Source organism: Pan paniscus, chromosome 20, assembly GCF_029289425.2.
Source record: "Pan paniscus chromosome 20, NHGRI_mPanPan1-v2.0_pri, whole genome shotgun sequence".
NCBI classification, from domain to species: domain Eukaryota; kingdom Metazoa; phylum Chordata; class Mammalia; order Primates; family Hominidae; genus Pan; species Pan paniscus.
In genome coordinates, this window is record NC_073269.2 from 42,182,086 (window position 1) to 42,322,291 (window position 140,206).

General features: G+C 52.7%; 2 protein-coding genes across 22 annotated transcripts; one reads left to right on the forward strand and one right to left on the reverse strand.

Moving 5' to 3' along the window:
* Positions 1-1,861: 1,861 nt before the first annotated feature.
* Positions 1,862-81,941, reverse strand: ZNF565 (zinc finger protein 565). 5 transcript variants are annotated; one of them, XM_063600196.1, is made up of 6 exons: positions 72,945-81,941; positions 70,667-72,395; positions 24,454-24,527; positions 14,634-14,760; positions 13,834-13,929; positions 1,862-3,310 (listed from the first exon to the last, which is right to left on the reverse strand). In XM_063600196.1, the coding sequence occupies exons 2-6, from the start codon at positions 70,719-70,721 to the stop codon at positions 2,043-2,045; spliced, it is 1,620 nt and encodes a 539-aa protein (XP_063456266.1). In that variant the 5' UTR covers positions 70,722-72,395; positions 72,945-81,941; the 3' UTR covers positions 1,862-2,042. The 5 variants fall into 5 exon arrangements, with proteins under 5 accessions (XP_063456266.1, XP_003816178.3, XP_008967365.3 ...); XM_003816130.5 differs by lacking the exons at positions 70,667-72,395; positions 72,945-81,941 and adding an exon at positions 38,816-38,932; XM_008969117.6 differs by lacking the exons at positions 70,667-72,395; positions 72,945-81,941 and adding an exon at positions 38,550-38,621.
* ZNF146 (zinc finger protein 146) lies at positions 38,570-63,934 on the forward strand. Of its 17 annotated transcripts, none has more exons than XM_063600203.1 (6): positions 38,949-39,083; positions 42,049-42,122; positions 43,281-43,333; positions 49,894-50,013; positions 51,915-51,985; positions 60,845-63,934. In XM_063600203.1, exon 6 carries the CDS (start codon positions 61,610-61,612, stop codon positions 62,486-62,488), a length of 879 nt encoding a protein of 292 aa, XP_063456273.1. In that variant the 5' UTR covers positions 38,949-39,083; positions 42,049-42,122; positions 43,281-43,333; positions 49,894-50,013; positions 51,915-51,985; positions 60,845-61,609; the 3' UTR covers positions 62,489-63,934. The 17 variants fall into 17 exon arrangements, with proteins under 17 accessions (XP_003816216.1, XP_003816218.1, XP_054959054.1 ...); XM_063600201.1 differs by having other exon boundaries at positions 39,039-39,124; XM_055103079.2 differs by lacking the exon at positions 43,281-43,333 and having other exon boundaries at positions 38,863-39,083.
* Positions 81,942-140,206: the final 58,265 nt, after the last annotated feature.

Genomic DNA, 140,206 nt, shown 5'->3' on the forward strand with positions numbered 1-140,206 from the left:
GAGCACAGAGCCGCTAGCTTCAATTCTCAGGTTCTGATGGGAGTACAGCTTTGGCTACGCTAAACTAGTTCTTTTTTTTTTTTTTTTTCTTTTTTGAGACAGGGTCTGCACCCAGGCTGGAGTGCAGTGGCACAATCTCAGCTCACTGCAACCTCTGCCTCCCATGCTCAAGCAATTCTCCTGCCTCAGCCTCCTGAGTAGCTGGGACTACAGGCATGCACCACTCCACCTGGCTAATTTTTGTATTTTAGTAGAGACGGGGTTTCACCATGTTGGCCAGGCTGGTCTCAAACTCCTGACCTGAAGTGATCCGCCTGCCTCGGCCTCCCAAAGTGCTGGGATTACAGGTGTGAGCCACCTTACCCGGCCACTCTTCTGTTAATTTCTAATCTTCTGAATTTCTAACCTTTTGATTGAAGGCCTCATAATAATTATGCTTTCCCACTATTTTTCAGAATAAATGATCATAACAACTGGTTATGAAGACTTTTGGATATGTGATGTATTCATAAGGCTCTCCTCTCACATGAACTCCTTATCAGTGATACTAATAATAAAATTAATGACAATAGCTAGTATTTACTGAGCACTTGTGTGTGATAGGTATTACTTCTAAGGCTTTACATAAAATACCTCATTTAGTCCTCATAAAAGTTCTATTAGTTAGACATAATAATCACCACTTAAAAATAAGTAAACTGGGTTGGGCATGGTGGCTCACGCTGGTAATCCCAGCACTCTGGGAGGCCGATGTGGGCAGATCACGAGGTCAGATCAAGACCATCCTGGCCAACATGGTGAAACCCCGTCTCTACTAAAAATACAAAAATTAGCTAGGCATGGCGGCATGTGCCTGTAATCCCAGCTACTCAGGAGGCTGAGGCAGAAGAATCCCTTGAACCTGGAAGGCGGAGGTTGCAGTGAGCTGAGATCACACCACTGCACTCCAGCCTGGTGACAGAGCTAGACTTTGTCTCAAAAAAAAAAAAAGTAAACTGAGGGACAGAGAGTTTGCATAACTTGCCCAATGCTATGTAGTCTATAATCAGGGGAAGTGAGCACTGCTAAGTAAGGTATATGCCATGATGAAAGGCACAGTCATAGAATCTTTTTTTTTTTTTTTTTTTGAGATGGAGTCTTGCTCTGTCGCCGAGGCTGGAGAGCAGTGGTGCGATCTTGGCTCACTGCAAGCTCCGCCTCCTGGGTTCACGCCATTCTCCTGCCTCGGCCTCCCAAGTAGCTGAGACTACAGGTGCCCGCCACTAGGCCCAGCTAATTTTTTCATAGTTTTTAGTTGAGACAGGTTTCACTGTGTTAGCCAGGATGGTCTCGATCTCCTGACCTTGTGATCCGCCCGCCTCGGCCTCCCAGAGTGCTGGGATTACAGGCGTGAGCCACTGTGCCCATCCAGAATCTTTTTTTCTTTTCTTTTTTTTTTTTTTTGAGACAGAGTTTTGTCCTTGTCAACCAGGCTGGAATGCAATGGTGGGATCTCGGCTTGCTGCAACCTCTGCCTCCTGGGGTCAAACGGTTTTCCTGCCTCAGCCTCCTGAGTAGCTGGGATTACAGGCACCCGCCACCATGCCTGGCTAATTTTTGTATTTGTAGTAGAGATGGGGTTTCGCCACATTGGCCAGGCTGGTCTCAAACTCCTGACCTCAAATGATCTGCCGGCCTTGGCCTCCCAAAGTGCTGGGATTACAGGCATGAGCCACCACGCCTGGCCACAGAATCTTTTAATCGGGTCATTTTTGTATTAGGAATTGTCAGAAATTTAACATATTTTGAATGGCAAGAAGCAGCTTTTCTATATTCTTTTTTTTTTTTAGCATAGATTATCTGATGCTTAGGAAACAGTGAGTGAGGCAAAAAGAATTCCCACATTTATTTAATTTTCTTTGGGTGTGAGTTTTCTGATGTTCTATGATGGAAGTGACAGGTGTTTTCTGACATTAATTACACTACATTAAAAATTACCTAGTACTGAGCCAGATGTGAACTCCACATAAAGGCTTATCTTTATCCCTTACACTCAAGGCTTTCTAACCAGTATGAATTCTGTAGTGTTCAATGAGTTGTGAGCCCAGAATAAATGCCTGCCCACACTCTCTACATTCGTAAGGTTTGATACCAGGATGAATTCTCTGATGTTCGGTAAGTTGTGAACTACGAATAAAGGCCATTCCACACTCCCTGCATTCATAGGGTTTCTCACAAGTGTGAATTCGCTGATGATGAGTCAGTTGTGAAACACGAATAAAGGCCTTCCCACATTCCTTACATTCGTAGGGTTTGTCACCTGTATGAATTCTTTGATGTTGAATGAGGTATGAGCTACGACTAAATGCCTTCCCGCAGTCCTTACATTCATAGGGTCTGTCGCCAGTATGGACTCTCTGATGTCGTGTGAGCTGTGCGTGCTGTCTGAAGGCCTTCCCACATTCCTTACACTCATAGGGTTTCTCCCCAGAATGAATTCTTTGATGTCGAGTAACTTCTGAGCTGTGAATAAAGCCCTTTCCGCATTCCTTACACTCGTAGGGTTTCTCACCAGTGTGGATTCGCTGGTGTACAGTCAGCTGTGAGTGCTGTCTAAAGGCTTTCCCGCATTCTTTACACTCATAGGGTCTGGCCCCCGTGTGGATTCTCCGATGCACAGTGAGTTGGGAGCCACGAATGAAAGCCTTGCCACAGTCTTTACATACGTAGGGTTTCTCGCCTGTGTGAGTTCTTTGATGCAGAATCAGCTGTGAATGCTGCCTAAAGGTCTTCCCACATTCTTTACATTCATAAGGTTTGACACCAGTATGAAGTCTCTGATGTAGAATAAGTTCTGATGTACGACCAAAGGCCTTTCCACAGTCCTTACAGTCATAAGGTTTCTCACCCGTGTGAATTCTCTGATGCTGAACAAGGTGTGAGGCACGGCTGAAGGCCTTCCCACATTCCTTACATCCGAAGGGTTTTTCACCAGTGTGAGTTTTCTGATGTTGAATAAGGTGTGAGCCACGGCTAAATGCTTTCCCACATTCATGACATTCCATCAGTTTCTCACCAGTCTCCCTGCTCTGACGTATAGTGTGAGATGTGTGATGCTGGAACACGGGCATATGTCCATAGGTGACGTTCACTTGCTTAAAATAGCACTCTTCATTGACTTGTCTCTCAAACTGGCCTTCGCATTCCCAGTCAGCTCTAAAATCGGAGCCCTCCAGGTCACTGCATTTAAGGCTTTCCATTATCTCCCAGTTGAATGCCCCGATTTCAAAAATGTCTTTTTGTAGAAATTTCTCACACCTGGACTCCAAGTCTGAAAAATAAGAAAAAGATAAATACAAGCTGTGATCCTTCTCTATGAGAAATAAAAAATTCTATAGTAGAGGCCAGGCACGGTGGCTCACATCTGTAATCCCAGCACTTTGGGAGGCTGAGGCGGGTGGATCACAAGGTCGGGAGTTCACCTGGCCAAGATGGTGAAACCCCGTCTCTATTAAAAATACAAAAATTAGCCACACATGGTGGCAGGCACCTGTAATCCCAGCTACTCGGGAGGTTGAGGCAGGAGAATCGCTTGAACCTGGGAGGCAGAGGTCGCAGTGAGCCGAGATTGCGCCACTGCACTCCAGCCTGGGCGACAGAGCAAGACTCTGTCTCATAAAAAAAAAAAAAAAAAAAAAAAAAAAAAAAAAAAAAAAAACTATAGTAGAACAGGGAGACAAAAATAAATAACCATAAAAAGTGAATGGCTTATATACATCTCAAATATTATGCAATTTCAAAAAATGACATGAAAGCACACTATGTGAAGAGCTCACATGGTGCCAGAAGGGAGCAAGAAGACAAATTAAGCCAGGGGTTCTAAATTTGTTTTTTGCTTTGAGACGGAGTCTTGCTCTGTCGCCCAGGCTGGAATGCAGTGGTACAATCTTGGCTCACGCAACCTCCGCCTCCTGGGTTCAAGTGATTCTCCTGCCTCAGCCTCCTGAGTAGCTGGGATTACAGGCACTGCTACCACACCCAGCTAATTTTTGTATTTTTAGTAGAGATGGGGTTTCACCATATTGGCCAGGCTGGTCTTGAACTCCTGACCTCAAACAATCCACCCGCCCTGGCCTCCCAAAGTGCTGGGATTACAGGCGTGAGCCACCTCGCCTGGCTGAGAACATTTTAATCACTCCAAATAGAAACCACCCCGCCCATTAAGCAGTCACTCCCCATCCCCTATCCCCTCCAGCCCCTGGCAACCATTACTGGCAGAGACCTACTAATTCTGTCTCTATAAATTTGCCTATTCTGGACATTTCATGTAAACAAGGCATCTATATTTTCAACACTTCCCACCACATAAAGTTGATGTCCATCAAAATGAAAATCTCTGCTTAAACATTTCACTGCCTTCCCATTTCGGTGCATTTAGAATTAATTCCAAAGGCCAGGCGAGGTGGCTCATGCCTTAATCCCAGCACTTTGGGAGTCCAAGGCAAATGGATCGCTTGAGGTCAGGAGTTCAAGACCAGCCTGGCCAACATGGAGAAACCCTGTCTCTACTAAAAAATACGAAAATTAGCAGGCATGGTGGCAGGCGCCTATAATCCCAGCTGCTTGGGAGACCGAGACACAAGAATCACTTGAACCTAGGAGGCAGAGGTTGCAGTGAGCCAAGATGGCACTACTGCACTCCAGCCTGGAAGACAGAGTGAGAGTCCATCTCAGAAAAAAAAAAAAAAAAAGGCTGGGTGCAGTGGCTCACGTCTGTAATCACAGCGCTTTGGGAGACTGAGGTGGGTGGATCACCTGAGGTCGGGTGTTCGAGATCAGCCTGACCAACATGAAGAAACCCTGTCTCTATTAAAAATACAAAATTAGCCGGCCATGGTGGCACATGCCTGTAATCCTAACTACTTGGGAGGCTGAGGCAGGAGAATCACTTGAATCCGGGAGGCAGAGGTTGTGGTGAGCTGAGATCGCACCACTGCACTCCAGCCTGGGTGACAGAGCGAAACTCTGTCTCAAAAAAAAAAAAAAAGAATTACAAACTCACTGCCATGGCTCACAGGGCTCTTGGCAAAGCAGATCCCTGCTTGTTTTTGTCACTACTGTGTCTCAGCAAGAGCAGGGCCTCTTCACATTGAACAGCTCCCCTTTCCTCCCAGTGTACAAAACCACCAGCCATCTATGAGCATGTAAAATAAATCTAGGCCTTTTCCATCTCAGATCTCTCATCAGGTTCTTCCATCTATCAAGAATCTTGTCCTGGGCTTTTTGCTGCTTTTCTCATCCTTAAGGTCTCAGATGAAAACTCACTCTCTCTCTCTATTTTTTTTTTTTTTTTGAGACAGAGTCTTACTCTGTCCCCCAGGCGCTCACTGCAACCTCTGCCTCCCAGGTTCAAGTGATTCTCCTGCCTCAGCCTCCCGAGTAGCTGGGATTATAGGTGCCTGCCACCATGCCTGGGTAATTTTTGCTTTTTTTAGTAGAGATGGAGTTTCACCATGTTGGCCAGGCTGGTCTCAAACTCCTGACCTCAGGTAATCTGCCCACCTCAGCCTCTCAAAGTGCTGGGATTATAGGCGTTTGCCACTGTGCCTGGCTTGTCTTTTTTTTTTTTAATATTTGACATGGGGTCTTGCTCTGTCTCCCAGGCTGGAGTGCAGTGGTGCGATCTCAGCTCACCACAACCTCTGCCTCTGGGGTTCAAGTGATTCTCCTGCCTCAGCCTCCCGAGTAGCTGAGATTACAGGCATGTGCTGCCACGCCCGGCTAATTTTTGTATTTTTATTAGAGACAAGGTTTCACCATGTTAGCTAGGCTGGTCTCCTGAACTCCTGACGTCATGTGATCCAGCCGCCTTGGCTTCTAAAAGTATTGGGATTACAGGTGTGAGCCACCATACCCAGCAAAAACTCACACTTTCAAGAAAGCTCTCAGCCTGACAGCCCTAAACACACGCCTTTATCCTTTCTCCCATTTCTTGTACTCTGTCTTTGTAACACTTTTGTTGTAATTAGATTTTCATTTACTTACTCATCTGCTGTTCTGTTTGTTTTCTTGTTCCTGAATCTTCCCCAAAGGTGGAAATACTGCCTTTTTCACTAACCATTGAAACCAACCCAGCTGGGCGTGGTGGCTCATGCCTGTAATCCCAGCACTTTAGGAGGCTGAGGCAGGTGGGTCACTTGAGCTCAGGAGTTTGAAACCAGACTGGGCAACATGGTGCAACCCCATCTCTACCAAAAACACAAAAAATTAGCTGGGCATGGTGGCGGGCACCTGTGTTTCCAGGTATTCAGAAGGCTGAGGTGGGAGGATGGCTTGAGCCCGGGGACAGAGGTTCAGTGAGCCGAGAATAGTGCCACTGCACTCCAGCCTGGGCAACAGAGCAAGAACTTGTTTCAAAAAAAAAGACAAGACAGCATTTGTCAGATTGGATAAAATACGAAAATCTAGGTGCACAGTAGTAACAAGTAACACACTTTAAGACATGAAGACCTAAGGTGTTTGAAAATAAAAGGTGTGGCCGGGTGCAGTGACTCATGCCTGCAACCCCAGCACTTTGGGAGGCTGAGATGGGTGGATCACCTGAGGTTGGGAGTTTGAGATCAGCCTGACCAACATGGAGAAACCCTGTCTCTATTAAAAATACAAAATTATCTGGGCATGGTGGCACATGCCTGTAATTCCAGCTACTCGGGAGGCTGAGGCAAGAGAATTGCTTGAACCCAGGGGGTGGAGGTTGCGGTGAGCCAAGATCGTGCTATTACACTCCCGCCTGGGCAACAGGAGCGAAACTCCATCTCAAAAAAAAAAAAAAATAGACTTTAAAAACAGAAATCATCATTTTGGGTTAAGCAGGGTAGCTCTATAATCAAGAAAGTAATTCCATTCAGCAGGAAGATTTATGTTTCTAAAGTTATATACACCTAATAGCCTCCTAATACATATATTTTATTTTTATTTATTTTTTGAGACAGTCTTTTTTTTTTTTTTTTGAGACAGAGTCTCGCTCTGTTGCCCAGGCTGGAGTGTAGTGGCGCAATCTCGGCTCATTGCAAGCTCCGCCTCCTGGATTCACGCCATTCTCCTGCCTCAGCCTCCCGAGTAGCTGGGACCACAGGCACCCGCCACCACGCCCGGCTAATTTTTTGTATTTTTGGTAGAGATGGGGTTTCACCGAGTTAGACCAGGATGGTCTCGATCTCCTGACCTTGTGCTCTGCCCACCTTGGCCTCCCAAAGTGCTGGGATTACAGGCGTGAGCCATGGTGCCCGGCCAGGACAGAGTCTTGCTCTGTCGCCTAGGCTGGAGTGCAGTGGCATAATCTTGGCTCACTGCAACCTCTGGCTCCCAGGTTCAAGTGATTCTCCTGTCTCAGCCTCCCGAGTAGCTGGGGCTACAGCCGTGTGCCACCATGCCTGGCTAATTTTTTGTATTTTTTAGTAGAGAAGGGGTTTCACTGTGTTAGCCAGGATTTTCTTGATCTCCTGACCTCGTGATCTGCCCACCTCGGCCTCCCAAAGTGCTGGGATTACAGGCGTGAGCCACCGCGCCTGGCCCAGCCTCCAAACATATAATGCAAAATTCAAAAGACACACGAGAAGAAATTAACAAAATCGTCATCTAGGAGATTTCAATTCACCTTTCTCAGAAATAGGCCAAGATGATAAAAATTTATAAAGAATATAAATTTAGGGGCCAGGCGTAGTGGCTCACGCCTGTAATCCCAGCACTTTGGGAAGCCAAGACAGATGGATCATGAGGTCAGGAGTTCGAGACCAGCCTGGCTAACACGGTGAAACCCATCTCTACTAAAAATACAAAAAATTAGGCTGGCATGGTGTTGTGCGCCTGTAGTCCCAGCTACTCAGGAGGCTGAGACAGGAGAATCACTTGAACCCGGGATGCTGAGGTTGCAGTGAGCCAAGATCCCGCCACTGCACTCCAGCCTGGGCGACAAAGTGAGACTCAAGGGCTTCAAGGAAAAATAAGAGAGAGAGAGAAAAAAAAGTTAAAAACAAAAAACAAACAAAAAACTCCAAGAACAGATGAGGGGGCCGCATGTGGTGGGTCATGCCTGTAACCCCAGCACTTTGGGAGGCTGAGGCGTGCAGGTCAGTTGAGGTCAGGAGTTCGAGACCAGCCTGGCCAATGTGGCGAAACCCTGTCTCTACTAAAAATGCTAAAATCAGCCAGGCATGGTGGCGGGTGCCTGTAGTCCCAGCTACTCAAGAGGCTGAGGCAGGAGAATCTCTTGCATCTGGGAGGTGGAGGTTGCAGTGAGCTGAGATCATGCCACTACATTCCAGCCTGGGCAACAGAGTGAGACTCTGTCTCAAAAAAAACAAAAAAACAAAAAAACACAACAACAACAAAAAACAGATGACTGAATAAACACTGTGTGCATATAATATGTACACATGTATATTAGTATTTATACATGTATACATCTACATACACACATACAATGGAATATTATTCAGCCATAAAAAGAATAAAATTCAGAGACATTCTACAACTTGGATAAAACATTATGCTTAGTGAAATAAGCCAGATACAAAAGGCCACATACTGGATGATTTACATGAGATACCTAGAATAGGCAAATTCATACAGACAAAAAGTAGAACAGAGGTGACCAGGGACTGGAGGAAGGAAAATAGAGTTATTGTTTAATGGGTACAGAGTTTCTGTTTGGGATGATGAATAAGCTCTGGAAGCAGAATGTATAATGCTGTGAATGAACTAAATGCCACTGAATTATATACTTAGCCAGGCATGGTGGCATGTGCCTGTAGCACCAGCCACTTGGGAACCTGAGGTGGGAGGATGGCTTGAAACTGGGAGGCAGAGGTGGCAGTGAGCCGAGATCGTGCTACTACACTCCAGCCTGGGCAACAGAGCCAGAACCTGTCTCACAAAAATAAATAAATATTATGTAATTTTTTTTTCTTTTTGAGACAGAGTCTCGCTCTGTCGCCCAGGCTGGGAGTGCAATGGTGTGATCTTGGCTCACTGCAACCTCCGCCTCCCGGGTTCAAACAATTTTCCTGCCTCAGCCTCCCGAGTAGCTGGGATTACAGGCATGTGCCACCATGCCCGGCTAATTTTTTTTTTTGTACCTTTCATAGAGATGGGGTTTCACCATGTTGGCCAGGCTGGCCTGGAACTCCTGATCTCAGGTGATCTGCCCACCTCAGCCTCCCAAAGTGCTGGGATTACAGGCATGAGCCACTGTACCCGGCCCCTTATGTAATGTATATTTTATCACAATTTTTAAAAATCTAATAAATAAAAGATTATTATTTTTCAGAACTGCAAGAAATTAGAAAACACACCAACCAAATATTCTGTGAAAGACAAGAACACTTTTATGGAATCAACAGCAATAGGCTTAATATTTTAATATGGAATTACAGTAGAGTCGTAGCCATAAAGTTGTTTTTGTTTTATTTTGTTTTGTTTTGTTTTTGAGATGGAGTCTTGTTCTGTTGCCAAGGCTGGAATAAAGATGCGTGATCGATCTTGGTTCCTTGCAACCTCCGCCTCCCGGGTTCAAGCGATTCTCTTGTCTCAGCCTCCCGAGTAGCTGGGATTACAGGCACCTGCCACCACACATGGCTAATTTTTGTATTTTTAGTAGAGATGGGGTTTCACCATGTTGGCCAGACTGGTTTTGAACTCCTGACCTCAAGTGATCCACCTACTGGTCTCCCAAAGTGCTGGGATTACAGGCGTGTGCCACCGCGCCCGTCCATACATTGTTAATTTATGCATATTCAATTAACTTTGCTCAAAAAAATACATACAGAATGTGGTAGGTGGGATAACGGCACTCAAAGATGTCTGTGTCTTTATTCCTGGAACCTATGAATGTTATGTCACACAGCAAGGGGAGTTGGAATTCAGATAGCTAATCAGGGCAGGGCACAGTGGCTCACGCCTGTAATCCCAGCACTTTGTGAGGCCGAGGAGGGTGGATCACCTGAGGTCGGGAGTTTGAGACCAGTCTGACCAACATGGAGAAACCCCGTCTCTACTAAAAATACAAAATTAGCCGGGCGTGGTGGTGGGCGCCTGTAATCCCAGCTACTCGGGAGGCTGAGGCAGGAGAATCACTTGAACCAGGGAGGCGGAGGTTGTGATGAGCGGAGATCTCGCCATTGCACTCCAGTCTGGACAACAAGGGTGAAACTCCATCTCAAAAAAAAAAATTAAAAAAAAAAAAAAGCTAATCAGTTGACCACCACGAGATGGCGAGATTATCCCGGTTTATCTGGGTGGACACAATGTATTCACAAGGGTCCTTGGAAGTGAAAGTGGGAAGGCCAGGTGCAGTGGCTCATGCCTGTAATCCCAGCACTTTGGGAGCTTTGGGAGGCCTAGGTGGGTGGATCACTTGAGGTCAGGAGTTTGAGACCAGCCTGGCCAATATGGCGAAATCGCGTGGTGGCGCACTCCTGTATTCCCAACTACTTGGGAAGCTGAGGCAGGAGAATTGCTTGAACCTGGGAGGCTGAGGTTGCAATGAGCTGAGATCGTGCCACTGCACTCCAGCCTGGGTGACAGAGTGAGACTCTGTCTCAAAAAAAAAAAAAACAAAACATAAAAACAAACTTTTTCTGTGAAGGGCCCAATGGTAAATGTTTTAGGGTTTGTTGAACACATAAAGTCTCTACAGCATATTCTTTTTTTTTTTTTTTTTAACACTTTCAAAATATCAAAACTGTTCTTGGCTCTAGGGCTGTATGAAAAACTGGTTATGGACTGCATTTGACCCACAGATTGCAGTTTGCCGACCCCTGGTCTAGGGCACAGGGAAGTAAAAGATGGTATGGTAAAGATGGTAAGGTCTTGCTTTGCTCAGAAAAAGTTCAAAGATATGATCCATTTCCTACCATTTTTCTTTCTTTCTTTTCTTTTTTTTTTTTTTTTTTCCCGAGATGGAGTCTCACTCCTGTTGCCCAGGCTGGAGTGCAGTGGGGCAATCTTGGCTCTCAGCTACCTCTGCCTCCTGGACCATTTTTCAATAAAAGGAACCAGCATTCTTTTGAGAACTGGCTGATTTCAGGGCTGAGGCAGGAAAAATCTGAAATAACCATGGAACATGCTGTGGTACCAGAAAATGTGGAAGTATATAAAAGAGAATGTGGGTGTGTTGAGAGAACCCAGGAGCCAAGCTTAACGAGTTTTCAAGGGCCAAAGCCTGAATGATTCGAGCAATGAAATAAACAATGAAAGTAGTGACTACAGCCCATAGAATAAAATAAATACCCACGAACTCATCGTGATATAAAGAAATCATTGAATGAACAAGTGAATGGAAGAGGGCTAGGGACAGTTCTTCCTTATTGAAGAATTCCAATTAATAAATGGTGAAGGAATAAGGGACACAGAAAATCAACATTAGACAAGTGACAGAGTAATAACTGGTGCAGACAAGGTCCAGTGATGGATGCCAAAATCAGGGGGTGGGAGGAGGAAAAGCAGCACATTTGCCTAGTGTGAAAGTATTTCGCCATAAGATATTTATCAATTACGGATGGAAACTTCACAGGGGAGAAACAAGAGAGGCCCTATCTTACCAAGTGATCAAAGTGAACAGCACCTATCTTTTTTTTTTTTTTTTTCTGTTGCCCAGGCTGGAGTGCAGTGGCGTGATCTTGGCTCCCTGCAACCTCCGCCTCCCGGGTTCAAGCGATTCTCCTGTCTCAGCCTCCTGAGTAGCTGGGACTACAGGCACCCGCCACCACGCCCAGCTAATTTTTATATTTTCAGTAGAGACGGGGTTTCACCATATTGGCCAGGCTGGTCTCGAACTGCTGACCTTGTGATTCGCCCGCCTTGGCCTCCCAAAGTGTGAACAGCACCTATCTTACCAAGTGATCAAACTGAACAGCACCAGTAATAAGCCATGTTGATGTCTGATATGTGATATACAGAGAAGAACATAACATCACTTCTGTGATATTCTTGCTAAAATGCAGAATCTCACTGTGAGAAAACATTAGACAAATGTAAAGTGAGAGACAATCTACAAAAAAATACTCATTAAGAGCATCAGCTGGCTGGGTGCGGTGGCTCATGCCTGTAATCCCAGCACTTTGGAAGGTTGAGGTGGGCAGGTCACTTGAGCTCAGGAGTTTGAGACCAGCCTGGCCAACATAGTGAAACCCTGTATCTACTGAAAATACAAAAATTATCCAGGTGTGGTAGCGTGCACCTGTAATCCTAGCTACTGAAGAGGCTGAGACAGGAGAATTACTTGAATCTGGGAGGCGGAGGTTTTAGTAGAGATGGGGTTTTACCATGTTGGCCAGGCTGGTCTTGAACTCCTGGCTTCAAGTGATCTGCCCACCTTGGCCTCCCAAAGTGCTGAGATTACAGGCATGGGCCACTGTGCCCAGCCAATAAAATGGTTTTTTTTTGGTTTGTTTTTTGAGATAGACGTTCACTTTTGTCGCTCAGGCTGGAGTGCAATGGCATGATCTCGGTTCACTGCAATCTCCACCTCCTGGGTTCAAGAGATTCTCCTGCCTCAGCCTCCCGAGTGGCTGGAATTACAGGCACCCACCACCATGCCCAGCTAAGTTTTTTGTTTGTTTGTTTGTTTGTTTTTTGAGATGGAGTCTTGCTCTGTCGCCCAGGCTGGAGTGCAGTGGTGTGATCTTGGCTCACTGCAAGCTCCGCCTCCTGGGTTCACGCCATTCTCCTGCCTCAGCCTCCTGAGTAGCTGGGACTATAGGCGTCTGCCACCGCGCCCAGCTAATTTTTTGTATTTTTAGTAGAGACAGGGTTTCACCATGGTCTCGATCTCCTGACCTCGTGATCCGCCCACCTCAGCCTCCCAAAGTGCAGGGATTACAGGCGTGAGCCACCGCGCCTGGCCAATTTTTGTATTTTTAGTAGAGACGGGGCTTCACCATGTTGGCCAGGGTGGTCTTGAACTCCTGACCTCAGGTGATCCACCCACCTCAGCCTGCCAAAGTGCTGGGATTACAGGCATGAGCCACGATACCTGGCCAAGAAAATAAGTTTTTCTTTTTTCTTTTTTTTTTTTTTTTTGAGACAGAGTCTCGCTCTGTTGCCCAGGCTGGAGTGCAGTGGCGCAATCTCGGCTCACTGCAAGCTCCGCCTCCCGGGTTCACGCCATACTCCTGCCTCAGCCTCCCGAGTAGCTGGAACTACAGGCGCCCACCACCACACCCGGCTAATTTTTTTGTATTTTTAGTAGAGATGTGGTTTCACCATGTTAGCCAGGATGGTCTCGATCTCCTCACCTCGTGATCCGCCCGCCTTGGCCTTCCAAAGTCCTGGGATTACAGGCGTAAAGCCACTGCGCCCGGCCAAAAATAAGTTTTTCTAAGGGATGAAGAGACTTGTAGAAAAAAGGATCTGGCTAGGTACTGTGGTTCACACCTGTAATCTCACTTTGGCCTCCCAAAGTGGGAGGATCGCTTAAGCCCAAGAGATGGAGGCTGCAGTGAGCTATGATCACGCCACTGCACTCCAGCATGGGTGACAGAGTGAGATCCTGTCTCTTAAAGAAAAAGGATACAAAGTACAGGTAAAAAGTTGGCCACTGGGGAAGAAATAGGTACATCTCTTTTTTAAAAGAAAGGAAAATGTGAGAGAACAGAGACCAGAGAGGAATTAATGGGAGTAGGCCAAGGTTCTCTTGGAAGCTGACGCTAATAAAGTCTTTACTCGCCACATCTTCACGTTTCAGGCCTTTCTTCCACAGTAGGGCTTTGAGGGAACTTCCCACAGTAACTCAAGTTACTCCTGTCAGTCGACTCATCCAGGGACCTTCCCCTGTCGAAATCGGCCCTCGCTCACCTGGGCACCATGGTCCTGTCACATCATTTGCAATCATCCAGGGATCTTTCCCTTGCTCCAATAAGGAGACGACATCAGGCTTAGAAATGGAGAGTCCTGTTTACAGGAAAAGAAATGGGGTGTGATCAGACCGCTCCAAAATCCAAACCCAGTTCCCTGGTCACCATGGAAAAGACGCAATCACAAGGTAGGTGGAAGGTTGTCCAAAGGATAGGAAGACCGAGCTGCCCAGCGGAATGACTTGTTTCTAGTTCCACAAAGCACAAAACAATTTTTCAGTCACCAGAAATTCAGTCAGAAACTTGTAAGTTGCCCTAGAAATTCATAATGAAGAAACCAGAAATTCCAGAAGGGTAGTCCTGAATTATGTGGAGTAAATGTGTGGTGATCACTCTCCATGAACCCCTCCTTCCCCTCCAATCTATTCCTTGATGCTGCTCCTGGCCTTGTTCTGTGCCCAGCTCTGGGATCCCGACAGCTCACCGTAAGGCCTGCATTACCCATGCCCTATGGCTTCTCATTGGCTTTGGCAGACAGAAAGCATCAGCTGGAGATTAGCGGACAGGAGGAGAGAGAGCACTAGGCATTTCTTACCCTCCTCTCTCCCTCCTTTGACCCAGGAGCTCTGGAAGTAGCTACAGCTATTGCTGGCCGGGCCTCTCTCTATGGCTGTAGTTTGTAGCATCTCCTGTGACAGTTTCCTCTCCTCACCCATTTAGGCAGAGATGGAAATGGCACCCCATGGTTGTAGTCCCTGTTGCCTTGCTTTCCGTCTGGCCCGTGTGATACAATCTCCTTACCTAGTGAGGCCAAGTGACCAAAGTTCTCCAGAGTCACCTCCCTGTACAAGTCCCTCTGAGCAGGTTCCAGGCACTTCCATTCTTCCAGAGAGAACTCTATGGCCACGTCCCTGAATGTCACCAGTCCCTGAAACAATAAACCCACGCATTAGTGTACATTAAGAAACTTTTTTCATTTATTCTGAAAATTTTCAAGATGCACAAAAGTACAGAGAATAGTGTACAGTAATGGCCCCCCCATATGCATCAGTCTGCTTCAACAGTTAACAAGGTGTACCCTGTTTTATCTCTTCCCTTCTATCTTTTATTCCCCATGTACTGTGAGGCAAATCCCACATGCCAAACATCATAATACTTCACCCACAGATACTTTAGTATCCAACAGATTATCAACAACTTCTCTTAGAAAAACACGTAATAATCAGAATATCATTATCATACTTAATAAAAGTATCAATAATTTCCCAGTCAACAGATTAAATTCTAATTGCCCCAGTGTTTTCAATTTTTTTTCTTTTCTCTTTTTTTTTTTTTGAGACAGAGTTTTGCTCTTGTTGCCCAGGCTAGAGTGCAATGGCACGATCTCAGCTCACCACAACCTCCGCCTCTTGGGTTCAAGCGATTCTTCTGCCTCAGCCTCCCAAGTAGCTGGGATTACAGGCATGTGCCACCACACCTGGCTCATTTTGTATTTTTAGTAGAGATGGGGTTTCTCCATGTTGGTCAGGCTGGTCTCAAACTCCTGACCTCAGGTGATCCATCCGCCTCGGCCTCCCAAAGTGCTGGGATTACAGGCATGAGCCACCACGCCTGGTCTCTTTTTTTTTTTTTTGAGACCAAGTCTCACTCTGTTGCCCAAGCTGGAGTGCAGTGGTGCGTGGAGTGCAGTGGTGCGTGGAGTGCAGTGCAGTGCAGCGGAATGGAGTGCAGTGGCTCACTGCAACCTCTGCCTCCCAGGTTCAAGCAATTCTCCTGCCTCAGCCTCCCAAGTAGCTGGGTTACAGGCGCCCGCTACCACGCTTTTTGTATTTTTAGTAGAGACAAGGTTCCTCCCTGTTGGCCAGGCTGGTCTCAAACTCTTGGCCTCAAGTGATCTGCCTGACTTGGCCTCCCAAAGTGTTGGGATTATAAGCATGAGCCACTGCACCTGGCCTCAATTTTTTTTTTAAGACCAGTCACCCAGGCTGGAGTACAGTGGTCTGTTCATGGCTCACTGCAGCCTCGACCTCAGCTCAAGCAATCCTCCCATCTCAGCCTCCCAAGTAACTGGGACCACAGTGTGCGTGCGCCACCATGCCCAGCTAATCTTTATATTATTTGTAGAGAGGGGGGCCTCACTATGTTGCCCAGGCTGGTCTTGAGTTCCTGGGCTCAAGCGATCCTTCCACCTGGGCCTCCCAAAGTGCTGGTATTACAGGCATAAGCCACTGTGCCCAGCAGTGATTTTTCTAAATTAACAAATTCAGTACTTACCAAAAGTGATTTTTTTTTTTTTTGAGATGGAGTTTCACTCTTGTTGCCCAGGCTGGAGTGCAATGGCGCGATCTTGGGTCACTGCAACCTCTGCCTCCCGGGTTCAAGTGATTCTCCTGCCTCAAACTCCCAAGTAGCTGGGATTACAGGCACCCGCCACCACACTCAGCTAATTTTTGTATTTTAGTAGAGATGGGGTTTCTCTGAGGCAGGCGGATCACCTGAGGTCGGGAGTTTGAGATCAGCCTGACCACCATGGAGAAACCCCGTCTCTACTAAAAATACAAAATTAGCCAGGTGTGGTGGTGCATGCCTGTAATCCCAGCTACTCAAGAGGCTGAGGGAGGAGAATCGCTTGAACCTGGGAGGCGGAGGCAGAGGCTTCAGTAAGCTGAGATCACGACATTGCACTCCAGCCTGGGCAACAAGAGCAAAACTCTGTCTCAAAAAAAAAAAGAAAAAGAAAAAGAAAAAGAAACATTTGAATTAGCAGAGTTCCTGCCTTCTGGATTTGGTGGATTGCAACTTTGTGGTATAGTTTCACAGGTGCTTTATTTCCATATTCCCTGTGAAATGGTAGTCAGATCTGGGGGTCTGAATTCCATTTTTGAGGGAAGGGCATTAACATGTCAGGGATGGTGATGTGTACTTCCTGTAGCATCCCATTAGGAGGCACATAATGACTGGATGCCCCCCCACCTTTTTTTTTTTTTGAGACAGGGTCTCACTCTGTCACCCAGGCTGGAGTGTGGTGGCACAATCGCGGCTCACTGGAGCCTTGACCTCCCAGCTCAAGCTATCCCCCTGCCTCAGCCTCCCAAGTAGCTGGCACTAAAGGTGTGCACCACCACACCCAGCTATTTTTTTATTTTTTGTAGAGATGGGGTCTCACTATGTTGTCCAGGCTGGTCTTGAATTCCTGGACTCAAGTGATCCACCCACCTCGACCTACCAAAATGCTGGGATTATAGGTGTGGGCCACTGTGCCTGGCCCTATTTTTTTAAGACACAGAGTCTTACTCTGTCACCCAGGCTGGAGTGCAGTGGTGCAATCATGGCTCACTGCTGCCTCAAATTCCTGAGCTCAAGCAATCCTCCCACCTCAGCTTCCCAAGTGACTGGGACTACAGGCACATGTCACCATACTAAGCTATTTTTTTTATTGTTTTTTGTAGAGGTGGGGTCTTGCTGTATTGTCCAGGCTGGTCTCAAACTTCTAGGCTCAAGCAATCCTCCCACCTTGGCCTTCCAAAGCGCTGGGATTAAAGGTTGAGCCGCAGTGCCTGTCTTGTCCTATTTTGTTTTGTTCTGTTTTTGTTTTGTTTTGTTTTTTGAGATGGAGTCTCTGTTGCCCAGGCCCCAGTGCAGTGGCATGATTTCAGCTCACTGCAACCTCTGTCTCCCAGGTTCAAGTGATTCTCCTGCCTCAGCCTCCCAAGTAGCTGGGATTACAGGTGCATGCCACCACACCCGGCTAATTTTTTTATTTTTTATTTTTTGAGACGGAGTCTCACTTTGTCGCCCAGGCTGGAGTGCAGTGGCATAATCTCGGCTCACTGCAACCTCCACCTCCTGGGTTCAAGCGATTCTCCTGCCTCAGCTTCCCGAGTAACTGGGATTACAGGTGCATGCCACCACTCCTGGCTAATTTTTGTATTTTTAGTGGAGACAAGGTTTCACCACGTTGACCAGGCTGGTCTTGAACACCTGACCTCAGGTGATCTACCTGCCTCAGTCTCCTAAGGTGCTGGGATTACAGGCATGAGCCACCATGCCTGGCCCCTAATTTTTGTATTTTTAATAGAGAAGGGGTTTCACCATGTTGGCCAGGCTGGTTGTGAACTCCTGACCTCAAGGGATCGGCCCCCTCGGCCTCCCACAGTGCTGGGATTACTGGCGTGAGCCACTGTGCTTGGCCACCTGTCCTTTTTTTTTTTTTTTTTTTTTTTTGAGAAAGAGTCTCGCTCTGTCGCCCAGGCTGGAGTGCAGTGGCGCGATCTCAGCTTACTGCAATCTCTGCCTCCCAGGTTCAAGCAATTCTCCTGCCTCAGCCTCCCGAATAGCTGAGACCATAGGCGCGTGCCACTGTGCCCGGCTAATTTTTTGTATTTTTAGTAGAGAAGGGGTTTCATCATGTTGGTCAGGCTGGTCTTGATCTCCTGACCTCGTGATCTGCCCGCCTCAGCCTCCCAAAGTGCTGGGATTACAGGCGTGAGCCCCGTGCCCAGCCCACCTGACCCATTTTAAATGAGGTTAAAATTGATGAGTAGGGTCAGGTTTTGACAAGCTAATTTATCCAGGAAATATCTTAATGAGAAGATGAAGAACATTTTTTTTTTTTTGAGACAGAGTCTCACTCTAGTCACCCAGGTTGGAGTGCAGTGGCACGATCTTGGCTCACTGCAACCTCTTCCTCCTGGGTTCAAGCAATTCTTCTGCTTCAGCCTCCTGAGTAGCTGGGATTACAGGTGTGTGCCGCCACACTTGGCTAATTTTTATATTTTTAGTAGAGATGGGGTTTCACCATGTTAGTCAATCTTGAACTCCTGACCTCATGATACGCCCACCTTGGCCTCCCAAAGTGTTGGGATGCACCCAGCCTAATTTTGATTTTTAATATTTTGTTTGGTAGAGACAGAATCTCACTATGTTACCCAGGCTGGCCTCAAACTCCTGGTCTCAAGTGATCCTCCTGCCTCAGCCTCCCAAAGCACTGGGATTACAGGCCTGAGCCACTGCACTCAGCCAAGGACATTGGAGGAGATGAAGAAGGGTACTGGAGGAAGGAGGTAATGAAGCATGACAGAATCTACAGCTGCAGGCCTGTGGCATGAAGGAAGTATAATAAGCACAGTTATATGACTAGAGGTCTATATATTCTTGAGCATTCCTGTGGCTACAGATAAAACTATCTGCAGACAGCAGGACACTTCTATCTTCCATGGTCTGGGAATGATCAGGAAAGAGCTAAGTGGGGTCCCATAAATAAGCGAAATAGTGAAATACACAAAACACACAGCAAACCTGGGCCTGGCAAATCTAATGTCTTTCAAAAATGAGTCCAGGCTGGGCGTGGTGGCTTATGCCTGTAATCCCAGCACTTTGGGAGGCTGAGACGGGTTGATCACTTGAGGCCAGGAGTTCAAGACCAGCCTGCCAGCTGGGCACGGTGGTAATTCCAGCACTTTGGGAGGCTGAGGTGGGTGAATCACCTGAGGTCAGGAGTTCGAGAACAGCCTGGCCAACATGGCGAAATCCTGTCTCTACTAAATACAAAAAATTAGCTGCGCGTGGTGGCAGGTGCCTGTAATCCAGGTACTTGAGGGGCTGAGGCAGGAGAATTGCTTGAACCCGGGAGGCAGAGGTTGCAGTGTGCTGAGTTTGTGCCACCACACTCTAGCCTGGGCAACAAGAGTGAAACTCTGTTTAAAAAAAAAAAAAAGAAGTCCAGCCTGGTCAACATGGCAAAACCCTGTCTCTACTAAAACTACAAAAAATTAACCAGGCGTGGTACTGCACACCTGTAATCCCAGCTACTTGGGAGGCTGAGGCAAGATAATAACTTGAAACCCGGAGGCAGAGGTTGCAGTGAGCTGAGATTGTGCCACTGCACTCCAGCCTGGGTGACAGAGCGAGACTCTGTCTCAAAAACAACAACAACAACAACAACAACAAAACCCCCAAAAAAGAAATTAGCTGGGCATGATGGTGCGTGCCTGTAGTCCCAGCTACTAGGGAGGCTGAGGCAGGAGAATCGCTTGAACCTGCGAGGTGGAGGTTGCAGTGAGCTGAGATTGCGCCACTGCACTCCAGCCTGGGCGACAGAGCAAGACCCCATCTCAAAAACATATAAATAAATAAATAAGAATGAAAGAAGGAAGAGAGAAGGAAGTTAGAAAGGAGGGCAGGCAGGCAGAAAGACAGAGACTGTTATTGGTTGCATAATATCGTATGTTATGTCTTGTAAGATACGTCGATTCCATTATTTTCGTGCACTTAGCTTAATTAAGATGTGTATGTTAAAGTGGCTTATATCTAAAAGAGAGGCAATAACAAATGCTAGTGAAGACGTCAACAGAAGGGAACCCTTGTACACTTTTTTGGGAATGTAAATCAGTAAAATCACTATGCAGAACAATTTGGAGGTTCCTCAAAAAACTAAAAATGGAGCTACCTTGTGGTCCAGCGATACCACTGCTGGGTATCTACCCAAAAGAAAGGAAATCAGTAGGCCAGGCATGGTGGCTCACGCCTGTAATCTCATCACTTTGGGAGGCCAAGGCAGGCAGATCACCTGAGGTCAAGAGTTCGAGACCAGCCTGGCCAACATGGTGAAACCCCACTTCTACTAAAAATACAAAAAATTAGCTGGGCGTGGTAGCGTGCGCCTGTAATCCCAGCTACTTGGGAGGCTGAGGCAGGAGAATCGCTTGAACCCGGGAGGCAGAGGTTGCACCACTGCCAGCATGGGCAACAAGAATGAAATTCCGTTTAAAAAAAAAAAAAGAAAGAAAGAAAGGAAATCAGTATATCGAAGAGATATCTGCACTCCATGTTTGCTGCAGCACTGTCCACAATAGCCAAGATTTGGAATCAACCCAAGTGTCTGTCAACAGATGAATGGATAAAGAAAATGTGGTACATATACACAATAGAGTACTATTTAGCCACAAAAAGAATGAGATCTGGTCATCTGCAACATGAATGGAACTGGAGGTTATTATGCTGCATGAAGTAAGCCAGGCACAGAGAGACAAATTGCATGTTCTCACTTATTTGTGGATCTAAAAATCAAAACAATTCAACTCATGGTCATAGAGAGTAGAAGGATGATTACTGAAGGCTGGGAAGGGTAGAGGGAGGCTGAGTGGGAGGTGGGGATGGTTAATGGGTACAAAAAATAGAAAGAATAAGACCTACTATTTGATAGCACAACAGGGTGACTATAGTCAATAAGAACTTAATTGTACATTTTTTTTTTGAGATGGAGTTTTGCTTTGTCATCCAGGCTGGAGTGCAGTGGCATGATCTCGGCTCACTGCAACCTCTGCTCTGGGATTCAAGTCATTCTCCTGCCTCAGTCTCCAGAGTAGCTGGGATTATAGGCGCCCACCACCACGCCCAGCTAATTTTTGTATTTTTTAGTAGAGATGGGGTTTCCTCATGTTGGCCAGGCTGGTCTTGAACTCCTGATCTCAAGTGATCCACCTGCCTTGGCCTCCCAAAGTGCTGGGATTACAGGCGTGAGCCACCATGCCCAGCCTAAATGTACATTTTAAAATAAAGAGTGTAACTGGATTGTTTGTAACTCAAAGGATAAATGCTTGAGGGGTTGGATACCCCATTCTTCATGATGTGCTTATTTCACACTGCATGCCTGTATCACAACATCTCATGTACTCCATAAATATATATACCATGTACTGACAAAAATTAAAAATTAAAAAAATTTAAAAACACAAGATGTGTAAAATCTTCAGGGTTTATTATACGCTTGCTAATATTCACATTCCTTCACTGTCCACTTTTCCTTGCTCCTGAAACCAGAAAGCTGACGGAGGGTATACCTGAGTTACATAAATGTGGCCCACAACCAACACATATGTTCAACCTCAAAATGGACCATTTTATGGTTATTCATCTCTCATACATATCCTTGCAAGACTGAAGAGTGTTCCGTCACTGAAGTTCCCAATCACAGCCCCCTTCCTAAAGGTCTCACAAAACAGATGTTACCACATACAGAGACCAACACCAATCACTACAACTCCTACCATGTCTATGTGGAGAGAGAAGGCTGTGGGCTTCTATTGCAAACACCCTGATAATGGGTAAAACATAACACCCTTTTAAATGAATTTCTTTCTTTCTCTTTTTTTTTTTTTTTTTTTTTTTTTGAGACAGGGTCTAACTCTGTCACCCAGGCTGCAGTGCAGTGGCGTGATCTCGGCTCACTGCACTTCTGCCTCCCAGGCTCAAGAGATTCTCCTGTCTGAGCCTCCTGAGTAGCTGGGACTACAGGTGGCATGCCACTGCACCTGGCTAACTTTCGTATATACATATCTTTTGTAGAGAGAGGGTTTTCCCATGTTGTGCAGGCTGGTCTTGTACTCCCGAGCTCAGGTAATTCACCTGCCTTGGCCTCCCAAAGTGCTGGGATTACAGGCGTGAGCCACCATGCCTAACTTTGTGTTTTAAAATTTAAATTTAAATTTTTGTTTGTAGAGATGGGGTCTCACCCCAGCTGGTCTTGAACTCCTGGTCTCAAGCGATCCTCCTACCTCAGCCTCCCAAAGTGCTGAAATTACAGGGTGAGCCACTGGGCCTGGCCAGAACTTTTCTTAATGATGGTTATACCTATCAACATTTTCCCACCTTAGAAATTAAAAGAAAGAAATATAATTTTTTTTTTTTGAGACAGAGTCTCATTCTATCAGCCAGTCTGGAGTGCAGTGATGCAATCTTGGCTCACTGCAACCTCTGCCTCCCAGGTTCAAGCGATTCTCGTGCCTCAGTCTCCTGAGCAGCTGGAATTATAGACATGCGCCATCATGCCCGGCTAATTTTTGTATTTTCAGTACAGACAGAGTTTCATCATGTTGGTCAGGCTGGTCTCGAACTCCTGACCTCAGGTGATCTGTCTGCCTCAGCCTCCCAAAGTGCTGGGATTACAGGTATCAGACACTGCATCCAGCCGAGAAATTTTAAAAATATTTTAACAACAAATAAACCTGTTACCTGTTAATATCAGTAACATACATTTTATGAAACATAACTCTATTGTCAAAATCAAAAAATTTAGTGGTATTGTTTTACATTTTTGTAAATATCTTTAATGACTGGCCAACTAAAAGAAAGTTGGATTTTTTTTTTTTTTGAGATGGAGTCTCACTCTGTCACCCAGGCTGGAGTGCAGTGGCGTAATCTCGGCTCACTGCAACCTCTGCCTCCTAGGTTCAAGCGATTCTCCTGCCTCAGCCTCCCGAGTAGCTGGGACTATAGACACCTGCCACTGCACCCAGCTAATTTCTGTATTTTTAGTAGAGACGGGGTTTCACCATGTTGGCCAGGATGGTCTTGATCTCTTGACCTCGTGATCCACTCGCCTCAGCCTCCCAAAGTGCTGGGATTACAGGCAGGAGCCACCACACCCAGCCTATGTATATATTTTCTGAGACAGAGTCTCGCTGTGTCGCCCAAGCCGGAGTGCAGTGGCGTGATCTCTGCTTATGACAACCTCGGCCTCCTAGGTTAAAGTGATTCTCCTACCTCAGCCTCTCAAGTAGCTGGGATTATAGGCACCCACCACCACTGCACCCAGCCATATAAATATATATATATTTGACGGTATTAAGTGTCTTGTGACTTTTTAAAGAGGGAGTGACATTTAAAAATAGAATAAAGAATAAAGCAGTGGCTCATGCCTGTAATCCCAGTACTAGGAGGCTAACCGATTGAGCCCCGGAGTTTGAGACCAGTCTGGGCAACACAGTGAGACCTGGTCTCTACAAAAACTTAAAAAATTAGCTGGTAGTGGTGGCATGTGGCTCTGGTCCTAGCTACTTGGGAGGCTGAGGTGGGAGGATTGCTTGAGCCCAGGAGATTGAGGCTGCAGTGAGCCATGACTGCACCACTGTGCTCCAGTCTGGGTGACAGAGCGAGACCCTGTCTCAAAAAACGAAACAAAACAAAAACACAGAAAAAAGAAACCACCCAAGACAATGGAAAAGATGAAACTACTTTATTTCATCTTTGGCCCCATTCAACCACAGTTATGATAAGGGAGACTCTCATATTTCTCTCAAGAGAAGGTATTTCTACTGTACTGGTGCTCTGCTAAGAGCATTTATTTATTTATTTATTTAGACAGAGTCTCGCTCTGTCTCCCAGGGTGGAGTGCAGTGGGGAAATCTTGGCTCCCTACAACCTCCATCTCCTGGGTTCAAACGATTCTCCTGCCTCAGCCTCCTGAGTAGCTGGGACTACAGGTGTGTGGTACCATGCCCAGCTAATTTTTGTATTTTTAGTAGAGACGGGGTTTCACCATGTTGTCCAGGCTGGTCTCGAACTCCTGGCCTCAAGCGATCCGCCCACCTCAGCCTCCTAAAGTGCTGAGATTACAGGCATGTGCCACCACGCCCAGCCTATGCTCTGCTAAGAGGACTACAGACACGTGGACAGTGCTGGAGAGGAGATGGCCACCGAGGGACTTGGGCACCATTACTCATCTCCTGGAATGGACCAACTGTGAGAAGGATACAGGGAAGTTCCAGGATAAAGAACACAGTGTCCATATAATCTGGCAGGAAGACAGATCATTCTAAGGATCGAAGGAATTTCAACATACCTGGGCCATGGCTTTTAGAACTATTTGACCTGCTCTGATTTCTCTGGATTCTTCTCTTGGACAAGTGCAGAGTCCTGAAAAAGCAAAATGGGGGGAGATGGGGTAACCTCTGATAAACCGAGCTTGCCTCAGCACTCCCAAATAGATGAGCTTAAAAGAATTGTACTTCCAATGTCTCGGATCTGCTTCTCCCACCTCTCCATGTCCTACCACACAAGAACTAACATTAAGAACTACAGAGTTGGCCAGGCATGGTGGCTCACGCCTGTAATCCCAGCACCTTGGGAGGCTGAGGCACAAGAATTGCTTAAACCTGAAAGGTAGAGGTTGCAGTGAGCCAAGACTGCACCACTGCCCTCCAGCCTGGGCGACAGAGCGAGACTCGATCTCAAAACAAACAAACAAAAAACAAAACAACAACAACAACAAACTGCAGAGTTAAGAAAACCCAGTCCCTTCCTAAAAAGTAAGGAACCCAAAAGCAGAAAAATGGTTTCAAGGCAGATGTGCTCCAGCACTGACACAGAACCCAGGCACCACCAAGGGAGGGATTACAGCTGACACAGTCCCCCATCTTAGTGATGCTAAACTTGGCCCTAGATGGGGCCTAGAAGGCTCCCACCTGCTCCAAATTAGAGCAAGGATCTTACGACTCAGACTCACTCACTTGACCCCTAAGGATGAGGTCAGCACCATCAGGCTAGGAACACAGACCATCTATGCAGGCCAAATCTTGAGTAAAAGACATCCCTAAACGAAGTCTTCTAGCTTCTCTGGGCTCAACAGGCAAAACCTCCTGGGCATCTCACTGGCTCCACTTCCTCCTTCCAAGTCCAAAATGGGACTACACCATGCATACCATAGGCTCTGTCAATGTCTCCAGCCCCAGCTATACTCACCAGACAGGAGCAAGAAAGCCTCAGTAATACAGGCATCTTGCTTGTATACCCACACATCCAGAGTACTGCCCTCCGTGGGAACTCAATTTCTAGAAGCCTCTTGGCCCAGCACTCTTTATTTCTCATCTGAGCCCTCCCTACTGCTTTCATTCTTTTTTAAAACTAGACAGCTGGGCGCGGTGGCTCACACCTGCAATCCCAGCACTTTGGGAGGCCAAGGCGGGTGGATCACCTGAGGTCGGGAGTTCGAGACCAGCCTAACCAACGTGGAGAAACCCCATCTCAACTAAAAGTACAAAAAATTAGCGGGGCGTGATGGCGCATTCCTGTAATCCCAGCTACTCGGGAGGCTGAGGCAGGAGAATCGCTTCAACCCGGGAGGCAGAGGTTGTGGTGAGCCAAGATCGCACCATTGCACTCCAGCCTAGGCAATAAAAACAAAACTCTGTCTCAAAAAAAAAAAAAAAAAGACAAGTACAGTAGTGAGAAGAGGGGGAAGAATAGAACAAGGAGTTCAATTCATAACTGACTGTGAACAATCAATGGAGATAACTCACTACCTTCTGACCATCTACTGCTTTTCTGCAGAACATCACTTCCCCATTGACTGTGAGGCTGGCAGTTGCTGAGTCCGAAGTCCTGTGAATGGTATACATCTCAAGGGAATGAGAAGTCAGAGTTTTAAGAAGGGTTCTTTTTTTCCTTTTGAGACAGGGTCTCACTCTGTTGCCCAGGCTGGAGTGCAGAGGTGTGATCTCAGCTCACCGCAACCTCTGCCTCCCAGGTTCAAGCGATTCTCCTGCCTCAACCTCACGAGTACCTAGGAGTACAGGCGCACGCCACTACGCCCGGCTGATTTTTTGTATTTTTAGTAGAGATGCGGTTTCACCATGTTGGCCAGGCTGGTCTTGAACTCCTCACCTCAGGTGATCCGCCCACCTTGGCCTCCCAAAGTGTTGGGGTTAGCAGGGTATGAGCTACCGTGCCTGGCCTAACAAGGGTATTAAATCTGATCTAATTAGAGGTCCAAGAAGCTTCCTGTAGGGGGTGTGTCAAAAGAAATACTTTTTTTTTTTTTTTTTGAAATGGGGTTTCACTCTGTCACCAAGGCTGGAGTGCAGTGGCACAATCTCGGATCACTGCAACCTCTGCCTCCCATACTCAAGCGATCCTCCCACCTCGGCCTCCCAAGTAGCTAGGACCATAGGCATGCGCCACCACGCCTGGCTAATTTTTGCATTTTTGGTACAGATTGGGTTTTGCCATGTTGGCCAGGCTGGTCTTGAACTCCTGAGCTCAACTGATCTGCCCACCTCGGCCTCCGAAAGTGCTGGGGTTACAGGTGTGAGCCACCGAGCCCAGCTAAGGAAGACTAACTTAATCAATGGGGATGGTGTCAAGAAAACTTTTCTGTAAAATGTAGAATAGGAATTGGGTTCTGAAACCTCAGGGAAGTTTAATAGGCAGAAAAGGGACAGAGAATATTGTGAGCAGAGTGAAATGCAGTGGCAAAAACACTGGACTGAAAGCAAATGGTGTATTTGGGAGACTAAGAATGATTTGGAAAGAGTTGTGTAGTTTGAAGAAAGGTCTAGACCAGTGCTGTCCAAAGAATGTTCTGTGATGATGGAAATCTTCAAATCTGTGCTATAAATATTGTAGTCATGGATGGCTATTGAGCATACAAAATGTGGCTAGTATGGCTGAGAAACTAAAGTTTTTATTTTATTTTAATTAATTTAATTTAAATTTAATTAGCTCTAGAATCTAGAGGCAGATAATGCTGGAGATGACATCAGGGGTCAGAAAATGAAGGTGTATAGGCCAGGTGTGGTGGCTCACGCCTGTCATCCCAGCACTTTGGGAGGCCGAGGTGGGCCGATCACCTGAGGTCAGGAGTTTGAGACCAGCCTGGCCAACATGGTGAAACCCCATCTCTACTAAAAATACAAAAATTAGCCAGGCATGGTGGTGCGTGCCGGTATCCAGCTACTTGGGAGGCTGAGGTGGGAGAACTGCTCGAACCTGGGAGGCGGAGGTTGCAGTGAGCCAAGATCACACCACTCCACTCCAGCCTGGGCCACAGAGTGAGATTCTGTCTCAAAAAAAAAGAAAAGAAAATGAAGATGTATGAATGAAAAAACCATGAGGGCAAGGACCAGTGGGTCTGATCATCACTCTAACCATCACTCTTGCCACAGTGTCTGGAGGACACAGGTGACCAATAAATACAGGCTGATGCATAAAAGTTAGGTTCTTTGGGAAGCTGAGGTGTGTCGATCGCTTAAGCTCAGGAATTTGAAACCACCCTGGGTAACATAGTGAGCCCTCATCTCTATTTTTAAAAAAAGGTAGGTTTTCAGCCGGGCACAGTGCCCAAGCCTGTAATCCCAGCACTTTGGGAGGCCGAGGCAGGTGGATTACCTGAAATCAGGAGTTTGAGACCAGCGTGGCCAACATGGTGAAACCGCGTCTCTACTAAAAATACAAAAATTAGCTGGCATGGTGGTGGGCGCTTATAATCCCAGCTACTCAGGAGGTTGAGGCAGGGAGAATTGCTTGAACTCAGGAGGCAGAGGTTGCAGTGAGCTGAGATCGCACCATTGCACTCCAGCCTGGGGAACAGAGTGAGACTCTCTCTCCAAAACAAAAAAGAAAGAAAAAGTAGGTTTTCACTTATTAATGAAATGGAAGGCAACCTAAGAATTTAAAGACAGAAGTGACAGGACCAATATGGCCAGGTTATTTTGGAGAGGTGTAACCTTGGAGTCAGAAAGATTGACTGAGAGGTACTTGTACTTTTTCAGGCACGAAGAGGGCCTGACCCAGGACATTGGCAGCAGAAAAGAGGAGGAGGGAGATGAATTCAAAATGTAGATGAGATTAAATCAACAGGCTCTGGCATCTGATAGATATGGAGGCAGAGAAAAGGAAGTCAGAATTCTTTCATATTTACTGGGCTCCTGTGTCAACTGGCACTGTTCTAGGAATGAGGAAAGAAAATAATTCAAGTCCCTGTCCCAGTTGATCTCACATTCCGTTTTTTTTTTTGTTTTTGTTTTTTTTTGAGACAAAATCTTGCTCTGTCACCCAGGCTGGAGTGCACTGACGAGCTCTCGGCTCACTGCAACTTCCACCTCCTGGGTTCAAGCAATTATTTTGCCTCAGCCTCCCAAGTAGCTGGAATTACAAGCGTGCACCATCATGCTCTGCTAATGTTTGTAACTTTTGTAGAGACGGGGTCTCGTCATGTTGGCCAGGCTGGTCTTCAACTCCTGCCTCAAGTGATCTGCCCACTTCAGCCTCCCAAAGTGCTGGGATTACAGGTGTGGGCCATTGTGTCTGGCTAGACCTCACATCCTATGGGAAGAGACAACCAACAAACACTGACATACGGAGATAGATGGGATTGAGGGCTGGGCACAGTAGCTCACTCCTGTCATCTCAGCACTTTGAGGGACCAAGGCAGGAGGATAACTTGAGGTCAGCAGCTCAAGACCAGCCTGGGCAGCAAAGTAAGACCCCCATCTCTACAAAAAATTTGAAGAAAAAAAAAAAAAGAAAAAAGATGAGATGTGAGTATTCAGGGTGGTATGGCCATAGACATGATATTGATATTCCTAATTATATGTCAGGTGGGGCCAGGCACAGTGGCTCATGCCTGTGATCCCAGCACTTTGGGAGGGTGAGGCACACGGATCACTTGAGGTCAGAAGTTCTAGACCAGCCTGGCCAACATGGTGAAATGCCGTCTCTACTAAAAATACAAAAAATTAGCTGGGTGTGGTGGCGCATGCCTGTAATCCCAGCTACTCAGGAGGCTGAGGTGAGAGAATCACTTGAACCCAGGAGGAAGAGGTTGTAGTGAGCTGATATTGTGCCACTGCACTCCAGCCTGGGCAACAGAGTGAGACTCTGTCACAAACAACAACAACAACAACAACATATGTATATATATATGTCAGGTGGCAAATGTCCTACAGATAAAAACAAAGAAGATTAAGGGGAGAGGGAGTTTTGGAGGAAGAGAGGGTGGTCTGAGAAGGTGACAGGTAAGCACAGCCTGAATGGATGAGTGAGAAATGCAGGTATCTGGGGAAGTGCACGCCTTGCACCAGGAGCGGCAATTGCAAGGGTCTGAAGGCAGGAGCAGGCTTTCCTCGATCAACAAGAGGAAGGAGACAAGGGCAGCTGGGATGGAACATGCGAGAGGAAGAGGGTCAGAGGGAGAGCCAGAAGCCAGATCACAAGGAGCTTGTAAGCCACTGTAAGAACTTTGGATTTTATTCTTAAGGAAAACAGGAAGATACGAAACTTTTAAAGCCAAGGAATGGCATAATCTGATTTATATTTAAAAGGGGCGGGGCACAGTGGCTCAGGCCTGTAATCCTGGCACTTTGGAAGGTCAAGGTGGGCGGGTCACCTGAGGCCAGGAGTTAGAGACCAGCCTGGTCAACAGAAGCCCTGTTTCTACTAAAAATACAAAAGTTAGCTGCGTATGGTGGTGAGCACCTGTAATCCTAGTTACTCGGGAGGCTGAGGCATGAGAATTGTTTGAAGCCAGGAGGCGGAGGTTGCGGTGAGCCAAGATCGTGCCACTGACACCAGCCTGGGTGTCAGCAACCCAGCAACCACGCTTGGCTAATTTTTTGTATTTTTAGTAGAGACAGGGTTTCACTGTGTTAGCCAGGACGGTCTCGATCTCCTGACCTCGTGATCTGCCCGCCTGAGCCTCCCAAAGTGCTGGGATTACAGGCGTGAGCCACCGCGCCCAGCCGACCCTATCCAAAATATTAACATGTGTGCGGAGTATATGATGGAGACACAGTTGGCAATGGAACAGTGAATTTAAAGAAAACTTCAATATCTAGGAAAGAAGATTAAATAAATAAGTAAACTATAGTGTATCCATACAGTGGAAACACTTTCACCATAAACAAAATGATACATATCTTTATTTGTTGATGTAATGACATAAAATAAATAACATTAGGTGAAAAACGTAGGTTACAAAACAGCAAGTGTAGTGTAATCCTATTCTTACAGGAAAAAAATATATATGTACACATGTATGCTTGTGTATATGCAGCATAGAACATAGACTAAAAAGGATTTTCAATTAAATTTTATATTTGTCTCTAGGTTATATAGTTATGGGGGATCTTTGTTTTTTTCTGTATTTTCAAGTTTTTCCCGAAAGTGCATGCGTACACGTGTGTGTGTGTGTGTTTGAGACCGGGTCTCACTTTGGTGGAGTGCAGTGGTGTGATCTCGGTTCACTGCAACATCCACCTCCCAGGTTCAAGCAATTCTCCTGCCTCAGCCTCCAGAGTAGCTGGGATTATAGGTGCGCACCACCATGCCTGACTAATTTTTGTAGTTTTAGTAGAGATGGGGTTTCACCATATTGGCCAGGCTGGTCTCGAACTCCTGGACTCAAGTGATCCACCCGCCTCTGCCTCCCAAAGTGTCAGGATTACAAGTGTGAGCCACTGTACCCGACAAGCATATATTCTATAACGATAAGTAATACAATTAATCCTCCTCAACAGGGGGGTGGGTTATAAAAGGAGCTATGAATGGAGTGATTCATGAATGGCAGTGAGGTGCCTTTGGGAACCTGCATACTGAAGGGGAGCTTGATTTTCTCTGTGCTAAAGCCTTTGGGGGCATGTCCTGGCTCACGCAGAGGAGGTGACCTTTCATAGGAAAGGCTTCCAGCTTCCTCAGTCCCCTCGCTCACTTGTGCACACGCTCCTTGTCAACCCTCTTTCCACAGTCCAGGGATGTCCTCCTTGCTCCAAAAAGAAATCACATCTAATTTACAGAAGCAACTTCCTATGTATAGAAAAAGAAATGGGTCGGCCGGGAGCAGTGGCTCACGCCTGTAATTCCAGCACTATGGGAGGCCAAAGTGGGCGGATCACGAGATCAAGAGATTGAGACCATCCTGGCCAACACGGTGAAACCCGGTTTCTACTAAAAATACAAAAATTAGCCAGGTGCAGTGGCGCATGCCTGTAGTCCCAGCTACCCGGGAGGCTGAGGCAGGAGAATCACTTGAACCCGGGAGGCAGGGGTTGCAGTGAGCTGAGATCATGCCACTGCACTCCAGCCTGGCGTGAGACTCCGCCTCAAAAAAACAAAACAAACAAACAACAACAAAAAGAAAAGAAAAGAAAAAGAAATGGGTCTTAGCCAGTGTGGAAGACATGACTAATGTTTCACCATTATCCAGTTTGGGGCACACAGAAAATGACATTTTCCAGCCCCTTGCACTTACGTAGGGCCATGCACTGCTCTAGCCAATGAAATCTCAGCTGAGGTGATGACTGTCACTTCATTTAGAGACAGACACCAGAAAGACTGCACAATTCTCCAATTTTTCTCTTCATGCATGTGGTGACCATCTGTTTTTCAAATGATGCAGCTAAGGGTGGAGGGCCTTCTTTGGTGTGGAACCCTGTCTCTGCTGATCCACACTGGACATGTACATGAGCAGAAATAAAATGTGACTCTGTAAGCCACTGAGATTCAGGGGTTGTTTGCCACCACAGCATAACTTAGCCTGTCCTAACCAGTACACAAATTAGGCTATACTTTGACTAGATAAAAATTCAGACTCAGATGCTTGGTCATTATGAGAAAGAGCAATTTTTAAAAAGAGGAAGCTTCAGAAATAAGAGCAGAGCTGTCCAATTCCAGCTCTATATGTCTCAAAGGGATTTTTCACAAACCCATAATGTGAAACAAAATGTGAATTATGAGTTACAGGACAATTTTTTTTTTTTTTTTTTTTTTTTTTTTTGGCAGGGCAGGGACAGGATCTCACTCTCACCCAGGCTGGAGGGCAGTGGCGCAATCACAGCTTCAGCCTCCTGGGCTAAGGTGATTCTCCCACTTCAGCCTCCCAAGTAGCTGAGACCACAGGCACGCCACTACACCTGGCTAATTTTAAAATTTTTTGTAAAGACAGGGTCTCAATATGTTGCCCAGTCTGGTCTTGAACTCCTGGCCTTAAGTGATCCTCCCACTTCAGCCTCCTAAAATGCTGGGATTGCAGGTGTGAGCCACTGTGCCCAGCCTACAAGTTGATTCTGACCCAGCAAAACCATGCTGTTTTAGAGCTCCAACATCAAAACTTTGTACAAATCCTTCTGGAAAGTTGAGCCATCTCTACACCACCTAGTAAAACTTGAAGCTACGTGCCTAAATGTTCCCTGTCTCTGCAATTCACAGACATTCTTTAGGGCCTGGGATCCCACATCACAAGGGCCTGGGCTCAGGGGCTGAGAGAAGTTGGCCAAGTTATGGGAGCTAGACAGGTACAGGAATCTCCATCTTAACCTTAGTAATCTCTTCCTGAAAAAGCAACCACTCTGAGTAAAAACTCTAACAAAAGCCTTTTTCCCAATGTTTTTATTATTTATTTTTTTGAGGTAGGGTCTAATTCTGTCACTCAGGCTGGAGTGCAGTGGCATGATCACAGCTCATTGCAACCTTGACCTCCCAGACTCAAGAGATTCTCCTACCTCAGCCTCCCAAATAGCTGGGACTACAGGTGTGCATCACCGCGTCTGGCTAGTTTTTAATTTTTTGTAGAGATGGGGTTTCGTCATATTGCCCAGGCTGGTCTCAAACTCCTGGGCTCAAACAATTTTCCCACCTCGACCTCCCAAAGTGCTGGGATTACAGGCGTAATCACTTACGCCTGTAATTTACCCTAAAATGGTAAATTCTTTGTTATGTTTATTTAACCATAAAACCAAGAAAGTAACATTATTGGTTACTGAAATAGGTAAGTGGGAACTGGGTAGAAAGAACAAAGAACCGGGGCCGGGCGCAGTGGCTCACACCTACAATCCCAGCACTTTGGGAGGCCAAGGCGGTCGGCAACTTAGTGAAAGCCCATTTCTACAAAAACACAAAAATTAGCTGGGCATGATGGTGGATGCCTGTAATCCCAGCTACTCGGGAGGCTGACGTGGGAAAATTGCTTGAACCCGAGAGGTGGAGGTTGCTGTGAGCCGAGATTGCGCCATTGCACTCTAGCCTGGGTGACAGAGTGGGACTCCGTCTCAAAACAAAAACAAAAACAAAAAACAAACAAACAAAAAACAATGGGCAATGGGATTGGGAGAGAAGAAATGATGGAGGAGTGACTCAGTAAATCCTTTTGTCTGATTCTGACTTTTAGAACAATGTGATTGTTTCACATACTCAGAAAAATCATTAAATTCAACCAGGATGTGAGGGGAACCCAAAATAAAATACAAACAGTAATAAATGAACAATCTATATTACACATAAATATTATGAATACAAAGGGTTTAGGGAAGAAAGTAGTTTTAGAAAACTGTATTTTCACTATATACTGTAAGACTAAAGACAAAAAGAACTGTATGGTACATGGAAGTCAGCAATTCTTAAATTACTTTTTACACAGGACTGAGCAAATATATTTATATATATTAATATATATAATGGTTAATAAATAAATTATATTATGGTTAATGTGAGCCACATTTTTCAATGTCAAAGAAAGGAGTTACAAAAAGGGAAATGGAGGCAAGACATGGTGGTTCACATCTATAATCCCAGAACTTTGGGATGCCGAGGAAGGAGAATCACCTGAGGCCAAGAGCTCAAGACCAGCCTGGGCAAATAGTGAGGCCCTTGTCTCTACAAAAAATCTTAAAATTATATTTAAAAAAAAGGAAATGGAGGCCAGGTGTGGTGGCTTATGCCCATAATCACAGCACTTTGGGAGGCGGAGGCAGGAGGATCACCTGAGGTCAGGAGTTTGAGACCAGCTTGACTATCATGACGAAAACCCATCTTTACTAAAAATACAAAAAAAATTAGCTGGGCGAGGTGGTGGGTGCCTGTAATCCCAGCTACTCAGGAGGCTGAGGCAGGAGAATTGCTTGAACCCGGGAGGTGGAGGTTGCAGTGAGCCGAGATGGCACCATTGCACTCCAGCCTGGGCAAGTAAAATTCTGTCTCAAAAAAAAAAAAAAAAGAAAGAAAAATCTGGAAATGGAGAGAAGGCTAGAATGAACCCTGTAGTGTTGCACTGAAATTGGAGATACTATATGAACTCATGAATTATTTGTATATACATACATATAAACATATTTCATAGCTGAGAGGACCTAGAAACAATAACATCTCAGAAGCAATGAAGATATCTAACCTTGGTTTCAAAAAATCATTTTTTTTTTTTTTCCTGAGACAGGCTCTTGTTTCATCACCCAGGCTGGAATGCAGTGGTGTAATCTTGGCTCGCTGCAACCTCCGCCTCCCGGGCTCAAGCAATCCTCCCGCCTCAACCTCCCGAGTAGCTGGGACTACAGGTACTCGCCACCACACCTGGCTGAAAAAAATCATTTTCGAATAAAAGGAACCAATGGTCCCCGGGAAATTTGTAGATTCCAGGACTGGGGCAGGGAAAGTACCACATCAACGTGGAACACCTTGCGGTGCCAGAAAATAAATAATAAAAATAGTAAATAAAGAGGCCACATTGAAAGGACACAGGAATCGACTTGAAGGGGCTCCCAGTGGCCAAATGTGTGATAATTTGAGCAAAAAAAAAAAAAAAATGATAGCAATGAATATATAACCTATAGAATAAAAGAGATTATAACCTATAGAAGAAATTCCAGTCTATACTTATAGAAATAATTCAGTAAATAAATAAATGGGAAAGAAGAAAAATATCTTTCTAACAGTAAGATTCTAATTAATAAGGCCAGGCGAGGTGGCTCACGCCTATAATCCCAGCATTTTGGGAGGCCAAGGTGGGCAGATCACCTGAGATCAGGAGTTCGAGACCAGCCTGTCCAACATGGTGAAATCCCATCTCTACTAAAAATACAATTATTAGCCGGGCGTGGTGGTGTGTGCCTGTAATCCCAGAAACTTGGGAGGCTGAGGCAGGAGAATCGCTTGAATCCAGGAGGCAGAGGCTGCAGTGAGCTGAGATCATGTCACTGCATTCCCAGCCTGGGCAACAAGAGCCAAACTCCAACTCACACACACACACAATTCTAATTAATAAACATAGAAGTGGCCGGGCGCGGTGGCTCACGCCTGTAAGCCCAGTACTTTGGGAGGCCAAGGTGGGTGGATCACGAGGTTAGGAGATCGAGACCATCCTGGCTAACACGGTGAAACCCCATCTCTACTAAAAATACAAAAAATTAGCCGGGCGTGGTGGTGGGCACCTGTAGTCCCAACTACTCGGGAGGCTGAGGCAGGAGAATCGCATGAACCAGGGAGGCGGAGCTTGAAGTGAGCCGAGCTCGCACCACTGCACTCCAGCCTGGGTGACAGAGCAAGACTCTGTCTCAAAAAAAACCAAAAAAAAAAAAAGAAGAAGAAAAAAATAAACATAGAAATGATGATGGAAACAAACCCCAAAACCCCACCATTTGACAAATAGCTGGTAACAACTTTTTCAGGCAAGCGTCATCAACGGATAAGACTAATAGATGAAAGGAGGATAAGAAACGGGATATTCACATAGGCTTAAAGTATTTCTTCACAAGACATGTATCAATTATAATGGGAAAAACAGTGACTTTGCAGCAGAGAAATCTGGCAATCACCGTCTTAACCAAGCGGTTAAAATTAATACCACTCATAGTGTAACGAATTGACCTCGTGGGTCCCTGGCATGATGCGCTGAGAAGGGTACATCGCTTTCGGAGTATTCTTGCCCCAAAGGCAGAATCTGAATTTAATCAACAGGAAATATCAGACAATTCCAAAGAAAGAAACATTCTACACTGCAGACTCTACAAAACAAATGGCCAACATGGTGAAACCCTGTCTCTACTAAAAATACAAAAAATTGGCTAGGCGTGTCAAAGGAGTTACAAAAAGGAAAATGGAGACCAGACATGGTGGTTCACATCTCTAACCCAGCACTTTGGGATGCTGAGGGAGGAGGATCACTTGATGCCAGGAGTTCGAGACCAGTCTGGCCAACATGGTGAAACCCCCCTCCCCCCGTCTCTACTAAAACTACAAAAAATCAGCTGGGCACGATGGCATTTGTCTGTAATCTCAGCTTCTCAGGAGGCTGACGCAGGAGAATCGCTTGAGCCCGCGAGGTGGAGGTTGCAGTGAGCTGAGATCACAGCACTGCACTCCAGCGTGGGTGACAGAGCAGGACTCCGTCTCAAAAAAAAAAAAAAGAGTAAATGGGAATTCTATTGTTGCTACATTTTAAAGTCTTAAATTCAAAATGAAAAGTAAAGAAAAAAATTTAAAAGAACATTAGGTATGCAGGGAGCAGGGAGGATATAGGCCTTTCAGTCCATCTCCAAGGCACGCAGTAAATTACTCCTATGGCAAATACTGGAGACCAGGTTACTTTGGTAGGGGTGAGGGTGGTAGTGGGGTGGTTCTGAAGTTTCAGAAGAAGGAAGGAAAAGCATGTCCTGAAAAACAAGAAGGATTTCAGGGAAATAAGAATAAAACCTGATGTACTTGAACTTGGCACCTTTCTTGGAGAAGGGTTAAGAGCAAGGAATCATGAACAACCAGGTCATTTTTGAACCACCATCCCCCTTACCTACCATATAGGGAAGTGTGGTCACAGAACACCAGACATCTGCCTAAATCCAGTGTCACTCAGAAAGGCTGAGGTCACTACTGTCCAGGGCCAGAATCTGTCCTAACTTCAAAGGTTCTGCATGGGTCAAGCACTAGAGTCACTGGCACACTTGGTGCTCCACATACAGTCAGTGTCACACAAACATAACCACACATCCACTCTTTTATTTTTTTGAGACAGGGTCTCGCTCTGTCACCTAGGCTGGAATGCAGTGGTTCAAACACGGCTCACTGCAGCCTTGACCTCTCAAGCTCGAGATCCTCCCACCTCAGCTTCCCGGGTAGCTGGGACCACAGGTGTGGGCCACCACACTCAGATAATTTTTAATTTTTTGTTTGTTTGTTTTTGAGACGAAGTCTCGCTCTTGTCCCCCAGGGTGGAGTGCGATGGCGCGATCTCGGCTCACTGCAACCTCTGCCTCCTGGGTTCAAGCGATTCTCCTGCCTCAGCCCCCTGAGCAGCGGGGATTACAGGCACCTGCCACCACGCCCAGCTAATTTTTGTATTTTTAGTAGAGACAGGGTTTTATCGTGTTGGCCAGGCTGGTCTAGAACTCCTGACCTCAGGTTATCCACCCGCCTCGGCCTCCCAAAGTTCTGGGATTACAGGGGTGAGCCACCGTGCCAGCCATTAATTTTTTTTTTTTTTTTTTTGTACAGGCCAGGCTGGTCTCGAACTCCTGGGCTCAAGTGATCCTCCCACCTCAGCCTCCCAAAGGGCTGATGTGAGCCACCACACCCGGCCCTACATCCACTCCTGAGACACAGGACACAATCACAGACACCTCTATACCTTTCCAGTCACAATATCTTTCCAGTCACAATCACACACCCGCTAAGACACACCCAGTCACACAATCTACTCTCCACTGTGATACAGTTACTCCCGTATAGTCACAAGCCCCACACACCAACACCCACAAATGCCTCATATAGTCACAGTCACACACCCACTCAGGGGACACACGACATCACTGGTACTTTACGGCACCCAGTCACAACTTAATTTTCACTGTGGACATACACACAGTCACACTCACACAAGCAACCCACACAAGCAGTGGCACCCCACTCCCGCATACACAGCACCACACACATACACACAAACACACACACCAAGGGATACAGGAATACACAAGCGGCGTCACCACACAGTCACAGGCACAGGCAATTGCACACGGCCACAGTGTCACACAACCAAAACCACGCACACACCTTGGAGACATGAATCACAACCGCACACCCGCAGTGGTCACACAGTCACAACTGTACTCACACCCCAGGAACAGGGCGAACAGGCCACATATACAACGGGGACACACGCAGTATCACCCCCGGTCACAAGGACCCTGCACCCCGATACTCTCTATCACACAAGGTTACACAAAAACCACCAGACAGACACCCTGGAGACAGGCGGTTACACGTGCACAGTTGCAGACACCCACACCCAGCCACACAGCCACAAAGACACATTCAGAACGGCGCATCCGCAGCCAGCTCCCGCCTGCGCGCACAGATTCGAGGCTCCGGACACGCCCCGGCCCCGCCCAGGACTCCCAGACCCCTCACCTTCTGCCTCCCCTGGTCGCGTCCGGGTCCTTGCGGAGCTAACTAGCTCGCCACGACGTCAAGAACGACATAACGTCAGGCCGCTGTGGGCTCTGGGAATTGTAGTCCAGAGCTAGATCGGCCACGGACAAAATGGCGTTCTCTTATCTCTGAGTCGGGGCCTGGCTCGTTTTGACATTTTTGCGCCCACGAGTCTTCAGAGAGGGCGTCGCCACTCCAGACCCTCCAGCAAGCTTGAAGTCATCTGACGCTAAAGGACTACTTACCTCAAGAGCTCCATCGTCACAGAAGGAGGCGGCCAAGTTCGCGGGGGGAGGGGAGGAGACAGAGAGTCGACCAGTAAAGCCTCAAGGGAAATGTAGTCCAAGGCCTGAGAAGCGACGTTGCTGGTAATAGAAGATAATTCAGTACCAGCCTGGGCCTGGCCGCGGTGACCGAGGCGGGCCGCGTCGCGGAGACTTCTGGGAGTGCTTCCTCGCTCTCCGAGTGCGCAAGCGCAGCGCACCGAGTGGACATTTTGGTCTTTGTCCGCGGGTCAGTACGGCCCCTGGGTCCACGTGGCGCGAAAGTAGGAGGTGGGATCTGGGCGTCTCGGGTCGGTCGGACCGGGGAGGTTAAAGGGGAGGATTCCTGATCTTTAGGGGCGCGGCGCGAGGGCAGGGAGTGGGTCTAAGAGCTTCTGGCCTACGTGCGGGGCGGAGGTGGGGGCCTCTGAGTCGGGTTTGAGCGAGTGTGACCGAGTTTGTCCTCAAAGTTTGACCTGATGTTTGGGATTGTTGAGTGAATGTGAAACTGGGTGCGGGATTGTGTGTGATTGTGCCTAAGAGGGAGATGTAGGAGACCAGCATTGAGGTATAACGTTTGAGCTGCACTTCCCTTGTCGAAAGTGCTGATAATTATAACGGTGCCATCTTCCTGGAGCGTCTTTTTTACTTGAAAATTGAAGGGGTGGAAAAGCTAAGTGGTGAATAATTTTAAAACGAGTTTTTATATAAAAGCATTTCTTTTTAATTGGAGTGGCATGCAAATCACCGTGACTTTTTTTTTTTTTTTTAATTAAACGTGAGTGTTTCGAAGGAACTTTAGTTTCGGGGTGCCTACTTCAGACTATTCAAATCCCCATCTTTGGGGTACTTAAATAGGGCTGTTAAGCAAAGCCCTAGACTAAACAGCATTGTACGCTTTGAGAAGCAATCCCATATAACGGCGCCCAGGATGAGGGAGTCAAAGGTTTTAGGTTAGGCACAGTTATCCTCATTTTTTGAAGAAAGCTTAATTGTTGCAGTGTTTATCTATGAGTCTGGACTAAATCCTAGGTGTCTTAATTCCTTAATGAGTCGAGGCGTTCTCAGGTTGTATGGATTTTGTGAAGTAATGGAGAATGCTACTGACGTCTCCAAAGATGCGTTTTCTAAGGAAATCACCCCGCCCCCGCTGTCGTCATTGACATAGTTTTAAATTACAAAAAGTTAAATAAAGTAATTGGGTACCAAGTTAATATCTATAAATAAATAGCCTTCTAATTTACAAATATCAGTTAGAATACATAGTTGAAGAAAACTAATATTTACAATAGCAGTAAAAAGATAAAGTATTGTGGAAGAAACTTAAAGGTTCAGAACTATTAGGAAAGAACTTTAAAATACTACTAAGGGGCATAACAAATGTGAACAAATAAATATACCATGTGACATTAAGAAGTGTGCGCAAACTTAAGTGAATGTATTAATTTACTGTGATCATGGCCGGGTGCGGTGGCTCATGCCTGTAATCCTAGCACTTTGGGAGGCCGAGATGGGCGGATTACCTGAGATCAGGAGTTCGAGAGGAGCCTGGCCAACATGGTGAAACCCTGTCTCTACTAAAAAAAAATAAAATAAAAAAATACAAAAATTAGCCGGGCGTGGTGGCGGGCGCCTGTAATCTGAGCTACCGCGGAGGCTGAGGCAGGAGAATCGCTTGAACCCGGGAGGCGGAGGTTGCAGTGAGCCCAGATCTCGCCACTGCACTCCAGCCTGGACAAGAGCGAGATTCCGTCTCAATAATAGTAATAATGTGATCCTAATAAAAGTATGGACAGGCTTTTCTCTTTTGGAACTAGGGGAACTGATCCTAGACTTGCTATGGAAAGAGACAAGCTGCAAGAGCCAGTACAGACTGAGAAAGAAAAGGCGTTGAGGTGTGGGGAGGTGGGGACCCAACACATTTTAAAATATAAAGCCTCAGGCCGGGCTTGGTGGCTCACACCTGTAATCCCAGCACTTCAGGTGGCCAAGGCAGGAGGATGGCTAGAGTCCAGGAGTTAGAGACCAGCTTGGGCGACATAGTGAGATCTCCCGTAGTCCTAGCTGCTTGGGAGGCTGAGGTGGGAGGATCACTTGAGCCTAGGAGGTCAAGGCTGCAGTGAGCAGAGATCCTGGCGACAGCATTCCAGCTTGGTGGACAGCCAGACCCTGTCTTTTTTTTTTTTTTTTTGAGATGGAGTCTCTCTCTCTTGCCCAGTCTAGAGTGCAGTGGCCCAATCTCTGCTCCCTGCAACCTCTGCCCCCCAGGTTCAAGCGATTCTCTTGGCTCAGCCTCCCGAGTAGCTGGGATTAGAGTTGCCTGCCACCACACCCGGCTACTTTTTTTGTATTTTTAGTAGAGACAGGGTTTTACCATGTTGGCCAGGCTGGTCTTGAACTCTTGACCTCAAGTGATCGGCCCGCCTCGGCTTCCCAAAGTGCTAGGATTACAGGCATGAACCACGGTGCCTGTCTTAAGAAAGAAAGAAAGGAGAGAGAGAGAAGAAAGAAAGGAAAAACAGTTCATGCCCATCAGTGGGAGATTGGTGTACATCGATACAACAAAATAATAGATAGCTGTACAAAAGAATGAGGAGGAAGCTCTTTATATACTGAGACAGAAATAACTTCAAAATGTATTGTTAACTGAGAGAAAGCAAGGTGCAGAATGTAGAGTATGATACACGATGCATTTGAAATAAGAAAAGGGGTAATAAGAATATGTATTTATAATCCCAGCACTTTGGGAGGCCAACGCAGGCGGATCACCTGAGGTCAGGAGTTTGAGACCAGCGTGAGCAACATGGAGAAACCCTGTCTCTACTAAAAATACAAAATTAGCCAGGCGTGGCGGCACATGCCTGTTAATCCCAGCTACTCGGGAGGCTGAGGCAAGATAATTGCTTGAACCCGGGAGGCGGAGGTTGCAGTGAACAGAGATTGCGCCATTGCACTCCAACCTGGGCAACGAGAGTGAAACTCCATCTCAAAAAAAAAAAAAATTCAAAAGATACATACGAAATAATAAAACTGGCTGTTGGGGTGGGGGTACTGGAATAGACAGGGCAAAGGCTTTGTATTTTTAGTAGAGATGGGGTTTCACCATGGTGACCAGGCTGGTCTCAAACTCCTGACCTCATGTGATCTGCCTGCCTCAGCCTCCCAAAGTACTGGGATTACAGGCATGAGCTAATTTTTTTTTTTTTTAATTAAAGGAAGACATAGGCCAAGGAGCCAGACTTCCTGTGTTAACTCCTTCCTCTGCCACTTTTTACCTTGGGGACCTCAGGTAGGTACTTAAACCTTGGGCCTCAGTTGCTCATTTCATAGTATAGAAATAATAGCAATATTTGATTCAAAGGGTGGTTGTGTAGCTCCAGAAGTTAATACGTGTAAAGTTCTAAGAATAGTCCCCAGTGTGTAGTAAGTACTTGATTAATGTTAAATACTAGTACTTTTTATTACTAGCTGCAAAAAAAATGCTTCCTCAGAAAATATTATAGTCCTGTGTCTGGTAGGAATTTCTGAAAGAATAAGACATGTAGATGCACTTTTGTTATTAATATTTCTTTTTTTTTTTTTTGATGGAGTCTCACTCTGTCGCCCAGGCTGCAGTGCAGTGGCCTGATCTCGGCTCACTGCAGGCTCTGCCTCCCTGGTTCATGCCATTCTCCCGCCTCAGCCTCCTGAGTAGCTGGGACTACAGGTGCCAGCCACCACGCCTGGCTAATTTTGTTTTTGTATTTTTAGTAGAGACGGGGTTTCACCGCGTTAGCCAGGATGGTCTCGATCTCCTGACCTCGTGATCCACCTGCCTCAGCCTCCCAAAGTCCTGGCATTACAGGCGTGAGCCACTGCGCCCGGCCTAATATTTCTGTATTTTAATTTTTTTACTTAAAATTTTCTTTTTTGGGGGGGGTGGGGGGCGGGACAGAGTCTCGGTTTGTTGCCCAGGCTGGAGTGCAGTGGCGCTATCTTGGCTCGCTGCAAGCTTCACCTCCCAGGTTCACGCCGTTCTCCAGCCTTAGCCTCCCAAGTAGCTGGGACTACGGGCGCCCACCACCACGTCCGGCTAATTTTTTGTATTTTTAGTAGAGACGGGATTTTACCGTGTTAGCCAGGATGGTCTCCATCTCCTGACCTCGTGATCCGCCCATCTCGGCCTCCCAAAGTGCTGGGATTACAGGCGTGAGCCACTGCGCCTGGCCACTTAAAATTTTCTGTGGATATTTCCTTTTTTAACTGGAATCAGGAAGTTAGATTTGTTTTTTGATTTTTGAGATGGGGTCTCACTCTGGCTCAGGCTGGGTGCACTGGTGCGATCACATCTCATTGCAGCCTCCACCTGGGCTGAAGAGATCCTCCCACCTCAGCCCCACCCACCCAGTGGTTGGGACTACAGGTGTGTGCCACCACGACCTGCTAATTTTTAAACCTTTTTTTGTAGAGATGGAGTCTTACTATGTTGCCCAGGCTGGAAGTTAGATTTCTGTGTTTGAGGTATGTTTATCTTTAGAAAGTCATCATTATCCGCTCCTTTGGAAGATTTGTTCTTTGATTTCTATGATTACTTTTGCATGGTTCTAATTCAGAATCTCTGATGATTTTTTTTTTAAATTCTAATTGCGATTGATTTTTGGCCAGAATACATCAGAGGTGATCTTACATACTTCAAATTGCATACCATTAGGAGAGATATACCAGATGGCTGGTGATTGTTACTTCCCTTTGACCAAAATGTTATGTTTACTTTGGTTCATTCTCCATCAGTCATTTAGTGGATGGTTTTAAAACCAATACATAATTCTTGGCTGGATGAGTAAATTTCTACAGGTATTGTAAAGTGATGATTTTCTGGTTTTTTTGTTGTTGTTGTTTGTTTGTTTTGTGTAAAAATGTAGTAGTCTATACGTTAAGAGAAACTTCTGGGAACAAACTAGAAATGATCCCTGGAAGTATAGTCTTAATTTCTCTTGTCTTTTCATTCCTTTTACATTTGTTTCATTGTTACATCAAACTGTATCTTTTTTCCCCCCGTCTTTTTCTTTCTTAAGCATCATCCTAAAGTTGTGTATATTTAGCGTGTTCTAGAATCAGCTGCACTTTTTGATGTCAGTGGACACCCCTTCAGGTCATTCTTGTCTCATTTTGGCTGACATCATTGATCTTGGAAAGTTTTCCTGCACTGCAGGCTTGTATCTTCCTCCCAGACTTGGAATTGACCATTTCTCCAAGGAGCTCTGGTTCCTTTTATTGGAGAATGGTATTAGAGACAAGATCAAGGGTGTGCTCATTGCCCAGGGGTAACATTGTTTTAAGGCCATTTTAAATTGCAGAGCATTTAAAAAATACATTTTTAATGTATTTTTTAAAATCATGAGTCCATATTCGTATTTCTAATTCACTTTAAATGGTATAGTATTTTTACCTAATTTCTTAGCTCCTAGTTTTTTTTTTTAATTTAATTTAATTTTATTTTTGAGACGGAGTCTTGCTCTGTTGCCCAGGCTGGAGTGCAGTGGCACAATCTCAGCTCACTGCAACCTCCGCCTCCTGGGTTCAAGTGATTCTCCTGCTTCAGCCTCCCGAGTAGCTGGGACTACAGGTGCATGCCACCACGCCCAGCTAAGTTTTTGTATTTTTAGTAGAGATGGGATTTCACCGTGTTAGCCAGGATGGTCTCGATCTCCTAACCTCAGGTGATCCGCCCACCTTGGCCTCCCAAAGCGCTGGGATTACAGGCGTGAGCCACGGCGCCCGGCCTCCTAGTTGTATTTTATAGTAAAAAATATGAAACAAGTTATAAGTACTTATTTTGTTTGCTTTATCCTGCAATATAAAGAAAATGGTTTCAGTAACAATGCTGATATTAGTAGTAACTATAAACATACTGTATCATTTTAAAAAATTCTTTCTTTAATATATGTAACTATTTTTGTTCTTAAAACGCATCTTTTTTTTTTTTTTTTGAGATGTTGTCTTACTCTTTTGCCCAGGGCAGAGTGCAGTGGTGTGATCTTGGCTCACTTGCAACATCTGCCTCCCCAGTTCCAGTGATTCTCCTGCCTCAGCCTCCTGAGTAGCTGGGATTACAGGTGCCCGCCACGACGCCTAGCTAATTTTTGTATTTCTAGTAGAGACAGGGTTTCACCATGTTGGCCAGGCTGGTCTCGAACTCCTGACTTCCTACTCGCCTTGGCCTCCCAAAGTGCTGGGATTTCAGGCATGAGCCACTGAGCCCAGCTTTTAAAATGCATCTCACTAAAGATGTATGTAGTCAAAGAACTCTGTTCTAAAGTCATTTGAAATCGTTTTTCTGAGGAATTATGTTACTAAATTAACATACAGTTGGGTTCATTTGTTGTTTTCAGGTTAAGGGACTGCTTTTTTTTTTTTTTTTTTGAGACGGAGTCTCACTCTGTCCCCTAGGCTGGAATGCAGTGGCGCAATCTCGGCTCACTGCAAGCTCCGCCTCCCGGGTTCACGCCATTCTGCTGCCTCAGCCTCCCGAGTAGCTGGGACTACAGGTGTCAGCCACCACGCCCGGCTAATTTTTTGTATTTTTAGTAGAGACGAGGTTTCACCATGTTAGCCAGGATGATCTTGATCTCCTGACCTCGTGATCCACCCGCATCAGCCTCCCAAAGTGCTGGGATTACAGGCGTGAGCCACCGTGCCTGGCCAAGGGACTGCTTTTTAAAAAATAAATTTGATTACTATTGAAGTAAGTAATGCATTTCTGTGATTCAACAAAGATCTATCTCACAGAGATATCTCATTCTGCTCCCTTCCCCCAGTCACATTCTTCTTTGTCTTATGTAAACATGTCTTGTGTTTTTTTTGTTTGCTTCTTGTTTATCCTTCAAGTGGGTTTTTGTTTTTTGTTCTGTCACTATTATATATTTCTCTTCACTCCTGTTTCCCTCCACCTTACATAAAAGATAGCATACCACATGCACCTCCTATATCTCACTTTCTTTAATAACAGTATGTCCTAGAGATAGCCCTTCCTTTTTTCTTTTTTTTTTTTTTTTTTTTTGAAATAGTCTCGCTCTGTCACCCAAGCTGGTGTGCAATGGTGTTAACATGGCATACTGCAGCCTCCAACTGCTGGGCTGAAGTGATCCTCCTGCCTCAGCCGCCTGTGTAGCTGGGACCACAGGCACACTCCACCACACCTGGCTTTTTTACTTTTTGTAGAGACGAGGTCTCACTGTTTCCCAGGTTGGTCTCGAACTCCTGAGCTCAAGCAGTCCTCCTCTCTTGGCTTCCCAAAGTGTTGGGCTTACAAGTGTGAGCCACTGCACCCAGCCAAGGTGTTCCTTCTTAATCATAATCTTTAAAAGAAATTTTTTTTTCAGCTGCTGTATAAATAAGATGTCATTATTTGGATGCACCATGGTTGATTCAGTTAATCCCGTTGTTGAGCATTTGGATTGTTTCCAGTCTTCTGCTGTTGCTAACAATGCAGTAATGAATAATTTTTTTATGTGCGCCATTTTATACTGACACAGGAGTAGCTCTAAACTAGACTGCTATTAATACAAATGGCGCTGCCCAGTGGGTAAGTACTTACACTCCCACGAGCCATGTGCGAGAGCATCTTCCCCTTAAACTCACCATGAGTGTAGTGTCGAATATTTGGTATTTCGCTAGGGGCATAAGAGACAATCTGAACTTCAGTGTAGGTTTCATTTACATCCCTTCTTATGAATGAGAATTTTTTTTTATATGTTTAAAGGCCCGTATGTATTAATCTAGGAACTGTCTATTCATATCCTTTTCACCATTTTTCTATGGGGTGTCTTTTCCTTAGAGGAGCTGTTTATAAATTAGAAAGGTTAGCCCTATATGAAATGAGTGGTGGCTTTTTTTTTTTTTTGAAGTTTTCATTTGCATTTGGACATTGTTCACAGTGGTTGTTTCTTTTTTTTTTTTAATCTTGCAGAATTAAGAGGTTTTGTTTTAATTTCGTAATAATAGTTTCTTTTTTTACATAGCCGTGCTTAGAATGAGCCCCCTGTGGTTGGTGAGCACAGAGGCATCCCCGCACCACACCAAAGAGCTTTTTATTTATGTATTTTTTAGAGGCAAAGTCTCACTGTGTGGCACAGGCTGGCCTTGAACCCCTGGGCCCAAGCAAGTCTCAGCCTCCCAAGTAGCGGGGACTACAGGCAGTGCACCACCATGCTGCTATGGTTTTATTTTTATTTTTAAAACTTTTGGCTGGGCGCGGTGGCTCACGCCTGTAATCCCAGCACTTTGGGAGGCTGAGGCGGGTAGATCACTTGAGGTCAGGAGTTTGAGACTAGCCCGGTCAACATGGTGAAACCCCGTCTCTACTAAAAATACAAAACATTTAGCCAGTCATTGTGGTGCACGAGATCACACCACTGCACTTCAGCCTGGGCAACAGAGTGAGACTCCGTCTTAAAAAAAAAAAAAAAAAATCTAGTTACATTTTTTTCTTTTTGAGATGGAGTATCTCTCTGTCCCCCAGGCTGGAATGCAGTGGTGTGATTTCGGCTCACTGCAAGCTCCGCCTCCCGGGTTCACGCCATTCTCCTGCCTCAGCCTCCCAAGTAGCTGGGACTACAGGCGTATGCCACCACGCCTGGTTAATTTTTTCGTATTTTTAGTAGAGACGGGGTTTCACCATGTTAGCCAGGATGGTCTCGATCTCCTGACCTCGTGATCCGCCCGCCTCGGCCCTCCAAAGTGCTGGGATTACAGGCGTGAGCCACCGCGCGTGGCTGATTCATCAGTCTTTTATGGTTATAGTCTGAAAGCCTTTTCCACTCTTAAGTTTCACCGATATTTTCAAATTCTTATAAAGTTACAGTTTTTTGTTGTTTGATTCTTTTAGAGTTGGATCTTGATCTGTCACCCAGGCTGGGGTGCAGTGGTGTGATCACAGCTGACTGCAGCCTTCATACCCTCGCTAATTTAAAAAAAAAAAATTGTAGAGATAAGATCTCCCTGTGTTGCCCAGGCTGGTCTCAAACTCCTGGGCCCAAGTGATCCTGCTACTTTGGCTTCCCAAGTCAGAGCAATAGTTTTTTTAAGATTTTGTTTTTATTTTAATTTATAATCCATTTAGATTTTATCCTGGTGTATGCTATCAGATATGCATCCAGCTTTACCTTTTTCCAATTGGCTACCGCGTTCTTTGACATCATTTATTAAAAGGTCTTACCTGGCTGGGCACGGTGGCTCACGCCTGCAATCCCAGCACTTTGCAAGGCCAAGGTGGGTGGATCACTTGAGGTCAGGAGTTCGAGACCAGCCTGGCCAATATGGAGAAACCCTATCTCTACTAAAAATACAAAACATTAGCTGGGTGTGGTGGCACATACCTGAATCCCAGCTATTCGGAGGCTGAGACAGGAGAATCGCTTGAACCTGGGAGGGTGGAGGTTGCAGTGAGCTGAGATTGTGCCACTGCACTCCAGCCTGGGCAACAAGAGCCAAACTCCATCTCACACACATTAAAAAAAAGTCTTATGTTTACTATTTTTAGGATGCCACTTTGATTATATACTAAATTCTCACATTTATTTGGTCTGTTTCTGGGTGTGAGCAGAAAGACTGAGGACACTGCTATAGGCCAGGTGTAACAACCAGGGAAAATATTTATCTTTTTACTATTGAGGCTTTATCATTGTGTTTTACTTTGTGGTATAGCTAGTCTCTTAATTGCTCGTCCTTTTCAGTGTTTCCTGGCTATTCTTGCTTGTTTATTTTTCTTTGTAAATTTTAGGATTAGCTTGTCTAGTTCCAGAGGGGGAAAAGGTAGAACTAGTTTGTTATTTTTATTGGGATTGCATTAAATTTATAAAATAACTTGGGAATAGGGACATTTTTATGACATTAAATATTCCTCTTTATGTATGTGATACGTATTCTCATTTCTTTTTGGGTCCTCTAGGGTGTTTTAAAATTTTTTTCATACAGGTTTGGACACTTCTTACTAAGTTTATTTCTGGATGTTTTGTTTTATGTTGCTATGAATGGAGTCATTGTTGGTATATATGAAGCTGTTGATTTCTACATACTAATATTATTCCCTGCTTTCCTTACTTAGTTATTTGTAATTAGATTATATAATTGAGGCAGTGGGCATCCTTGTCTGTTTAGAATCTAATAGAAATGCCTTCAGTGTTTTTCTATTACTTTTATTATGATGATTTGCTTTTCAGTGTTTTTACATTAGATAAGATACTGGCTTTTGTGGTCAGATACAGATTATGATTATATAAATATAGATTACCCATGCTGCCTGGGTCAGTGGGAGTGTGAGCAGAAAGACTGAGGACACTGCTAATAGCCCAGGTGCAACAACCAGGGAAAATCTGTTGATTGAGGAAACAACAATCCCTCAAAATTTCGTTATTGCATCCTTAAACAAAAAATCAAATGGGACAAAAATAAGATGTCTATTCCTATTCTTCTGTTTTCTATCGATTCCCTTCTTTTGGGTGACTGTTTCTTTACTCATTTCCTCTGTTTATCTTTTGTGGTCTATTTATAGCTTTGCTTCCTTCTTAAAAGTTTTGTGTCTTAAGTTCATTTTGTTATGTTTCAGTTTTCATCTGCTTTGTGATTCTTACTTTTTTTTTTCTGGCTCACTGCAACCTCAACCTCCTAGGCTCAAGCAGTCCTTTTGTCTCAGCCTGTCAAGTAGCTGGGACTACAGGTGCATACCACCACACCTGGCTAGTTTTTTGTATTTTTTTTTAGTGATAAGCACGCTGGTCTTGAACTCCTGGGCTCAAGCAGTCTACCCACCTCAGTGTCTCAAAGTGCTGGGATTACAGGCATGAGCCACCAAGCCCTGCCCCTGCTTTGTGATTCTTTTTTTTTTTTTTTTTTTTTTTTTTTTTTTGAGACAGGGTCTTGCTTTGTCACCCAGGCTGGAGGGCAGTGGCATGATCACAGCTCACTGCAACATCCACCTCCCAGGCTTAAGCAGTCCTCCTGCTTCAGGCTCCCAAGTAGCTGGGACTACAGACATGTACCACCCCACACCCTGCTAATTTTTGGATTTGGATTTTTTGCAGAGATGGGGTCTTGCCATGTTGCCTAGGCTGGTCTTGAACTTCTGAGCTCAAGTGATCCTGCCCACCTCAGCTTCCCAAAGTGCTGGGATTAGTGGCATGAGCCACTGCGTCCAGCCCACGGTAACGTTTCTCCCTGTGTCTTCAGCAGCAGTAATAATCTGACAACTGACAAGTTCCCATTTCTGTTCTAGCCCTATTCTGAGCTCCTGATCTGTATATCCAACTGTCTAATCGATCTCTCTGCCTGCATGTGTTCAGAAACCTACACTCTGAATGTATAGAGTCTCAAACTTGATCTCCCTCCTGCAAGTTGCTTCCAGCCAACTCACCTTCTCGTGTTTCTGTCATGTATGTTTCGGTTTAAATCATGCTCTAAGCCTTATATCTCTGACACACCCCATTAGGAATTGGTGATCAAGCTTTTTCAACATACATAGTGGATGGGGGGTATATATGTGAAACTTAAATTTTTTATGATTATGCTTTTTTATATGATTACAACTTTATAGAAGAGTTGGAATAGTACAGAGAAGTCCCATGTATCCTTTACCCAATTTCACCAATCATTTACATTTTGGTTGTTTTATTTTTCCTTCTCTCTTTCTCCAAATGTGTATGATTTTTTTTTCCTGAACGATTTGAAACCAGTTGTGGACATGCTTCCTTTATCTATAAATACTTCAGCATGCATTTTGCAAGAACAAAAACATTCTTTTTCATAACTACAGTACAGTGATCAAAATTGGGAAGTTTAACATTGATACATTAGTATTATTTAATCCAAAGTCCATATTCAAATTTGGTCAGTCATCCCAATAATGTCTGCTATTGATTAAAAAAATTTTTTTGGGCCACGTGCAGTGGCTCACACCTGTAATCCCAGCCCTTTGGGAGGCCAAGGCAGGTGGATCACCTGTGGTCGGGAGTTTGGGAGTTCAGCCTAACACAGAGAAACCCCGTCTCTACTGAAAATAAAAAATTAGCGGGGCATGGTGGCGCATGCCTATAGTCCCAGCTGCTCCGGAGGCTGAGACAGGAGAATCGCTTGGACCTGGGAGGTGGAGGTTGCAGTGAGCCGAGATCGCGCCACTGTGCTCCAGCCTGGGCAACAAGAGTAAAACTCCGTCTCAAAAAAAAAAAAATTTTTTTTTTTTGGCTGGGCACAGTGGCTCACACCTGTAATCCCAGCACTTTGGGAGGCTGAGGTGGGTGGATCACCTAAGGTCAGGAGTTCGAGACCAGCCTGGCCAACATGGTGAAACTCTGTCTCTACTAAAAATACAAAATTAGCCAGGTGTGGTGGTACACACCCGTAATCCCAGCTACTCAGGAGGCTGAGGCAGGAGAATTGCTTGAACCCAGGAGGCGGTGGTTGCAGTGGGCTGAGATTGCACAATTGCACTCTAGCCTGGGCAACAGGAGTGAAACTGTCTCAAAAAAAAAAAAAAAAGAAGAAGAATTTCACTGAGTATAATGCAAAGGGGGTAAATAGGACTTCAGGAAAATGTTTGAGTTTTTATTCTTGAGTACTGTCAGAACAACTTCCTACACATTGTGCCCATGTGCTTTAGTTCTGATGGGAACATGTTAAAGTCAGACATGGGTGTTGAATTCATCCACGAATAAGGGCTGTAGTTAAAATCCTCTCAGGACCCTGAGTGGGAGTGTGGTGCTAGAGAAAAACAGCAATCACTCACACAAGGTGTGAACAGCTCTCCTGTGTAAGTAAAATTCTGAAAGTTAATTCTCCCTTTCTCCCATTTCTGGATGTGTGTAGACTTTAAATGGTTTAATGAGCATGGCTTTGAAGTTTAGGATTCTAATGGCCCTAGTCCCTTTGCCCACACGATTGTGTGTGCTTTAGTCACTAAGGCAGAAGGTCATTACTTTGTTCTGTGCATCTTTGGAAATTGCACCCTCATTCTTCAGAAGGCCAGGAGACCCCAGGGCTCAGCCTGAGTTCTAGGATGGTACTTTGGCCCCAGCATTAACACTGTAATACTGTGTCATTTTCCCAATAGTTATATGATCCTCTGTTGAAGCAAGAAGACAAACTGTATGGTGGAGAAAGAAGTGGGAAGGATCTGCGCGGGTGAGTAAATGACAGGCAGGCCACAGTTTTTCAGTCAGCATTGATTCCTCTGAAGTGCTTCAAAGGATGTTTTCTTCCAGGCTGTAGACATAGAGTATTGCTTGGTATGAGATTTTTAGATTCCTGAATGACGCTTCCAGTCATCATTTTTGTGTGTTTCATTATTCTTCTTCTTTCACCAGATTCTAGAGGGGCCAGGCACCCCTCCTGTTGCTGTTCTGATGCCAGCCTTCCTGCTTCGTCTGTGCCGCCACTGTGGTGGCTGTTCTCCTTCATCCACATACCTTTTCCTGTCCTCACACATTGTCCTTTATACTTTGTAAAACCTTACATATTGTCTGATATTCAGGTTCCTTTTTGTTACTACCTTCTCTCATCCTTTCTAGTGGCTGAATGCCTCAGAATTATATTTTATACCTGTTCTCACACTTCCCGTTGTCTTCTCACTCATCTCTGCCATCGTAGATCCATGGACTCCTCTGCCTACCTTTCTTCTGCTCCCATGTACCTCTGTCATAAGTTGTTGACCTAGAAATCAGTTTTTCCCTCTGCTACTTTTATGTGTGGGGGTCTATATGTATGGCACAATTACAGCTCACTGTGGCCTCAGCTTCCTGGCCTGAAGTGGTCCTCCTGCCTCAGACTCCCGAAAAAATCTCCTCTTAACTCTGACTCTTAGTCCTGCAGTTTTTTTGCAAAGTTGTGGTCACGTTTAAGCGTGTCACGTATATCCTTCTTGAGGTAACCTAGGAATAAGCCAGTATATTATATCTATGCTGCAAATATATATACATATAAGCCCTAATTTTTCCTTTTCATATAAATGGTGGTATATTATATATTCTATTATGTACATAAGTTTTTTTCTTAGAATTCTCTGTCAACACATAATTTGTTATTTATTTATTTATTTTCATTTTTTTGAGACAGAGTTTTGCTTTGTCACCCAGGTGGCAGTGCAGTGGCACAGTCTTGGCTCACTGCAACCTCCGCCCCCTGGGGTCAAGTGATTCTTGTGCCTCAGGCTCCCGAGTAGCTGGGATTACAGGCATGTGCCATCACACCTGGCTAATTTTTGTATTTTTCGTAGAGATGGGGTTTTGCCATGTTGGCCAGGCTGGTCTCCAACTCCTATCCTCAAGTGATCTGCCTGCCTCGGCCTCTCAAAGTGCTGGGATTACAGGTTTGAGCCACCGCACCTGGCTAACGCATAATTTAACCTGTCTCCTACTAATGGGCATTTAGGTTGTTTTCAGGCTTCTGCTATTGAAGACACAAGTGTGTATACTTGTTAATATTGCTTTGCAGAAATATGCAGAAACAACTACATAGCATTTACTTTTTTAGTGGAATGCAGGGTCAAAGTTATGTTTATAAATTTAATTGAGATAAGCACATTGCTCTCAAAAGAAGTAAACCCATTTACGTTTCTACCAAGCTGATATATTCACATCCTACAGTATTTATTGCATGATATGTATTAGGTACTATTTCAGATGTTAGGGAAATGTCAGCTATCAAAACAGTCAAAAATTTCTTCCTCCTAGGGACTATGTTATAATGGGGAGACAGACAATGAGTAAATACTTAAAAAATGTATACTATCAGATAGTGATAAGTGCTATGGAAAAGAATAAAGTAAGGGAAAACTGGCATAGAGAGGGCTAGTTGGGGTTGTAATTTTAAATCAGCTTGGTGGGGAAAGGTCTCACTGAATGCCATTTGAAAAAAGATCTGAAGAGTGCGAGAGTGGGCGTGCAGCATTGGGTGGAAGATCATTAGCCAGAAGGAACAAAAGTGTTAAAAGCCCTAAGTCAGGAGAAGCTTGCTGTCCTGTTCAGAGAATAGTGATCAGGGCCGTGGGCTGGAAGAGAGAGGGCAAAAGGGAATAAGAGTAGCAGTGGTTAGGTAACAGGTCAAATCACAGGTTTCAACATTGATTCTGAGTGATTTGGGAGACCCAATAGAGGGCCAGCCTTCCTTCCTTTTCCTTTTTTTGAGACTGAGTCTTGCTCTATCACCCAGGCTGGAGTACAGTGGTGCGATCTCGGCTCACTGCAACCTCCACCTTCCAGGTTCAAGCGATTCTCCTGCCTTAGCCTCCCAAGTAAGCTGGGATTACAGGCACCTGCCACCACACCGGCTAATTTTTGTATTTTTAGTAGAGACGAGGTTTCACCATGTTGGCCAGGCTGGTCTCGAACTCCTGGCCTCAAGTGATACACCTGCCTTGGCCTCCCAAAGTGTTGGGATTACAGGTGTGAGCCACTGCTCCCAGCCTATCAGAGGGATTTGAGCAGAGGAATGATAAGATCAGAATTACATTTTGAAAGGAATAATCAGGTCTGTTGTATAGAAAATAAACGATGTAGGGGGCCAAGGCTAGAAGGTTAATTGGAGGCCTTTTAAAAAAAAAACAAACAAATTTTAAAGTTCAAGAGGGCACCAGTTTCTATCTCCCTAAATTCCTGACTTCTATATCCAACTGTCTACTTGAATACTCATTTATATGATCAATAGACATGTCATAAGCAACAAATCCAAAAGAAAACTCCTGATCTGTCTCAAAAATTTCTAGGTGAAAAAATCTGTCTCCAAAATCTGGGTGAGAAAGTGATGGTAGTTTAGTGACAGGTAATCACATTTTTTTCGTGTGTGTGACTGAGTCACGCTCTGTTGCCCAGGCTGGAGTGCAGTGGTGTGATCTCGGTTCACTGCAATCCCACCTCCCAGGTTCAAGCGATTCTCCTGCCTCAGCCTCCTGAGTAGCTGGGACTATAGGTGCATGCAACCATGCCTGGCTAATTTTTGTATTTTTAGTAGAGATGAGTTTTCACCATGTTGGCCAGGATGATCCTGATCTCCTGACCTTGTGATCCACCTGCCTCGGCTTCCCAAAGTGCTGGGATTGCAGGTGTGAGCCACCATGCCCGGCCTGTCTGATTTTTAAAATAGTTTAAAGGAATAGCTTACAGATTGTATGCGGGGTATGAAAAGAGTCCAAGGTTTTGATTTGAAAAACTGGAAGAAAGTGGATTATCATTTAGTGAGATAGGAAATCTGTAGAAAAAAAAAAAATTGTGCCCTCATCTGTCCTGCTATACTAACAGGCAGCTTTATTCGAGGGTGGTGTCTCTTGCTAAGCCCTACATTCCCTACCATTCAGGGATGTCAGTGGGTCTGTCAAATTTCCTTCAACCAGCGTAACATTCCTGGATTCCATGATTGCATGCAAGGAGCTGTGATGAGGCCCTTAAAGCTGTCCTGTGGTTGTGGAGAGCACCATACATACGGGCTCTTCTTGGCCGTGCTTAGTGGCTCATGCCTGTATTCCCAGCACGTTGGGAGGCCAAAGTCAGAGGATTGCTTGAGACCAGCCTAGGCAACATAGCAAGACCCTGTCGCTACAAAAAAAATTTTAATTAGCCCAGTGTGGTGGCACACATCTGTAGTCCCAGCTACCTGAAGGCAGAGGCAGGAGGATCGCTTGAGCCCAGAGGTGCAAGGCTGCAGTGAGCTATGGTTGAATCACTGCATTCCCGCATGGGCAACAGAGCAAGAACCTATCTCTGTTTTTTTTTTAATTCTTTTAAATTTATTTAAAAAAAAATTTTTTTTTTTTTTTTGAGACGGAGTCTTGCTCTGTCACCCAGGCTGGAGTGCAGTGGCACGATCTCGGCTCACTGCAGACTCTGCCTCCTGGGTTCAAGCGATTCTCCTGCCTCAGCCTCCCGCGCCCAGCTAATTTTTGTATTTTTTAGTAGAGACGGGGTTTCACCATGTTGGCCAGGCTGGTCTCGAACTCCTGACCTCATGATCCACCCACCTCGGCCTCCCAAAGTGCTAGGTTTACAGGCACGAGCCACCACATCCGGCCAATAACCTATCTCTGTTTTTAAAAATAAATAAATAGATAAAAAAGGGCTCTTTCTTAGAAGAGTAATGGCAGCTGCCTACTCACATCCTTTCTCATATGACATTAGAATTATAACTACTTCCTACTCTTAACATTTTTTTCTCTTTAACAGATAAAAAGTAGATAGAGAGCCAGGCGCGGTGGCTCACACCTGTAATCCCAGCACTTTGGGAGGTTGAGGTGGGTGGATCACCTGAGGTTGAGAGGTCGAGACCAGCCTGACCAACATGGAGAAACCCTGTCTCTACTAAAAATACAAAAGTTACCTGGTCGTGGTGGCACACACCTGTAATCCCGGCTACTCGGGAGGCTGAGGCAAGAGAATCGCTTGAACCCGGGAGGCAGAGGTTGCAGTGACCCGAGATTGCACCATTGCACTCCTGCCTGGGCAACGAGAGTGAAACTCTTCTCTCAAAAAAAAAATTTAAAAAAGAGGTTGATAGAGATGTTGTCTACAATTTTAGAAGAATAAATATTTCTTCTTTTTTTTGAGACATAGTTTCACTCTGTTGTCCAGGTTGGAGTGCGGTGGTGCCATCGTGGCTCACCGCAGCCTCTGCCTCCCGGGTTCAAGTGATTCTCCTGCCTCAGCCTCCTGAGTAGCTGGGACTACAGGTGCCCACCACCACACCCGGCTAATTTTTGTATTTTTTTGGTAACCGGTTTTCACCATGTTGGCCAGGCTGGTCTTAAACTCCTGACCTCAAGTGATCTGCCCGCCTCAGCCTCTCAAAGTGCTACGATTACAGGCGGGAGCCACTACACCTGGACTCATTCTTAAGTTATAATTAACTATAATATCAATTCTTATTTTGGCATCTCCGGAGTTTCTGTCTTGCCTTACACAACTTTACCTGTTTATGGGACAGACAGCTGTCTAATTTCATTCTCATTGTGTCAGAATGCTATCCAAATTAAAATTTTCATCCTATTATTTTCAGATCCAGAGATTACCTCGACCAGTTTCATGTTATTTCTGGATTATTTCTTTTCCCATGGTCTTTGTAATAGGATCAGTCAAGCCTTAAAAAGACACACTAAGCTCTCTTTAATAGAGAACAAAGGGCCAGGCACGGTGGCTCACATCTGTAGCCGAGGCGGCAGATCTCTTGAGCCTAGGAGTTCTAGACCAGCCTGGGCAGCGTGTTGAGACCCCGTATCTTTTTTATTTAAAAAAAAAAAGGCCAGACTCGGTGGTTCACCCCTGTAATCCCAACACTTTGGGAGGCCGAGGCAGGCAGATCACCTGAGGTCAAGAGTTTGAGACTGGCCTGGCCAACATGGTAAAACCCCGTTTCTATTAAAAATACAAAAACTAGCTGGGCGTGGTGATGCACACCTATTGTCCCAGCTACTCGGGAGGCTGAGGCAGGAGAATCGGTTGAACCTGGGAGGCGGAGGTTGCAGTGAGCTGAGACTGCACTCTGGCCTGGGCAACAGAGCGAGACTCCATCTCAAAAAAAAAAAAAAAACATACAAATTATGTGACTACAAATATGAACATATTTCTTTCTCTTTATAAAATTTTTGAATCTTGGCCTTTGATTATGAAATATTCTACTTATGTAGGTACTACTTATCATATAAACTTGAATTCAGTTTTCATTAAAATGTTTGTTACTTCTGCCTTTTTTCCTCTTCCCTCTGCTTGTCCATTACTTCATGTTTTCCAGAGGAACTTACAAGTTCTCAGTAAATGATACCTTAAACATGGTTTTAGATTTTGCCCTCTATAGTCTGCATTATAATCCGGTTAAAAGGAAGGTCCATGTTTTATTTTTCTGATCAGTAGTTTGAGAACGCATGAGTTGCTGTTAAATAATCTATGAATTTTTTGTGTGGAAATACTGATCAGTTCTTTTTTCTTTTTTCTTTTTTTTTTTCCCGAGACATAGTCTCCCTCTGTCACCCAGGCTGGAGTGCAGTGGCGCGATCTGGGCTCACTACAACCTCCACCTCCCGGTTTCAAGTGATTCTCCTGTCTCAGCCTCTTGAGTAGCTGGGATTATAGGAGCATGCCACCACATCCAGCTAATTTTTTGTATTTTTAGTAGAGACGAGGTTTCACCATGTTGGCCAGGCTTGTCTTAAACTCTTGGCCCCACAGTGCTGGGATTACAGGTGTGAGTCACCATGCCCAGCCATTCAATTATTTTTTCTTATGAACATTTTTTAAATATAACAAATGCTGAAGGAATAGTTAAAGAATCTCTTATGTACCCCCCATGTGGATTCAATAATTAATATTTTGCCATGCTTTTGTATGTCCGTATCCATGTGTTTATTTTGTGTGCTGAGGCATCATGATGTTTTACTTCTAAAAAATTAAATATGTATTTTCTACCAAGAAAAGCAGCTCCTGGCCAGGCGTGGTGGCTCACGCCTGTAATGCCAGCACTTGGGAGGCAGATACGGGCAGATCACCAGATGTCAGGAGTTCCAGACCAGCCTGGCCAACATAGTGAAATCCTGTCTCTACTAAAAATACAAAAATTAGGCGTGGTGATGCATGCCTGTAATCCCAGCTACTTGGGAGGTTGAGGCGGGAGAATCACTTGAAGCCAGGAGGCCGAGGTTGCAGTGAGTCGAGATCGCACCACTGCACACCAGCCTGAAGGGGTGGGTTTCCCCTCCACAGCTGTGGGCGTTTCTCGTCAGGTGGAAGGACTGACTTGGAAAAGAAAGAGACACGGAGACAAAGTATAGAGAAAGAAAAATGGGCCCAGGGGACCGGCGTTACGGAGGACCTGCATACGGAGGACCTGCGCCGGACCTGCGCCGGCACCGGCCTCTTGAGTTCCCTTAGTATTTATTGATCATTATCGGGCGTTTCTTGGAGAGGGGGATATGGCAGGACAATAGGGTAATAGTGGAGAGAAGGTCAGCAGGAAAACATGTGAACAAATGTCTCTGCATCATAAACAAGGTAAAGAAAAAAGTGCTGTGCTTTTGATGTGCATACACATAAACATCTCAATGCCTTAAAGAGCAGTGTTGCTGCCAGCATGTCCCACCTCCAGCCCTAAGGCAGTTTTCCCCTATCTCAGTAGATGGAAGATACAATCCGGCTTTACAGGGAGACATTCCATTGCCCAGGGAAGAGCAGGAGACAGATGCCTTCCTCTTATCTCAACTGCAAAGAGGTCTTCCTTTTTTACTAATCCTCCTCAGCAAAGACCCTTTACGGGTGTCGGACTGGGGGACGGTCAGGTCTTTCCCTTCCCACGGGGCCATATTTCAGACTATCACATGGGGAGAAACCTTGGACAATACCTGGCTTTCCTAGGCAGAGGTCCCTGCGGCCTTCTGTAGTGTGTTGTGTCTCTGGGTACTTGAGATTAGGGAGTGGTGATGACTCTTAAGGAGCATGCTGCCTTCAAGTATTTGTTTAACTTCAAAGCACATCCTGCACAGCCCTTAATCCATTTAACCCTGAGTTGACACAGCACATGTTTCAGTGAGCACAGGGTTGGGGGTAGGGTTACAGATTAACAGCATCTCAAGGCAGAAGAATTTTTCTTAGTACAGAACAAAATGGAGTCTCTTATGTCTACTTCTTTCTACACAGACACAGTAACAGTCTGATCTCTCTTTCTTTTCCCCACACAGCCTGGGCGACAGCAAGACTCTGTCTCAAAAAAAAAAGGGAGCTCTCCCATATAACAAAATACCGTTTCACACCTTAGAAGATTAACCATGTTGTCCTAATATTAGACTACCCAGTCTATGTTCACATTTTTCCAATTGTCCCCAGAATGCCTTCCATAGTTTTTTAAAATTCCAGAATGTAATCAGGGTTCAAGCTTTGCATCTGGTTGCTCGCCACCACGCCCGGCTAATTTTTTGTATTTTTAGTAAAGATGGGGTTTCACTGTGTTAGCCAGGATGGTCTTGATCTCCTGACCTCGTGATCTGCCCACCTCGGCCTCCCAACGTGCTGGGATTACAGGCGTGAGCCACTGCGCCCGGCCAGCCAGCATCTTTTGTCTTCAGCTGCAGAATGGTGCTGCAGGTCTTACCATATATGTGGGTTTAATCTCTGATTTCCGTATAGCAGCTCATTCCTGTCATCTCATTTGCTGAATGCCCCTGAGCTCTGATTAAAATTCTGCAGGGGATAAACTTCCATTTCATATGAAGGTGTGGCCAGTGCTTTGTTCTCGTGACTGGACAGTGCGTGTTCAACTGTTCCTTACACTTTTTTTTCAGCCACCATCCTTTATTCCTTTTGAATAAGGGAATTTGTACCATTTTCTCCTTATAATTTTAATGGGGTTTTGGGAGGAAGCACTTGTTGGTTGATCTATTCCTTTTCTTAGAAAGATGAGCATTATTTAGCCAGGTATGGTGGCGCACACCTGTAATCCCAGTTACTCAGGAGGCTGAGGCAAGAGAATTGCTTGAACCCAGGAGGCGGAGGCTGCAGTGAGCCGAGATTGTACCACTGCACTCCAGCCTGGATAACGAGCGAAATTCCATCTCAAAAAAAAAAAGAAAAAAGAAAGAAAGATGAGCATTATTTTTCTTCCTTAGCATCCCAGGTAGACTTTCTAATTTTTATGTAGTTATCTTTTTCTTCTATTTGGCAATTCTTCATTATTTGTTATACAACTTGCTAAATTCTGAAATGGAAAGGTTATTTTTCAAGAGTACTTTCAGCTTTGTGGACCCATGAATGTTAATTTTCTATTTAGATCACCTCAAGTAGGGTTCCCTTCTCATAATTTAGTTGGAAGCATTAATAATATAGATTATTTTCATATTGGGAGATGGGCTACCAGAGTTAATCTCAAAAAATTTTATTGCTAGTAATGGGAAAATTAACAAATAAAAGTGATAGTAATATAAAGGTAAAATGAAGGGCTTACCATATGGCAGCCATGGTTCTGGGCACTTTATGAATTTAACTCCTTTGTGCTATGGTTCTTTGTACTCCATTTTAGAAGAAGCCTGAGAAGATGATGCACAGGTAGAGAGGCACCAGGACTTGGGAGGCACGTTGATCCATCTCCAGGAAAGACTGAGAAAAAGAGCGTTGAATATAAGAAAAAATACTTCCTCTGTTCTCAGATCGTATTTGTTTTAAGGCCACACCTTTTTGAAGTTTTCAGTTTGAAACACAACCTGGACTGAAATCATGAGGGAGGTTGTGTAGGAAAGAATCATCAAGGGACTTAGTTGGGAGCTTCTCTACCACAGCTTACTCCTTATGGTATTAACCCCCTTTAAGTGTAAATGCCTTTGGTTTAAAACGTTTGTACCTCATCTGTTACCAGAGTGTTCATACTGGAGAGAAACCCTATGAATTTACTGAATGTGGGGGAACTGTTACTCATATGTTGCATTTCGTCGAACGTGCAAGTCATGCTGAAGAGAAACCCTGTGCTTCTAAGGAGTATTGACAAGCCCTTAGCTAGATGACAATCTCATTGAGAAGCAGAAAATTCATGCTGGAGAGAAACTAGTGAAGGTAGCAATACTTCATTGAATATTAGAAAATTTTTCTAGAGAGAAAGCATTGAATGTACTGAGTATGATAACATTTCCTCTCAAACCTTATCCCTTACTCTGCATTTGGGAGATCATACACAGAGAAGCCTTATAAATGTAAGAGATGTGGAAATATCTTCAGCCAAAAGTAAATCCTCACTCATCAAGAAATTTTTACTGGAGAGAAACCTTGTGAATGTGGGAAAGCTTCCATTCAGATGTCACACCTCAGCCAGCAGAGAATTTACAGTGGGGAAAACCCCTTTGCCTGTAAGGTATGTGGAAAAGTCTTCAGCCACAAATCAAACCTCACTGAGCATGAGCATTTTCACACGAGAGAGAAACCTTTTGAATGTAACGAGTGTGGAAAAGCCTTTAGCCAAAAGCAGTATGTCATTAAACATCAGAACACCCATACCGGCGAGAAGCTTTTCGAATGTAATGAATGTGGAAAATCCTTTAGCCAGAAGGAAAACCTCCTTACGCACCAGAAAATTCACACTGGAGAAAAACCTTTTGAGTGTAAAGATTGCGGGAAAGCTTTCATTCAGAAGTCAAACCTCATCAGACACCAGAGAACTCACACAGGAGAGAAGCCCTTTGTATGTAAGGAGTGTGGAAAAACCTTCAGTGGCAAATCCAACCTTACTGAGCATGAGAAAATCCATATTGGAGAGAAGCCTTTTAAATGTAGTGAATGTGGAACAGCCTTTGGCCAGAAGAAGTACCTCATAAAACATCAAAACATTCACACTGGAGAGAAACCCTATGAATGTAACGAATGTGGAAAAGCCTTCTCTCAGCGAACATCACTTATTGTACATGTGAGGATTCATTCAGGTGATAAACCTTACGAATGCAATGTTTGTGGAAAAGCCTTCTCTCAGAGCTCATCTCTCACTGTGCATGTGAGAAGCCATACAGGGGAGAAGCCCTATGGTTGTAATGAATGTGGGAAAGCTTTCTCTCAGTTCTCAACCCTTGCTCTGCATTTGAGAATACACACAGGTAAGAAGCCTTATCAGTGCAGTGAATGTGGGAAAGCTTTCAGCCAGAAGTCACACCACATTAGACACCAGAAAATTCATACTCACTAAAAACCCCATGAACGCCTTGAAAGTGGGAAAGCTTTCATTAGAAATTTGCACCTCATCATGCCCCAGAAATAATCCTTCTGAAGCAAAGCACCACGAATGAGGTTAACTTTAACAAGTACTAAAAACTTAAGGGACACCAGAAAATTTGTACTGAAGAGAAAGACATGCATATGATTAAAACCCTGTGTCCAACAGAGAAACCTGCAGCAGAGATAATGGTGAAAGTTTAGGCACATTTTCACTAAAAGTGGGAACAGAAAATGGAGGCCTGTTTTTTATTGCTACCACCATAGATCTGGAGATCTTCGCCAGTAACAAGAAAAATTAAGTTGTAAATATTGGAAAGAAACAGACAAAAATAGATGACGTGGTCATCTACAACTAATATTAAGACTTCTGTGGTATTGATTGAGCAGAGCAGAAGAGATTTCAAAAAAAGACCTATGCATTTATTAGAATTTGGAATATGATACAAGTGGCATCAGGAAGTGAGGAAATAATGGAACTATTTTTTTTAAGTGGAGGTAGTTTGTTCTCCAAGGGGGAAAAATAGACCATGAACTATACACAAAAGTGAATCCAGAGATTAAAAACAGAAATATGGAAAAGCTATGTACTAAAATGCATATGACCTTGGGAATAGGGAAACATTCCTTGGAACAATTTGAGAAATACTTAGCGGTTCTACTTATGAGTATGAATGCTCAGGAAATACGCACTAGGATATTTACTGTGGCTTGATGTGTAGTAGCCAAAAATTAGAAACAACTGAGAAAGCCCATCACGAACAATATGGGAAATTCTTATGTAATACTATATATCTGTAAAATGCAACAAATGAAATCCACATGTATTAACAGAAAGATCCCAGAATTGTTGAGGGGGGATCAAGTTGCAGAATGATACAGATAGTACAATGACTTTTTGTAAATTTGAATTAAAAGTTTCCTCACAAAACTCAGTACTATCTATTGGTAATGGATGCATATATGTATGTACATGTTTTTGAAATGGATTGGAAGGATACAGACCAAACTCTTGATAGTGGTCACCTGTGAAAAGTGGAGAAGGGAAAATAATGAGTGTGGGAGGTGGGATGGGTATTGGTTAAAGGGGACTTCAGCTTTTTATATAAACATCCACTTCTCTTTCAAAAGACTTCAAGTAAATATAAGAAGATACTGATTGATTCTGGATTGTGGTATAGGGATATCTTGTCTTATTTTTTGTACTTTTCTGTATTTTTAAAATTTCTCAAAATAGGAATGGGAGTGAGGATGAGAATGCTGTATCTGGAAGTCATGTTATACTGGATTCATTTCCAATTAAATACTAAACATTTTATAGAAAATATTTCTAAAATTTTATCACGGATGAATGGATGGACTTGCTCTCTATGTAATATGAAATTAATCTATTTTATTAAAATTTAAAAGGACAGCACAATCCAAATCTGTTTTAATTATTTTAACATGGTATACACACTATATCGGGGTCCCCAGCTCCCCCCAGCTGCATAGCAGGAGGTGAGTGGCGGGTGAGCGAGCATTGCCACCTGAGCTCCACCTCCTGCCAGATCAGCGGTGGCATTAGTTCTCATAGGAGCGCGAACCCTATTGGGAACTGTGCATGGGAGGAATCTAGGTTGTGCGCTTCTTATGAGAATGTAATGCCTGATGATCTGAGGTGGAACAGTTTCATCCTGAAAACATCCCATCCCCATTCTTCTACCCCCACAAACCGTCCGTGGAAAAATTGTCTTCCATGAAACAGGTCCCTGGTACCAAAAAGGTTGGGGACCGCTGCACTATATGATCTCTGCCTTCGTATTTCTAACATTTTGCAGAATGAGCTTAGAAAACTTTAACTTTTTCTTTGTTCATACATGCACAGGCTTCATATAATTGGTCTTTTTCAGTTAGGCTGATTTTGGAATGTCAGTTTTCCTCTCCTGCATATTTCCATGGGAAACGTGTGCATTAAATATTAAATTTTTGATAATATCTTTTTTTTTTTCCCCCATCTTGCTCTGTTGCCCAGGCCAGAATATCATGGCAGGATCTTGGCTCACTGCAATCTCCTCTGCTTACTGGGCTCAAGCAGTCCTCCCACCTCAGCCTCCCAAGTAGCTGGGACTACAGGCACGCACCGCTATGCTGTGCCAATTAAAAAAAAAAAATTGTAGCGATGGGGTCTCCGTATATTGCCCAGATTAGTCCCAAACTCCTGGGGTGAAGTGATTCTCCATGGCCTGTTCAAGTGCTGCCATTACATTACAGGTATGAGTCACCATGCCCAGCTAATTTTATTTTTAAAAAGAGAAAACAACTTCCCATAACTTCCACAGTTCAGTGCATTAGATGCCAACACCTGCGTGTCTGTCTTAACCTGCGAGCTCTGTCACTCCTCCAACTGCTGTTACGGAGAGAGAATGGGACGGGTATGAGAAAAATGGCTCAGACCCTAGACAGAGTTCTATTTTGTAAACCAGCCCTTCATGAAAATTTTTTTATTCTTTGATAACATTATAATATAAAGAATATTATTAAAGGTTTTCTTGAATAATGGTGAATGTCAATAATATACAGCATTTGAGCTTGATTTTGAAACCTTAAAAATCATTAAATGGCACTGCATCACTGTATCTTTTAGCCTTTTTGGAGGAATTAGATACTTAAATGTCTAAATGAATCTGCCCTTTCTATTATGATGTACCCCATCTTTTTCTCTGCTTTCCCTGTTTGCACATATATTTCACATTTAAAGGTGTTGTCTTTATGATACAGTTGGCCCTCTGTATCCATGGGCTCTGCATCCATTTATCAACGAACCCTGGATGGAAAGTGTTTAAAATATACAACAATTTTAAAAATACAAATGTTAATATACAACTATTTGGATAGCATTTACATTGTATTAGGTATTATGACTAATCTAGAGATGATTCTAGCTAGGCATGTGCCACACATCTGTAGTCCCAGCCACTTGGGAGGGTGAGCTGGGAGGATTGCTTGAGCCCAGGAGTTTGAGGCTGCAGTCAGCTGTGATTGCACCACTATATTGCAGCCTGGGTGACAGAGACCCTGTCGAAAACAAACAAAACCAGGAGGAAAAACACAAGGATGGAGACATAGATCAGTGGGAAGAGAATTGAGAGTCCACAAATGCTATGGGTTGAATGTCCCACCCAAAACTCAATGTTGAAATTTAATTGCCATGGTAATGGCACGAAAGGTTGAGACCCTTAAAATGGCCATGAAGGGGCTGGTCGTGGTGGCTTACACCTGTAATCTCAGCACTCTGGGAGGCCGAGGCGGGTGGATCACCTGAGGTCACGAGTTCAATACCAGCCTGGCCAACATGGCAAAACCCCGTCTCTACTAAAATTACAAAAATTAGCCGGGTGTAGTGGCACATACCTGTAATCCCAGCTACTTGGGAGGCTGAGGCAGGAGAATTGTTCCAACCCAGGAGGCAGAGGTTTGCAGTGAGCCAGGATCGTGCCACTGCACTCCAGCCTGGGAGACAGAATGAGACTCTATCTCAAAAAAAAAAAAAAAAAAGATGTCCATGAAGTCTCCACTTTCATGGGTAGGATTGGTGTCATGATAAAAGGGCAAGTTTTGTCCCCACTTGCTGTGTCTTGTCCTTCCTCCATGGGATGACATAACAAGAAGGCCCTTGCCAGATGTCAGTCTCTCAGTTGTGGACTTCCCAGCCTCCAGAACTGTGTACCAATATGTTCCTGTTCCTTATACGTTAACCAGACTCAGGTATTCTGTTATACCAACACAAATCAATTGATACACTGTGGGCAACTGATTTTCAACTAGAATGCCAAACTTATTTAATGGAGGAAAGAATAATTCCCTTAAAAAATGATGTCGGGGGCAATGGCTCACGCCTGTAATCCCAGCACTTTGGGAGGCCAAGGCGGGCGGATCACAAGGTCAGGAGTTCGAGACCAGCCTGGCCAGCATGGCAAAACCCCGCCTCTACTAAGAATACAAAAATTAGCCAGATGTGGTAGCGGGGGCCAGTAATCCCAGCTACTTGGGAGGTTAAGGCAGGAGAATCGCTTGAACCCAGGAGGCAGAGGTTGCAGTGAGCTGAGATCGTGCCATTGAACTCCGGCCTGGGTGACAAGAGCAAGACTCTGTATTAAAAAAAAAAAAAAAAAAAAAAAAAGTGTTGGGGCCATGCGCAGTGGCTCACGCCCGTAATCCCAGCACTTTGTGAAGCGGAGGCGGGTGGATCACCTGAGGTCAGGAGTTCAAGATCAGTCTGGCCAACATGGTGAAACCCTGTCTACTAAAAATACAAAAAATTAGCTGGGCGTGGTAGTGGACGCCTATCATCCCAGTACTTTGGGAGGCTGAGCTAGGAGAATCGCTTGAACCCAGGAGGTGGAGGTTGCAGTGAGCTGAGATTGTGCCACTGCACTCCAGCCTGGCAAGAAGAGTGTCAAAAAAAAAAAAAAAAAAAGAAGCTGGGACAATTGAGGTATAAAGATGAATTTGGACTCTTGCTTCACACCGTATACAAAACTTAACTCAAAATTGTCCAAAGACCTAAACATAAGAGATAAACTCTTGGAAGAAAACATAGGAACATAGGAGTAAATCTTCATGACCTTAGATTTGGCAACGATTTTGTAAATATAATACCAACTATAATACCAAAGTATAAGCAGGAACAACAAAAATAGATAAATTGGATTTTGTAAACATTTAAAACTTTGTGTATCAGACACTATCAAGAAACTGAAGTTCAACATGCAGAATGGGAGAAAATATTTAGAAATCATCTATCTGGGCCAGGCACGGTGGCTCACGCCTGTAATCCCAGCACTTTGGGAGGCCGAGGCGGGCGGATCACCTGAGATCAGGAGTTCAAGACCATCCTGGCCAACATGGTGAAACCTTGTCTCTACTAAACATAAAAATTAGCCAGATGTGATGGTGCATGCCTGTAGTCTCAGCTACTTGGGAGGCTGAGACAAGAGAATGACTGAACACGGGAGGTGGAGGTTGCAGTGAGGCGAGATCAAGCTATTGAACTCCAGCCTGGGTGGCAGAGTGAGACTCCATTTCAAAAAAAATAAAGAACAACCTATTAAAAATGGGCAAATTTCTGGGCACGGTGGCTCACACCTGTAATCCCATCACTTTAGAGGGCTGAGGTGGGTGGATTACGAGATCAAGAGCTCGAGACCAGCCTGGCCAACATGGTGAAACCCGTCTCTACTAAGAATACAAAAATTACCAGGCATGGTGGCACGTGCCTCTCATCCCAGCTACTTGGGAGGCTGAGGCAGGAGAATCACTTGAACCTGGGAGGCGGAGGTTGCAGTGAGCCAAGATCATGCCACTGCACCCCAGCCTGGGTGATAGAGCAAGACTCTGTCTCGAAAAAATAAATAAAATGAAAATTAAAATGGACAAATAAATAGAATCATTTTCTCCAAAAAAGATATACAGGTGTCCAGCAAGCACATGAAAAGATGTTCATAAATCATTGTGTAAGTCCAGTATCTGTTTCTTCTTGACATGGTCATCTGCTGATTTTCTTTTCCCCTGATAATTCATCACATTTTCCCAGTTCTTTGTATTTCAAATAATTTTAGATTGCACCCAGGGCATTTTAAGTATTATTTTCTAAGACTGTGTTCTGTTCAGATTATCTGAGAGTAAATGTTGGGTTTTTGGTTTTGGTCTTTTTGTTTGTTTGTTTTTGAGGCAGAGTTTCGCTCTTGTCCCCCAGGCTGGAGGATAATGGGGTGATCTCAGCTCACTGCAACCTGTGCCTCCCGGGTTGAAGTGACTCTCCTGCCTCAGCCTCTTGAGTAGCTGGGATGACAGGCGCCCTCCACCACGCCCGGCTAATTTTTGTATTTTTAGTAGAGATGGAGTTTTGTCCTGTTGGCCAGGCTGGTCTCAAATTCGTGACTTCAGGTGATCCACCCACCTCAGCCTTCCAAAGTGCGGGGATTACAAGCGTGAGCCACTGTGCCAGGCCCGAACTGGATAATTTCAAGTCCTCAGGGAAGGCAGACTTCCATTACTGGCCAAGATGGGATAAGCACATTTCAGCATCTCTCTCACTGATTTCTATTTAACACCCCAGAGTGAATACAAAAAGAAACCACCTGAAGATTCAGAAATACAAGTAATAGCAGGCAGATGTGAAGGGAGTTAAAAACGAGAAGAATGGACACGATGACCACATGTTTGCTGGGGGATTTTCCTCCTTTATCTTCTGGCTTTGGAAGGAGGGAAGTCTCAGAGCTGTGTGATGGGTTCAGGGAGCATAAATTATGAGAGAAATGCCTTCCTTCCAGCCAGAGGAGTCCAAAAGAGGACCTGGTGTGACAGAGTGAGAGAGGGTTTTTTTTTTTTTAATTGAGACAGGGTCTTGCTATGTCACCCAGGCTGGGGGTGGGGGTGGCGCGATCTTGGCTCAGTGCAGCCTTGACCCCTTGGGCTCAAGTGATTCTCCCACCTCAGCCTCCTGAGTAGCTGGGACTAGAGGCATGAGCCACCACACCCAGCTACTTTTTAAAATTTTGTAGAGACAGGGGTCTCACTCTGTTGCCCAGGCTGATTTCAAACTCCTGAGCTCCAGGAATCCACCCTCCTTGGCTTCCCAAAGTGCTGGAATTACAGGTGTGAACCACCATACCCAGCCTTCCCTTTTTTCTGTTTTTCTTCTTTTCTCTACTGACCTTGCACCAAGAACAGCCCCAGTCATTAGGCTGCTCTGCCACTGCCGTAGCTGTCAACCAAACCAAGAAAAAAGACCCATGGGATCCCATGTCTGTGTGTCTGAGTGGCTGGGGGCAGGGGGTGTCCTCTCTTTCTCTCTCTCTCTCTCTCTCTATTCTTGCCACCTCACCACAAAGTGGAGCTAGGTCTGGTCTTGTGAAAACGTGCCTGTTGGGGGCGCTGGGAGGGCAGCTGAAACTCTGACAGAAGGCCGGATGCGGTGGCTCATGCCTGTAATCCCAGCACTTTGGGAGGCCGAGGCGAGCGAATCAGTTGTCAGAAGTTCAAGACCAGTCTGGTCAAAATGGTGAAACCCCGTCTCTACTAAAAATACAAAAATTATCTGGGCGCGGTGGTGGGTACCTGTCTTCCCAGCTACTCAGGAGACTGAAGTAGGAGAATTGCTTGAACCCGGAAGGTGGAGGTTGCAGTGAGCAAGATCGTGCACTCCGACCTGGGCAACAGAGCAAGACCCTAAAGAAAAAGTTTATTAATTTTTTTTTAAAAAGGAGGCTGGGCACGCTGGCTCACGCCTGTAATTTCAGCACTTTGGGAGGCCAAGGCCGGTGGATCACGAGGCCAAGAGATCGAGACCATCCTGGCAAACATGGTGAAACCCCGTCTCTACTAAAAATACAAAAATTAGCCGGGTGTGGTGGCACGCGCCTGTAATCCCAGCTACTCGAGAGGCTGAGGCAGGAGAATCGCTTGAACCCGGGAGGTGGAGCTTGCAGTGAGCCGAGATCGTGCCACTGCCCTCCAGCCTGGCGACAGAGCAAGACTATGTCTTAAAAAAAAAAAAAAAAAGGAATTGTCGAATTCTACGCCTTAGATTAGAACGTGTCTTTTTCATCCACTGTGGTTGGTACTCGATAGGCTTGCATCTTGTTGACGGTCAGTTTTGGGACCTTTTCTCGTATTATGTGGTAATTTTCATTCTTGTGTTTTGTTTTCTTGAATCCCTACTGTTCAGTGGCTAGGCTAGAAACTGTTGGAAACTCTAATTTATCATGTGACGTTTTATTTCTTTTGAGTTTAGGGATCCACAGCCTGAGACCCGGCGAGCCTCGCTGCTCTTGCGAGAGCCGTGGATTCGCATTTGCGCAGAGTCGGGGTCTGTTGCTACGGGTCCCCTGGGCTCCTTTGAATCGCTTTGGCAGCTCCCTCGGTTTAGAGCTACAGGGTTTTCTCCCTCCCCTGAGACTCTAACGCGTGCACCAACTCGCGCCTAGAGGGCGTGTATGACCCCAGCTCAGTTCTAAGCCGAGGGGCTGCTGCCGGACATTCTAGGGTCTGATCTGGCGGGCTCGAAGGGAGGACAGTCACTGCGACCCGGAAAGCTCCGCGCTTACGACGCCCACCCAGAAAATCCGGATCACATTTCCCGTGGTCCACCGCGCATCTAGGAGGTTACCTGCGTCCAGGCGGTGACTTGCGAGGGACCACCTTTCCCAGGGTCCACGGCGCATTTAGGTGGTGGCTTGCTCTGGACTACATTTCCCAGGGTCCACCGCGCATCTAGGAGGAGGCTTGAGATGCAGCCTCCCAGCTTCGAGGCTACCACCTGCCCGAATTGGTGCTTTGGCAGAGTCTCTGGTGCCCGGGTGAATGGGTTCAGGGTCTCTTAAGGACCCTCCGTTGACGATGCCTCGAGCTATGACCCACCCTGGCTCCGTCCACAGTTGTCGGGGTCCCGGGCTGCTTTTCTTGGAGGGCTCGGTGCCGGAGGCTACTCTTGAGTCCCGGTTCCTTCGCCCAGCTGCGGGCCTCGGGCTACTGGATCCGCTGTCGCGGTTTGGGTGCGGGGCCTTGGCTCAGGCGGAACCCGACCGGGATCGCCCCGCGAGATGCAGTCGTTGAGGGAGCCAGGAGCCCGGGTCTGGGCGGGGACCCCAAGGCTGCTAGAGCCGGAGCTGGCGCGGGGGAGACGTGTGTGTGCGCGCGTGTGTCTCTCTGTGCGCGCGTCACTGTGTGCACGCGTGTGTCTGTGTTTGCATCTCTGTGTGTGCGCACGTGTGCCTGTGTGTGCGTCTCTGCACGTGTCTGTTTGCCTGTGGTGCACACGCGTGTCTGTGTGTGCGTCTCTGCGCGTGCCTGTTTGCCTGTGTGCACACGTGTGTCTGTGTGCGTCTCTGTGCGCACGTGTCTGCGTGTGCGTGTCTCTGCACAAGTGGGTGTGCGCGCACGTCTCCGTGTGTGCGTGTGTGTGTGTGTGTGGCGCTAGCCCTAGCCGGCTGTTTGACGTGCATGATTGTGACAGCAGCATGCATGATTGTGACAGCAGCATTAGGTGTGTGGCCACTTGCAACCACGTGAATGGCTTTTCTTGACTGTGTGTGACTCTTGCTTATGTTATTGACTGTATGTGAATAGGTACAGAGGAAGTGTCTGTATTGCCGAAGTAGTGAGAGCATGATGGTGTGTCATGAGCAGTTTTAGTTAAAGGTAGGAAGCAACCAGGGTGTTTTTCTTTCTACATTTACACACACCACTCACCAATGTGTGGAGTTTTTTTCTCCCACACTAAACAGTTCTTCAGCGGACACCAACTGGGTGTGCTACAGTTCAGTGCAATTCCAACTGTACCTGGAGATAGCAGCAGAACCCATCGGTTAAGGGCTTAGTCCCAAAATACTGCCTCCACTTCAGATGCCAATTGCAGGTCCCAGGATGTGACCTGTGCTTCTGACCTACTGGCTATAAATCGAGGTTGCCATGACCCCTCAAGTTTGAGTATTTTGCTAGAGTGGTTCACAGAACTCTGAGAAACACTTTACTTATGTTTACCCATTTATTATAAAGGATATTGACAAGGATACAGATTAACAGCCAGAAGGAAGAGATGCATAGGGCAAGATATGGGGGAGGGGTGCAGAGCTTCCATGCCGTCTCTGGCTGCACCACCCTCCAGGAACCTTTACGTGTTCAATAATCCAGGAGCCCTCCAAACCCCTTAGTTTAGCAGTTTAGTTTAGTTTAGTAGTTTAGTTTAGTTTAGTTTAGTTTAGTTTAGTTTAGTTTAGTTTGTCCCAGCTACTTGGGAGGCTGAGGCAGGAGAATCTCTTGAACCTTGGAGGCAGAGGTTGCAGTGAGCTGAGATCTTCCCACTGCACTTTAGCCTGGGTAACAGGGCGATGCTCAGTCTGAAAAAAAAGATAAAGCAAAGAAAAAAGAAATTTACAGTTTATGAGCGAAAACAACATGGCTATAAGTAATTTCCGCAATGTTGACATTTCCAGGGTGTAATAAGATAGTTGGTTGAAAGCTGGGGGTAAGGATATAGGAGAAGATGTTTTGTGTCTACCTTGAGGAGGAAGAGGTGGGACATGATTGATTAGGGATAAAGGAGAGTAGAGTAGAGTGCAGAGTCTTGGGAGACAGGACCTGGCTGTCCAGGCAAGTGTGGTGTGGGCGATGTTAATGACTTTCATGGGATGGACAGATGCCAAATTAAAGCAGCATATGCTAAAGGGTTTTTTTTTTTTTGAATAATGAGGGCAAACAGTGACATTTTGCAAAGATAAAATTCTCCCTTTTCCTAGACGAGGTCTCTCCTACTCTCACACCACTCAACACTCAATAAAGAACATTTCTGACACCAGATGTGTGGGTTTTTTCTCCACACACCAAGCAGTTCCCCATTAGACACCAACTGTAGGACTACAGTTCAGTTCAGTTCTGACACCACCTACCTGGAGATAGCATCAGATCCCACAGGCTAAGGGACCAGTCCCACAAGATCCTTCCACTTCAGATGTCCATCTCAAGAGCCAGGTGGTGACCTGTACTTCTGACCAGCTATAAATTTGGGGTTTCCACATCCTCTCCTCAGGTCTGATTAATCTTCTAGGATGGCTCACAGATCTCAGGGAAACCATTTACTTAACATTAGTCCATTTAGTATAAAGGATATTACAGCTGGGCATGGTGTTGCCCGTCTGTAATCCCAGCACTTTCGGAGGCTGAGGTGGGCGGATCACTTGAGCCCAGGAGTTTGAGACCAGCCTCGGCAACACAGCAAAACCCTGTCTTTATTAAAATACAAAACTTAGCTTGGTGTGGTGGTGCACACCTGTAGTCCTAGTACTAGGGAGACCAAGGTGGGAGGATTGAGCCTAGGAGGTTGAGGTTGTGGTCAGCCCAGATCTCACCATTGCACTCCAGCCTGGGCAACAGAGCGAGGCCCTGTCTCAAAAAAAATTTTATTTATTTATTTATTTCAATAGAAAGGGCCGGGCGCAGTGACTCACGCCTGTAATCCCAGCACTTTGGGAGGCTGAGGTGGGTGGATCACCTGAGGTCAGGAGTTTGAGACCAGCCTGCTCTCTACTAAAAATGCAAAAGTTAGCTGGGCATGGTGGTGGGCGCCTGTATTCCCAGGTACTCAGGAGGCTGAGGCAGGAGAATCGCTTGAACCCGGGAGGCAGAGGTTGCAGTGAGCCGAGATCGTGCCACTGCACTCCAACCCAGACAACAGAGAGAGAGTGTGTCTCAAAAAATAAAAAAATGAAAATAAATAAAAAGGATATTACAAAGGTTTTCGATGAAGAGGTACCTAGGGCAACATATGTGGGAAGTGGCACTGGGCTTCAATGCCCTCACCCCAGCACATCATCCTCCAGGAATCCCCACGTGTTCAGCAATCTGGAAGCTCTCTGAACCCAGTCCTTTTGGGTTTTCATGGAGGCTTCATTACATAGGCATGATTGATGACATCATTGGCCATTGTCAGTCAACTCAACCTTCAGCTGCTGTCCCCTCCCCAGAGGTCAAGGGGTGGGGCTGAAAGTTCCAACCCTCATATCACATTCTGAGGCCATCCAGGAGCCCACCAAGAAGTCACCTCATTAGAACATACTATGCTCCTATCAGCCAGGAAATCCCAAGGGATTTGAGAACTCTGTGTCAGGAACTAGGGTCAAAGACCAGATATTAGAACAAATGATCCTCCTAGTACCCAAGGGTTTTAAGGAGCTCTAGACCAGAAGCTAGGGACAGAGACCAATATATGTATATTTCTTTTTATTTTATATTCCCAGCTCCCCAAGGTTATCCATTTTAAAAGTCTAGTAAGTTTCCTTTACCTCTCTCCTTGCTCAAACATGCACATACATATATTGAGTGACTTTTATTCCCTTTTGCCTTTACTAGAATTATATGTAATTTTTTTTTTAGCTTGTGTTTCTAGGGAAGACCTTATGGATGTCCTTCCAAATTAGTGCTTACTGATTTGCTGATTTGAGTAGTACTTGGAAGGACGTAATTTTTTTTTAATTCAAGCTTTTTATTATGGATACTTTCAACATTATATATGCAGAGAGCCTAGTACAGTGAATCTACCTTTGACAATTAACACATGGCCAGTTTTGCTTCATCTCTATTTCCACTTGATTATTTTAAAGAAAATTCCAGGCATTTCATCTATAAATATTTCAGTATGAAATATAGTTCTTTTAAGAACTTTTCTTAAAAGACAATTTTCGTATCATCATCTTAAGAAAATGAACAATTCCTGGCCAGGTGCCATGGCTCATGCCTGTAATTCCAGCACTTTGGGAGGCCAAAGCAGGAGGATCACTTGAGTCCAAGAGTTAGAGACCAGCATGAGCAACATGGCAAAACCTCGTCTCTACAAAAAAATACAAAAAATTAGCCTGGCATGGTGGTGCCCACCTGTAGTCCCAGCTACTTGGGAGGCTGAGGTGAGAGCATCACCTGAACCTGGGAATTTGAGGCTGCAGTGAGCCATGATTTCACCACTACATTTCAGCCTGGGTGACAGAGCAAGATCCCTGTCTCAAAAAAAAAAAAAAAGAAAAAGAAAAAAGAAAAAAGACCAATTTCTTAAAATTACATAATCAGTTGCAGTTGATTTGTTCAAATTAGAATTAGTTTAGAGTTTAAACAAGATCTACACGTTGAGCTTAGAGGATAAAGCTCTTATATATCTTTTTTTTTTTTTTTTGACAGAGTCTCTCTCTGTTGCCCAGGCTGGAGTGCAATGGCACGATCTGGGCTCATTGCAACCTTCGCCTCCCGGATTCAAGCAATTCTTCCCCCTCAGCCTCCCGAGTAGCTGGGATTACAGGTGTATGCCACCAGGCCTGACTAATTTTTGTATTTTTGTATTTTTTTTGTTTTTGTTTTTGAGACAGAGTCTTGTTCTGTCGCCCAGGCTGGAGTGCAGTGGCGCGATATCGGCTCACTGCAACCTCTTTCTCCTGGGTTTAAGCGATTCTCTTGTCTCGGCCTTTCAAGTAGCTGGGACTACAGGCATGCACTATCATGCCCAGCTATTTTTTGTATATTCAGTAGAGGCAGGGTTTCACCTTGTTAGCCAGGCTGGTCTCTAACTCCTGACCTCAAGTGATTTGCCAATCTTGGCCTCTCAAAGTTTTGTGTTTTTGAAGAGACGGGGTTTCATCATGTTGGCCAGGCTGGTCTTGAACTTCTGACCACAGATGATCTGCCTGCCTCAGCCTCCAAAGTGTTGGGATTACAGGCGTGAGCCACCACACCCAGCTGTCTCTTATATATCTTTTAATCTATTGACTTCCCTTTTTTCTTGCTATTTATGTTTTGGAGAAATCAAACACTAGATCATATAGAGTTTCCATATACTGCCTTTGAGTACACCCCCATGGTACTGATTAACAAATTAGATGCTCTATATTTTCTCTAAAATATCTGGTAATTAACTAGAGCAGTGGTTCTCAACCAGTTGTGTTTTTTGTTTCTTTGTTTGTTTGTTTGTTTTCTCTAGAAGACATTTGGCAATGTTTGGAGATATTTTTGGTTGTCACAACTGGAAGGAAAGATGGTATTGCTGGCACCTATTGGCTAGAGGCCAGGATGCTGCTAAACATCCTATACTCTACAGGACAGCCTCCTCCCATCCCAAAGAATTATCTGGTCCAAAGTGAAAATAGTGTCAGAGTTGAGAAACTCTGCTCTAGAGACTTGATCAAATTCAAGTTCAGTTATTTTGGCAAGATCTGCTTGTCACTATTTTGTGATCAGATTTGTTAGTGGGCTTAAGTGTCATCAATGTGATTTATCCATTGTAAAGTGATTGCCTTTTGCATAATGTCATGCATTCACTGATGATCATTGCCTAGATTCATTATGTTGTTAGGAGTTGCAAACTGATCACTTTCTTATTGTGTCTCTCTTTCAGCCATTACTGGAATCCTTTTATTTCCATTACTGGAATTTCCATTACTAGAATCCTTTTATAAAAATAAAATCTGCCCACATCAACAATCTGATTACTCAGAGGGATAGCATGTGTAGGAAAGGGAGGATAAATGCTTGATTCTTTCCATTCATATTCATTAGTTTTCAGAATTACGAGTTTCAGAATACTGCATTGGTTTCCTAGTTTCCAAAGGTGATTGCGGCAGATTGTATTTTCCAAAGATGGTTGCAACAATAGGCTTGTTCCATATGTTATTCTAGAATCTTGCCATTCCCACTTTAAGAGGTGGAGTCTAACTCCTCTGCCTTTGAATCTGGATTGGTTTATTGTTTATAACCAATGCTGTGTGACTCCCAGGGCTCAGTTTAAGAGGCACTGTGGCCTTCACCTCATTAGCTGAAACTCCAGTGTTTGAAATCTTGAGCCATTATCTAAGAAGGTCCAAGTGCTGTGAGCCGCCATGCTATGAGGAAGCCAAGTCACATGGGGAGGCTACTAGTCCAAGTCTTTGAGTCCTCCCACCCCAGGTACCAGACATGTGTGCAAAGCAGGCTTCATAGGTTTGCAGCCCTCAGGTATCAGGTTATTCCCAGCCTTTGAATCCTCCTGGTTGAGGCCACAGACATCAGGAGCAGGGGCAAATTATCTGCTCTGTGAGCTGTCTGAATTCCTAACCCACAGAATCAGTGAGCACAGTAAAATCATTGTATTATACTACTGAGTTTGGAGTGGTGTATTATACAGCATCAGTAACTGGTGAACAATGACTGATATACCCACACTTGTTTATGTCATATTACACACACACACACACACACACACACTTTTTTTTCTTTAGAGGTGGGGTCTTGCTGTGTTGTGCAGGCTGGTCTTGAACTCCTGAACTCAAGTGATCCTCCTATCTCAGCCTCCCAAAGTGCTGGGATTACAGATGTGAGCCACTGCACCTGGCCTATACTGACATATTTTATTTTATTTAAAAAATTTTTGGCCAGGCGCGGTGGCTCACGCCTGTAATCCCAGCACTTTGGAAGGCTGAGGTGGGTGGATCATGAGGTCAAGAGATCATCCTGGACAACATGGTGAAACCTCATCTCTACTAAAAATACAAAAATTAGCTGGGTGTGGTGGTACACGCCTGTATTCCCAGCTACTTGGGAGGCTGAGTCAGGAGAATCGCTTGAACGCAAGAGTCGGAGGTTGCAGTGAGCTGATATGGCAGCATTGCACTCCAGCCTGGCAACAGAATGAGACTCTGTCTCAAAATAATAATAATAATAATATGAGCAAGAACAACCGCACCTAACAAATAAAAACTGATGGTAATACATAAGGTTACACAAATATTCAAAGACATATCATGATTCGAAAACCACATATCTGTTCTCTTGGCTATCCCATACCAAGTGGAGCCAAAGGCTCTGCACAGGTTTCCAAACCCGAATCATAGCCATGATAGCAACTGTGGTCCTCTCCCTCCTGGTTACCTGCTCACCTGAAGCAGGTAAGAGCCTGCTTGGCTTCCTAGAGAGGCACTTCTGAGGCAGGAGAATAGGAAATTAGCATAACCAAGCCAGGCGCAGTGGCTCACGCCTGTAATCCCAACACTTTCGGAGTCCGAGGCAGGCAGATCACGAGGTCAGGAGTTCCAGACTATCCTGGCTAACAGGGTAAAACCCCGTCTCAACTAAAAATACAAAAAATAAGCCAGGCATGGTGGCAGGCGCCTGTAGTCCCAGCTACTCAGGAGGCTGAGGCAGGAGAATGGCGTGAACCCAGGAGGTGGAGCTTGCAGTGAGCCGAGATCCCGCCACTGCACTCCAGCGGGCGACAGAGCGAGACTCCGTCTCAAAACAAAAAGGAAAAGAAAATTAGCATAACCAAGGGTTAAGGTGGAAGCAAAAGAACAGCAGGTTCAGCAAGTTCTAGGCCAGGTTAAGCAGCACACAGGCCACATCCTCACTCCTGTGATGACAACACAGAAGTCTCCAGTTCAGCCTCTGGCCACAGGCCAATCCTTCATAGGGTGTAACCAATTGAAGACCTCGAAAAGGCACTTATGGGTGTTATCAAATTCTTTAGCTTAATAACTCTAAAGAACATTGTAGTCTGGGCTCTTGAGCCGCTTGCTCTAGCCCGCTCTGGCTCTGTAGAGTGGACTTTTGCTTCAATAAATCTGCAGTTTCGTTGCTTCTTTCTTCTTTCGTGGCTTTGATCTTTTGTTGCTTCGTGTAGTTTGTTTAATTCTTTCTTCAGTGAGCCAGAAACATGGACAACTTGCAGTCAAGACCTTCCATCCAGTAAAACTTCTACATTCTAGAAGTCTCAGTATCGCCAAGAGATGTCAAGGCATCAAGGGGTCAAGGTTAAGGCCTAAGATTAAGGCTCAATATTATATGTGCCCTGACACTGGGGGAAACAAGGAGGGCTGAATGGATTAACTGCAAATTCCCTGCCCCAATGTACTCCTTTGAATAAGGTGCCCTAGCCCAAGCACTTCCTTCAGAGGCCAGGCACAGTACCTGCTTACTGCGTAGTAGTGGGCGTCAGGTTCCAGCCAGCCTGCAGAATTATTCAAACAGGCCATTCACACCCTCCTTCAAGAACCAGGGGTTACCTCCCATACTCTTGGTACTACAAAGCCTCCTGGAATAGCCTCCACCTGATTACTGTGTTCCTGAGTGCAACACACTGTACCCCACATGGTGTGCTGGGCTCTCCTTCCCTGGGGCGAAAGTATGGGTAATTAGCAAACCAATGTTCATCTCATCTATCCAGTGTTAGCTACCTGCTTTGCAATAATCTGCACTTCCTTTCTAATTCTTGAATGACATCCGGGTCCTCTGCTCCTGGGTGGAGGATTTTAGAAAAAAGGCCACTCAGAATGGGCAGGTGACTTGAACGCCTGCGGGTCCGACAGCACCAAACCTCGCCAAGGCCTTCAGAAACCAAAAGTGCAACCGCCAGGAAAATGACTGCCCGTTCCAGTCACAGGACCCGCTACACGACCCAGGCAGAGACCGAGAAAGAGGCTCACCAAAAAGGCCAACATGCAAGAAACTGCCCTCCAGAGAACAGGGGACGTTCGTCCAAAGACATACATGCACACTCCCATTCACACACACAGCCCCAGCAATTTTTTTCAGGGGCTGCAGCCTGATCCAGAGCAGAGCGCAGTCAGCCTTGGCAAGGCGCATACACAAATCGCGAGCGGATGCTCACGTCACAGAGACCGCCACCGTTGTCTGGAGATGAGTTCTTCACTCTCCGCGAAGGAGGAGCCTTCTGTGGCAGCGCATCGGCCTCGGGGCTAAGTCTAGTCCTCACTGGGGCGTCGACGGGATGGTATCCGGAGGCCAGGATTCGCGGAGGTTCGACCAGGAGGAAGAAACCTCAGGCGGAGCGTCTGGGAAGCAGCGCAGTATCCCAGGCTCAGGCCTGCGCGGACGGTGTGCCGGTGAGTCTCCCCAAAAGTCGTGCCCTTGCGATCTCCAGGACAGGTCTGCTTGTATGCCCAAGGGCTGCTCTCTCACCCCAGGGTCGTTGTCGCGCAGAGCAGAACCCAGAGGCTTCAGGGGCTGCCTGGGGATGAATGTTACTGTGCCACTGCAGTATGTCTGGGTTGTGTCTCTTTCTCTTATTTCTGTTTTCATTCTCCGTCTATCACTCTCTACCAGTTTCCATCCGTGTGTGCGCGGGTGCGTGCGTGTGTTGGGATGCATGGGCAATGAAGGGCGGTTTCTTGTACCTTGGCCTTTCTTCTGGTGAGTCTCTCCTCGCATCTCTGTCTGGGTCATGTGGCCGGGTGTCATTCGTTTTCCAGGCGGTTACAGTTTGGGTTCGTGACCGGTGGGCAACGTGGGGAGCTACATGAGACACGGAGGGGATTAAATCAGCTCCCAATCATGAGCGGCCTCATTGCTAGAATCAAGACAACCACACCCCAGCAAAGGAAAAAATTCTCACAAAAGCTCATCATCAACCTGCTTATGCAGGTCGAGGTGCCCATCGACCTCATTCCTCTCAATCCTCTCGCGTGTGCCCTCACTGAGAAATCTAGCCACAGCTCGACACAGGGACGGAAAAGGAAGCCGGCAATGGGATGGGGCAAACATCTCTGTGGCTCCAACGCTGGCCTTCGTGGCCAAGTCACCCGTTTGGCACTCCTCCCCGGATGGCCATGGTGGTGGCATTGCCGCCAATCCTGCCTGGGCTCTGACCTCTGCTCTGTCCTCCCTCTTGCTCTGCCTGCCCTGTTTCTGAGAGGCCTAGGGGCTTGTTAGTCTGGCTCAATGTCTTCAACCCAGAAGACTTCCCAGTCCATCCGGGAGAAAGTTCCTGGGGGTCAGTGTCATGACTGTTTCCTTCTCCAAACCTCTTTCAGCATGATTGGGCAGGTGTGGTGATCCTGGAGCTCTGGGCTTCCATAGCTGTCTGGGACAGGGAAGCTTTCTGGGTCTCTGTGGCCCCGTGGTCCGTCCAGGAAGAGCGGGAGGCAACCCGACCGTTCCTGACATTTGCCTTCTAGGAAAGGCGGTGTGGCATGCCACCTGCACTTCCTCTCTGATTCTTGAGGGCCATCGGGCTCCTCTGCTCCTGGGGAAAGAGGCTTCTAGCGCTGAATCTTCTGGCTGCCACGGATGTCAGAAAGCCAAAGGGACTGGGTTTTGCTGGGTGCAGGGGAGGTCGCGTCGGGGGTACCTACCCGATGGCGGGGTGGGGGTGGGGTGTAGTTTGTGGAAAGCTCTCGGCCCCTCTGGCAGGCATCTCTGAATGTGGCTTGGATTCGGGCGCAGGCCCTGTCTCGCAGGTTTTCAGGTGCGCTTGGCTTTTCCTCAGCTTTGTTGCGGAGGTCTCCCGTGGCCCCCGGGCGCACGGCTGGACATCACTGTCCGTCTCGCCATCGCCCCCTACGGCCTCAAAGACACCTGCTCACTCCATCTGCTTTTGGGGACGTCGGTGCCACTTGTGGTCACACTGGCTCCATCTCGGACTCGCCTATGTCTGTCTTTGCACGTGTCGCGGGAAGCAGTGTCGGTATGCCGGAGCCCCCAGGCCTTGGAGATGAAGGCAGGCCACTGCTCCACCCAAGAAGGAGGGAGGCAGTGGGCTTGTGTGTCAGTTCATTTTCCGCCGACAGCACGCCTTGGGGCCCTGGGGATCTTTCTGTGCCACAGCGAGACCCTTCCCGCCTCACTGCATTGCAACCCCATTCTCGATCACCCGGTGGGATCCATCCTCGGATCCGAAGAGGAGTCTGCACAGCCCAGCTGGCACCCTGAAGCTCCTCCTCCACCGGGAACAAGCAGAAGACCGATCAAGGAGGTCCTGACGGCAGGACCCCTACGGGTCCGACCCTGGGTCTCCCGCAGGCCCCTCTGGCAATCCTTTTCCCACCCGCCGCCTCGGGCTGCGCTGCCTTCGCCGCCGCAAGCGCCGCCACGGCCGCCCGGGTCTCCGCAACCTGCCGCGTCGCCGCCATTTTTTAAAGGGTCCGCAGCCTGACTCTCTCGGGCCAGGGGCGAGTCGGCCTCTCCAGTGCGCATGCGCGAGGCCGGAGCCGCAGCTTTGGTAACAGTGACCACCACCGTTGCCTTGGGGTGAGTCCCTGAGACTGGGCCAAGTAGGAGCCCTCTGTGACCGTGCGTCAGAGTTGGGGCTGAGATCAGTCCTGGCCAGGGCATTAACAGGATGGTCTCGGAGGCCGGGATTCGCGGAGGGTCGACCAGCAGGGAGAAGCCTCAGGAGGAGGAAACCTCAGACGGATCGCCGGGGAGGCAGCGCGGGATCCCAGCCTCAGGTGTGCGCGGACGGTGTGCCCGTGAGTCTCCCCAAAAGTGGTGCCCTTGTGATGTCGAGGACAGGTCTGCCCGTGTGCCCGTGGGCTGCTCTCTCACCGGTGGGTCGTAGTCGCGGAGAGGAGAACCCGGCAGCTTCAGGGGCTGCCTGGGGGTGGGTGTTACCTGCTGTATGTGTGTCTGCGTTTGGGGTGTGTGTGTGTGTGTCTGTGTGCCCACTTATGTCTCTCTCTGATATCTCTCTCTCTCCCTTCTCGCTGTTTCCATCGCTCTCTTTTACTATCTCTGTCCATCTGTGCCTGCGTGTTTGCTGGGACACAGGTGCCCTTTGCACCAGAGGGTGGTTTCTCCCACGTCAGCCTTTCCTGTGGTCAGCCTCTCCCCGGGTCTCTACCTGGGTTGTGTGGCCCGTTGGCAGACGTTTTCCCGGCGGTTCCAGTTTGGGTCTGTGAAGGCCTGGGCAACGTGGGCACCTGCGTCGGACCCGCAGGGGTTTTCATCCCCTCCCTATCCTGAGCAGCCTCTTTGCTGGGATCAAGACGACCACACCCCAGCCAAGGACAAAGGCCTCAGAGGGGCTCATTGTCCACCCGCAGGAGGGTGCCCACAGATCTTGAAGAAGATGCTTCTCACTCCTCTCGCCCTTTGCCCTCCTTGAGAAATCTAGCCACAGCTCGACACAGGGACGGAGAAGGAAGCCGGCAACGGGATGGGGCAAGCATCTCTGTGGCTCAAACGCTGGCCATCTTGGCCAAGTCACCCGTTTGGCACTCCTCCCCGGATGGCCGTGGTGGTGGCATTGCTGCCAATCCTGCTGGTCTCTGGCCTCTGCTCTGTCCTCCCTCTTGCTCTGCCTGCCCTGTTTCTGAGAGGCCTAGGGGCTTCTTAGTCTGGCTCAATGTCTTCAACCCAGAAGACTTCCCAGTCCATCCGGGAGAAAGTTCCTGGGGGTCGGTGTCATGATTGTTTCCTTCTCCAAACCTCTTTCAGCATGATTGGGCAGGTGTGGTGATCCTGGAGCTCTGGGCTTCCATAGGTGTCTGGGACAGCGAAGCTTTCTGGGTCTCTGTTGCCCCGTGGTTGGTCCAGGAAGAGCGGGAGGCAACCCGACCGTTCCTGACATTTGCCTTCTAGGAAAGGCGGTGTGGCATGCCACCTGCACTTCCTCTCTGATTCTTGAGGGCCATCGGGTTCCTCTGCTCCTGGGGAAAGAGGCTTCTAGCAGTGAATCTTCTGGCTGCCATGGATGTCAGGAAGTCAAAGGGACTGGGTTTTGCTGGGTGCAAGGGTGGTGGGGTCGGGGGTACCTACCGGGTGGCGGGGTTGGGGTGGGGTGTAGTTTGTGGAAACCTCTCAGCCCCTCTGGCAGGCATCCCTGAATGTGGCTTGGATTCCTGCACAGGCCCTGTCTCGCAGGTTTTCAGGTGTGCTTGGCTTTTCCTCAGCTTTGTGGCGGAGGTCTCCTGTGGCCCCCCGGGCGCATGGCTGGACATCACTGTCCGTCTCACCCTCACCCCCTACGGCCTGAAAGACACCCGCTCACTCCTTCTGCTCTTGGGGGACGTCCGTGCGCGTCCGTGTGAAGAGACCACCAAACAGGCTTTGTGTGAGCAACATGGCTGTTTATTTCACCTCGGTGCACGCCAGCTGAGTCCGAAAAGAGAGTCAATGAAGGGAGATGGATTATCATTAGTTCTTGTAGGTTTTGGGTTAGGCGGTGAAGTTAAGAGCCATGTTTTGCGGGCAGGGGTGGATCTCACAAAGTATATTCTCAAGGGTGGGAAGAATTTCAAAGAGCCTTCTTAAGGGTGGGGGATATTACAGAGTACATTGATCAGTTAGGGTGGGGCAGGAACAAATCACAATGGTGGAATGTAATCACTTAAAGCTATTTTGACTTCTTTTGTGGATCTTCAGTTACTTCAGGCCATCTGGGTGTATACGTGCAAGTCACAGGAGATGCGATGGCTTGGCTTGGGCTCAGAGGCCGGACATTCCTGCCATCTTATATTAATAAGAAAAATAAAATAGTGTTGAAGTATTGGGGCGGTGAAAATTTTTGGGGGGTGGTATGGAGAGAGAATGGGCGATGTTTCTCACGGCTGCTTCAAGCGGGATTCAGGTGGCGTGGGAAGCTAGAGTGGGAGAGATTAAGCTGAAGGGAGATCTTGTGGAAAGGGGTGATATTGTGGGGGTGTTAGAAGAAACATTTGTCATATAGAATTATTGGTGATGACCTGCATACGGTTTTGGATGGATTGAGAAACTAAATGGAAAAAGAGAAGGAGAAAAACAGGTATAAAAGGTCTGAGAATTGGGAGGACCTAGGACATCTGATTAGAGAGTGCCTAAGGAGGTTCAGCATAGTCCTGCCAGCAAAGATTATTTATTTACTTCAAGAGTTTAGAGTGGCAGTTTGGGGATAGCACCAGGAGATATCAGCTGTGATGGCTTGGAGAAAGAGTGTAAACTGGCAGTGTAAACAAGAACAGGGCATGTATGAGTAGTTGAGAACGGTGAATAGGAGTCTGACTAGACAGAAGATAGTAGGGATGACAAGTTTTTTTGAGGCACAGTCTAAGTTGGTCTGGTGTCGAATGAGACTGGGGCCTAATAAAAAGGAGTGTCTATACAGGAGCTTAAATGGGCTGCACCTTGCAGCATTCTGAGGACAGGTCTCACTTCTGAGAAGGGAAAGTGGTAAAAGTACTTTCCAGTCCTTTTTACATTGGTGGCTGAGCTTGGTGAGGTGTGTTTTTAAAAGACCTTTAGTCAGTTCTACTTTTCTTGAAGACAGAGGACCATAAGGGATATAAAAGTTTTACTGAATACTAAGAGCCTGAAAAACTGCTTGGCTGATTTGACTAATAAAGGCTGGTCTGTTACCAGACTGTATAGAGGTGGGAAGGCTAAACTGAGGAATTATGTCTGACAGAAGGGAAGAAATGACTGTGGTGGCCTTCTCAGACCCTGTAAGAAAGGCCTCTACTTATCTAGTGAAAGTGTCTACTTAAGACTAAGAGGTATTTTAGTTATCTGACTTGGGGCATGTTGAGTAAAGCTAATTTGCCAGTCCTGGGTGGGGGCAAATCTTCAAGCTTGATGTGTAGGGAAAGGAGGGGGCCTGAATAATTCCTGAGGAGTAGTAGAATAGCAGATGGAACACTGAGAAGTTATTTCCTTGGGGATAGATTTCCACAATGGAAAGGAAACGAGAGGTTCTAAGAGGAGGGATAGTGGCTTGTACTATAGCATAGCCTGCCTTTGCTGGTGTGTGGTGATTAGGCCTGGTGGAACTGCCATCAATAAATCAAGTGTGATCAGGCTCAGGAACAGGAAAGAAGGAAATATGGGGAAATGGGATGAATGTCAGGTGGATGAGAGAGATAGTTATGGGGGTCAGGTGTGGTATCAGGAATAATGTGGGAGGCTGGATTGAAGTCTGGGCCAGGAACAATGGTAACTGTGGGACTTAACAAAGAGTGAGTACAGCTGAAGGAGTCAGGGAGCAGAAAGTATATGTGTCAGGTATGAGGAAGAAAATAGATTTTGGAAATTATGAGAAATGTAGAGAGTGAGTTGAGCATAGTTTGTGATTTTGAGGGCCTCTAAAAGTATTAAAGCAGTGGCAGCCACTGCACACAGACATGAGGGCTAGGCTAAAACAGTAAGGTCAAGTTGTTTGGACAGAAAGGCTACAGGGTGCAGTCCTGGCTCTTGTGTAAGAATTCTGACGGCACAAACCATGCCTAGGAAGGAAAGGAGTTGTTGTTTTGTAAGGGATTGAGGTTTGGGAGATTAACTGGACACGATCAGCAGAGAGAGCACGTGTGTTTTTCCGAGAATTATGCTGAGATAGGTAACAGATGAGGATGAAATTTGGGCTTGACTGAAGTAATGGGGTCTGTCTGTGAAGCCTTGCAGCAGTACAGCCCAGGTAATTTGCTGAGCCTGATGGGTGTCAGGGTAAGTCCAAGTGAAAGGGAAGAGAGGCTAGGATGATGGGTGCAAAGGAATAGGAAAGAAAGCATGTTTGAGATCCAGAACAGAATAATGGGTAGCAGAGGGAGGTATTGAGGACAGGAGAGTACATGGGTTTGGCACCATGGGGTGGATAGGCAAAACAATTTTGTTGATAAGGCGCAGATTCTGAACTAACTTGTAAGCCTTGTCTGGTTTTAGGACAGGTAAAATGGGGGAATTGTAAGGAGAGTTTATAGGCTTTAAAAGGCCATGCTGTAGCAGGTGAGTGATAACAGGCTTTAATCCTTTCAAAGCATGCTGTGGGATGGGATATTGGCATTGAGCGGGGTAAGGGTGATTCAGTTTTAATGAGATGGTAAGGGGTGCATGATCGGTCGCCAAGGAGGGAGTAGGGGTATCTTATACTTGTGGGTTAAGGTAGGGGGATACAAGAGGAGGATGCAAAGGAGGCTTTGGATTGGGAAGAAGGGCGGCAATGAGATGCAGCTGTAGTCCAGGAATAGTCAGGGAAGCAGATAATTTGGTTAAAATATCTCTGCCTAATAAGGGAACTGGGCAGAGGGAGATAACTAAAAAAGAGTGCATAAAAGAGTATTGTCTAAGTTGGCACCAGAGCTGGGGAGTTTTAAGAGGTTTAGAAGCCTGGCTGTCAATACCTACAACAGTTATGGAGGCAAGGGAAACAGGCCTTTGAAAAGAAAGTAATGTGGAGTGGGTAGCCTCCGTATTGATTAAGAAGGGGACGGACTTACCCTCCACTGTGAGAGTTACCAAAATCTCGGCATCTGTGATGGTCTATGGGGCTTCCGAGGAGATCAGGCAGCATCAATCTTCAGCCGCTAAGCCAAGGAGTCAGTCAGAGAGCTTTGGGCCAGAGTTCCAGGGGCTCTGGGAGTGGCTGCCAGGTGAGTTGAACAGTCCAATTTCCAGTGGGGTCCTGCACAGATGGGACATGGCTTAGGAGGAATCCTGGGCTGCGGGCATTCCTTGGCCTGGTGGTCAGATTTGTGGCACTTGTAGCAAGCTCCTGGGGGAGGAGGTTCTGGAGGAATGCCTGGCTGCTGCGGTTCAGGCGTTTGGAAGTTCTTGTGTGCTGGAGATGTGGCTGGGGTTTGTCTCACAGTGGAGGCAAGGAATTGCAACTTTTTTTTTATTATTGTACACCTTGAAGGTGAGGTTAATTAAGTCCTGTTGTGGGGTTTGAGGGCCAGATTCCAATTTTTGGAGTTTTATTTAATGTCGGGAGCAGTTTGGGCAATAAAATGTATATTGAGAATAAGATGGCCTTTTGACCTTTTAGGTTTTAGGGCTGTAAAGCGTCTCAGGGTTGCTGCCGAACGAGCCATGAACTGGGCTGTGTTTTTATATTTGATGAAAAAGCCTAAATGCTTCTGATTTAGGATAAAGAGAAAGGAGTATTAACGTTGACTACGCCTTTGGCTCCAGCCACCTTTTTAAGAGTAAATTGCTGGGCAGGTGGGGAGGGCTAGTCACAGAACGAAAGTGTAAGCCGGACCAGGTGTGAGGAGGGAAGGTGATAAAAAGATTACAGGATGGAGGAGCAGAGGCTGAGGAAGAATTAGGACCTAGCTCGGCCTGGCGAGGAGGGGAGAGGTCAGATGGGTCTGTAGAAAAGGAAGATTACAAAGACTCAGCGACGCTTGGGGTTGGGACTGAGGGGACAGGTGGGAGGGAAAGAAAGAAGATTTGGGAGCAGTTGCACTGGGCACAGAGACTAGGAAGGGACTGATGTGTGAAAGAATGCCTGGACATCAGGCCTCCTCAGACCATTTGCCCATTCTATGACAAGAATTATTTAGATCTTGTAGAGTGGAAAGATTGAAAGTGCCATTTTCGGGCTATTTGGAACTACTGTGGAGTTTGTATTGGGGTCAGGCAGCATTGCAGAAGAAAATAAGATGCTTAGATTTTAGGTCAGGTGAGAGTTGAAGAGGTTTATAAGTTCTTAAGAATACAGGCTAAGGGAGAAGAAGGAGGAATGGAGGGTGGAAGGTTGCCCATAGTGAGGGAGGCAAGCCCAGAGCAAAGAGAGCATAGAGGGAGGGAAGGGGTTCAGGGGTTCTCACCCTCCAGAAAAGTGGGAAAGGGGTCGTAGCGTGGAAATAAGGGATTGGGGATTCTTGCCACCTAGAAAAGTGGGACTTGCTGCTAAGGGTGAAGGAGAAGGGGTTGAGGGGTACTTGCCCCTACCCCAGAAAAGCAGAGAAGGGGTAGAGACACAGAAGGGGTTGGGGTACTTGCCCGTCCCCCAGAAAAGTGGGACTTGCCACTAAGGGTGAAGGAGAAGGGGTTTAGCGGTTCTTGCTCCTGCCCCAGAAGAGCAGAGAAGGGGTAGAGACACGGAGAGAAGGGGTTGGGGTACTTGCCCCTCCCCCAGAAAAGCGGGACTTGCCGCTAAGGGTGAAGGACCAAGGCAGGCGTCCCTGCATGGTCTGACACCTTTGAAACATGGGTGAATAATCAGAGAGCCGGGCCTGCAATGATTAAACACCAAGGGAAGGCTGCCTTCCCAGTCCTTGACCGGTGCTGGAGTTTTGGGTCCACGGATAAAACGTGTCTCCTTTGTATCTAATATAAAATGAAAGGAATTGAAATTAAGAGATGGGAGAGATTGAAGTGTGGTGCCAAGATTGAAAGGAGAAAGAGGTTGGAGAGATAGTGAGAGAAGTTGGAGAAGAGAGTAAAAAGAGGCCGCTTACCGGAAGTGAAATTGGTGAGATGTTTCTTGGGCTGGTGAGTCTGAGGACCTGAGCTCATAGGTGGATCTCTCTCATGGAGCAAAGAGCAGGAGGACGGGGGATTGATCTCCTAAGGGAGGTCCCCCGATCCGAGTCACGGCACCAAATTTCATGCCCGTCCATGTGAAGAGACCACCAAACAGGCTTTGTGTGAGCAACATGGCTGTTTATTTCAACTGGGTGCAGGCGGGCTGAGTCTGAAAAGAGAGTCAGCAAAGGGAGATGGATTACCATTAGTTCGTATAGGTTTTGGGATAGGTGGTGAAGTTGATAGCAATGTTTTGCGGACAGGAGTCGATCTCACAAAGTACATTCTCAAGGGTGGGGAGAATTACAAAGAAACATCTTAAGGGTGGGGGAGATTACAAAGTACATTGATCAGATAGGGTGGGTAAGGAACAAATCACAATGGTAGAATGTCATCAGTCAAGGCTATTTTGACCTCTTTTGTGGATCTTCAGTTACTTCAGACCATCTGGTGTATATGTTCAAGTCACAGGGGATGTGATGGATTGGCTTGGGCTCAGAGGCCTGACACTGGCCTTCCAGGCGAAGTCACCCGTTTGGCACTCCTCCCTGGACGGCCCTGGTTGTGGGATTGCCGCCAATCCTGCCTGGGCTCTGGCCTCTGCTCTGTCCTCCCTCTTGCTCTGCCTGCCCTGTTTCTGAGAAGCCTAGGGGCTTCTTGGTCTGCCTCAATGTCTTCAACCCAAAAGACTTCCCAGTCCATCCGGGAGAAAGTTCCTGGGGGTCGGTGTCATGATTGTTTCCCTCTCCAAACCTCTTTAAGCATGATTGAGCAGGTGTGGTGATCCTGGAGCTCTGGGCTTCTATAGCTGTCTGGGACAGGGAAGCTTTCTGGGTCTCTGTGGCCCAAGTGATGGCTGCGTGGTCGGTCCAGGAAAAGCGGGAGGCAACCCGACCATTCCTGACATTTGCCTTCTAGGAAAGGCGGTGTGGCATGCCACCTGCACTTCCTCTCTGATTCTTGAGGGCCATCGGGTTCCTCTGCTCCTGGGGAAAGAGGCTTCTAGCGCTGAATCTTCTGGCTGCCACGGATGTCAGGGAGCCAAAGGGACTGGGTTTTCCTGGGTGCAGGGGAGGTCGCGTCACGGGTACGTACCCGGTGGCAGGGTGGGGGTGGGAGTGGGGTGAAATTTCTGGAAACCTCTCGGCCCCTCTGGCAGGCATCCCTGAATGTGGCTTGGATTCGGGCGCAGGCCCTGTCTCGCAAGTTTTCAGCTGCGCTTGGCTTTTCTTCAGCTTTGTGGCCGAGGTCTCCCGTGGCCCACGGGCGCACGTCTGGACATCATTGTCCGTCTCGCCACGCCCCCTATGGCCTCAAAGACACGCGCTCACTCCATCCGCTCTTGGGCGACGTCAGTGCCACGGGTGGTCACACTGGCTCCATCTCGGACTCGCCTCTGTCTGTCTTTGCACGTGTGGCGGAAAGCAGTGTCGGGATGCCGGAGCCCCTGGGCCTTGGAGATGAAGGCAGGCCACTGCTCCACCCAGGAAGGAGGGAGGCAGTGGGCTTGTGTGTCCGTTTATTTTCCGCCGACAGCACGCCTTGCGGCCCTGGGGATCTTTCTGTGCCCCAGCGAGACCCTTTCCGCCTCACTGCATTGCAACCCCATTCCCGATCACCCGGTGGGAACCATCGTCGGATCCGAAGAGGAGTCCGCACAGCCCAGCCGGAACCCTGAAGCTCCTCCTCCACCGGGAACCGAAGCAAGAAGACCGATCAAGGAGGTCCTGAGGACAGGACTCATACTGGTCCGACCCTGGGTCTCCCGCAGGCCCCTCTGGCAGTCCTCTTCCCACCCGCCGCCTCGGGCTGCGCCGCAGCCGACGCCGCCGCCGCCGCCGCCGCAACCTCCAGCACCGCCGCCCCAGGCCCCGCAGCCGTCGCGTCGCCGCCATTTTTTAAAGGGTCCGCAGCCTGACTGTGCGGAGTAAGGGGGGGTTGGGGCGGGGGAGTCGGCCTCGCCAGTGCGCATGCGCGAGGCCCGAGCCGCCGCTTGGGTCACAGTGAAAGCCAGCGTTGCCCGGGGATGGGTCCCTGACACTTGGCGAAGTAGGAGCCCTGTGTGATCGTGCGTCTGAGTCTGGGCTGAGACCAGTCCTGGCCAGGGCAGTTACCAGGACGGTCTCCGGAGGCCGGGATTCGCGGAGGGTCCACCAGCAGGAAGAAACCCCAGGAGGAAGAAACCTCAGACAGATCGCCGGCGAGGCAGCGCGGGATCCCAGCCTCAGGCGTGCGCGGACGGTGTGCGGGTGAGTCTCCCCAAAAGTGGAGCCCTTGTGATGACGAGCACAGGTCCGCCTGTGTGCCCGTGGGCTGCTCTCTCACCGGTGGCTCTTAGTCGCGGAGAGCAGAACCCGGCAGCTTCAGGGGCTGCCTGGGGGTGGGTGTTACCTGCTGTATGTCTGTGTGCGTTATGGGTGTGTGTGTGGGTGGGGGGTGTGCGTCTGTGTGTGTGTGTGTGTCTGTGTGTGTGTGTCTGTGTGTGTGCGTGCGCGCGTGCGTGTCTGTGTGCCGACTTCTGTCTCTCTCTTACGTCTCTCTCTGTCTCTGTCTCTCTCCCTTCTCGCTCTTTCCGTCGCCCTCTCTTTCTGTCTCTGTCCGTCTGTGTGTGCGTGCGCCTTGGGACACATGTGCCCTGTGCGCCGGAGGGTGGGTTTCTTGCACGTCGGCCTTTCTTCTGGTCAGCCTCTCCCCGCGTCTCTGCCTGGGTCGTGTGGCCGGTTGGCAGTCGTCGTCCCGGCGGTTCCAGTTTGGGGGTCTGTGAAGGCCTGGGCAACGTGGGCATCGGCGTCGGACCCGCAGGGGTTTTCATCCCCTCCCCATCCGGAGCAGCCTCTTTGCTAGGCTGGATCCAGACGAGCGCTCCCCAACCAAGGACAACGGCCTCCCAGGCGCTCATTGTCCACCCGCAGGAGGGTGCCCGCAGAGCTTCAAGAAGGTGGTTGTCACGCCTGTCGCCCTCTGCCCTCATCGAGAAATGTAGCCACAGCTCGACGCAGGGACGGAGAAGGAAGCCGGCAAGGGAATGGGGCAAGCATGTCTGTCTCTCAAAGGCTGGCCTTCCTGGCCGAGTCACCCGTTTGACACTCCTCCCCGGATGCCGGTGGTGGTGGCATGGCCCCCCCGTATCCTGCCTGGGCTCTGGCCTCTGCTCTGACCTCCCTCTTGCTGTGTCTGCCCCGTCTCTGAGAAACCTGGCGGCTTCTTAGTGTGGCTCAGTGTCTTCCACAAAGAAGGCTTCCCCGTCCATCAGGGAGAAACCTCGTGGGCGTCCGCGTCATGATTGTTTCCCTCTCCACACCTCTTTCTGGATGATTGGGCAGCTGTGGTGATCCTGGAGCTCTGGGCTTCCATACCTGTGTGGGTCAGGGAAGCTCTCTTGGTCTCCATGGCCCAAGTGATGGCTGCACGCTCCGTCCAGGAAGAGGGGGAGGCAAGCCCACCGCTCCTGACATTGGCCTTCTAGGAAAGGCGGTGTGGCATCCCACCTGCACTTCCTCTCTGATTCTTGAGGGCCAACCGGTTCCTCCGCTCCTGGGGAAAGTGCCTTCTAGCACTGAATCTTTTGGCTGCCACGGATGTCAGGGAGCCAACGGGACTGGGTTTTGGCTGGGTGCAGGGGAGGTTGCGTCAGGGGTACCTAGCCGGCGGCGGGCTGGGGGTGGGGTGTACTTTGTCCAAACCTCTCGGCTCCTCTGGCGGGCCTCCCTGAACGTGGCCTGGGCTCGCGCACAGGCCCTGGCTCGCAGGTTTTCAGGTGCGCTTGGCTTTTCCTCCGCTTTGTGGGGCAGGTCTCCAGTGGCCCCCGGGGCGCACGCCTGGACATCACTGTCCGTCTCGTCGTCGCCCCCTACGGCCTCAAAGACACACGCTGCCTGCATGTGCTCTTGGGGGACGACAGGGCCACGTGTGGTCACACTGGCTCCAGCTCGGACTCGCCTCTGTCTCTCTTTGCCCGTGTCACCGGAAGCCGCGTCGGGATGCCGGAGCCCTCGGGCCTTGGAGATGAAGGCAGGCCCCTGCTCCTGCCAGGAAGGAGGGAGGCAGTGGGCTCATGGGTCGGTGCCTTTGCAGCCGGCAGCACGCCTTGCGGCCCTGGGGATCTTTCTGTGCCCCGGCGAGACCCTTTCCGCCTCACTGCATTGGAACCCCATTCCCGATCACCCGGTGGGATCCATCATCGGACCCCAAGAGGAGTCCGCGCAGCCCAGCCGGCACCCCGAAGCTCCTCCTTCAGCGGGAACCGAAGCAGAAGAGCGATCAAGGAGGTCCTGACCACAGGACTCCTATGGGTCCGACCCTGGGTCTCCCGCAGGCCCCTCTGGCAGTCCTCTTCCCACCCGCCGCCTCGGGCTGCGCCGCAGCCGACGCCGCCGCCGCCGCCGCCGCCGCAACCTCCAGCACCGCCGCCCCAGGCCCCGCAGCCGTCGCGTCGCCGCCATTTTTTAAAGGGTCCGCAGCCTGACTGTGCGGAGTAAGGGGGGGTTGGGGCGGGGGAGTCGGCCTCGCCAGTGCGCATGCGCGAGGCCCGAGCCGCCGCTTGGGTCACAGTGAAAGCCAGCGTTGCCCGGGGATGGGTCCCTGACACTTGGCGAAGTAGGAGCCCTGTGTGATCGTGCGTCTGAGTCTGGGCTGAGACCAGTCCTGGCCAGGGCAGTTACCAGGACGGTCTCCGGAGGCCGGGATTCGCGGAGGGTCCACCAGCAGGAAGAAACCCCAGGAGGAAGAAACCTCAGACAGATCGCCGGCGAGGCAGCGCGGGATCCCAGCCTCAGGCGTGCGCGGACGGTGTGCGGGTGAGTCTCCCCAAAAGTGGAGCCCTTGTGATGACGAGCACAGGTCCGCCTGTGTGCCCGTGGGCTGCTCTCTCACCGGTGGCTCTTAGTCGCGGAGAGCAGAACCCGGCAGCTTCAGGGGCTGCCTGGGGGTGGGTGTTACCTGCTGTATGTCTGTGTGCGTTATGGGTGTGTGTGTGGGTGGGGGGTGTGCGTCTGTCTGTGTGTGTGTGTGTGTGTCTGTGTGTGTGCGTGCGCGCGTGCGTGTCTGTGTGCCGACTTCTGTCTCTCTCTTACGTCTCTCTCTGTCTCTGTCTCTCTCCCTTCTCGCTCTTTCCGTCGCCCTCTCTTTCTGTCTCTGTCCGTCTGTGTGTGCGTGCGCCTTGGGACACATGTGCCCTGTGCGCCGGAGGGTGGGTTTCTTGCACGTCGGCCTTTCTTCTGGTCAGCCTCTCCCCGCGTCTCTGCCTGGGTCGTGTGGCCGGTTGGCAGTCGTCGTCCCGGCGGTTCCAGTTTGGGGGTCTGCGAAGGCCTGGGCAACGTGGGCATCGGCGTCGGACCCGCAGGGGTTTTCATCCCCTCCCCATCCGGAGCAGCCTCTTTGCTAGGCTGGATCCAGACGAGCGCTCCCCAACCAAGGACAACGGCCTCCCAGGCGCTCATTGTCCACCCGCAGGAGGGTGCCCGCAGAGCTTCAAGAAGGTGGTTGTCACGCCTGTCGCCCTCTGCCCTCATCGAGAAATGTAGCCACAGCTCGACGCAGGGACGGCGAAGGAAGCCGGCAAGGGAATGGGGCAAGCATGTCTGTCTCTCAAAGGCTGGCCTTCCTGGCCGAGTCACCCGTTTGACACTCCTCCCCGGATGCCGGTGGTGGTGGCATGGCCCCCCCGTATCCTGCCTGGGCTCTGGCCTCTGCTCTGACCTCCCTCTTGCTGTGTCTGCCCCGTCTCTGAGAAACCTGGCGGCTTCTTAGTGTGGCTCAGTGTCTTCCACAAAGAAGGCTTCCCCGTCCATCAGGGAGAAACCTCGTGGGCGTCCGCGTCATGATTGTTTCCCTCTCCACACCTCTTTCTGGATGATTGGGCAGCTGTGGTGATCCTGGAGCTCTGGGCTTCCATACCTGTGTGGGTCAGGGAAGCTCTCTTGGTCTCCATGGCCCAAGTGATGGCTGCACGCTCCGTCCAGGAAGAGGGGGAGGCAAGCCCACCGCTCCTGACATTGGCCTTCTAGGAAAGGCGGTGTGGCATCCCACCTGCACTTCCTCTCTGATTCTTGAGGGCCAACCGGTTCCTCCGCTCCTGGGGAAAGTGCCTTCTAGCACTGAATCTTTTGGCTGCCACGGATGTCAGGGAGCCAACGGGACTGGGTTTTGGCTGGGTGCAGGGGAGGTTGCGTCAGGGGTACCTAGCCGGCGGCGGGCTGGGGGTGGGGTGTACTTTGTCCAAACCTCTCGGCTCCTCTGGCGGGCCTCCCTGAACGTGGCCTGGGCTCGCGCACAGGCCCTGGCTCGCAGGTTTTCAGGTGCGCTTGGCTTTTCCTCCGCTTTGTGGGGCAGGTCTCCAGTGGCCCCCGGGGCGCACGCCTGGACATCACTGTCCGTCTCGTCGTCGCCCCCTACGGCCTCAAAGACACACGCTGCCTGCATGTGCTCTTGGGGGACGACAGGGCCACGTGTGGTCACACTGGCTCCAGCTCGGACTCGCCTCTGTCTCTCTTTGCCCGTGTCACCGGAAGCCGCGTCGGGATGCCGGAGCCCTCGGGCCTTGGAGATGAAGGCAGGCCCCTGCTCCTGCCAGGAAGGAGGGAGGCAGTGGGCTCATGGGTCGGTGCCTTTGCAGCCGGCAGCACGCCTTGCGGCCCTGGGGATCTTTCTGTGCCCCGGCGAGACCCTTTCCGCCTCACTGCATTGGAACCCCATTCCCGATCACCCGGTGGGATCCATCATCGGACCCCAAGAGGAGTCCGCGCAGCCCAGCCGGCACCCCGAAGCTCCTCCTTCAGCGGGAACCGAAGCAGAAGAGCGATCAAGGAGGTCCTGACCACAGGACTCCTATGGGTCCGACCCTGGGTCTCCCGCAGGCCCCTCTGGCAGTCCTCTTCCCACCCGCCGCCTCGGGCTGCGCCGCAGCCGACGCCGCCGCCGCCGCCGCCGCCGCAACCTCCAGCACCGCCGCCCCAGGCCCCGCAGCCGTCGCGTCGCCGCCATTTTTTAAAGGGTCCGCAGCCTGACTGTGCGGAGTAAGGGGGGGTTGGGGCGGGGGAGTCGGCCTCGCCAGTGCGCATGCGCGAGGCCCGAGCCGCCGCTTGGGTCACAGTGAAAGCCAGCGTTGCCCGGGGATGGGTCCCTGACACTTGGCGAAGTAGGAGCCCTGTGTGATCGTGCGTCTGAGTCTGGGCTGAGACCAGTCCTGGCCAGGGCAGTTACCAGGACGGTCTCCGGAGGCCGGGATTCGCGGAGGGTCCACCAGCAGGAAGAAACCCCAGGAGGAAGAAACCTCAGACAGATCGCCGGCGAGGCAGCGCGGGATCCCAGCCTCAGGCGTGCGCGGACGGTGTGCGGGTGAGTCTCCCCAAAAGTGGAGCCCTTGTGATGACGAGCACAGGTCCGCCTGTGTGCCCGTGGGCTGCTCTCTCACCGGTGGCTCTTAGTCGCGGAGAGCAGAACCCGGCAGCTTCAGGGGCTGCCTGGGGGTGGGTGTTACCTGCTGTATGTCTGTGTGCGTTATGGGTGTGTGTGTGGGTGGGGGGTGTGCGTCTGTCTGTGTGTGTGTGTGTGTGTCTGTGTGTGTGCGTGCGCGCGTGCGTGTCTGTGTGCCGACTTCTGTCTCTCTCTTACGTCTCTCTCTGTCTCTGTCTCTCTCCCTTCTCGCTCTTTCCGTCGCCCTCTCTTTCTGTCTCTGTCCGTCTGTGTGTGCGTGCGCCTTGGGACACATGTGCCCTGTGCGCCGGAGGGTGGGTTTCTTGCACGTCGGCCTTTCTTCTGGTCAGCCTCTCCCCGCGTCTCTGCCTGGGTCGTGTGGCCGGTTGGCAGTCGTCGTCCCGGCGGTTCCAGTTTGGGGGTCTGTGAAGGCCTGGGCAACGTGGGCATCGGCGTCGGACCCGCAGGGGTTTTCATCCCCTCCCCATCCGGAGCAGCCTCTTTGCTAGGCTGGATCCAGACGAGCGCTCCCCAACCAAGGACAACGGCCTCCCAGGCGCTCATTGTCCACCCGCAGGAGGGTGCCCGCAGAGCTTCAAGAAGGTGGTTGTCACGCCTGTCGCCCTCTGCCCTCATCGAGAAATGTAGCCACAGCTCGACGCAGGGACGGAGAAGGAAGCCGGCAAGGGAATGGGGCAAGCATGTCTGTCTCTCAAAGGCTGGCCTTCCTGGCCGAGTCACCCGTTTGACACTCCTCCCCGGATGCCGGTGGTGGTGGCATGGCCCCCCCGTATCCTGCCTGGGCTCTGGCCTCTGCTCTGACCTCCCTCTTGCTGTGTCTGCCCCGTCTCTGAGAAACCTGGCGGCTTCTTAGTGTGGCTCAGTGTCTTCCACAAAGAAGGCTTCCCCGTCCATCAGGGAGAAACCTCGTGGGCGTCCGCGTCATGATTGTTTCCCTCTCCACACCTCTTTCTGGATGATTGGGCAGCTGTGGTGATCCTGGAGCTCTGGGCTTCCATACCTGTGTGGGTCAGGGAAGCTCTCTTGGTCTCCATGGCCCAAGTGATGGCTGCACGCTCCGTCCAGGAAGAGGGGGAGGCAAGCCCACCGCTCCTGACATTGGCCTTCTAGGAAAGGCGGTGTGGCATCCCACCTGCACTTCCTCTCTGATTCTTGAGGGCCAACCGGTTCCTCCGCTCCTGGGGAAAGTGCCTTCTAGCACTGAATCTTTTGGCTGCCACGGATGTCAGGGAGCCAACGGGACTGGGTTTTGGCTGGGTGCAGGGGAGGTTGCGTCAGGGGCACCTAGCCGGCGGCGGGCTGGGGGTGGGGTGTACTTTGTCCAAACCTCTCGGCTCCTCTGGCGGGCCTCCCTGAACGTGGCCTGGGCTCGCGCACAGGCCCTGGCTCGCAGGTTTTCAGGTGCGCTTGGCTTTTCCTCCGCTTTGTGGGGCAGGTCTCCAGTGGCCCCCGGGGCGCACGCCTGGACATCACTGTCCGTCTCGTCGTCGCCCCCTACGGCCTCAAAGACACACGCTGCCTGCATGTGCTCTTGGGGGACGACAGGGCCACGTGTGGTCACACTGGCTCCAGCTCGGACTCGCCTCTGTCTCTCTTTGCCCGTGTCACCGGAAGCCGCGTCGGGATGCCGGAGCCCTCGGGCCTTGGAGATGAAGGCAGGCCCCTGCTCCTGCCAGGAAGGAGGGAGGCAGTGGGCTCATGGGTCGGTGCCTTTGCAGCCGGCAGCACGCCTTGCGGCCCTGGGGATCTTTCTGTGCCCCGGCGAGACCCTTTCCGCCTCACTGCATTGGAACCCCATTCCCGATCACCCGGTGGGATCCATCATCGGACCCCAAGAGGAGTCCGCGCAGCCCAGCCGGCACCCCGAAGCTCCTCCTTCAGCGGGAACCGAAGCAGAAGAGCGATCAAGGAGGTCCTGACCACAGGACTCCTATGGGTCCGACCCTGGGTCTCCCGCAGGCCCCTCTGGCAGTCCTCTTCCCACCCGCCGCCTCGGGCTGCGCCGCAGCCGACGCCGCCGCCGCCGCCGCCGCCGCAACCTCCAGCACCGCCGCCCCAGGCCCCGCAGCCGTCGCGTCGCCGCCATTTTTTAAAGGGTCCGCAGCCTGACTGTGCGGAGTAAGGGGGGGTTGGGGCGGGGGAGTCGGCCTCGCCAGTGCGCATGCGCGAGGCCCGAGCCGCCGCTTGGGTCACAGTGAAAGCCAGCGTTGCCCGGGGATGGGTCCCTGACACTTGGCGAAGTAGGAGCCCTGTGTGATCGTGCGTCTGAGTCTGGGCTGAGACCAGTCCTGGCCAGGGCAGTTACCAGGACGGTCTCCGGAGGCCGGGATTCGCGGAGGGTCCACCAGCAGGAAGAAACCCCAGGAGGAAGAAACCTCAGACAGATCGCCGGCGAGGCAGCGCGGGATCCCAGCCTCAGGCGTGCGCGGACGGTGTGCGGGTGAGTCTCCCCAAAAGTGGAGCCCTTGTGATGACGAGCACAGGTCCGCCTGTGTGCCCGTGGGCTGCTCTCTCACCGGTGGCTCTTAGTCGCGGAGAGCAGAACCCGGCAGCTTCAGGGGCTGCCTGGGGGTGGGTGTTACCTGCTGTATGTCTGTGTGCGTTATGGGTGTGTGTGTGGGTGGGGGGTGTGCGTCTGTCTGTGTGTGTGTGTGTGTCTGTGTGTGTGCGTGCGCGCGTGCGTGTCTGTGTGCCGACTTCTGTCTCTCTCTTACGTCTCTCTCTGTCTCTGTCTCTCTCCCTTCTCGCTCTTTCCGTCGCCCTCTCTTTCTGTCTCTGTCCGTCTGTGTGTGCGTGCGCCTTGGGACACATGTGCCCTGTGCGCCGGAGGGTGGGTTTCTTGCACGTCGGCCTTTCTTCTGGTCAGCCTCTCCCCGCGTCTCTGCCTGGGTCGTGTGGCCGGTTGGCAGTCGTCGTCCCGGCGGTTCCAGTTTGGGGGTCTGTGAAGGCCTGGGCAACGTGGGCATCGGCGTCGGACCCGCAGGGGTTTTCATCCCCTCCCCATCCGGAGCAGCCTCTTTGCTAGGCTGGATCCAGACGAGCGCTCCCCAACCAAGGACAACGGCCTCCCAGGCGCTCATTGTCCACCCGCAGGAGGGTGCCCGCAGAGCTTCAAGAAGGTGGTTGTCACGCCTGTCGCCCTCTGCCCTCATCGAGAAATGTAGCCACAGCTCGACGCAGGGACGGAGAAGGAAGCCGGCAAGGGAATGGGGCAAGCATGTCTGTCTCTCAAAGGCTGGCCTTCCTGGCCGAGTCACCCGTTTGACACTCCTCCCCGGATGCCGGTGGTGGTGGCATGGCCCCCCCGTATCCTGCCTGGGCTCTGGCCTCTGCTCTGACCTCCCTCTTGCTGTGTCTGCCCCGTCTCTGAGAAACCTGGCGGCTTCTTAGTGTGGCTCAGTGTCTTCCACAAAGAAGGCTTCCCCGTCCATCAGGGAGAAACCTCGTGGGCGTCCGCGTCATGATTGTTTCCCTCTCCACACCTCTTTCTGGATGATTGGGCAGCTGTGGTGATCCTGGAGCTCTGGGCTTCCATACCTGTGTGGGTCAGGGAAGCTCTCTTGGTCTCCATGGCCCAAGTGATGGCTGCACGCTCCGTCCAGGAAGAGGGGGAGGCAAGCCCACCGCTCCTGACATTGGCCTTCTAGGAAAGGCGGTGTGGCATCCCACCTGCACTTCCTCTCTGATTCTTGAGGGCCAACCGGTTCCTCCGCTCCTGGGGAAAGTGCCTTCTAGCACTGAATCTTTTGGCTGCCACGGATGTCAGGGAGCCAACGGGACTGGGTTTTGGCTGGGTGCAGGGGAGGTTGCGTCAGGGGCACCTAGCCGGCGGCGGGCTGGGGGTGGGGTGTACTTTGTCCAAACCTCTCGGCTCCTCTGGCGGGCCTCCCTGAACGTGGCCTGGGCTCGCGCACAGGCCCTGGCTCGCAGGTTTTCAGGTGCGCTTGGCTTTTCCTCCGCTTTGTGGGGCAGGTCTCCAGTGGCCCCCGGGGCGCACGCCTGGACATCACTGTCCGTCTCGTCGTCGCCCCCTACGGCCTCAAAGACACACGCTGCCTGCATGTGCTCTTGGGGGACGACAGGGCCACGTGTGGTCACACTGGCTCCAGCTCGGACTCGCCTCTGTCTCTCTTTGCCCGTGTCACCGGAAGCCGCGTCGGGATGCCGGAGCCCTCGGGCCTTGGAGATGAAGGCAGGCCCCTGCTCCTGCCAGGAAGGAGGGAGGCAGTGGGCTCATGGGTCGGTGCCTTTGCAGCCGGCAGCACGCCTTGCGGCCCTGGGGATCTTTCTGTGCCCCGGCGAGACCCTTTCCGCCTCACTGCATTGGAACCCCATTCCCGATCACCCGGTGGGATCCATCATCGGACCCCAAGAGGAGTCCGCGCAGCCCAGCCGGCACCCCGAAGCTCCTCCTTCAGCGGGAACCGAAGCAGAAGAGCGATCAAGGAGGTCCTGACCACAGGACTCCTATGGGTCCGACCCTGGGTCTCCCGCAGGCCCCTCTGGCAGTCCTCTTCCCACCCGCCGCCTCGGGCTGCGCCGCAGCCGACGCCGCCGCCGCCGCCGCCGCCGCAACCTCCAGCACCGCCGCCCCAGGCCCCGCAGCCGTCGCGTCGCCGCCATTTTTTAAAGGGTCCGCAGCCTGACTGTGCGGAGTAAGGGGGGGTTGGGGCGGGGGAGTCGGCCTCGCCAGTGCGCATGCGCGAGGCCCGAGCCGCCGCTTGGGTCACAGTGAAAGCCAGCGTTGCCCGGGGATGGGTCCCTGACACTTGGCGAAGTAGGAGCCCTGTGTGATCGTGCGTCTGAGTCTGGGCTGAGACCAGTCCTGGCCAGGGCAGTTACCAGGACGGTCTCCGGAGGCCGGGATTCGCGGAGGGTCCACCAGCAGGAAGAAACCCCAGGAGGAAGAAACCTCAGACAGATCGCCGGCGAGGCAGCGCGGGATCCCAGCCTCAGGCGTGCGCGGACGGTGTGCGGGTGAGTCTCCCCAAAAGTGGAGCCCTTGTGATGACGAGCACAGGTCCGCCTGTGTGCCCGTGGGCTGCTCTCTCACCGGTGGCTCTTAGTCGCGGAGAGCAGAACCCGGCAGCTTCAGGGGCTGCCTGGGGGTGGGTGTTACCTGCTGTATGTCTGTGTGCGTTATGGGTGTGTGTGTGGGTGGGGGGTGTGCGTCTGTCTGTGTGTGTGTGTGTGTGTCTGTGTGTGTGCGTGCGCGCGTGCGTGTCTGTGTGCCGACTTCTGTCTCTCTCTTACGTCTCTCTCTGTCTCTGTCTCTCTCCCTTCTCGCTCTTTCCGTCGCCCTCTCTTTCTGTCTCTGTCCGTCTGTGTGTGCGTGCGCCTTGGGACACATGTGCCCTGTGCGCCGGAGGGTGGGTTTCTTGCACGTCGGCCTTTCTTCTGGTCAGCCTCTCCCCGCGTCTCTGCCTGGGTCGTGTGGCCGGTTGGCAGTCGTCGTCCCGGCGGTTCCAGTTTGGGGGTCTGTGAAGGCCTGGGCAACGTGGGCATCGGCGTCGGACCCGCAGGGGTTTTCATCCCCTCCCCATCCGGAGCAGCCTCTTTGCTAGGCTGGATCCAGACGAGCGCTCCCCAACCAAGGACAACGGCCTCCCAGGCGCTCATTGTCCACCCGCAGGAGGGTGCCCGCAGAGCTTCAAGAAGGTGGTTGTCACGCCTGTCGCCCTCTGCCCTCATCGAGAAATGTAGCCACAGCTCGACGCAGGGACGGAGAAGGAAGCCGGCAAGGGAATGGGGCAAGCATGTCTGTCTCTCAAAGGCTGGCCTTCCTGGCCGAGTCACCCGTTTGACACTCCTCCCCGGATGCCGGTGGTGGTGGCATGGCCCCCCCGTATCCTGCCTGGGCTCTGGCCTCTGCTCTGACCTCCCTCTTGCTGTGTCTGCCCCGTCTCTGAGAAACCTGGCGGCTTCTTAGTGTGGCTCAGTGTCTTCCACAAAGAAGGCTTCCCCGTCCATCAGGGAGAAACCTCGTGGGCGTCCGCGTCATGATTGTTTCCCTCTCCACACCTCTTTCTGGATGATTGGGCAGCTGTGGTGATCCTGGAGCTCTGGGCTTCCATACCTGTGTGGGTCAGGGAAGCTCTCTTGGTCTCCATGGCCCAAGTGATGGCTGCACGCTCCGTCCAGGAAGAGGGGGAGGCAAGCCCACCGCTCCTGACATTGGCCTTCTAGGAAAGGCGGTGTGGCATCCCACCTGCACTTCCTCTCTGATTCTTGAGGGCCAACCGGTTCCTCCGCTCCTGGGGAAAGTGCCTTCTAGCACTGAATCTTTTGGCTGCCACGGATGTCAGGGAGCCAACGGGACTGGGTTTTGGCTGGGTGCAGGGGAGGTTGCGTCAGGGGTACCTAGCCGGCGGCGGGCTGGGGGTGGGGTGTACTTTGTCCAAACCTCTCGGCTCCTCTGGCGGGCCTCCCTGAACGTGGCCTGGGCTCGCGCACAGGCCCTGGCTCGCAGGTTTTCAGGTGCGCTTGGCTTTTCCTCCGCTTTGTGGGGCAGGTCTCCAGTGGCCCCCGGGGCGCACGCCTGGACATCACTGTCCGTCTCGTCGTCGCCCCCTACGGCCTCAAAGACACACGCTGCCTGCATGTGCTCTTGGGGGACGACAGGGCCACGTGTGGTCACACTGGCTCCAGCTCGGACTCGCCTCTGTCTCTCTTTGCCCGTGTCACCGGAAGCCGCGTCGGGATGCCGGAGCCCTCGGGCCTTGGAGATGAAGGCAGGCCCCTGCTCCTGCCAGGAAGGAGGGAGGCAGTGGGCTCATGGGTCGGTGCCTTTGCAGCCGGCAGCACGCCTTGCGGCCCTGGGGATCTTTCTGTGCCCCGGCGAGACCCTTTCCGCCTCACTGCATTGGAACCCCATTCCCGATCACCCGGTGGGATCCATCATCGGACCCCAAGAGGAGTCCGCGCAGCCCAGCCGGCACCCCGAAGCTCCTCCTTCAGCGGGAACCGAAGCAGAAGAGCGATCAAGGAGGTCCTGACCACAGGACTCCTATGGGTCCGACCCTGGGTCTCCCGCAGGCCCCTCTGGCAGTCCTCTTCCCACCCGCCGCCTCGGGCTGCGCCGCAGCCGACGCCGCCGCCGCCGCAACCGCAACCTCCAGCACCGCCGCCCCAGGCCCCGCAGCCGTCGCGTCGCCGCCATTTTTTAAAGGGTCCGCAGCCTGACTGTGCGGAGTAAGGGGGGGTTGGGGCGGGGGAGTCGGCCTCGCCAGTGCGCATGCGCGAGGCCCGAGCCGCCGCTTGGGTCACAGTGAAAGCCAGCGTTGCCCGGGGATGGGTCCCTGACACTTGGCGAAGTAGGAGCCCTGTGTGATCGTGCGTCTGAGTCTGGGCTGAGACCAGTCCTGGCCAGGGCAGTTACCAGGACGGTCTCCGGAGGCCGGGATTCGCGGAGGGTCCACCAGCAGGAAGAAACCCCAGGAGGAAGAAACCTCAGACAGATCGCCGGCGAGGCAGCGCGGGATCCCAGCCTCAGGCGTGCGCGGACGGTGTGCGGGTGAGTCTCCCCAAAAGTGGAGCCCTTGTGATGACGAGCACAGGTCCGCCTGTGTGCCCGTGGGCTGCTCTCTCACCGGTGGCTCTTAGTCGCGGAGAGCAGAACCCGGCAGCTTCAGGGGCTGCCTGGGGGTGGGTGTTACCTGCTGTATGTCTGTGTGCGTTATGGGTGTGTGTGTGGGTGGGGGGTGTGCGTCTGTCTGTGTGTGTGTGTGTGTCTGTGTGTGTGCGTGCGCGCGTGCGTGTCTGTGTGCCGACTTCTGTCTCTCTCTTACGTCTCTCTCTGTCTCTGTCTCTCTCCCTTCTCGCTCTTTCCGTCGCCCTCTCTTTCTGTCTCTGTCCGTCTGTGTGTGCGTGCGCCTTGGGACACATGTGCCCTGTGCGCCGGAGGGTGGGTTTCTTGCACGTCGGCCTTTCTTCTGGTCAGCCTCTCCCCGCGTCTCTGCCTGGGTCGTGTGGCCGGTTGGCAGTCGTCGTCCCGGCGGTTCCAGTTTGGGGGTCTGTGAAGGCCTGGGCAACGTGGGCATCGGCGTCGGACCCGCAGGGGTTTTCATCCCCTCCCCATCCGGAGCAGCCTCTTTGCTAGGCTGGATCCAGACGAGCGCTCCCCAACCAAGGACAACGGCCTCCCAGGCGCTCATTGTCCACCCGCAGGAGGGTGCCCGCAGAGCTTCAAGAAGGTGGTTGTCACGCCTGTCGCCCTCTGCCCTCATCGAGAAATGTAGCCACAGCTCGACGCAGGGACGGAGAAGGAAGCCGGCAAGGGAATGGGGCAAGCATGTCTGTCTCTCAAAGGCTGGCCTTCCTGGCCGAGTCACCCGTTTGACACTCCTCCCCGGATGCCGGTGGTGGTGGCATGGCCCCCCCGTATCCTGCCTGGGCTCTGGCCTCTGCTCTGACCTCCCTCTTGCTGTGTCTGCCCCGTCTCTGAGAAACCTGGCGGCTTCTTAGTGTGGCTCAGTGTCTTCCACAAAGAAGGCTTCCCCGTCCATCAGGGAGAAACCTCGTGGGCGTCCGCGTCATGATTGTTTCCCTCTCCACACCTCTTTCTGGATGATTGGGCAGCTGTGGTGATCCTGGAGCTCTGGGCTTCCATACCTGTGTGGGTCAGGGAAGCTCTCTTGGTCTCCATGGCCCAAGTGATGGCTGCACGCTCCGTCCAGGAAGAGGGGGAGGCAAGCCCACCGCTCCTGACATTGGCCTTCTAGGAAAGGCGGTGTGGCATCCCACCTGCACTTCCTCTCTGATTCTTGAGGGCCAACCGGTTCCTCCGCTCCTGGGGAAAGTGCCTTCTAGCACTGAATCTTTTGGCTGCCACGGATGTCAGGGAGCCAACGGGACTGGGTTTTGGCTGGGTGCAGGGGAGGTTGCGTCAGGGGCACCTAGCCGGCGGCGGGCTGGGGGTGGGGTGTACTTTGTCCAAACCTCTCGGCTCCTCTGGCGGGCCTCCCTGAACGTGGCCTGGGCTCGCGCACAGGCCCTGGCTCGCAGGTTTTCAGGTGCGCTTGGCTTTTCCTCCGCTTTGTGGGGCAGGTCTCCAGTGGCCCCCGGGGCGCACGCCTGGACATCACTGTCCGTCTCGTCGTCGCCCCCTACGGCCTCAAAGACACACGCTGCCTGCATGTGCTCTTGGGGGACGACAGGGCCACGTGTGGTCACACTGGCTCCAGCTCGGACTCGCCTCTGTCTCTCTTTGCCCGTGTCACCGGAAGCCGCGTCGGGATGCCGGAGCCCTCGGGCCTTGGAGATGAAGGCAGGCCCCTGCTCCTGCCAGGAAGGAGGGAGGCAGTGGGCTCATGGGTCGGTGCCTTTGCAGCCGGCAGCACGCCTTGCGGCCCTGGGGATCTTTCTGTGCCCCGGCGAGACCCTTTCCGCCTCACTGCATTGGAACCCCATTCCCGATCACCCGGTGGGATCCATCATCGGACCCCAAGAGGAGTCCGCGCAGCCCAGCCGGCACCCCGAAGCTCCTCCTTCAGCGGGAACCGAAGCAGAAGAGCGATCAAGGAGGTCCTGACCACAGGACTCCTATGGGTCCGACCCTGGGTCTCCCGCAGGCCCCTCTGGCAGTCCTCTTCCCACCCGCCGCCTCGGGCTGCGCCGCAGCCGACGCCGCCGCCGCCGCCGCCGCCGCAACCGCAACCTCCAGCACCGCCGCCCCAGGCCCCGCAGCCGTCGCGTCGCCGCCATTTTTTAAAGGGTCCGCAGCCTGACTGTGCGGAGTAAGGGGGGGTTGGGGCGGGGGAGTCGGCCTCGCCAGTGCGCATGCGCGAGGCCCGAGCCGCCGCTTGGGTCACAGTGAAAGCCAGCGTTGCCCGGGGATGGGTCCCTGACACTTGGCGAAGTAGGAGCCCTGTGTGATCGTGCGTCTGAGTCTGGGCTGAGACCAGTCCTGGCCAGGGCAGTTACCAGGACGGTCTCCGGAGGCCGGGATTCGCGGAGGGTCCACCAGCAGGAAGAAACCCCAGGAGGAAGAAACCTCAGACAGATCGCCGGCGAGGCAGCGCGGGATCCCAGCCTCAGGCGTGCGCGGACGGTGTGCGGGTGAGTCTCCCCAAAAGTGGAGCCCTTGTGATGACGAGCACAGGTCCGCCTGTGTGCCCGTGGGCTGCTCTCTCACCGGTGGCTCTTAGTCGCGGAGAGCAGAACCCGGCAGCTTCAGGGGCTGCCTGGGGGTGGGTGTTACCTGCTGTATGTCTGTGTGCGTTATGGGTGTGTGTGTGGGTGGGGGGTGTGCGTCTGTCTGTGTGTGTGTGTGTGTCTGTGTGTGTGCGTGCGCGCGTGCGTGTCTGTGTGCCGACTTCTGTCTCTCTCTTACGTCTCTCTCTGTCTCTGTCTCTCTCCCTTCTCGCTCTTTCCGTCGCCCTCTCTTTCTGTCTCTGTCCGTCTGTGTGTGCGTGCGCCTTGGGACACATGTGCCCTGTGCGCCGGAGGGTGGGTTTCTTGCACGTCGGCCTTTCTTCTGGTCAGCCTCTCCCCGCGTCTCTGCCTGGGTCGTGTGGCCGGTTGGCAGTCGTCGTCCCGGCGGTTCCAGTTTGGGGGTCTGTGAAGGCCTGGGCAACGTGGGCATCGGCGTCGGACCCGCAGGGGTTTTCATCCCCTCCCCATCCGGAGCAGCCTCTTTGCTAGGCTGGATCCAGACGAGCGCTCCCCAACCAAGGACAACGGCCTCCCAGGCGCTCATTGTCCACCCGCAGGAGGGTGCCCGCAGAGCTTCAAGAAGGTGGTTGTCACGCCTGTCGCCCTCTGCCCTCATCGAGAAATGTAGCCACAGCTCGACGCAGGGACGGAGAAGGAAGCCGGCAAGGGAATGGGGCAAGCATGTCTGTCTCTCAAAGGCTGGCCTTCCTGGCCGAGTCACCCGTTTGACACTCCTCCCCGGATGCCGGTGGTGGTGGCATGGCCCCCCCGTATCCTGCCTGGGCTCTGGCCTCTGCTCTGACCTCCCTCTTGCTGTGTCTGCCCCGTCTCTGAGAAACCTGGCGGCTTCTTAGTGTGGCTCAGTGTCTTCCACAAAGAAGGCTTCCCCGTCCATCAGGGAGAAACCTCGTGGGCGTCCGCGTCATGATTGTTTCCCTCTCCACACCTCTTTCTGGATGATTGGGCAGCTGTGGTGATCCTGGAGCTCTGGGCTTCCATACCTGTGTGGGTCAGGGAAGCTCTCTTGGTCTCCATGGCCCAAGTGATGGCTGCACGCTCCGTCCAGGAAGAGGGGGAGGCAAGCCCACCGCTCCTGACATTGGCCTTCTAGGAAAGGCGGTGTGGCATCCCACCTGCACTTCCTCTCTGATTCTTGAGGGCCAACCGGTTCCTCCGCTCCTGGGGAAAGTGCCTTCTAGCACTGAATCTTTTGGCTGCCACGGATGTCAGGGAGCCAACGGGACTGGGTTTTGGCTGGGTGCAGGGGAGGTTGCGTCAGGGGCACCTAGCCGGCGGCGGGCTGGGGGTGGGGTGTACTTTGTCCAAACCTCTCGGCTCCTCTGGCGGGCCTCCCTGAACGTGGCCTGGGCTCGCGCACAGGCCCTGGCTCGCAGGTTTTCAGGTGCGCTTGGCTTTTCCTCCGCTTTGTGGGGCAGGTCTCCAGTGGCCCCCGGGGCGCACGCCTGGACATCACTGTCCGTCTCGTCGTCGCCCCCTACGGCCTCAAAGACACACGCTGCCTGCATGTGCTCTTGGGGGACGACAGGGCCACGTGTGGTCACACTGGCTCCAGCTCGGACTCGCCTCTGTCTCTCTTTGCCCGTGTCACCGGAAGCCGCGTCGGGATGCCGGAGCCCTCGGGCCTTGGAGATGAAGGCAGGCCCCTGCTCCTGCCAGGAAGGAGGGAGGCAGTGGGCTCATGGGTCGGTGCCTTTGCAGCCGGCAGCACGCCTTGCGGCCCTGGGGATCTTTCTGTGCCCCGGCGAGACCCTTTCCGCCTCACTGCATTGGAACCCCATTCCCGATCACCCGGTGGGATCCATCATCGGACCCCAAGAGGAGTCCGCGCAGCCCAGCCGGCACCCCGAAGCTCCTCCTTCAGCGGGAACCGAAGCAGAAGAGCGATCAAGGAGGTCCTGACCACAGGACTCCTATGGGTCCGACCCTGGGTCTCCCGCAGGCCCCTCTGGCAGTCCTCTTCCCACCCGCCGCCTCGGGCTGCGCCGCAGCCGACGCCGCCGCCGCCGCCGCCGCCGCAACCTCCAGCACCGCCGCCCCAGGCCCCGCAGCCGTCGCGTCGCCGCCATTTTTTAAAGGGTCCGCAGCCTGACTGTGCGGAGTAAGGGGGGGTTGGGGCGGGGGAGTCGGCCTCGCCAGTGCGCATGCGCGAGGCCCGAGCCGCCGCTTGGGTCACAGTGAAAGCCAGCGTTGCCCGGGGATGGGTCCCTGACACTTGGCGAAGTAGGAGCCCTGTGTGATCGTGCGTCTGAGTCTGGGCTGAGACCAGTCCTGGCCAGGGCAGTTACCAGGACGGTCTCCGGAGGCCGGGATTCGCGGAGGGTCCACCAGCAGGAAGAAACCCCAGGAGGAAGAAACCTCAGACAGATCGCCGGCGAGGCAGCGCGGGATCCCAGCCTCAGGCGTGCGCGGACGGTGTGCGGGTGAGTCTCCCCAAAAGTGGAGCCCTTGTGATGACGAGCACAGGTCCGCCTGTGTGCCCGTGGGCTGCTCTCTCACCGGTGGCTCTTAGTCGCGGAGAGCAGAACCCGGCAGCTTCAGGGGCTGCCTGGGGGTGGGTGTTACCTGCTGTATGTCTGTGTGCGTTATGGGTGTGTGTGTGGGTGGGGGGTGTGCGTCTGTCTGTGTGTGTGTGTGTGTGTGTCTGTGTGTGTGCGTGCGCGCGTGCGTGTCTGTGTGCCGACTTCTGTCTCTCTCTTACGTCTCTCTCTGTCTCTGTCTCTCTCCCTTCTCGCTCTTTCCGTCGCCCTCTCTTTCTGTCTCTGTCCGTCTGTGTGTGCGTGCGCCTTGGGACACATGTGCCCTGTGCGCCGGAGGGTGGGTTTCTTGCACGTCGGCCTTTCTTCTGGTCAGCCTCTCCCCGCGTCTCTGCCTGGGTCGTGTGGCCGGTTGGCAGTCGTCGTCCCGGCGGTTCCAGTTTGGGGGTCTGTGAAGGCCTGGGCAACGTGGGCATCGGCGTCGGACCCGCAGGGGTTTTCATCCCCTCCCCATCCGGAGCAGCCTCTTTGCTAGGCTGGATCCAGACGAGCGCTCCCCAACCAAGGACAACGGCCTCCCAGGCGCTCATTGTCCACCCGCAGGAGGGTGCCCGCAGAGCTTCAAGAAGGTGGTTGTCACGCCTGTCGCCCTCTGCCCTCATCGAGAAATGTAGCCACAGCTCGACGCAGGGACGGCGAAGGAAGCCGGCAAGGGAATGGGGCAAGCATGTCTGTCTCTCAAAGGCTGGCCTTCCTGGCCGAGTCACCCGTTTGACACTCCTCCCCGGATGCCGGTGGTGGTGGCATGGCCCCCCCGTATCCTGCCTGGGCTCTGGCCTCTGCTCTGACCTCCCTCTTGCTGTGTCTGCCCCGTCTCTGAGAAACCTGGCGGCTTCTTAGTGTGGCTCAGTGTCTTCCACAAAGAAGGCTTCCCCGTCCATCAGGGAGAAACCTCGTGGGCGTCCGCGTCATGATTGTTTCCCTCTCCACACCTCTTTCTGGATGATTGGGCAGCTGTGGTGATCCTGGAGCTCTGGGCTTCCATACCTGTGTGGGTCAGGGAAGCTCTCTTGGTCTCCATGGCCCAAGTGATGGCTGCACGCTCCGTCCAGGAAGAGGGGGAGGCAAGCCCACCGCTCCTGACATTGGCCTTCTAGGAAAGGCGGTGTGGCATCCCACCTGCACTTCCTCTCTGATTCTTGAGGGCCAACCGGTTCCTCCGCTCCTGGGGAAAGTGCCTTCTAGCACTGAATCTTTTGGCTGCCACGGATGTCAGGGAGCCAACGGGACTGGGTTTTGGCTGGGTGCAGGGGAGGTTGCGTCAGGGGTACCTAGCCGGCGGCGGGCTGGGGGTGGGGTGTACTTTGTCCAAACCTCTCGGCTCCTCTGGCGGGCCTCCCTGAACGTGGCCTGGGCTCGCGCACAGGCCCTGGCTCGCAGGTTTTCAGGTGCGCTTGGCTTTTCCTCCGCTTTGTGGGGCAGGTCTCCAGTGGCCCCCGGGGCGCACGCCTGGACATCACTGTCCGTCTCGTCGTCGCCCCCTACGGCCTCAAAGACACACGCTGCCTGCATGTGCTCTTGGGGGACGACAGGGCCACGTGTGGTCACACTGGCTCCAGCTCGGACTCGCCTCTGTCTCTCTTTGCCCGTGTCACCGGAAGCCGCGTCGGGATGCCGGAGCCCTCGGGCCTTGGAGATGAAGGCAGGCCCCTGCTCCTGCCAGGAAGGAGGGAGGCAGTGGGCTCATGGGTCGGTGCCTTTGCAGCCGGCAGCACGCCTTGCGGCCCTGGGGATCTTTCTGTGCCCCGGCGAGACCCTTTCCGCCTCACTGCATTGGAACCCCATTCCCGATCACCCGGTGGGATCCATCATCGGACCCCAAGAGGAGTCCGCGCAGCCCAGCCGGCACCCCGAAGCTCCTCCTTCAGCGGGAACCGAAGCAGAAGAGCGATCAAGGAGGTCCTGACCACAGGACTCCTATGGGTCCGACCCTGGGTCTCCCGCAGGCCCCTCTGGCAGTCCTCTTCCCACCCGCCGCCTCGGGCTGTGCCGCAGCCGACGCCGCCGCCGCCGCCGCCGCCGCAACCTCCAGCACCGCCGCCCCAGGCCCCGCAGCCGTCGCGTCGCCGCCATTTTTTAAAGGGTCCGCAGCCTGACTGTGCGGAGTAAGGGGGGGTTGGGGCGGGGGAGTCGGCCTCGCCAGTGCGCATGCGCGAGGCCCGAGCCGCCGCTTGGGTCACAGTGAAAGCCAGCGTTGCCCGGGGATGGGTCCCTGACACTTGGCGAAGTAGGAGCCCTGTGTGATCGTGCGTCTGAGTCTGGGCTGAGACCAGTCCTGGCCAGGGCAGTTACCAGGACGGTCTCCGGAGGCCGGGATTCGCGGAGGGTCCACCAGCAGGAAGAAACCCCAGGAGGAAGAAACCTCAGACAGATCGCCGGCGAGGCAGCGCGGGATCCCAGCCTCAGGCGTGCGCGGACGGTGTGCGGGTGAGTCTCCCCAAAAGTGGAGCCCTTGTGATGACGAGCACAGGTCCGCCTGTGTGCCCGTGGGCTGCTCTCTCACCGGTGGCTCTTAGTCGCGGAGAGCAGAACCCGGCAGCTTCAGGGGCTGCCTGGGGGTGGGTGTTACCTGCTGTATGTCTGTGTGCGTTATGGGTGTGTGTGTGGGTGGGGGGTGTGCGTCTGTCTGTGTGTGTGTGTGTGTGTCTGTGTGTGTGCGTGCGCGCGTGCGTGTCTGTGTGCCGACTTCTGTCTCTCTCTTACGTCTCTCTCTGTCTCTGTCTCTCTCCCTTCTCGCTCTTTCCGTCGCCCTCTCTTTCTGTCTCTGTCCGTCTGTGTGTGCGTGCGCCTTGGGACACATGTGCCCTGTGCGCCGGAGGGTGGGTTTCTTGCACGTCGGCCTTTCTTCTGGTCAGCCTCTCCCCGCGTCTCTGCCTGGGTCGTGTGGCCGGTTGGCAGTCGTCGTCCCGGCGGTTCCAGTTTGGGGGTCTGCGAAGGCCTGGGCAACGTGGGCATCGGCGTCGGACCCGCAGGGGTTTTCATCCCCTCCCCATCCGGAGCAGCCTCTTTGCTAGGCTGGATCCAGACGAGCGCTCCCCAACCAAGGACAACGGCCTCCCAGGCGCTCATTGTCCACCCGCAGGAGGGTGCCCGCAGAGCTTCAAGAAGGTGGTTGTCACGCCTGTCGCCCTCTGCCCTCATCGAGAAATGTAGCCACAGCTCGACGCAGGGACGGAGAAGGAAGCCGGCAAGGGAATGGGGCAAGCATGTCTGTCTCTCAAAGGCTGGCCTTCCTGGCCGAGTCACCCGTTTGACACTCCTCCCCGGATGCCGGTGGTGGTGGCATGGCCCCCCCGTATCCTGCCTGGGCTCTGGCCTCTGCTCTGACCTCCCTCTTGCTGTGTCTGCCCCGTCTCTGAGAAACCTGGCGGCTTCTTAGTGTGGCTCAGTGTCTTCCACAAAGAAGGCTTCCCCGTCCATCAGGGAGAAACCTCGTGGGCGTCCGCGTCATGATTGTTTCCCTCTCCACACCTCTTTCTGGATGATTGGGCAGCTGTGGTGATCCTGGAGCTCTGGGCTTCCATACCTGTGTGGGTCAGGGAAGCTCTCTTGGTCTCCATGGCCCAAGTGATGGCTGCACGCTCCGTCCAGGAAGAGGGGGAGGCAAGCCCACCGCTCCTGACATTGGCCTTCTAGGAAAGGCGGTGTGGCATCCCACCTGCACTTCCTCTCTGATTCTTGAGGGCCAACCGGTTCCTCCGCTCCTGGGGAAAGTGCCTTCTAGCACTGAATCTTTTGGCTGCCACGGATGTCAGGGAGCCAACGGGACTGGGTTTTGGCTGGGTGCAGGGGAGGTTGCGTCAGGGGTACCTAGCCGGCGGCGGGCTGGGGGTGGGGTGTACTTTGTCCAAACCTCTCGGCTCCTCTGGCGGGCCTCCCTGAACGTGGCCTGGGCTCGCGCACAGGCCCTGGCTCGCAGGTTTTCAGGTGCGCTTGGCTTTTCCTCCGCTTTGTGGGGCAGGTCTCCAGTGGCCCCCGGGGCGCACGCCTGGACATCACTGTCCGTCTCGTCGTCGCCCCCTACGGCCTCAAAGACACACGCTGCCTGCATGTGCTCTTGGGGGACGACAGGGCCACGTGTGGTCACACTGGCTCCAGCTCGGACTCGCCTCTGTCTCTCTTTGCCCGTGTCACCGGAAGCCGCGTCGGGATGCCGGAGCCCTCGGGCCTTGGAGATGAAGGCAGGCCCCTGCTCCTGCCAGGAAGGAGGGAGGCAGTGGGCTCATGGGTCGGTGCCTTTGCAGCCGGCAGCACGCCTTGCGGCCCTGGGGATCTTTCTGTGCCCCGGCGAGACCCTTTCCGCCTCACTGCATTGGAACCCCATTCCCGATCACCCGGTGGGATCCATCATCGGACCCCAAGAGGAGTCCGCGCAGCCCAGCCGGCACCCCGAAGCTCCTCCTTCAGCGGGAACCGAAGCAGAAGAGCGATCAAGGAGGTCCTGACCACAGGACTCCTATGGGTCCGACCCTGGGTCTCCCGCAGGCCCCTCTGGCAGTCCTCTTCCCACCCGCCGCCTCGGGCTGCGCCGCAGCCGACGCCGCCGCCGCCGCCGCCGCCGCCGCCGCCGCCGCCGCAACCTCCAGCACCGCCGCCCCAGGCCCCGCAGCCGTCGCGTCGCCGCCATTTTTTAAAGGGTCCGCAGCCTGACTGTGCGGAGTAAGGGGGGGTTGGGGCGGGGGAGTCGGCCTCGCCAGTGCGCATGCGCGAGGCCCGAGCCGCCGCTTGGGTCACAGTGAAAGCCAGCGTTGCCCGGGGATGGGTCCCTGACACTTGGCGAAGTAGGAGCCCTGTGTGATCGTGCGTCTGAGTCTGGGCTGAGACCAGTCCTGGCCAGGGCAGTTACCAGGACGGTCTCCGGAGGCCGGGATTCGCGGAGGGTCCACCAGCAGGAAGAAACCCCAGGAGGAAGAAACCTCAGACAGATCGCCGGCGAGGCAGCGCGGGATCCCAGCCTCAGGCGTGCGCGGACGGTGTGCGGGTGAGTCTCCCCAAAAGTGGAGCCCTTGTGATGACGAGCACAGGTCCGCCTGTGTGCCCGTGGGCTGCTCTCTCACCGGTGGCTCTTAGTCGCGGAGAGCAGAACCCGGCAGCTTCAGGGGCTGCCTGGGGGTGGGTGTTACCTGCTGTATGTCTGTGTGCGTTATGGGTGTGTGTGTGGGTGGGGGGTGTGCGTCTGTGTGTGTGTGTGTGTCTGTGTGTGTGTGTCTGTGTGTGTGCGTGCGCGCGTGCGTGTCTGTGTGCCGACTTCTGTCTCTCTCTTACGTCTCTCTCTGTCTCTGTCTCTCTCCCTTCTCGCTCTTTCCGTCGCCCTCTCTTTCTGTCTCTGTCCGTCTGTGTGTGCGTGCGCCTTGGGACACATGTGCCCTGTGCGCCGGAGGGTGGGTTTCTTGCACGTCGGCCTTTCTTCTGGTCAGCCTCTCCCCGCGTCTCTGCCTGGGTCGTGTGGCCGGTTGGCAGTCGTCGTCCCGGCGGTTCCAGTTTGGGGGTCTGTGAAGGCCTGGGCAACGTGGGCATCGGCGTCGGACCCGCAGGGGTTTTCATCCCCTCCCCATCCGGAGCAGCCTCTTTGCTAGGCTGGATCCAGACGAGCGCTCCCCAACCAAGGACAACGGCCTCCCAGGCGCTCATTGTCCACCCGCAGGAGGGTGCCCGCAGAGCTTCAAGAAGGTGGTTGTCACGCCTGTCGCCCTCTGCCCTCATCGAGAAATGTAGCCACAGCTCGACGCAGGGACGGCGAAGGAAGCCGGCAAGGGAATGGGGCAAGCATGTCTGTCTCTCAAAGGCTGGCCTTCCTGGCCGAGTCACCCGTTTGACACTCCTCCCCGGATGCCGGTGGTGGTGGCATGGCCCCCCCGTATCCTGCCTGGGCTCTGGCCTCTGCTCTGACCTCCCTCTTGCTGTGTCTGCCCCGTCTCTGAGAAACCTGGCGGCTTCTTAGTGTGGCTCAGTGTCTTCCACAAAGAAGGCTTCCCCGTCCATCAGGGAGAAACCTCGTGGGCGTCCGCGTCATGATTGTTTCCCTCTCCACACCTCTTTCTGGATGATTGGGCAGCTGTGGTGATCCTGGAGCTCTGGGCTTCCATACCTGTGTGGGTCAGGGAAGCTCTCTTGGTCTCCATGGCCCAAGTGATGGCTGCACGCTCCGTCCAGGAAGAGGGGGAGGCAAGCCCACCGCTCCTGACATTGGCCTTCTAGGAAAGGCGGTGTGGCATCCCACCTGCACTTCCTCTCTGATTCTTGAGGGCCAACCGGTTCCTCCGCTCCTGGGGAAAGTGCCTTCTAGCACTGAATCTTTTGGCTGCCACGGATGTCAGGGAGCCAACGGGACTGGGTTTTGGCTGGGTGCAGGGGAGGTTGCGTCAGGGGCACCTAGCCGGCGGCGGGCTGGGGGTGGGGTGTACTTTGTCCAAACCTCTCGGCTCCTCTGGCGGGCCTCCCTGAACGTGGCCTGGGCTCGCGCACAGGCCCTGGCTCGCAGGTTTTCAGGTGCGCTTGGCTTTTCCTCCGCTTTGTGGGGCAGGTCTCCAGTGGCCCCCGGGGCGCACGCCTGGACATCACTGTCCGTCTCGTCGTCGCCCCCTACGGCCTCAAAGACACACGCTGCCTGCATGTGCTCTTGGGGGACGACAGGGCCACGTGTGGTCACACTGGCTCCAGCTCGGACTCGCCTCTGTCTCTCTTTGCCCGTGTCACCGGAAGCCGCGTCGGGATGCCGGAGCCCTCGGGCCTTGGAGATGAAGGCAGGCCCCTGCTCCTGCCAGGAAGGAGGGAGGCAGTGGGCTCATGGGTCGGTGCCTTTGCAGCCGGCAGCACGCCTTGCGGCCCTGGGGATCTTTCTGTGCCCCGGCGAGACCCTTTCCGCCTCACTGCATTGGAACCCCATTCCCGATCACCCGGTGGGATCCATCATCGGACCCCAAGAGGAGTCCGCGCAGCCCAGCCGGCACCCCGAAGCTCCTCCTTCAGCGGGAACCGAAGCAGAAGAGCGATCAAGGAGGTCCTGACCACAGGACTCCTATGGGTCCGACCCTGGGTCTCCCGCAGGCCCCTCTGGCAGTCCTCTTCCCACCCGCCGCCTCGGGCTGCGCCGCAGCCGACGCCGCCGCCGCCGCCGCCGCCGCAACCTCCAGCACCGCCGCCCCAGGCCCCGCAGCCGTCGCGTCGCCGCCATTTTTTAAAGGGTCCGCAGCCTGACTGTGCGGAGTAAGGGGGGGTTGGGGCGGGGGAGTCGGCCTCGCCAGTGCGCATGCGCGAGGCCCGAGCCGCCGCTTGGGTCACAGTGAAAGCCAGCGTTGCCCGGGGATGGGTCCCTGACACTTGGCGAAGTAGGAGCCCTGTGTGATCGTGCGTCTGAGTCTGGGCTGAGACCAGTCCTGGCCAGGGCAGTTACCAGGACGGTCTCCGGAGGCCGGGATTCGCGGAGGGTCCACCAGCAGGAAGAAACCCCAGGAGGAAGAAACCTCAGACAGATCGCCGGCGAGGCAGCGCGGGATCCCAGCCTCAGGCGTGCGCGGACGGTGTGCGGGTGAGTCTCCCCAAAAGTGGAGCCCTTGTGATGACGAGCACAGGTCCGCCTGTGTGCCCGTGGGCTGCTCTCTCACCGGTGGCTCTTAGTCGCGGAGAGCAGAACCCGGCAGCTTCAGGGGCTGCCTGGGGGTGGGTGTTACCTGCTGTATGTCTGTGTGCGTTATGGGTGTGTGTGTGGGTGGGGGGTGTGCGTCTGTCTGTGTGTGTGTGTGTGTGTCTGTGTGTGTGCGTGCGCGCGTGCGTGTCTGTGTGCCGACTTCTGTCTCTCTCTTACGTCTCTCTCTGTCTCTGTCTCTCTCCCTTCTCGCTCTTTCCGTCGCCCTCTCTTTCTGTCTCTGTCCGTCTGTGTGTGCGTGCGCCTTGGGACACATGTGCCCTGTGCGCCGGAGGGTGGGTTTCTTGCACGTCGGCCTTTCTTCTGGTCAGCCTCTCCCCGCGTCTCTGCCTGGGTCGTGTGGCCGGTTGGCAGTCGTCGTCCCGGCGGTTCCAGTTTGGGGGTCTGCGAAGGCCTGGGCAACGTGGGCATCGGCGTCGGACCCGCAGGGGTTTTCATCCCCTCCCCATCCGGAGCAGCCTCTTTGCTAGGCTGGATCCAGACGAGCGCTCCCCAACCAAGGACAACGGCCTCCCAGGCGCTCATTGTCCACCCGCAGGAGGGTGCCCGCAGAGCTTCAAGAAGGTGGTTGTCACGCCTGTCGCCCTCTGCCCTCATCGAGAAATGTAGCCACAGCTCGACGCAGGGACGGAGAAGGAAGCCGGCAAGGGAATGGGGCAAGCATGTCTGTCTCTCAAAGGCTGGCCTTCCTGGCCGAGTCACCCGTTTGACACTCCTCCCCGGATGCCGGTGGTGGTGGCATGGCCCCCCCGTATCCTGCCTGGGCTCTGGCCTCTGCTCTGACCTCCCTCTTGCTGTGTCTGCCCCGTCTCTGAGAAACCTGGCGGCTTCTTAGTGTGGCTCAGTGTCTTCCACAAAGAAGGCTTCCCCGTCCATCAGGGAGAAACCTCGTGGGCGTCCGCGTCATGATTGTTTCCCTCTCCACACCTCTTTCTGGATGATTGGGCAGCTGTGGTGATCCTGGAGCTCTGGGCTTCCATACCTGTGTGGGTCAGGGAAGCTCTCTTGGTCTCCATGGCCCAAGTGATGGCTGCACGCTCCGTCCAGGAAGAGGGGGAGGCAAGCCCACCGCTCCTGACATTGGCCTTCTAGGAAAGGCGGTGTGGCATCCCACCTGCACTTCCTCTCTGATTCTTGAGGGCCAACCGGTTCCTCCGCTCCTGGGGAAAGTGCCTTCTAGCACTGAATCTTTTGGCTGCCACGGATGTCAGGGAGCCAACGGGACTGGGTTTTGGCTGGGTGCAGGGGAGGTTGCGTCAGGGGTACCTAGCCGGCGGCGGGCTGGGGGTGGGGTGTACTTTGTCCAAACCTCTCGGCTCCTCTGGCGGGCCTCCCTGAACGTGGCCTGGGCTCGCGCACAGGCCCTGGCTCGCAGGTTTTCAGGTGCGCTTGGCTTTTCCTCCGCTTTGTGGGGCAGGTCTCCAGTGGCCCCCGGGGCGCACGCCTGGACATCACTGTCCGTCTCGTCGTCGCCCCCTACGGCCTCAAAGACACACGCTGCCTGCATGTGCTCTTGGGGGACGACAGGGCCACGTGTGGTCACACTGGCTCCAGCTCGGACTCGCCTCTGTCTCTCTTTGCCCGTGTCACCGGAAGCCGCGTCGGGATGCCGGAGCCCTCGGGCCTTGGAGATGAAGGCAGGCCCCTGCTCCTGCCAGGAAGGAGGGAGGCAGTGGGCTCATGGGTCGGTGCCTTTGCAGCCGGCAGCACGCCTTGCGGCCCTGGGGATCTTTCTGTGCCCCGGCGAGACCCTTTCCGCCTCACTGCATTGGAACCCCATTCCCGATCACCCGGTGGGATCCATCATCGGACCCCAAGAGGAGTCCGCGCAGCCCAGCCGGCACCCCGAAGCTCCTCCTTCAGCGGGAACCGAAGCAGAAGAGCGATCAAGGAGGTCCTGACCACAGGACTCCTATGGGTCCGACCCTGGGTCTCCCGCAGGCCCCTCTGGCAGTCCTCTTCCCACCCGCCGCCTCGGGCTGCGCCGCAGCCGACGCCGCCGCCGCCGCCGCCGCCGCAACCTCCAGCACCGCCGCCCCAGGCCCCGCAGCCGTCGCGTCGCCGCCATTTTTTAAAGGGTCCGCAGCCTGACTGTGCGGAGTAAGGGGGGGTTGGGGCGGGGGAGTCGGCCTCGCCAGTGCGCATGCGCGAGGCCCGAGCCGCCGCTTGGGTCACAGTGAAAGCCAGCGTTGCCCGGGGATGGGTCCCTGACACTTGGCGAAGTAGGAGCCCTGTGTGATCGTGCGTCTGAGTCTGGGCTGAGACCAGTCCTGGCCAGGGCAGTTACCAGGACGGTCTCCGGAGGCCGGGATTCGCGGAGGGTCCACCAGCAGGAAGAAACCCCAGGAGGAAGAAACCTCAGACAGATCGCCGGCGAGGCAGCGCGGGATCCCAGCCTCAGGCGTGCGCGGACGGTGTGCGGGTGAGTCTCCCCAAAAGTGGAGCCCTTGTGATGACGAGCACAGGTCCGCCTGTGTGCCCGTGGGCTGCTCTCTCACCGGTGGCTCTTAGTCGCGGAGAGCAGAACCCGGCAGCTTCAGGGGCTGCCTGGGGGTGGGTGTTACCTGCTGTATGTCTGTGTGCGTTATGGGTGTGTGTGTGGGTGGGGGGTGTGCGTCTGTGTGTGTGTGTGTGTCTGTGTGTGTGTGTCTGTGTGTGTGCGTGCGCGCGTGCGTGTCTGTGTGCCGACTTCTGTCTCTCTCTTACGTCTCTCTCTGTCTCTGTCTCTCTCCCTTCTCGCTCTTTCCGTCGCCCTCTCTTTCTGTCTCTGTCCGTCTGTGTGTGCGTGCGCCTTGGGACACATGTGCCCTGTGCGCCGGAGGGTGGGTTTCTTGCACGTCGGCCTTTCTTCTGGTCAGCCTCTCCCCGCGTCTCTGCCTGGGTCGTGTGGCCGGTTGGCAGTCGTCGTCCCGGCGGTTCCAGTTTGGGGGTCTGTGAAGGCCTGGGCAACGTGGGCATCGGCGTCGGACCCGCAGGGGTTTTCATCCCCTCCCCATCCGGAGCAGCCTCTTTGCTAGGCTGGATCCAGACGAGCGCTCCCCAACCAAGGACAACGGCCTCCCAGGCGCTCATTGTCCACCCGCAGGAGGGTGCCCGCAGAGCTTCAAGAAGGTGGTTGTCACGCCTGTCGCCCTCTGCCCTCATCGAGAAATGTAGCCACAGCTCGACGCAGGGACGGCGAAGGAAGCCGGCAAGGGAATGGGGCAAGCATGTCTGTCTCTCAAAGGCTGGCCTTCCTGGCCGAGTCACCCGTTTGACACTCCTCCCCGGATGCCGGTGGTGGTGGCATGGCCCCCCCGTATCCTGCCTGGGCTCTGGCCTCTGCTCTGACCTCCCTCTTGCTGTGTCTGCCCCGTCTCTGAGAAACCTGGCGGCTTCTTAGTGTGGCTCAGTGTCTTCCACAAAGAAGGCTTCCCCGTCCATCAGGGAGAAACCTCGTGGGCGTCCGCGTCATGATTGTTTCCCTCTCCACACCTCTTTCTGGATGATTGGGCAGCTGTGGTGATCCTGGAGCTCTGGGCTTCCATACCTGTGTGGGTCAGGGAAGCTCTCTTGGTCTCCATGGCCCAAGTGATGGCTGCACGCTCCGTCCAGGAAGAGGGGGAGGCAAGCCCACCGCTCCTGACATTGGCCTTCTAGGAAAGGCGGTGTGGCATCCCACCTGCACTTCCTCTCTGATTCTTGAGGGCCAACCGGTTCCTCCGCTCCTGGGGAAAGTGCCTTCTAGCACTGAATCTTTTGGCTGCCACGGATGTCAGGGAGCCAACGGGACTGGGTTTTGGCTGGGTGCAGGGGAGGTTGCGTCAGGGGCACCTAGCCGGCGGCGGGCTGGGGGTGGGGTGTACTTTGTCCAAACCTCTCGGCTCCTCTGGCGGGCCTCCCTGAACGTGGCCTGGGCTCGCGCACAGGCCCTGGCTCGCAGGTTTTCAGGTGCGCTTGGCTTTTCCTCCGCTTTGTGGGGCAGGTCTCCAGTGGCCCCCGGGGCGCACGCCTGGACATCACTGTCCGTCTCGTCGTCGCCCCCTACGGCCTCAAAGACACACGCTGCCTGCATGTGCTCTTGGGGGACGACAGGGCCACGTGTGGTCACACTGGCTCCAGCTCGGACTCGCCTCTGTCTCTCTTTGCCCGTGTCACCGGAAGCCGCGTCGGGATGCCGGAGCCCTCGGGCCTTGGAGATGAAGGCAGGCCCCTGCTCCTGCCAGGAAGGAGGGAGGCAGTGGGCTCATGGGTCGGTGCCTTTGCAGCCGGCAGCACGCCTTGCGGCCCTGGGGATCTTTCTGTGCCCCGGCGAGACCCTTTCCGCCTCACTGCATTGGAACCCCATTCCCGATCACCCGGTGGGATCCATCATCGGACCCCAAGAGGAGTCCGCGCAGCCCAGCCGGCACCCCGAAGCTCCTCCTTCAGCGGGAACCGAAGCAGAAGAGCGATCAAGGAGGTCCTGACCACAGGACTCCTATGGGTCCGACCCTGGGTCTCCCGCAGGCCCCTCTGGCAGTCCTCTTCCCACCCGCCGCCTCGGGCTGCGCCGCAGCCGACGCCGCCGCCGCCGCCGCCGCCGCAACCTCCAGCACCGCCGCCCCAGGCCCCGCAGCCGTCGCGTCGCCGCCATTTTTTAAAGGGTCCGCAGCCTGACTGTGCGGAGTAAGGGGGGGTTGGGGCGGGGGAGTCGGCCTCGCCAGTGCGCATGCGCGAGGCCCGAGCCGCCGCTTGGGTCACAGTGAAAGCCAGCGTTGCCCGGGGATGGGTCCCTGACACTTGGCGAAGTAGGAGCCCTGTGTGATCGTGCGTCTGAGTCTGGGCTGAGACCAGTCCTGGCCAGGGCAGTTACCAGGACGGTCTCCGGAGGCCGGGATTCGCGGAGGGTCCACCAGCAGGAAGAAACCCCAGGAGGAAGAAACCTCAGACAGATCGCCGGCGAGGCAGCGCGGGATCCCAGCCTCAGGCGTGCGCGGACGGTGTGCGGGTGAGTCTCCCCAAAAGTGGAGCCCTTGTGATGACGAGCACAGGTCCGCCTGTGTGCCCGTGGGCTGCTCTCTCACCGGTGGCTCTTAGTCGCGGAGAGCAGAACCCGGCAGCTTCAGGGGCTGCCTGGGGGTGGGTGTTACCTGCTGTATGTCTGTGTGCGTTATGGGTGTGTGTGTGGGTGGGGGGTGTGCGTCTGTGTGTGTGTGTGTGTCTGTGTGTGTGTGTCTGTGTGTGTGCGTGCGCGCGTGCGTGTCTGTGTGCCGACTTCTGTCTCTCTCTTACGTCTCTCTCTGTCTCTGTCTCTCTCCCTTCTCGCTCTTTCCGTCGCCCTCTCTTTCTGTCTCTGTCCGTCTGTGTGTGCGTGCGCCTTGGGACACATGTGCCCTGTGCGCCGGAGGGTGGGTTTCTTGCACGTCGGCCTTTCTTCTGGTCAGCCTCTCCCCGCGTCTCTGCCTGGGTCGTGTGGCCGGTTGGCAGTCGTCGTCCCGGCGGTTCCAGTTTGGGGGTCTGTGAAGGCCTGGGCAACGTGGGCATCGGCGTCGGACCCGCAGGGGTTTTCATCCCCTCCCCATCCGGAGCAGCCTCTTTGCTAGGCTGGATCCAGACGAGCGCTCCCCAACCAAGGACAACGGCCTCCCAGGCGCTCATTGTCCACCCGCAGGAGGGTGCCCGCAGAGCTTCAAGAAGGTGGTTGTCACGCCTGTCGCCCTCTGCCCTCATCGAGAAATGTAGCCACAGCTCGACGCAGGGACGGAGAAGGAAGCCGGCAAGGGAATGGGGCAAGCATGTCTGTCTCTCAAAGGCTGGCCTTCCTGGCCGAGTCACCCGTTTGACACTCCTCCCCGGATGCCGGTGGTGGTGGCATGGCCCCCCCGTATCCTGCCTGGGCTCTGGCCTCTGCTCTGACCTCCCTCTTGCTGTGTCTGCCCCGTCTCTGAGAAACCTGGCGGCTTCTTAGTGTGGCTCAGTGTCTTCCACAAAGAAGGCTTCCCCGTCCATCAGGGAGAAACCTCGTGGGCGTCCGCGTCATGATTGTTTCCCTCTCCACACCTCTTTCTGGATGATTGGGCAGCTGTGGTGATCCTGGAGCTCTGGGCTTCCATACCTGTGTGGGTCAGGGAAGCTCTCTTGGTCTCCATGGCCCAAGTGATGGCTGCACGCTCCGTCCAGGAAGAGGGGGAGGCAAGCCCACCGCTCCTGACATTGGCCTTCTAGGAAAGGCGGTGTGGCATCCCACCTGCACTTCCTCTCTGATTCTTGAGGGCCAACCGGTTCCTCCGCTCCTGGGGAAAGTGCCTTCTAGCACTGAATCTTTTGGCTGCCACGGATGTCAGGGAGCCAACGGGACTGGGTTTTGGCTGGGTGCAGGGGAGGTTGCGTCAGGGGTACCTAGCCGGCGGCGGGCTGGGGGTGGGGTGTACTTTGTCCAAACCTCTCGGCTCCTCTGGCGGGCCTCCCTGAACGTGGCCTGGGCTCGCGCACAGGCCCTGGCTCGCAGGTTTTCAGGTGCGCTTGGCTTTTCCTCCGCTTTGTGGGGCAGGTCTCCAGTGGCCCCCGGGGCGCACGCCTGGACATCACTGTCCGTCTCGTCGTCGCCCCCTACGGCCTCAAAGACACACGCTGCCTGCATGTGCTCTTGGGGGACGACAGGGCCACGTGTGGTCACACTGGCTCCAGCTCGGACTCGCCTCTGTCTCTCTTTGCCCGTGTCACCGGAAGCCGCGTCGGGATGCCGGAGCCCTCGGGCCTTGGAGATGAAGGCAGGCCCCTGCTCCTGCCAGGAAGGAGGGAGGCAGTGGGCTCATGGGTCGGTGCCTTTGCAGCCGGCAGCACGCCTTGCGGCCCTGGGGATCTTTCTGTGCCCCGGCGAGACCCTTTCCGCCTCACTGCATTGGAACCCCATTCCCGATCACCCGGTGGGATCCATCATCGGACCCCAAGAGGAGTCCGCGCAGCCCAGCCGGCACCCCGAAGCTCCTCCTTCAGCGGGAACCGAAGCAGAAGAGCGATCAAGGAGGTCCTGACCACAGGACTCCTATGGGTCCGACCCTGGGTCTCCCGCAGGCCCCTCTGGCAGTCCTCTTCCCACCCGCCGCCTCGGGCTGCGCCGCAGCCGACGCCGCCGCCGCCGCAACCGCAACCTCCAGCACCGCCGCCCCAGGCCCCGCAGCCGTCGCGTCGCCGCCATTTTTTAAAGGGTCCGCAGCCTGACTGTGCGGAGTAAGGGGGGGTTGGGGCGGGGGAGTCGGCCTCGCCAGTGCGCATGCGCGAGGCCCGAGCCGCCGCTTGGGTCACAGTGAAAGCCAGCGTTGCCCGGGGATGGGTCCCTGACACTTGGCGAAGTAGGAGCCCTGTGTGATCGTGCGTCTGAGTCTGGGCTGAGACCAGTCCTGGCCAGGGCAGTTACCAGGACGGTCTCCGGAGGCCGGGATTCGCGGAGGGTCCACCAGCAGGAAGAAACCCCAGGAGGAAGAAACCTCAGACAGATCGCCGGCGAGGCAGCGCGGGATCCCAGCCTCAGGCGTGCGCGGACGGTGTGCGGGTGAGTCTCCCCAAAAGTGGAGCCCTTGTGATGACGAGCACAGGTCCGCCTGTGTGCCCGTGGGCTGCTCTCTCACCGGTGGCTCTTAGTCGCGGAGAGCAGAACCCGGCAGCTTCAGGGGCTGCCTGGGGGTGGGTGTTACCTGCTGTATGTCTGTGTGCGTTATGGGTGTGTGTGTGGGTGGGGGGTGTGCGTCTGTCTGTGTGTGTGTGTGTGTGTCTGTGTGTGTGCGTGCGCGCGTGCGTGTCTGTGTGCCGACTTCTGTCTCTCTCTTACGTCTCTCTCTGTCTCTGTCTCTCTCCCTTCTCGCTCTTTCCGTCGCCCTCTCTTTCTGTCTCTGTCCGTCTGTGTGTGCGTGCGCCTTGGGACACATGTGCCCTGTGCGCCGGAGGGTGGGTTTCTTGCACGTCGGCCTTTCTTCTGGTCAGCCTCTCCCCGCGTCTCTGCCTGGGTCGTGTGGCCGGTTGGCAGTCGTCGTCCCGGCGGTTCCAGTTTGGGGGTCTGTGAAGGCCTGGGCAACGTGGGCATCGGCGTCGGACCCGCAGGGGTTTTCATCCCCTCCCCATCCGGAGCAGCCTCTTTGCTAGGCTGGATCCAGACGAGCGCTCCCCAACCAAGGACAACGGCCTCCCAGGCGCTCATTGTCCACCCGCAGGAGGGTGCCCGCAGAGCTTCAAGAAGGTGGTTGTCACGCCTGTCGCCCTCTGCCCTCATCGAGAAATGTAGCCACAGCTCGACGCAGGGACGGAGAAGGAAGCCGGCAAGGGAATGGGGCAAGCATGTCTGTCTCTCAAAGGCTGGCCTTCCTGGCCGAGTCACCCGTTTGACACTCCTCCCCGGATGCCGGTGGTGGTGGCATGGCCCCCCCGTATCCTGCCTGGGCTCTGGCCTCTGCTCTGACCTCCCTCTTGCTGTGTCTGCCCCGTCTCTGAGAAACCTGGCGGCTTCTTAGTGTGGCTCAGTGTCTTCCACAAAGAAGGCTTCCCCGTCCATCAGGGAGAAACCTCGTGGGCGTCCGCGTCATGATTGTTTCCCTCTCCACACCTCTTTCTGGATGATTGGGCAGCTGTGGTGATCCTGGAGCTCTGGGCTTCCATACCTGTGTGGGTCAGGGAAGCTCTCTTGGTCTCCATGGCCCAAGTGATGGCTGCACGCTCCGTCCAGGAAGAGGGGGAGGCAAGCCCACCGCTCCTGACATTGGCCTTCTAGGAAAGGCGGTGTGGCATCCCACCTGCACTTCCTCTCTGATTCTTGAGGGCCAACCGGTTCCTCCGCTCCTGGGGAAAGTGCCTTCTAGCACTGAATCTTTTGGCTGCCACGGATGTCAGGGAGCCAACGGGACTGGGTTTTGGCTGGGTGCAGGGGAGGTTGCGTCAGGGGCACCTAGCCGGCGGCGGGCTGGGGGTGGGGTGTACTTTGTCCAAACCTCTCGGCTCCTCTGGCGGGCCTCCCTGAACGTGGCCTGGGCTCGCGCACAGGCCCTGGCTCGCAGGTTTTCAGGTGCGCTTGGCTTTTCCTCCGCTTTGTGGGGCAGGTCTCCAGTGGCCCCCGGGGCGCACGCCTGGACATCACTGTCCGTCTCGTCGTCGCCCCCTACGGCCTCAAAGACACACGCTGCCTGCATGTGCTCTTGGGGGACGACAGGGCCACGTGTGGTCACACTGGCTCCAGCTCGGACTCGCCTCTGTCTCTCTTTGCCCGTGTCACCGGAAGCCGCGTCGGGATGCCGGAGCCCTCGGGCCTTGGAGATGAAGGCAGGCCCCTGCTCCTGCCAGGAAGGAGGGAGGCAGTGGGCTCATGGGTCGGTGCCTTTGCAGCCGGCAGCACGCCTTGCGGCCCTGGGGATCTTTCTGTGCCCCGGCGAGACCCTTTCCGCCTCACTGCATTGGAACCCCATTCCCGATCACCCGGTGGGATCCATCATCGGACCCCAAGAGGAGTCCGCGCAGCCCAGCCGGCACCCCGAAGCTCCTCCTTCAGCGGGAACCGAAGCAGAAGAGCGATCAAGGAGGTCCTGACCACAGGACTCCTATGGGTCCGACCCTGGGTCTCCCGCAGGCCCCTCTGGCAGTCCTCTTCCCACCCGCCGCCTCGGGCTGCGCCGCAGCCGACGCCGCCGCCGCCGCCGCCGCCGCAACCGCAACCTCCAGCACCGCCGCCCCAGGCCCCGCAGCCGTCGCGTCGCCGCCATTTTTTAAAGGGTCCGCAGCCTGACTGTGCGGAGTAAGGGGGGGTTGGGGCGGGGGAGTCGGCCTCGCCAGTGCGCATGCGCGAGGCCCGAGCCGCCGCTTGGGTCACAGTGAAAGCCAGCGTTGCCCGGGGATGGGTCCCTGACACTTGGCGAAGTAGGAGCCCTGTGTGATCGTGCGTCTGAGTCTGGGCTGAGACCAGTCCTGGCCAGGGCAGTTACCAGGACGGTCTCCGGAGGCCGGGATTCGCGGAGGGTCCACCAGCAGGAAGAAACCCCAGGAGGAAGAAACCTCAGACAGATCGCCGGCGAGGCAGCGCGGGATCCCAGCCTCAGGCGTGCGCGGACGGTGTGCGGGTGAGTCTCCCCAAAAGTGGAGCCCTTGTGATGACGAGCACAGGTCCGCCTGTGTGCCCGTGGGCTGCTCTCTCACCGGTGGCTCTTAGTCGCGGAGAGCAGAACCCGGCAGCTTCAGGGGCTGCCTGGGGGTGGGTGTTACCTGCTGTATGTCTGTGTGCGTTATGGGTGTGTGTGTGGGTGGGGGGTGTGCGTCTGTCTGTGTGTGTGTGTGTGTCTGTGTGTGTGCGTGCGCGCGTGCGTGTCTGTGTGCCGACTTCTGTCTCTCTCTTACGTCTCTCTCTGTCTCTGTCTCTCTCCCTTCTCGCTCTTTCCGTCGCCCTCTCTTTCTGTCTCTGTCCGTCTGTGTGTGCGTGCGCCTTGGGACACATGTGCCCTGTGCGCCGGAGGGTGGGTTTCTTGCACGTCGGCCTTTCTTCTGGTCAGCCTCTCCCCGCGTCTCTGCCTGGGTCGTGTGGCCGGTTGGCAGTCGTCGTCCCGGCGGTTCCAGTTTGGGGGTCTGTGAAGGCCTGGGCAACGTGGGCATCGGCGTCGGACCCGCAGGGGTTTTCATCCCCTCCCCATCCGGAGCAGCCTCTTTGCTAGGCTGGATCCAGACGAGCGCTCCCCAACCAAGGACAACGGCCTCCCAGGCGCTCATTGTCCACCCGCAGGAGGGTGCCCGCAGAGCTTCAAGAAGGTGGTTGTCACGCCTGTCGCCCTCTGCCCTCATCGAGAAATGTAGCCACAGCTCGACGCAGGGACGGAGAAGGAAGCCGGCAAGGGAATGGGGCAAGCATGTCTGTCTCTCAAAGGCTGGCCTTCCTGGCCGAGTCACCCGTTTGACACTCCTCCCCGGATGCCGGTGGTGGTGGCATGGCCCCCCCGTATCCTGCCTGGGCTCTGGCCTCTGCTCTGACCTCCCTCTTGCTGTGTCTGCCCCGTCTCTGAGAAACCTGGCGGCTTCTTAGTGTGGCTCAGTGTCTTCCACAAAGAAGGCTTCCCCGTCCATCAGGGAGAAACCTCGTGGGCGTCCGCGTCATGATTGTTTCCCTCTCCACACCTCTTTCTGGATGATTGGGCAGCTGTGGTGATCCTGGAGCTCTGGGCTTCCATACCTGTGTGGGTCAGGGAAGCTCTCTTGGTCTCCATGGCCCAAGTGATGGCTGCACGCTCCGTCCAGGAAGAGGGGGAGGCAAGCCCACCGCTCCTGACATTGGCCTTCTAGGAAAGGCGGTGTGGCATCCCACCTGCACTTCCTCTCTGATTCTTGAGGGCCAACCGGTTCCTCCGCTCCTGGGGAAAGTGCCTTCTAGCACTGAATCTTTTGGCTGCCACGGATGTCAGGGAGCCAACGGGACTGGGTTTTGGCTGGGTGCAGGGGAGGTTGCGTCAGGGGCACCTAGCCGGCGGCGGGCTGGGGGTGGGGTGTACTTTGTCCAAACCTCTCGGCTCCTCTGGCGGGCCTCCCTGAACGTGGCCTGGGCTCGCGCACAGGCCCTGGCTCGCAGGTTTTCAGGTGCGCTTGGCTTTTCCTCCGCTTTGTGGGGCAGGTCTCCAGTGGCCCCCGGGGCGCACGCCTGGACATCACTGTCCGTCTCGTCGTCGCCCCCTACGGCCTCAAAGACACACGCTGCCTGCATGTGCTCTTGGGGGACGACAGGGCCACGTGTGGTCACACTGGCTCCAGCTCGGACTCGCCTCTGTCTCTCTTTGCCCGTGTCACCGGAAGCCGCGTCGGGATGCCGGAGCCCTCGGGCCTTGGAGATGAAGGCAGGCCCCTGCTCCTGCCAGGAAGGAGGGAGGCAGTGGGCTCATGGGTCGGTGCCTTTGCAGCCGGCAGCACGCCTTGCGGCCCTGGGGATCTTTCTGTGCCCCGGCGAGACCCTTTCCGCCTCACTGCATTGGAACCCCATTCCCGATCACCCGGTGGGATCCATCATCGGACCCCAAGAGGAGTCCGCGCAGCCCAGCCGGCACCCCGAAGCTCCTCCTTCAGCGGGAACCGAAGCAGAAGAGCGATCAAGGAGGTCCTGACCACAGGACTCCTATGGGTCCGACCCTGGGTCTCCCGCAGGCCCCTCTGGCAGTCCTCTTCCCACCCGCCGCCTCGGGCTGCGCCGCAGCCGACGCCGCCGCCGCCGCCGCCGCCGCAACCGCAACCTCCAGCACCGCCGCCCCAGGCCCCGCAGCCGTCGCGTCGCCGCCATTTTTTAAAGGGTCCGCAGCCTGACTGTGCGGAGTAAGGGGGGGTTGGGGCGGGGGAGTCGGCCTCGCCAGTGCGCATGCGCGAGGCCCGAGCCGCCGCTTGGGTCACAGTGAAAGCCAGCGTTGCCCGGGGATGGGTCCCTGACACTTGGCGAAGTAGGAGCCCTGTGTGATCGTGCGTCTGAGTCTGGGCTGAGACCAGTCCTGGCCAGGGCAGTTACCAGGACGGTCTCCGGAGGCCGGGATTCGCGGAGGGTCCACCAGCAGGAAGAAACCCCAGGAGGAAGAAACCTCAGACAGATCGCCGGCGAGGCAGCGCGGGATCCCAGCCTCAGGCGTGCGCGGACGGTGTGCGGGTGAGTCTCCCCAAAAGTGGAGCCCTTGTGATGACGAGCACAGGTCCGCCTGTGTGCCCGTGGGCTGCTCTCTCACCGGTGGCTCTTAGTCGCGGAGAGCAGAACCCGGCAGCTTCAGGGGCTGCCTGGGGGTGGGTGTTACCTGCTGTATGTCTGTGTGCGTTATGGGTGTGTGTGTGGGTGGGGGGTGTGCGTCTGTCTGTGTGTGTGTGTGTGTGTCTGTGTGTGTGCGTGCGCGCGTGCGTGTCTGTGTGCCGACTTCTGTCTCTCTCTTACGTCTCTCTCTGTCTCTGTCTCTCTCCCTTCTCGCTCTTTCCGTCGCCCTCTCTTTCTGTCTCTGTCCGTCTGTGTGTGCGTGCGCCTTGGGACACATGTGCCCTGTGCGCCGGAGGGTGGGTTTCTTGCACGTCGGCCTTTCTTCTGGTCAGCCTCTCCCCGCGTCTCTGCCTGGGTCGTGTGGCCGGTTGGCAGTCGTCGTCCCGGCGGTTCCAGTTTGGGGGTCTGTGAAGGCCTGGGCAACGTGGGCATCGGCGTCGGACCCGCAGGGGTTTTCATCCCCTCCCCATCCGGAGCAGCCTCTTTGCTAGGCTGGATCCAGACGAGCGCTCCCCAACCAAGGACAACGGCCTCCCAGGCGCTCATTGTCCACCCGCAGGAGGGTGCCCGCAGAGCTTCAAGAAGGTGGTTGTCACGCCTGTCGCCCTCTGCCCTCATCGAGAAATGTAGCCACAGCTCGACGCAGGGACGGAGAAGGAAGCCGGCAAGGGAATGGGGCAAGCATGTCTGTCTCTCAAAGGCTGGCCTTCCTGGCCGAGTCACCCGTTTGACACTCCTCCCCGGATGCCGGTGGTGGTGGCATGGCCCCCCCGTATCCTGCCTGGGCTCTGGCCTCTGCTCTGACCTCCCTCTTGCTGTGTCTGCCCCGTCTCTAAGAAACCTGGCGGCTTCTTAGTGTGGCTCAGTGTCTTCCACAAAGAAGGCTTCCCCGTCCATCAGGGAGAAACCTCGTGGGCGTCCGCGTCATGATTGTTTCCCTCTCCACACCTCTTTCTGGATGATTGGGCAGCTGTGGTGATCCTGGAGCTCTGGGCTTCCATACCTGTGTGGGTCAGGGAAGCTCTCTTGGTCTCCATGGCCCAAGTGATGGCTGCACGCTCCGTCCAGGAAGAGGGGGAGGCAAGCCCACCGCTCCTGACATTGGCCTTCTAGGAAAGGCGGTGTGGCATCCCACCTGCACTTCCTCTCTGATTCTTGAGGGCCAACCGGTTCCTCCGCTCCTGGGGAAAGTGCCTTCTAGCACTGAATCTTTTGGCTGCCACGGATGTCAGGGAGCCAACGGGACTGGGTTTTGGCTGGGTGCAGGGGAGGTTGCGTCAGGGGCACCTAGCCGGCGGCGGGCTGGGGGTGGGGTGTACTTTGTCCAAACCTCTCGGCTCCTCTGGCGGGCCTCCCTGAACGTGGCCTGGGCTCGCGCACAGGCCCTGGCTCGCAGGTTTTCAGGTGCGCTTGGCTTTTCCTCCGCTTTGTGGGGCAGGTCTCCAGTGGCCCCCGGGGCGCACGCCTGGACATCACTGTCCGTCTCGTCGTCGCCCCCTACGGCCTCAAAGACACACGCTGCCTGCATGTGCTCTTGGGGGACGACAGGGCCACGTGTGGTCACACTGGCTCCAGCTCGGACTCGCCTCTGTCTCTCTTTGCCCGTGTCACCGGAAGCCGCGTCGGGATGCCGGAGCCCTCGGGCCTTGGAGATGAAGGCAGGCCCCTGCTCCTGCCAGGAAGGAGGGAGGCAGTGGGCTCATGGGTCGGTGCCTTTGCAGCCGGCAGCACGCCTTGCGGCCCTGGGGATCTTTCTGTGCCCCGGCGAGACCCTTTCCGCCTCACTGCATTGGAACCCCATTCCCGATCACCCGGTGGGATCCATCATCGGACCCCAAGAGGAGTCCGCGCAGCCCAGCCGGCACCCCGAAGCTCCTCCTTCAGCGGGAACCGAAGCAGAAGAGCGATCAAGGAGGTCCTGACCACAGGACTCCTATGGGTCCGACCCTGGGTCTCCCGCAGGCCCCTCTGGCAGTCCTCTTCCCACCCGCCGCCTCGGGCTGCGCCGCAGCCGACGCCGCCGCCGCCGCCGCCGCCGCAACCTCCAGCACCGCCGCCCCAGGCCCCGCAGCCGTCGCGTCGCCGCCATTTTTTAAAGGGTCCGCAGCCTGACTGTGCGGAGTAAGGGGGGGTTGGGGCGGGGGAGTCGGCCTCGCCAGTGCGCATGCGCGAGGCCCGAGCCGCCGCTTGGGTCACAGTGAAAGCCAGCGTTGCCCGGGGATGGGTCCCTGACACTTGGCGAAGTAGGAGCCCTGTGTGATCGTGCGTCTGAGTCTGGGCTGAGACCAGTCCTGGCCAGGGCAGTTACCAGGACGGTCTCCGGAGGCCGGGATTCGCGGAGGGTCCACCAGCAGGAAGAAACCCCAGGAGGAAGAAACCTCAGACAGATCGCCGGCGAGGCAGCGCGGGATCCCAGCCTCAGGCGTGCGCGGACGGTGTGCGGGTGAGTCTCCCCAAAAGTGGAGCCCTTGTGATGACGAGCACAGGTCCGCCTGTGTGCCCGTGGGCTGCTCTCTCACCGGTGGCTCTTAGTCGCGGAGAGCAGAACCCGGCAGCTTCAGGGGCTGCCTGGGGGTGGGTGTTACCTGCTGTATGTCTGTGTGCGTTATGGGTGTGTGTGTGGGTGGGGGGTGTGCGTCTGTCTGTGTGTGTGTGTGTGTGTGTCTGTGTGTGTGCGTGCGCGCGTGCGTGTCTGTGTGCCGACTTCTGTCTCTCTCTTACGTCTCTCTCTGTCTCTGTCTCTCTCCCTTCTCGCTCTTTCCGTCGCCCTCTCTTTCTGTCTCTGTCCGTCTGTGTGTGCGTGCGCCTTGGGACACATGTGCCCTGTGCGCCGGAGGGTGGGTTTCTTGCACGTCGGCCTTTCTTCTGGTCAGCCTCTCCCCGCGTCTCTGCCTGGGTCGTGTGGCCGGTTGGCAGTCGTCGTCCCGGCGGTTCCAGTTTGGGGGTCTGTGAAGGCCTGGGCAACGTGGGCATCGGCGTCGGACCCGCAGGGGTTTTCATCCCCTCCCCATCCGGAGCAGCCTCTTTGCTAGGCTGGATCCAGACGAGCGCTCCCCAACCAAGGACAACGGCCTCCCAGGCGCTCATTGTCCACCCGCAGGAGGGTGCCCGCAGAGCTTCAAGAAGGTGGTTGTCACGCCTGTCGCCCTCTGCCCTCATCGAGAAATGTAGCCACAGCTCGACGCAGGGACGGCGAAGGAAGCCGGCAAGGGAATGGGGCAAGCATGTCTGTCTCTCAAAGGCTGGCCTTCCTGGCCGAGTCACCCGTTTGACACTCCTCCCCGGATGCCGGTGGTGGTGGCATGGCCCCCCCGTATCCTGCCTGGGCTCTGGCCTCTGCTCTGACCTCCCTCTTGCTGTGTCTGCCCCGTCTCTGAGAAACCTGGCGGCTTCTTAGTGTGGCTCAGTGTCTTCCACAAAGAAGGCTTCCCCGTCCATCAGGGAGAAACCTCGTGGGCGTCCGCGTCATGATTGTTTCCCTCTCCACACCTCTTTCTGGATGATTGGGCAGCTGTGGTGATCCTGGAGCTCTGGGCTTCCATACCTGTGTGGGTCAGGGAAGCTCTCTTGGTCTCCATGGCCCAAGTGATGGCTGCACGCTCCGTCCAGGAAGAGGGGGAGGCAAGCCCACCGCTCCTGACATTGGCCTTCTAGGAAAGGCGGTGTGGCATCCCACCTGCACTTCCTCTCTGATTCTTGAGGGCCAACCGGTTCCTCCGCTCCTGGGGAAAGTGCCTTCTAGCACTGAATCTTTTGGCTGCCACGGATGTCAGGGAGCCAACGGGACTGGGTTTTGGCTGGGTGCAGGGGAGGTTGCGTCAGGGGTACCTAGCCGGCGGCGGGCTGGGGGTGGGGTGTACTTTGTCCAAACCTCTCGGCTCCTCTGGCGGGCCTCCCTGAACGTGGCCTGGGCTCGCGCACAGGCCCTGGCTCGCAGGTTTTCAGGTGCGCTTGGCTTTTCCTCCGCTTTGTGGGGCAGGTCTCCAGTGGCCCCCGGGGCGCACGCCTGGACATCACTGTCCGTCTCGTCGTCGCCCCCTACGGCCTCAAAGACACACGCTGCCTGCATGTGCTCTTGGGGGACGACAGGGCCACGTGTGGTCACACTGGCTCCAGCTCGGACTCGCCTCTGTCTCTCTTTGCCCGTGTCACCGGAAGCCGCGTCGGGATGCCGGAGCCCTCGGGCCTTGGAGATGAAGGCAGGCCCCTGCTCCTGCCAGGAAGGAGGGAGGCAGTGGGCTCATGGGTCGGTGCCTTTGCAGCCGGCAGCACGCCTTGCGGCCCTGGGGATCTTTCTGTGCCCCGGCGAGACCCTTTCCGCCTCACTGCATTGGAACCCCATTCCCGATCACCCGGTGGGATCCATCATCGGACCCCAAGAGGAGTCCGCGCAGCCCAGCCGGCACCCCGAAGCTCCTCCTTCAGCGGGAACCGAAGCAGAAGAGCGATCAAGGAGGTCCTGACCACAGGACTCCTATGGGTCCGACCCTGGGTCTCCCGCAGGCCCCTCTGGCAGTCCTCTTCCCACCCGCCGCCTCGGGCTGTGCCGCAGCCGACGCCGCCGCCGCCGCCGCCGCCGCAACCTCCAGCACCGCCGCCCCAGGCCCCGCAGCCGTCGCGTCGCCGCCATTTTTTAAAGGGTCCGCAGCCTGACTGTGCGGAGTAAGGGGGGGTTGGGGCGGGGGAGTCGGCCTCGCCAGTGCGCATGCGCGAGGCCCGAGCCGCCGCTTGGGTCACAGTGAAAGCCAGCGTTGCCCGGGGATGGGTCCCTGACACTTGGCGAAGTAGGAGCCCTGTGTGATCGTGCGTCTGAGTCTGGGCTGAGACCAGTCCTGGCCAGGGCAGTTACCAGGACGGTCTCCGGAGGCCGGGATTCGCGGAGGGTCCACCAGCAGGAAGAAACCCCAGGAGGAAGAAACCTCAGACAGATCGCCGGCGAGGCAGCGCGGGATCCCAGCCTCAGGCGTGCGCGGACGGTGTGCGGGTGAGTCTCCCCAAAAGTGGAGCCCTTGTGATGACGAGCACAGGTCCGCCTGTGTGCCCGTGGGCTGCTCTCTCACCGGTGGCTCTTAGTCGCGGAGAGCAGAACCCGGCAGCTTCAGGGGCTGCCTGGGGGTGGGTGTTACCTGCTGTATGTCTGTGTGCGTTATGGGTGTGTGTGTGGGTGGGGGGTGTGCGTCTGTCTGTGTGTGTGTGTGTGTGTCTGTGTGTGTGCGTGCGCGCGTGCGTGTCTGTGTGCCGACTTCTGTCTCTCTCTTACGTCTCTCTCTGTCTCTGTCTCTCTCCCTTCTCGCTCTTTCCGTCGCCCTCTCTTTCTGTCTCTGTCCGTCTGTGTGTGCGTGCGCCTTGGGACACATGTGCCCTGTGCGCCGGAGGGTGGGTTTCTTGCACGTCGGCCTTTCTTCTGGTCAGCCTCTCCCCGCGTCTCTGCCTGGGTCGTGTGGCCGGTTGGCAGTCGTCGTCCCGGCGGTTCCAGTTTGGGGGTCTGCGAAGGCCTGGGCAACGTGGGCATCGGCGTCGGACCCGCAGGGGTTTTCATCCCCTCCCCATCCGGAGCAGCCTCTTTGCTAGGCTGGATCCAGACGAGCGCTCCCCAACCAAGGACAACGGCCTCCCAGGCGCTCATTGTCCACCCGCAGGAGGGTGCCCGCAGAGCTTCAAGAAGGTGGTTGTCACGCCTGTCGCCCTCTGCCCTCATCGAGAAATGTAGCCACAGCTCGACGCAGGGACGGAGAAGGAAGCCGGCAAGGGAATGGGGCAAGCATGTCTGTCTCTCAAAGGCTGGCCTTCCTGGCCGAGTCACCCGTTTGACACTCCTCCCCGGATGCCGGTGGTGGTGGCATGGCCCCCCCGTATCCTGCCTGGGCTCTGGCCTCTGCTCTGACCTCCCTCTTGCTGTGTCTGCCCCGTCTCTGAGAAACCTGGCGGCTTCTTAGTGTGGCTCAGTGTCTTCCACAAAGAAGGCTTCCCCGTCCATCAGGGAGAAACCTCGTGGGCGTCCGCGTCATGATTGTTTCCCTCTCCACACCTCTTTCTGGATGATTGGGCAGCTGTGGTGATCCTGGAGCTCTGGGCTTCCATACCTGTGTGGGTCAGGGAAGCTCTCTTGGTCTCCATGGCCCAAGTGATGGCTGCACGCTCCGTCCAGGAAGAGGGGGAGGCAAGCCCACCGCTCCTGACATTGGCCTTCTAGGAAAGGCGGTGTGGCATCCCACCTGCACTTCCTCTCTGATTCTTGAGGGCCAACCGGTTCCTCCGCTCCTGGGGAAAGTGCCTTCTAGCACTGAATCTTTTGGCTGCCACGGATGTCAGGGAGCCAACGGGACTGGGTTTTGGCTGGGTGCAGGGGAGGTTGCGTCAGGGGTACCTAGCCGGCGGCGGGCTGGGGGTGGGGTGTACTTTGTCCAAACCTCTCGGCTCCTCTGGCGGGCCTCCCTGAACGTGGCCTGGGCTCGCGCACAGGCCCTGGCTCGCAGGTTTTCAGGTGCGCTTGGCTTTTCCTCCGCTTTGTGGGGCAGGTCTCCAGTGGCCCCCGGGGCGCACGCCTGGACATCACTGTCCGTCTCGTCGTCGCCCCCTACGGCCTCAAAGACACACGCTGCCTGCATGTGCTCTTGGGGGACGACAGGGCCACGTGTGGTCACACTGGCTCCAGCTCGGACTCGCCTCTGTCTCTCTTTGCCCGTGTCACCGGAAGCCGCGTCGGGATGCCGGAGCCCTCGGGCCTTGGAGATGAAGGCAGGCCCCTGCTCCTGCCAGGAAGGAGGGAGGCAGTGGGCTCATGGGTCGGTGCCTTTGCAGCCGGCAGCACGCCTTGCGGCCCTGGGGATCTTTCTGTGCCCCGGCGAGACCCTTTCCGCCTCACTGCATTGGAACCCCATTCCCGATCACCCGGTGGGATCCATCATCGGACCCCAAGAGGAGTCCGCGCAGCCCAGCCGGCACCCCGAAGCTCCTCCTTCAGCGGGAACCGAAGCAGAAGAGCGATCAAGGAGGTCCTGACCACAGGACTCCTATGGGTCCGACCCTGGGTCTCCCGCAGGCCCCTCTGGCAGTCCTCTTCCCACCCGCCGCCTCGGGCTGCGCCGCAGCCGACGCCGCCGCCGCCGCCGCCGCCGCAACCTCCAGCACCGCCGCCCCAGGCCCCGCAGCCGTCGCGTCGCCGCCATTTTTTAAAGGGTCCGCAGCCTGACTGTGCGGAGTAAGGGGGGGTTGGGGCGGGGGAGTCGGCCTCGCCAGTGCGCATGCGCGAGGCCCGAGCCGCCGCTTGGGTCACAGTGAAAGCCAGCGTTGCCCGGGGATGGGTCCCTGACACTTGGCGAAGTAGGAGCCCTGTGTGATCGTGCGTCTGAGTCTGGGCTGAGACCAGTCCTGGCCAGGGCAGTTACCAGGACGGTCTCCGGAGGCCGGGATTCGCGGAGGGTCCACCAGCAGGAAGAAACCCCAGGAGGAAGAAACCTCAGACAGATCGCCGGCGAGGCAGCGCGGGATCCCAGCCTCAGGCGTGCGCGGACGGTGTGCGGGTGAGTCTCCCCAAAAGTGGAGCCCTTGTGATGACGAGCACAGGTCCGCCTGTGTGCCCGTGGGCTGCTCTCTCACCGGTGGCTCTTAGTCGCGGAGAGCAGAACCCGGCAGCTTCAGGGGCTGCCTGGGGGTGGGTGTTACCTGCTGTATGTCTGTGTGCGTTATGGGTGTGTGTGTGGGTGGGGGGTGTGCGTCTGTGTGTGTGTGTGTGTCTGTGTGTGTGTGTCTGTGTGTGTGCGTGCGCGCGTGCGTGTCTGTGTGCCGACTTCTGTCTCTCTCTTACGTCTCTCTCTGTCTCTGTCTCTCTCCCTTCTCGCTCTTTCCGTCGCCCTCTCTTTCTGTCTCTGTCCGTCTGTGTGTGCGTGCGCCTTGGGACACATGTGCCCTGTGCGCCGGAGGGTGGGTTTCTTGCACGTCGGCCTTTCTTCTGGTCAGCCTCTCCCCGCGTCTCTGCCTGGGTCGTGTGGCCGGTTGGCAGTCGTCGTCCCGGCGGTTCCAGTTTGGGGGTCTGTGAAGGCCTGGGCAACGTGGGCATCGGCGTCGGACCCGCAGGGGTTTTCATCCCCTCCCCATCCGGAGCAGCCTCTTTGCTAGGCTGGATCCAGACGAGCGCTCCCCAACCAAGGACAACGGCCTCCCAGGCGCTCATTGTCCACCCGCAGGAGGGTGCCCGCAGAGCTTCAAGAAGGTGGTTGTCACGCCTGTCGCCCTCTGCCCTCATCGAGAAATGTAGCCACAGCTCGACGCAGGGACGGCGAAGGAAGCCGGCAAGGGAATGGGGCAAGCATGTCTGTCTCTCAAAGGCTGGCCTTCCTGGCCGAGTCACCCGTTTGACACTCCTCCCCGGATGCCGGTGGTGGTGGCATGGCCCCCCCGTATCCTGCCTGGGCTCTGGCCTCTGCTCTGACCTCCCTCTTGCTGTGTCTGCCCCGTCTCTGAGAAACCTGGCGGCTTCTTAGTGTGGCTCAGTGTCTTCCACAAAGAAGGCTTCCCCGTCCATCAGGGAGAAACCTCGTGGGCGTCCGCGTCATGATTGTTTCCCTCTCCACACCTCTTTCTGGATGATTGGGCAGCTGTGGTGATCCTGGAGCTCTGGGCTTCCATACCTGTGTGGGTCAGGGAAGCTCTCTTGGTCTCCATGGCCCAAGTGATGGCTGCACGCTCCGTCCAGGAAGAGGGGGAGGCAAGCCCACCGCTCCTGACATTGGCCTTCTAGGAAAGGCGGTGTGGCATCCCACCTGCACTTCCTCTCTGATTCTTGAGGGCCAACCGGTTCCTCCGCTCCTGGGGAAAGTGCCTTCTAGCACTGAATCTTTTGGCTGCCACGGATGTCAGGGAGCCAACGGGACTGGGTTTTGGCTGGGTGCAGGGGAGGTTGCGTCAGGGGCACCTAGCCGGCGGCGGGCTGGGGGTGGGGTGTACTTTGTCCAAACCTCTCGGCTCCTCTGGCGGGCCTCCCTGAACGTGGCCTGGGCTCGCGCACAGGCCCTGGCTCGCAGGTTTTCAGGTGCGCTTGGCTTTTCCTCCGCTTTGTGGGGCAGGTCTCCAGTGGCCCCCGGGGCGCACGCCTGGACATCACTGTCCGTCTCGTCGTCGCCCCCTACGGCCTCAAAGACACACGCTGCCTGCATGTGCTCTTGGGGGACGACAGGGCCACGTGTGGTCACACTGGCTCCAGCTCGGACTCGCCTCTGTCTCTCTTTGCCCGTGTCACCGGAAGCCGCGTCGGGATGCCGGAGCCCTCGGGCCTTGGAGATGAAGGCAGGCCCCTGCTCCTGCCAGGAAGGAGGGAGGCAGTGGGCTCATGGGTCGGTGCCTTTGCAGCCGGCAGCACGCCTTGCGGCCCTGGGGATCTTTCTGTGCCCCGGCGAGACCCTTTCCGCCTCACTGCATTGGAACCCCATTCCCGATCACCCGGTGGGATCCATCATCGGACCCCAAGAGGAGTCCGCGCAGCCCAGCCGGCACCCCGAAGCTCCTCCTTCAGCGGGAACCGAAGCAGAAGAGCGATCAAGGAGGTCCTGACCACAGGACTCCTATGGGTCCGACCCTGGGTCTCCCGCAGGCCCCTCTGGCAGTCCTCTTCCCACCCGCCGCCTCGGGCTGCGCCGCAGCCGACGCCGCCGCCGCCGCCGCCGCCGCCGCCGCCGCCGCCGCCGCCGCAACCTCCAGCACCGCCGCCCCAGGCCCCGCAGCCGTCGCGTCGCCGCCATTTTTTAAAGGGTCCGCAGCCTGACTGTGCGGAGTAAGGGGGGGTTGGGGCGGGGGAGTCGGCCTCGCCAGTGCGCATGCGCGAGGCCCGAGCCGCCGCTTGGGTCACAGTGAAAGCCAGCGTTGCCCGGGGATGGGTCCCTGACACTTGGCGAAGTAGGAGCCCTGTGTGATCGTGCGTCTGAGTCTGGGCTGAGACCAGTCCTGGCCAGGGCAGTTACCAGGACGGTCTCCGGAGGCCGGGATTCGCGGAGGGTCCACCAGCAGGAAGAAACCCCAGGAGGAAGAAACCTCAGACAGATCGCCGGCGAGGCAGCGCGGGATCCCAGCCTCAGGCGTGCGCGGACGGTGTGCGGGTGAGTCTCCCCAAAAGTGGAGCCCTTGTGATGACGAGCACAGGTCCGCCTGTGTGCCCGTGGGCTGCTCTCTCACCGGTGGCTCTTAGTCGCGGAGAGCAGAACCCGGCAGCTTCAGGGGCTGCCTGGGGGTGGGTGTTACCTGCTGTATGTCTGTGTGCGTTATGGGTGTGTGTGTGGGTGGGGGGTGTGCGTCTGTGTGTGTGTGTGTGTCTGTGTGTGTGTGTCTGTGTGTGTGCGTGCGCGCGTGCGTGTCTGTGTGCCGACTTCTGTCTCTCTCTTACGTCTCTCTCTGTCTCTGTCTCTCTCCCTTCTCGCTCTTTCCGTCGCCCTCTCTTTCTGTCTCTGTCCGTCTGTGTGTGCGTGCGCCTTGGGACACATGTGCCCTGTGCGCCGGAGGGTGGGTTTCTTGCACGTCGGCCTTTCTTCTGGTCAGCCTCTCCCCGCGTCTCTGCCTGGGTCGTGTGGCCGGTTGGCAGTCGTCGTCCCGGCGGTTCCAGTTTGGGGGTCTGTGAAGGCCTGGGCAACGTGGGCATCGGCGTCGGACCCGCAGGGGTTTTCATCCCCTCCCCATCCGGAGCAGCCTCTTTGCTAGGCTGGATCCAGACGAGCG

Coding starts and splice junctions, on each gene's coding strand:
- ZNF146 (XM_003816168.3), top strand. CDS start 61,610: ATGTCACACCTCAGCCAGCAGAGAATTTACAGTGGGGAAAACCCCTTT.
- ZNF565 (XM_063600196.1), bottom strand. CDS start 70,721: ATGCGCCGTGGACCCTGGGAAAGGTGGTCCCTCGCAAGTCACCGCCTG. Junction 24,528..70,666: donor AAGTCACCGCCTGGACGCAG/GTAACCTCCTAG, acceptor TTGCTTTTTCAG/GACTCTGCACTTGTCCAAGA. Junction 14,761..24,453: donor TTCTAAAAGCCATGGCCCAG/GTATGTTGAAAT, acceptor TTATTGTTTCAG/GGACTGGTGACATTCAGGGA.